Source organism: Monodelphis domestica, chromosome 4 (assembly GCF_027887165.1).
Source record: "Monodelphis domestica isolate mMonDom1 chromosome 4, mMonDom1.pri, whole genome shotgun sequence".
NCBI classification, from domain to species: Eukaryota; Metazoa; Chordata; class Mammalia; order Didelphimorphia; family Didelphidae; genus Monodelphis; species Monodelphis domestica.
In genome coordinates this window covers 441,245,239-441,356,360 of record NC_077230.1, presented here as the reverse complement: position 1 = coordinate 441,356,360, position 111,122 = coordinate 441,245,239, and the positions used below count along the sequence as shown (strand labels likewise).

The following is a 111,122-nucleotide window of genomic DNA, read 5'->3' as shown; positions in this document are numbered from 1 at the left end:
TTCAGACTCAGGTAATCTTTGATTATTCTTTTAATTTTGTGTATCTGGTAACCTTTTAGATATTTTCTCATCATTATGTAGGCAGTATCACATGGTCAATCTTGCTAAATTTTATATGCTAAGCTGAGAAACAACTTCACTCTTTTTAAGTCATGCAGTAATTCTCAAAGTGGAATAAATGTTTTCTTTTTTTCTCTATAGACAAAAGATATTTCACCATTTACTCTACCATGCTAAATATTTAGTATCATACTCATATCCATCTCTCAGGAAATGAATAGCTTGATTCTTTGTTGGCCTGCCACCCCCCAAGATAGCATTCCCTTTTCTATAACAGATAAAAGTTTATGGGTAATAACCCTTATGCACCTGCTTTCCCCTGACTCACCTAGACAGGAGCTCCGTTGTTCTTTTTGCCCTAGCAACCATGGTGATTCCCATTGCTGAAAACAGGTGACAAAATTTTCTCTGGGAACTGTAAGTCCTGGGGATAATGAAGAAGGAAGGGATCAGGAGAGAAAAATAAAAAATTTGGTCATCACAACAGAAAGCAAAGGCTACAGAATGGTTTTTGTTGTATTCACTGTTGGGACATTTGCAGGAGGGCAGAGATCATGAAACACATTTGCATCAGAAAATTCCATCTTGATTTACCTCTTGTAATAGAAGGTTAGGCACATTATTTCAACACCAAAATTATGTAGAAATTAAAGACAGTTGAATTAAAACATTAGGAGGTCAGAACTTGGAATAAGTAGGTAAGTGGTTTCCCTTGGGCAAATTACTTAACTTCTATGTAACTCACTTGCCTCATTTATCAATTGAGGACATTAAGAATATCAAATTCACAGGGATGTTGTGAAATTAATGACAATTATGAACTTGTTTACCTAGTACAGAACATAGAATGGGTATTTTAAAATGCTTATTTCATTTTTCTTCCTAACAGTTGGAATGGAATTTGAGGGAAGAATAAAGGATATTTTATATAATGTTAAATGTACTAGATGAGGCAGAATTTGGGATTTTGAGCTACAGTTTTATACTTCCTTTTAAAATTTTATTTCCATATTGTTTAATTTTACCAATTTTCCCACATTCCCTCCAACCTCTGTCACTTTTAATAGCATATTGGCCAATCTGTTATAGGTGAGTTCCTTTAATTTACTTCTCTTATCAAGAGGGATTTAAGGACACTTCCTCATATAATTATTGATACCTTTAATTTCTTCTTCTGAAAACTGTTTATTCATAACTTTTCATCATTTGTGAATTGGGGAATCACTTGGAGTTTTATAAATTTTGACTTAGTTCTTCATACATTTGAGAAATGAGCTCAGAGAAATGTTATAAAACAATTTTTTCCAGTTTGTTGTTTCTCTTTTAATCCTGGTCACTTTGGTTTTGTTTCTACAAAAAAAAGTTTAAATTTAATATTATTCATTTTATGTCATTCTCTATCTCATTTGGTCATAAATTCTTCCCTTCTCTATAGATCTGACAGGAAAACAACTTTATGTTCCCTGAGTTTACTTATAATATCACCCTGTATGCCTAAGTCATATGTCCACTTTGACCATATCTTAGTACAGGGTGTGAGCTATTGGTCTACACTAATTTTTGCCATATGGTTTTCCAGTTTTCCTAGCAGTTGTTGCCAAAATAGTGAGATCATTTCCCCAAAGCAGGGATCTTTGGGTTAATCAATTAGATCTCTGAGGCCATTTGCCATCTATTCCATTGATACACACTTCTATTTCTTAGCCAGTATCAGATTGTTTCCATGATTATTGTTTTACACTACACTTTTTGATCTGGTACTGCCAGAATTTTTAAAAATATTAATTCCCTTGATATTCTTGATCTTTTGTTCTCCCAGATAAATTTTATTATTTTTTTAGTTCTACAAGAGTTCTTTGGTACTCTCATTGTTAAGTCTCTGAATAAGTAAAATCATCTAGGTAGAAATATTTTTTATTAGAATAGCTTGGCCTACATATGAGCAATTAATGTTTTCCCAAATGTTTAGATATGACTTAATTTGAGTGAAAAGTGTTTTGCAACTGCTTTAAAATGATTCATGTGTTTGTCTTGGGAAATAGACTGCCAAGTATTTTATATTGTCTTGAGTTATTTTAAATGGCATTTGTCTTACTAACTCTTCTTGTTACACTTTGTTGGAAATGTATAGAAATGCTGATGATTTATGAGGGCTTATACTGCATCAGGTAATTTTGCTAAAATTATTACATATTTCAACTAGTTTTTTTAGTTGTGTAGCATTCTCCAAGTACAACATCCTATCATTAGCAAAGAATGATAGTTTAGTTTCCTCACTGTTTACCTTACCTTCTTCAATTCTTTTTATTCTGTTATTGCTAAATATTATATGTCTAGTACAATAATAAATAATAGTGGTGATAATGGGTATTCTTGCTTCAATCTCTCCACAAACACATATAAACAGTTTGACTTTATTGTGTCCTGTAGTCCTGGTTTTCAGCAATTTTCCTTTCCTTCCAGGATGGTTATCATGGTCTGTGAGCAAGGTGCTCTGAAAGCTACTGCTGACTCAGTCTGCTCTAGGGACTACTTATGGTTTGTAGGACTCAGAGAACTGGCAGTTACTTTGCCCTGGGACTAAGGGCTTTACCCCAGGTTTGAAGTGGCCAAAAGTGATTTTTGGGGTCTCACTCAGTCTTGTGGGAATCAATCCCAAGTAGTAAGGGGCTGCCTTGGCATGTAGAGGGTTCCCATCAAAGTCGTTCAAGGAAATGCTGCCTGAGTATTAACAGAATTTGCACACAAATTTCAGGTCTCATTAGAGGCTGGCCTAGATGACTTCTGTGATTAGCTTCAGAAATGTAAATCTGTAACACTGTTTTGAGTTTTCACCTGAAGCTACCTAAAACACAAGAGGAGGAAGAATGGAAAGTACCAGCTTCCCATCACAGAATTCAAAGACTTTTTTTAAGGAAAACACACAGAAGGATAATCTTATGCAGAGATCAGCACTTTTGCTTTTCTAATTATTGGCAAAGGCATAAAATCCTGCACATTTGGCATGGAATGAAGACATTCTCTTCATGGCAGATTCAGAGTTCACAGAGGATATGGTCCTTACCCACAGATTGTAGATTCCACACATTCTCCAGCATGACCTCCCTGTACAGCTCTTTCTGAGCATGATCCAACAGGCACCACTCCTCCTGGGTGAAGTCCATAACCACGTCCCTCAATGTTATTGACCCCTACAGTAACAAGTCATGAGATTTAGAGCTTAACCTTAAGTATTCAACTAGTTTGGTCCTGATCAACCAAATGCAGAAAATGAAAGCACACATGTGATTTACCCCAAACTCATAGCCTTGAAGAATGTCAGAGCCAGCGTTTATTCAGAGCACAATGGAATATTGACAAAGGCATTTTGTATCTGAAGTAAGAATCATGTTGGATGAATAAAGACTATAGATGTGTCTCACTCTAAAATGCTTTTCCCTATAGAATTAGGGAGAGGGTATGTGTTTTCTGTGAGATGTAGGAAATTCTCCAGAGAAGAGAGAAGGTGATCTGAAATTCCTCATTACAAGTATTAGAATTGATCTGGTAAGAACATTTTTGAGGTTTGTGAGAAGATACCAAGTACTGCATATTCTCAGGGGGAAATATTACCAGTGATTAATGAGGAGAAAACAAAGAAAAATTCTCTACTGAATTTCCTAAAAAGGCTGAAATACTCACTCTCATCTAGATGAAAGCATAAAGAGTATTTCATAGAGTTATATAGGATGAGACTCTGATTCTAGCTAAGTGAAAGATCACTCTCCTGTTATATTCAGAGTTTGGCAAAAACATTAGGTATGATATGCCTTAGCCAAAACATCCTGTCTTTGCTTTTTGATAAATGTCATTTCATATTTAGTTATTATACAGAAGGAAGAGTAATTATAATGCAGAAAGGAGGGACTCTTCACCTTTTAAAAAGAGAACATTTTATAACTGGGGCTGGGGATTGAACTCATTCTTAAGAAAGACATTGACAGTATAATGCCTACAATTCTCAAGAGGCAGAATTTCTTCTTCTTAAATTTATTTATTAATCAACTGGTCATTTAATGTGGTTGGTTGACTCTCTCCACAATATAAAAGAACAAAAAATCTCTCTCTCATATATATACATTTATTTATCTCCCTGGTGACCTGACTACTCAGTCCCTTCCTTAGACATCCTCTTAGATCTCAGATTCATAAATAACCATTGCAGGTCCTGGTGTATACAAGGAAGGTGTCAGTCCAAGCTTTCCCTTGTCTTCTGGCTGGCTTAAGACATCTCAAAATGGGTCCAAGTTCACCAGGGCTTGCCAGTCCTCCCTTTAATCTACCATGAGAGCTCCCTCCTCATTTTGCTTCCCTCTTTCCATATTCCCTTTCATACTCTAAGAATCCAGTGACCCTGGAGACTTTTTCCTCACCTGAAACTCCATCCCCTGACCTTGCATTTTTGGGGCTTCCTTTCCCTCTTACCCCAGCCATTATTGCTCTCCCTACTAGTTTCTGCCTCCTGAGTTCACTGGATTCGTTCAGGTCTGGAATAAAATCCTGCTTTCTTTGTCAATGCTGAGATGGGTGTGGGATGGGGAAGAAGGGAGGGAGACAACATGTATCATAAATTTGGAAAATTTATGTAAAAATTTGCTATTAAAATAAAACAAAAATCAATTCAAATTTTCTGCAAGAAACCTTTGTGGATCCATCTTCTTCCTTCGATTTCCTGCAATTTATCTTCTACATATTGAAAGGAAAATTGTTTTATTTCCTTTATATTATTAATCATGAAACAACTGATCACATATGACCCTTTATTCAAGTAACTTTAATTGTTAAGAGAGAGATCCATTTATTCACTAATGGTGTATAAGTTATCAGTTATAATTGTAGAATATTCACCAAAGTATTCGAAGGGATAGCCTGGTGTATTAGAATATAATAGCAATTAATGCTATTAAAGTCTTCTGTTGGAAGAATAAAAGCTTTAGGTCTGTGTAGTTATCTAGAGAAACTGAAACCCATGTAGGAGGAAGTGGGTTCATTGGGATTAGTGAGTGTCCAGCTGGCCCGAAGAGATCACACAAAAACTATCCAGGCATCTTCAGATACGGTTTAATCCTTTCATGATTTATATTAACTAAATTCCCCAAAGCATTGTGGCCCAGAAAGGTTAATACATTTTCTGATCTCAACCTCGTACTCAACTTAGGACTCTGTCCCAAACATCACTGCATGTTTCTGAACATCCTATGAGCCTTCTTCTGCCTTGTCGGTGACTTGTGCTAATTATCGGTGATTGTATGTCTATATGACACCTTTGCTCCCGGCTGGGGGTGGTGACAGCTCCAGCTTTCATTTACCACAATTAAAGGTTTGGACCTTCAGCTCAGAATTATGGCCCAGACATTTCTTTATTTCACACACTTCATCAATATGATGTGATTAAAGCAAGAATTCAGGATTCTCAGATCCCTTTGGAATAAGTTCTGGGGATTTGCAAGAGCTTTTCTTTTAGGGGTTCTGTTTTCTGACTCCTCATTAAAGATCTCCTCTGAGCTGAAGTATGCCCCATCTCTTAAGGGGTGGCTTTTTGGGTCAACTCCTGTCACATCAGAGATATTGCAGTTCCTACTTTTTTCACCATAATTTCTAATGAGCCACGTGCAGGGTCATAGAAAAAGGCCCACAGGGGTAGTTTTGTGACTCCACCAGAGTTGAATTTGTTGAACCCGAGTCTTCTGTGGAGTTGAATGGACTTTGTCTATACCTGGCAGCTTTCTAGGTCTTCACAGAAGGGAAAATCTGTGTAGGTCCACTGGACAGGATCCAAGTGGTTTAAGGGATTGTTATTCATGATCTCTAGAAAGAATTTACCGGGGGCAGCTGGGTAGCTCAGTGGATTGAGAGCTAGCCCTAGAGATGGGAGGTCCTAGGTTCAAATCTGGCCTCAGACACTTCCCAGCTGTGTGACCCTGGGCAAGTCACTTGACCCCCATTGCCTAGCCCTTACCACTCTTCTGCCTTGGAGCCAATACACAGTATTGACTCCAAGACGGAAGGTAAGGGTTTTTAAAAAATAAAAAAAAAATAAAAAAAAAAGAAAGAATTTACCTTTGGGGGACGTCTAAAGCTGTTCATTTGATACAATTGCCTCAGTCCCTGGAATTGTGGGACACACAGCCATCCCCCACTGAGGGAGGGTGTCACCCTGGAGGATGGATGAATAAATGACAGTGGTTGTGCCTGTCTGTCTGGAACCTGGGCCTGCACATTCAGGCAGGGGCTACCAAGGCCCTGGAAACCCTCCAGAACACATTATATACAGGGGCAGACTGGGTTGACCCTTGAGCTCAAACTGAGGGCAAGCAGTGATGGCACCCCTGGGGGCTGGGAAAGACAGAAGTCCTAGTTCTCCTGGATGCCACCTTAGGTCTGGGGATGGACCGCACTCACCTGGGAAGGGAACCTCAGGGTCTTGGGGGCCATTCCCTCTGGCTCTGGGGTCTCTGCTCCAGACAGACTGTGCTCCTTCAGGGGGGTGGGAGCCCCAAGGTGGGCAGACTTCCGCTTTGTACACCTGTGGAGAATTAGGGAGGGGGAGGGATGAGAGTGGCTTCCAGGCCCTTCCCTGGCCTCACACGGGGAGCCTCAGGCTTGGAAAGGGCCTTGGACTGGCCAGGAAGAAGCCTCCCACCCTCTCCTGCACCATCTTTTGCCTTCACTCAATTCAGAAATTGCATTGGCTGGAAGGGGTGCATTGAGGGAACTCCTTGGAGCAGTGGTTCCAGGGGAGTGGAGTCAAGGGGGGGCACTGCAAGGGAAGACTGGCACCAGGTGAGGGCTGGGGAGATCGTGATGGCATTTCTTCAGTGCCCGCGATCCGAGCTCCTTGACGCCGTGTGGGCACAGGCATCCCCCCGCTGCCCCATGACTCACGATGGCTTCTCCCCTTGGTCTGTTCTAACTTGAGAGTCCCCTTTGGGGAACCGCCCGGACCAGCCCCCGCAACCCCTCCCCCAGCTGCCTCTCGGTTCCGGTGGGGTCGGGGCGTTCTCTCCTCTGGGGAAGGGCAAAGCCCCGCCAAGGCTCGGGTTCCAGACAGAGCCGCCCCGCCGGACACCGGCACTTCCGTGTTTGTCCCTTTGGGGTAATCCTTTAAAGCGATGGAGAGACACGGACACACGTGAGACACGGACCCGGAGAGGCATCACACTCGCCCCGTGCACTGACATTCCCAAATACCGCCCTGACGCACCTCTCCGGTGCCCAGGTGGAGAAGATCCCCTTCTCTCTCCACCGCCTCCTTCCCTCACAATCCCGGCTTCAGTTAGCCGTAACTCGTCCACACGCGTCTTCTCTCTCCCCAGGACGTAGAGAGCAGAAAGTCTCCTCTGCCAGGGCAGGGAGACCCGGTTGCGCCTGTGCTCGGGCTCCCTCCCCAGCCACCTTAAGGAAGAAAGGTCCAGAAATTAGGACTGAGCCCTCCGGGAGCGGAGACTTCCCTTCTGACATTCCCAGCATGCCCTGGGATGGCCACAGGGGGAGGTGCCAAGACTTCCGTGAAGTCATCACACAGGCATTCTGGGAAATGTAGTCCTTTGTGCAAGCCCTAGCTTTGGCGCCCTGGTGGAGGAGGGGCCATACACGAATTGATCCCCAGCCTGGGTAGTTGCAGCCTTCTTCCTCCTCCCCTGTTTCCCCTTCCAGTCCTGCCCCGCATCTTCTTCTTTAGACTGGAAGCTGCTTCAGACTACAGCCTGGCATACTGCAGGTGTTTAATAAATGTTGACTGATCACTCACTGGATCTGTGATCCCCAAGCCTGGGGAGGAGGTGCTGGGTCGCCCCTTCCCACAGAGGAGGAAACTGAGTGTCAACATGGAATCTAGAAGCCGCAAAGTGGCAGCCTAGAAAGATCCGATGAACCCCAAGCTATAGAAATAGCTTGTAAATTGGAGACCCCAAAGCTGGGACTTGTTCCCGGGAAGTCCCCTGTGAATCCCCCCTGAAGGGAGTCTCAGGCTGGCTGTCTCAGACTGAATCTTGGACAATAAAGTAAGTGACAATCCCAGTTAGGTGGGGCTAAGCAGATGCCAAGTCCTCCTTTTGTCTCAGCTGGTCTTCCCCAGTGAATCAGAGACTCTTTCCAAGAAGACCCCCTCCTGGGCAGGGACCACCCTGGTGAGTCTCCACTGTAAGCAGCCCCTTCACAGCCCAGCCTCTGGCCAGGGTTCCTTTCCCAAGCTGATTGTATCCTGTCAGTATAGTTGGAACCCTCCAGTTTCCTGGTAAGCAGAGTCAGGTCCATCATCTTTCCCTGCCCCAGGATCCCCCCAGATGGTATAGATTTTGTTTAATAAACTCCCTCCTGTGTGTTACATTGTTGGTTATTGTTTCATCCTTGGGATGGATTCACCTGGCACTTCAGAAGATAGTGGTAAGAGGAACCTTACAGCCAAATGGGAAGGGCTTTGCCAAGTCTCTAAGTCTCCTGAACTGGGCTCAGTATCCTTTTGCTCTCCCTTTCATTCCGTTTTAGATTTTCCCTCAAACCAGATACAGAAGCTACCTTTGTAATTCCTCTGGGAGTTCTAGTGGTACCCACCCTGGCAAAAAGCTGGCCCTACATCTAATGTCAACTGTGTTTAGGGAAGCCCTAAGTGTACCCCTGTCCTTGGGAACTCTACAGAGAGGCAACATCTGAGCCTTGTCTTCCTTGTCCTGATTAAAGAATTGTTTTTTCTTTCTCTTTTTTTAAACCCTCACCTTCTGTCTTGGAGTCAATACTGTGTATTATTTCCAAGGCAGAAGAGTGGTAAAGGCTAGACAATGGGGGTCAAGTGACTTGTCCAGGGTCACACAGCTGGGAAATGTCTGAGGTTATATTTGAACTCAGGACCTCCCATCTCTAGGCCTGGCTCTCAATCCACTGAGCTGCCCCCAAAGAGTCATTCTTTCTAACTACTTTAGTGGTTTTTGTTTTTCAAGGCTGAAATAACTGTTAACAACAAGAGATAGTTATATTCAGCCCTAGACATGATTGGAGAGAAATGCCATTTGAGGTTAAATGGTATGGAATATAATTGGAAGAAATGCTATGGAATTGGAATATGCAAAAAAAATTGGTTAGTGATGCAAGCAGTCCAATGTGTGTCTTTGTTAATGTGCAGGTATAGCTCTGAATCATGGGAAAGCTGAGAGGGTGCTTGACTGAAGTCCCTAGAAAGAAACTTTAGACCTGACTGTGTATCATGGCCAACTAAGACCTGTCATTCATTAATATGCCGAATAGGGAGAGCTCTTCTCCCTTATTGTTGTCATGTCCCCTTTTTCTCTGCTATGGAAAGTTTTCTATAATCATGAAAGGTCAAAAGTCTGAGAGAGGTTAATGCTGAAATCCATGGGAATTGAAGATGCAGATATGTAGAATTTTAGCCATTCAAACAATCAGGCCCATGAATTCTGAGTTTTACTTTCTCTAGAGCTGAGTAGCATTTTTCATCCAATGTCTTTCAGAATAGTCTTCCATTAGTGTAATATTGAAAGTAGCAAAGCCATTGACAGGTAATTGTTGTAAATATTGTTGTTACTATCTACAATGTTCTTCTGGTTCTCTGCCCTTCCATTTGCATCAGTTTATTTAAGTCTTTTCAGGTTTTTCTGAAATCATCCTGCACTTCATTTCTTTCTTTTTTTCATTGGGCAGGGGAAAAGTGAGGAAATAAGCATTTATATTTATTGTGGTTATTTAGGCATTTTCAGTAGAGTCTGGCACTTCATAGCCCCCATTTTTTGGAGAGGGGGAGTTTTTTTTTCTAAACCAACTTTTTAAATTCTAAATTTTACAAAATCAAATAAAACAAACCTTTTCATATACCAAGAAAAATATTATACTTCAATGAAATCACAAATCACTTATATGTTTAGCTTAATTTTCATCATATCTCCATAATAAATCTCATCCACAAGTGTTCCAGGCCCTTACTACCCTCCTGGTATTACACAATATAGGGACCGCCTGCAGTTCCTATATAATTTACTCATGGGTGGTGACTTGAGATGGAGAATGGAGACTAGAATAAAATGGATGAATAGATAATGGAGATAGAAGGAGAATTGCGGAAATAAAAACTCAGAGACAACAAGTTAAAATATGTGGGGAGTAGTGAGCTCCTTTATTATTTCTTTTGAGCAAGATAACAAGAGGAGTAATTAGAAGAATGAGAAACAAGATAACATGTGGGGAGCTGGGAGCTCTGTAATCCTTCCCATGGGACTATGAGCCAGAAGATTAACAGGGAACATGTGGGGCAACAGCGTTGCGAGAATCAAGTGAAAATGAGGAGCAATATGGCAAGACCAAAGAGATGTAAGAACAAGAGGTTCAAGAGGCAAGAGGCAAGAGCAAGAGGAGGCTCACACATGTTCCCCAACTTTTATTGGAGATTTTAGGAATGTGAAGTGGGAGGTGATTGATGAATTCATGACATGATATAGGTTTTAACATAGGTTGAATTGACAATCACGAAATCAAAGAGGAGGCGATTAATCCAACATGTGCTTTGGAAAGGAATGTGGTCTGACAAAGCTTGAGCTAGGACACTGTGGCCAGCAATGCCCCACCCAGGAATTCACTTGTCCTTTGGACTGTCACTTTCTATACAATGATCATTAACTGATCTGACCATGTGTCTGGTAAATGAATATATAGGATACAATATCAGTACATCAATCATACTTCCAAGATGCTAACATGCCTGGTATGCTACAATTTATATCCATGAATACGCATATCAATAAAATAGAGGGGGAAAATGAAATATGATCAAATAAAAAATCCCCAGGTAAAGACTGAATTGCAAATCCCAAAACATCAAAGGAGAAATGAATAGAACTGAGAGTAAAAGAACTCTTGAATAATATACCAGACTAGGAGTTCATTTTCTAATAAAATAAAATAAAACATCAATCTAGCTACTATTTAAACGATTTGGCAAAATAGGAAAAGGAATCCTACAAAATTTTTAGTGTGATACAAATAGGATGCTGATGGATGAGCCAGGAAGAAGAAAAACAGAGAGAAAAACTATAGGCAAATTTCCTTAATGAATAGTGATCCTAAAATCTTAGACGGTTCACAAAGTTTATTCTCTCTAACCAGGTAAAACTTATACCAGGAATGCAAAGCTGATTTAATATTAGGAAAACTATCAGCATAATTGATCATATCCATAAGTAATATAACAGAAATCACATGATTATCTCAATAGGTGAAGAAAAGACCTTTGACAATATACAATACCCCTTCCTCTTAAAAAGACTAGGAAACAAAGCAAAAGGGTCATTCTTTAAAATCACAAGTATTATCTGTCTAAAACCATGAGCAAGTATCATGTGCAAAGGATCAGTTAGAATCTTCCTGAGTAGGATCAGGATGGAAGCAAGGATGCACATTACCACCATTGTTTAATATTGTACTAGAAGTGTATTTTTAGCAATGAGAGGAAAATAATTTTTTTAATAAGCTCTTTTATTTTTTCTCTAACTGCATGTAATATCATGTTTAGATGTGTCTTCCACAGTTTTGAGATCCAAATAATGTCCTTCTACTTCAGATGATAAGCAACTTGATCTAGGTTATACATGTATGATCATAGAAAATATTCCATTTGGAGCATATGATTTTAGACATGTTAGATTTAAAATAGTTTTGAGCATTAAATAGTTGTAGATAAGAGAGTGGGAGCCATAAACTGTGATAATTAAAATGTTTGGGAGCAAGGGAATTATATAACAATTATGACCACTGAAATATGTTTTCTACTGTGTCTTGGTTTTATATAAATATAAGATGGTCGCCAGGGAATATATTCCCAATTTATGAATATGCCCAAGCGAACTGGGTTTTATAGAGAAATTTAATTTATAATAGACTGATTAATCAATAGAAAAAGAGAGAAAGTAAGAAAGTAATAAGAATGAAGGGCCTCATGCCAATAAGGCCTAGACCTCAGTCCTAAGAGATAAATCAGTTAGTTGGTTTTATCACTCACCCAAGATCTCTCTAGGTAAGGCTTCTCATGCCAACCTCAGGCTCCACCTTCAAGAGAGCCTCCTTTCAAGAAATGTTTCCAGAGAATTCTCCTCCTGACTCCTCCTGAATTCTCCTTCCACAGCCTCCTTCAAGACCTCTCCAGGAGCTCTCCCTCCAGGACCTCTCTCCTCTCAGACCTCCTTCAGAGCAAGCCTTCCTCTCAGACCTCCTTCAGAGCAAACCTCCTCTCATACCTCCTTCAGAGCAAACCTCTCAGTCCTCCTTCAGAGCAACCTCCTTAGTCCTCCTTCAGAGCCAAACATCCTCAGCCCTCAGACCCCGCTATCTTTTCAGCCAACAATCTAAGTTCCCTCCCCTCAGTTCTCACATCTACCAATCACTGTCAATGTCTCCCCTGTGCCAATGGTGGCTCTAGCTTAACCCAGGACCACCCAGAGGTCTGTCCCCTTTGCACATGTCTGTTGAAGGTCATATTCTCAAATAATTAAATCTTGATCTTTGCTGCAGCCGTTCCTAAATCCTGTTACTCTGAGTAGGGTGGAGATTGTAGTTTCTAAGACCTGGTTCTGTCATTCCAAGTATCTCTATTGTATCAATTCTAAAATCAATCATGACTCAAAGAACTTCCTGTTCTATGCTTAAGCATAGGTCAAAGCCCTTTCCATTGTTTAGCAAAAGGTTTCTGTCCTAAAGTAGTCTTAGATAGGGAGGAGAAGGATCCTCCCATGCCAAGGGGGTTCACATTCCAATAGAGTTCTTACTATCAGTAGGAAATTTTTTCAAGTATAAAATTTCCCAATGGGGAAATTTCCAACATTCATAAGTCTAAGAAATTTTAAGGTTTACAGACATGAAGGGTGTAAATTTGGGGAACATAGAATTGTTTACCAGGCAGATCTATGGAGAAAAGAAGAATTTATGACCACACAAGACATAAAGAACATTCTAAGAAGTAAAATGAATAATTTTGACTATATTATTTTTAAACTGTTTTGAACAATGAAAGACAGAAAGGGCAATGGATGAAGATTGATCAATACTATGTACAAAACATGCTTAGGCTCAGGTTTTGAACTGTAGTCTACTTGCAAAGAAGTAGGTGAAGTCACTTCTCCATTCTTTAGTTATGACATGAATTGTGAAGTATGATGAGAATCCTGACCCTGTCAGTGTCACAGATCCATTTTGAGGTTTCATTGTTATTGTAGGTATAAGCATTTCTAAAATGTTCCATCTTGTAGTTATGACCAATTGGTGTATCCAATATCTTGTTCTGATTGTTTATGTTTGAAAAATCCTTTTGGCCTTGGGAAATAGAGTAAAAATCCATTTACCTATTGTAAATAGTAAAAATCTATTTACCTACCTATATCCAAGGAAAGAACTTATATTCCGTGTGTGTGTGTCCCCTTTCCACCTTTGTTTATATCATTCTTTGTTTTCCTTTAGAGACAGAGACTAACTTTGAAATGAAAGAGATGTTTACAAAGCTGAGCCTTTTTGTGGAAGGATCTGGTCCTCCAAGAGCCATGAATAAGAGTACCTATGGCTTCATTTTGAGAGAAATCTGTGACTCTAATATCAAGGCAAATATAAATCCAAAGAGTGACTGTGAATTTAATGAAATTGAAGAGAAATTCACCCAACATTCAGTACTAAATCAGTATACAAAATTGACCTCAGGAAGTGACTGTTGTCTGGAAAGTGAATACACCAAATGCATTCCTGAAAAAGTAGGAATTAACCAATCACATGAGAAACCACCTGAAATGCCCATGTATCAAGGTAACTGAAGGAGAATCACCTGTATCTTGAGTTTAAACCTCAGAAGTCATCCAAAGAGTTAACATGTAGAGATGTTTTCTGTAAGTAACAAAGGGTTGAGACCTTTCAGTCAGAATTGTGAGCTTGGTTCATATCAAATAATCCAGTCTGGAGAGAGACCTTATGAATGTAAAGAATGTGGAAAGGTTTTCTCACTTAGGGGTGGTCTTGCTAGTCATCAGAGAATCCACACTGGAGAGAAACCTTATAAATGTACATACTGTGGAAAGGCTTTCAATGTAGGGGCAACCTTGTTGCACATCAGAGAATCCACATTGGAGACAAATCTTATGAATGTTCAGAATGTGGAAAAACTTTTAACACAGAAGCGTTATCTTACTGAACATCAGAGAATCCACACTGGAGAGAAACCTTATGAATGTAAACATTGTGGAAAGGTTTTCACAGGGAGGGGCCATCTTGCTGTACATCAGAGAATCCACTCTGGAGAGAAACCTTATGAAAGTGGAAATGTGGAAAGGCTTTCACACAGAGGGGCTCTCTTGCTTCACATCACAGAGTCCACACTGGAGAGATACCTTATGAATGTACACAATGTGGAAAGGCTTTCACATGGAGGGGAGATCTTGGAAAACAGAGAATCCACACTGGAGAAACCTTATGAATGTACACAATATGGAAAGGCTTTCACATGTAGGGGCCAACTTGCTGCACATCAGAGAATCCACACTAGAGAGAAACTTTATGAATGTAATAAATTCAGATAGCCTTTCTCTTAAAGCTCCGCAGTTGTTTCATGTCACAAAATCCCCACTGGAGAGAAACCTCACAAGTGAGGCTGAGCTTATGGTTGCCACATTTAACAGAAGAGGATCCAAAGTAGAGAGAATCTTTAGGAATATGATCAATATGATAAGGCTTCAAGTAATAATCATCTTTTATTCCCAAGCAAGAATTCCTTTTGGATAGAAATTTTATTCCTGTCATGAATGAAGAAAGAAATTAAAAAATCCAGAGCTTGTTCAGTATGAGATTTTCTGTAGGAAGGCTTTCAGCCAGAGATCATCTCTTCATATCAGACAATTCATAGTGGGAAAAACCCCTAATGAATATGCTCAAGTTTATGTGTTTTCCTCAGGAGGAGGGTAATTAGTAGCATTTGAAGAAATGCAAATGATCTGAGGGACCAGCCTGCATCTATTATATTGGCTATTATGGCAGAAAAGGAAAGTGTGAAAAGTTGGAGGAGATGTTGGAAGATTGAAAAATAAATGATCTTTTGGGGTTGTGAACTAATTGCGCCATTCTTGAGAGATCCATTTGGAACTGTGCCCATAGAACATTTAAAAACAAAAAGAAAAAGGACCTATGTATATTAAAAATACAAAACACGATAAAAGACTGTCTGCTCTTTGATCCAGCCATAGCACTGCTGGGCTTGTACCCCAAAGAGATAATAAGAAAAAGACTTGTACAAGAATATTCATAGCTGCACTCTTTGTGGTGACCAAAAATTGGAAAATGAGGGGATGCCCTTCAATTGGGGAATGGCTGAACAAATTGTGGTATATGTTGGTGATGGAATACTATTGTGCTAAAAGGAACAATAAAGTGGAAGAATTCCATGGAGACTGGAACAACCTCCAGGAAGTGATGCAGAGCGAAAGGAGCAGAAGCAGGAAAACATTGTACACAGAGACTGATACATTGTGGTACAATCGAAGGTAATGGACTTCTCCATTAGTGGCAATGCAATGTCCCTGAACAATCTGCAGGGATCTAAAAAACACTATCCACAAGCAGAAGATAAACTGTGGGAGTAAAAACACCAATGAAAAGCAACTGCTTGACTACAGGGGTGGAGGGGATGTGACTGAGGAGAGACTCTAAATGAACACTCTAATGCAAATACCAACAACATGGAAATGGGTTTGAATCAAGAACACAAGTGAAACCCCGTGGAATTGTGTGTGGGCTATGAGAGAGGTGATGGGAGTGGGGGGAAGGAAGAAAAGAAAACGATCTCTGTTTTCAATGAATAATGTTTGGAAATGACCAAATAAAAATTAAAAAAAAAAATAAAAGGGTTTGACTTGGAAAAAAAATACAAAACACTTCAAGGTGCTCTTTTTGAGGTGACAAAAAATTTGGAAATTAAGTGGAAACTCATCATTTGGGAAATGGCTGAGCAAATGGGGGCAAATGATTGTAATGGAATCCTATTATTTTATATTTAAGGAGGAGAAGATGGAACTTAGAAAAACCTGAAAAGACCTGAGAACTGATGTAGACTATGTAATTTAATAAAAATTATCCATTTTATATTTTGTAATGTTCCCTATCTCTTGTTTGGTCTGAAATTCCTTCCTTTTCCATACATCTGACAGGTATAGTATTTCAAATTCCTCTAATTTACTTATAATATCACTCATTATATTTAAGTCCTATACCCATTGTGAACTTCTCTTGGTATAAACTGTGAGAAATTAATTGATACCTACTTTTTCCCATTTTCCCAGCACTTTTTTCAAATAGTGAGTTTTTGTCCCAAAAGCTGAGATCTTTCAGTTTATTGAACACTAGCTTGCTGAGGTCATTTACCCCTAGTCTATTCCATTGATCCATCCTCCTGTCTCTTTGCCAGTACCATATTGTTTTTTAAAAATGAATTTTAAATTTAGTTAATTTAGAATATTTTCCCATGGTTCCCTAATTCATGTTCTTTCCCTTCCCCCTCCCAGAGCCAATGAGCAATTCCACTGGGTTTTACTTGTATCATTGTTCAAAACTGATTTCCATGTTATTTATATTTGTAATAAAGTGATCTTTTATCTCCAAAACCCCAATCACATCCCCATTGAGTCATGTGATCAATCATATATTTTCTATCTGGGTTTCTACTCCCATAGTTATTTTTTTGTATGTGGATAGCATTCTTTCTCATAAGTCACTCAGAATTGTCCTGGGTCATTGTATTGCTGCTAGTAGAGAAGTCCATTACATTCTATTGTACCATAGTGTATCAGTCTCTGGGTACAATGTTCTCTTGGTTTTGCTCCTTTTGCTCTGCATCAAGTCCTGGAGGTTGTTCCAGTTCACATGGATTTTTTCTAGTTCATCATTCCTTTCAGCTCAATAAAATTCTGTCACCATAAGATACCATAATTTGTTCAGCCATTCCCCAGTTGATGGACATCCTCTCATTTTCCAATATTTTGCTACTACAAAGAATGTGGATATGAATATTTTTGTTCATGTATTTCCCCCATTATCTCTTAGGGTACAAACGCATCAGTGGTGTTCCTAGATCAAAGGGCATGTAAGCTTTTAATGCCCTTTGGGCATCGTTCCAAATTGCCTTCCAGAATGGTGGGGTCAATTCACAACTCTGCCAGCAATGCATTAGTGTAACAATTTTGCCACAATCCCTCTAACATTTATCACTTTTCTTTGCTGTCATATTGGCCAATCTGCTAGGTGTGAAGTGACATCCGATTTGTTTTGATTTTCATTTCTCTAATTATGAGAACTTTCGAACATTTTTCATGTGCTTATTGATAGTTTTGCTTTCTTTAATTGAAAACTGTCTATTCATGTCTCTTGTCCATTTATCAAATGGGGAATGGCTTGATTTTTTTGTCCAATTGATTTATCTCTTATAAATTTGAGAAATTAGACCTTTGTCAGAGGTTTTTTGTTATAAATATTCCCCCCCCCCATTTGTTGCTTCCCTTCTAATTTTGGTTGCATTGGTTTTCTCTGTAAAAAAAAAAACTTTTTAATTTAATGTAATCAAAATTATTCATTTTACATTTTATAATATTCTTTATTTCTTGCTTGGTCTTCAATTCTTTCCTTTCCCATAGATCTGACAGATATAGTATTCCATGTCCACCTAATTTCCTTATAATTTATTTCTTTATATTTAAGTCATTTACCCATTCTGAATTTATCTTGGTATAGGATGTGAGATGTTGATTTAAACCTAATCTTTCCATACTGTTTTCCAATTTGCCCAGCAGTTTTTGTCAAGTAATGCCTTCTTGACCCAAAAGCTGGAATCTTTGGCTTTATCAAACACAAGCTTCCTCAGGTCATTTACCCCTAGTCTATTCTGTTGATCCAGACTTTTGTCTTTTAGTCAGTACCAAATTCTTTAGATGATCACTTTATAGTTAAGTTTAAGATCTGGTACTGCTAGGCTCCAATCCTTCACATTTTTTTTCATGATTTCCATTGATATTCTTGATCTTTCATTTTTACTAATGAGTTTTGTTATATTTTTTTTTCTAATTTTATAAAAAAATTTTTGGTAGTTTGATAGGCATACCACTGAATAAGTAAATTAGTTTAGGTAGTATTGTAATTTTTATTATAGTAGCTCATTCTACTCAAGAACAATTAATATTTTTCCAATTGTTTAGATGTAAGAGGGAAATATAAGGGAAACAGTGTCTACCTAGAATGGAGACCTCATTAGACATCAAAAAAGTTATCCTAGAGAAATGCTTCATGTGGGTCATAAATGTGGGAAAGCCTTGAGTCAGAACCCTGAGTTTGCTGCATATCCCATAATCCACACTGAAGAGAAACATTATGGATGTAAAAAGTCTGGAAAAGCTTTCATATGGAACTCCAATCTTAATAAACATAAGAGAATCCACACTGGAGAGCAAGGTAAGGTGGAAGGAGAAAGAGGGGCAGAGGAATGGGGATTGGGAACTCTCAGAGTGGCCTGCCTGCGGAGACATGGCATGTTTGGAATTCTGGCCCTGGTGTCTAGTTAGAAGACCAGAGGGGAAGAAGTCATTCCAGAGGCCAAGGTATTCCTCCCATTGGAAGGCAGGGTTTGGGGAGGAGAGATAGGATCCTGAGGTCCTGGCTTTGGGTATGATTACTGCTTCCCTTGGGGCTGAATTCTCTCTGGCTTCTGGAAGCCAGTTCTGCATGTTCAGATGCCAAGTGCAATCTGGGAGGACTCCTGCCTGTACCCTGCTTCTGCTGACTGCCCTTTCCTTTGGGCCTCATGTTCCTCAGCTGACCTCTTGGCCAGTGTCAGCCAGTTAGGCCAGGAGCAGACCTCTTTTCCAGGCCTGGCTCATGGGCCTGCTCCCTGAGCCTGCTATTTGTCCAGGCTCCTCCTCACATCTCAAAGGTCCTGGGTTACCACCCCCATGAGTAGTACCTGGCCACAGTTGCCCAGGCTTTATGTCTCCCCCATAGTATCAGAGGGAGATCTGAGTCAGGGGCCATTGATGTTTCAAATAGTCTCATTCTATCCGGGATTGTAGAAGTTGGGGAATGAAGCCAAAGATGGGGTTAGAGAGGGTGGGAAGGCTTCTCCCTGTTCATTTCAACTTCATTTCCAAGCCTGACTCTCCCTGTTCTCCTTTTCTTGGGTAGAGTCTCCCTTGAGGCCAGTGGAAGGACCCTTGTAGCTCCTCTGGGACCTCCTTTACTATACTTCTTTACAGGCAGACAGGCCTTCCCACCTGCCTTGGGGATCCTACTGAAGGGATCAGACATGAGTAATCCTGAGGATTATGAAAATATGGTCAAAGCTGCTCAGTGAAAGCAAGATATGATCCCCAAAGCAATTTTCTTCTTATGGCTCTATTTAATAAATCACAAGATTGATTTGTACTGGATCCTTCTATCAGAGAATTGGCTTGGGGATAAATTATCTGGCAGGGAAATAAACTTGTCTTGACCTTTGCTACATGTCAGGTATCTCCTCCACTACTGGAGAGGTTTGGAGACTTGTTGTCTGGCAGCTTTTCAGAACTTACAGGAAATTCTCCCATTTCTCTGGGGTGGCAGAAAAGGATTCCTGTGATTAAGATGTAGGAAGATCACTGAATAGGGACAAAGGCACATCCTGAAGGAAATAAGTTTTATATGGTGTGTCTTACTTTTCAGTCAGCAACTTTAGGAATCAATTTCCTTTCCCACAAATCTTGTAGAGCCCTGTACATTCCTGTAATACCTGTGTGAAGACATTTGTTGTTTCTTTTGTGTTGTGAATTTGCTTTGCTCTTATTGGTTCATTTCCATTTAAATACAAACCTTAAGTTACTGCCAGTGGGAGCAGTTTGCTTATGCTTCTTCCCTAGTCTCTCTGTGTGTCTTTTTTCATGCTGTTTTCATTTTAATCTCTTCCCTTGTTCTGCATTTTTATTTCCATAGTTTCCCTCCATAGATCATAGGAATCCACTCATGTTATGTCAGCTGCTGGACAGCTACACCTACCTACTGCCTGAAAAAGGCCAAAGTAAGACCCAAGGGGAGATCTGGAGCCTGAGGGAATTGCCCCTGGAACCCAGAGACCCCCCAGCTCAGGGGATTGCAGTCCATCCCCAGTCTTTGCCAAGCTCCCACAAGGTGGAACAGAACAGAGCTAAGGAAGCTTCATCCTATTAGACTTAGTGTGTCCTTTGTAGCACTGTTGTCAGAGGAGAAATTGTCCTCCTAAATCAGGGGTCCTCAAACTTTTTACACAGTCCCTCACTGTCCCTCAGATCTTTGGAGGGCCTGACTATAAAAAACAAACAAACTATGAACAAATTCTTATGCATACTGCACTTATTTTAAAGGGGAAAAAAACCAAAATGGGAACAAATACAATATTTAAAATAAAGAAGTAAATTTCAATCAACAAACTGACCAATATTTCAATGGGAACTATAGGTCTGCTTTTGGCTAATGAGATGGTCAATGTCCAGTTCCATATTTGTCACTGCTAGCCGTAACATGTGATGGAAGTGTGCATCAGTTAGTCCAGATCTTGTTGGAGATTTCAGATGTTTCATTCTGGAAAAATTTTGTTCACACACATAAGTGCTGCCAAAGATGGAAGCCATTTTTGAGTGCATGGTTCCTGAGATGAGGATATGTCTCAGTAGGGAGAGATGCATAGAAGTTAGGCAAGCTGCTTGACTTGAATGTGTCTTTTAGAGAGTCACAATTCTACAGTTCAGTTAGTTCCATTTGGTAAATTGTATCCACGTTTTCAATGTCAATAGAAAATGGGTTATGGAAAAGCTCTATGTCCTGTTCATGGAGATGAAGCTCTTTAAAGCTGAAGTGGAATTCCTTTCATAACTTTTCCAGTGAATCCACAATGTTTCTTTTGGGAATTCAATCAAGGGTTTTTCTGCTAACAGATTTTGAGTTAAGGGGAGATGGCAGAAATTTTCCTCCTTCACTTGTTTGATAAGGAGGCCTAATTTTACTTCAAATGCTTTCACATGTGATTGCATATCACAGATGAGCTTCCCTTTTCCTTGAAGTTGCACATTGAAACTGTTGAGTAACTTTGTTACATCTGTCAGAAAGGTGAGGTGCCATTTCCATTCTGCATCGAGTTCTGGTACTTCTTTGTTTTTTGAAAGCATAAAAGCTGTAATCTGTGGAAGTAAGTCATAGAAATGTCTCAAAGCTCTCCCTCGACTCAGCCAATGGACTTCTGTGTGGTACAGAACATCTTCATAGGGATCATTTAGCTGAGACAGAAATTCCTGAAATTGTCTGTGGTTTAGTGCCTTAGCTCTAATGAAGTTAACACAAGATACCACAATTTTCATAACAGAGTCCCACTTCAGTGATTTACTACATAGCAGTGCTTGTTGGCGGATGAGGCAGTGTATTGCTATTGGATGAGAATGGTTACATTTGTCCAACTCTTGGTCAATGTGAGCAATTACTCCTTTCTTAGACCCCACCATGCTAGGAGCACCATCAGTTGTCACACTGGCTAGTTTAGCTCAATCCAGCTCCAAAGCCTTCACAGTTTGGGAAACCTTTTCATAGATATCCTCTCCTATACTTGTTCCTTTGATGCTTTGCAGTGCAGCAAGCTCTTCTGTGACTTGGAAATTGTCATTCTTCCCACAAATAAAAATTAGAAGTTGTGCAGAATCACGAACATTGTTGCTCTCATCGAGTGTCAAGGAAAAATAGGAAAGTTTTCTTGAGGAGTTTTGCAAATGCTGATGCAAATTATATCCCATTTCTTCAATCCTTCATGTAATTGTAGATCCTGAAAGACAGGTTTAAGTTTAGATCTCCCCAATTCCCTTCCTTTCCTTCACTTAGCTTAATAGTTAATTAGTTATAAGTTATTTATTTAAGTGCCTATTATTCTCCACACCTATTTCAGAACCAGCATGGTACAACAGGAAGCAAACCCACTGGGCTTGGATACCTCAGTTCCTGGTTCAAATCCTGTCTCAGCCATTTATTATTGCCTCAGTTAGGTTGGGCAGGATAGACCTTCTAGGACTCTACATGTGGGCAAGGTTGTCCAATTTAATATTCCTTCACTAACATTTCATTATTTTATTCACATAAAATTAGGGCCAATCCCTGGTGAACTAGCAAGAATGTGTTTGACATCACAGAGCCTTCATCTGAATCCCTGAAAGGGAAACATGGATGGAATAAAAAAGATCTGAGGTGGAATCATACTTGAGAAAATTGGTGGCTGTATGACCCTGGGCAAGTCACTTCATCTCTGCCTCACTTTACTCATCTGTAAAATGGAGCATCTACTCAGCAAGGTGTTTGTGATGAATCCCTGAGGTCCCTAGAAATGCTGGCTGTGATGATTTCCTTTTCTGTGGAATAAGGGATACAAAAGTACTGTCTAAAACTCAGGGAAATGAGAAAGAAGTAGGGCTTTAAAAGGAGGGTATAGACAAAGGACCAAGCTGGGAAGCACTGCTCAGGGCCATGAAGGACTAGACACCAAGGCTGGGGTCAGGGGCTTAGCAAGAGCAACCGAGGATTTGGGATGACCTGCTGGCCCACTCCCTTTTACCTCTGCTCTTCTCAGTTCCTCATAGTCCCCTCAACAGTCTTAATCTTTCTTCTCTAACTCCCACTCATGTGTCCCACTCCTATTCTGGGGTTCTTCTAAACTGATCCCTAGGCTCCCTTTGTCCCCCAATCCTCAGTGAGCCATCCCCCTTCCTCTGCCCAGTCCCTCCTACTCAGGTATGTCCTTCCTCCACTCCCACACCATCAGAGGTGGTCACTCCTTTGCAGGTCAATGAGGGGACTGGACTCTATTTCCAATAAGAGCTAACATTTAGAGAATGCTTCTTTGGTGCCAGGCACCATGCTGAGGGCTTTATAATCACAATATCAATGACCCTGGGCAAGTCATTTAACCTAATTCTATCTGGTTTTCCCTATCTGTACAATGGTGTGTTAGGAGCTCCTACCTCTCAGGGTTGTGAGGAGGATTAAGTGAGAAAACATTTGTACAGTGCTTTGTAAGCCTTCAATTCCTGAGGAAATGCTGGCTTTTGAAATGAGTATTATTCCTTGGAGTACATGTATCCTACAGTAGGAGAAAACAAATTGATACTGTAGTTGCCTCATTTTTAATTCAAATCGATATTCAAGAAAGAATAGAGGAAAGAATTAATGGATAGGGCCTTGGACTTAGAAGTGCGGACAACTTGGGTTCACATACTACCTCGGATGCTTCCTACTGTTATGCTTGAAATGATCTTGAGAGACTGATTTTGGGTCAGAAGTATCAGTTTATCTACTATACCATTTTATTGGTTAGACCATCATCATCCCTATAAAGGGACCTGTAGGTCAGTGGCCCCCTCAAATGACCAGTGAGTCCAGATCTTGCTCAGGCAGTTTAACAAATAGTTTGAAGAGCTCATTATTCAGCTCCTGCTTTGAACATCCCAAAACATCAAAGCCTGGTCTCTGAGAAGGGCATCAGGTATAATCTGTAACTCCCATTAACTTCCTCTCACGCTCTTCTGAACTCTACAGGCTGCTTCAGACCTCAGTTACATAAAACTATCTCTAAACTTCCCAGCGATCTTGGGATCCTCCAAACAAATGGCCTTTGCTCAGTCCTCATCCCTCTGGAGGGCTCTGGAGCCTTTGATGCTGTCAGGCCCCGGTTCTTTCTCTTTGTGTTCTCTTCCCTCTACTACTCTGTGGCCATGCTCTCTTGTGGCTCTCCTTCCACCTCTGATGACTCCATCCCCGGCTCCTTTGCTGTCTCTTCATGTAGGTCCCTCTGCTAACCGTGGTTTGAAGCCAAGGCTCTGTTTTGGCACTCCTCTGACATCATGAAGGGACAGAAGAAGAGAGCCGAGGACAGAGTCCTCAAAGAGACTCAGAGGTATCAGGATGGACCTGGATGAAGATCCAGCCTTTGAAATGGGGCATGTCAGTCAGATATAGAGAAAGAGAACCAAGAAATGCAAAAAGCCATAGACTAGATGAAATCTGGGAGACGGGTCTGACAGCGAAATCCATAGTAATAGTTCCTAAAATACCGTAACTAGGGTTTTTCCAAGCCAGGGCCCTGCTATTAGGATCAATACGGCACCGGAACCATCCCTCCTCTGGCCCTCATTCAGGATTAGGACCAGCCTGTCCGCCTCAGTTTCTTCCATCCTGAAATGCGGAGGTCGCGCTCAGGGGCTTCTTGGGTTCCTTCTCACCCTCGGTCTGTGTTCTCCTCAGAAACGCTTCCGTGGTTCTTTCCATAGCGGCCTCCTATATCACAGGAAGGAGGCCCAGGAAGATCAAAGCTAAAAATACCGAAAGGAAAGGAGACTCCATTTCCCAGAATTCCTCTCTCACGACGTCCTCCAAACCTTGGCACGCCCATCGTGGAAGACTTCATTTCCCAGAAAGCCAGGGTCCTGGCCTCATCAAAGTCTTGGCACCTCCCCCTATGCGGTCCAGGGAATGCTGGGAACCGCTTGAAGACCCAGTCGGCTCCTGGAGTGTTCCTAGTTGTGCTTTTTGGGATTTTCCATCTTGAGAGGGAGAGGGAGGGGAGTCAGTGCACAGGCGCGGGAGGGGCTTCCGGATCTGACCAAGGAGACTTTCTGTTCCCTAAGTCCTGGGGAGAGAGAAGACCCGGATGGACCAGTTGTAGATAACTGAGCCTAGAAGTCTTGGGTGGGTGGAGGGGGAAGGGGAAAGCTGTGGTGCTCCTGCAACCGGATAGGCGGGGCTGGGTTGAGGTAAGTGTGTATGTGTGTGGGGAGGGATATGTCTCTGTCTCGCGTGAGTCTGTGCATCTGTATAAAGGACCCTAGAAAAGGGACAAATATGAAGCCTCATTGCCGATGTCAGGCCAGGGACGGCTCTGTCTGGACCAGGAGGCAGGCGGGGCTCTGCCCTCCCCCAGAGGAGTAAATGGGTCCCCATACCCCCATCCTCCACCGCAGCCAGGAGGAGGCTGAGAGATGGGGGTGCAGCCACAGGATGGGTGCGGGGGGAGGGGTACAGTCATAGGAAGGGGGCGGGGCTGGTCGGGTCCTTCTCCAAAGGTCCCGGGGGAGAAGCAGCCAATATGAGCATGGTTGGAGTTGGGGGGGGGGTACCGGTGCCCACAGGCCATGGAAGGAGCTCTGATCTCTGGCCCAGAACAAATGCCAACATGATTCGTCTCAACCCCCAACTGATGCCCAGCTCCCCCTCCAGGGTCTTCTGCCCCCTCTTTACCAGTAAGCTCTCCTCCTAGCAGTCTCCCTCAATCCACCTGTGCACCCAAAACAGTTTCTGAAAGGAATGAAGCCAGAGAGAGCAGCGGAGGGGGTGGGGAGGCTTCTTCCTGGCCAGTCCAAGGTCCTTTCCAAGTCTGAGGCTCCCTGTCCCCTCCTGTGGGGAGAGTCTCCTCTGAGCCCTCCCCCCTCTAATTCCCCACAGGTGCACAAAGAGGAAGTCTGCCCACCTTGGGCCTGCCACCCCCTGAAGGATCACAGTGTGACCCAAGCAGAGACCCTGCAGCCAGAAGGAATGGCCCCCAGGACCCGGAGGCCCCCTTCCCAGGTGAGTGCAGTCCATCCCCAGGCCTGGCCAACCTCCCCACAGCTGGAATCAAGCAGAACTCAGACCCCTGTCTTTCCCAAGCCTCCAGGGGGGCCATCACTGCTTGCTGCTGTCAGTGTGACCTCAAAGGTCATCCACAATCCCCAACTGTGTTCTGGGGGTTCTTTGGGGCCTCTGTAGCCCCTGCCTGGATGAGGCAGCCCAAATTCCCGACAGACAGGCCCAACCACTGTCATTTATTGATCCACCTTACAGTGTGACACACTCCATCAGAGGGGCCATTCCAGGGATGGCCCAAGGACAGTCTCTGCTTCTGATCCCCACGACCTGGGGTTTGGATAGGTCAGTCAGGCCTGCCAGGGAGGCTTTGGAAGAAGTTTGGGGTGAAATCAGGTGAGGGCACAGATAGGAAAAGACATGTTATTCGTAGAAGAAAAAGGATGGGACTTCCAGAGGAGGGCTAAAAGGTCTGTTTTTCAAATATTATTAAACTCTCAGGAGCGTAGAATGACTCAACATAGAGAAACTTTAGGTCTTTCCTTTTCCTATTCAAATCATTTACCTTGAATCTAACAGGATTCTCTAACTTCTTGCTTCCTCGATATTTTTCATTTCGGTTCCTTTATTTTTTAAATATTTTTTTAACAGAAAAAAATGTGTTTAGAATATTTTTCCATGGTTCCACGATTCATATTCTCTCCTTCCTCTTTCCCCTCCCCACTGCTGGAACTGACAAACAATTCCACTGGGTTATACATGTATTATTGCCCAAAACCTATTTCCATATTATTAATATTTGGAATAGAGTGATCTTTTAAAACCCAAACTCCCAATCATATGTCCATAGAAACAGTTGATAAATCATGTTTTTCATTGGCATTTCTACTCTCACAGTTCTTTCTCTGGATGTGGATTTCCTTTCTCACAAGTCCCTCAAGATTATCCTGGATCATTACATTGGTATTAGTAGCAAGTCGATTACATTTGATCATTCCACATTGTTTCAGTAACGTTTTTTCTTCAGAATACACAGTACTTGCTACCTTCTCACAAACTTCCAAAAAATGTTCTTACTAGATGAATTCTGACAGTTGTGATGAGGAGGGATTTCAGATCACCTTCTCTCTTCTCCACAGAATCTCCTGCCTCCCTCAGAGAGCACACACCCTCTCCCTAATTCCATAGCGAAAAGCATTTCAGAGTGAGACACTTCTCCAGGTTTGACTGTTCCAACAAGATTCTCACTTCAGACACAAAATGCCTTTGTCAGTGTTCCATTGTGCTCTAAAAGACTGGCCTCCAGAGCTGGCTCTTGACTTTCTTCAAGGGTGAGTCCCTTGTGTGCTTCAGTTTCTTCAAGTTAGTTGATAAGGACCGTATTGGATGAATTCTGCAGACTGAGCTCTCTATTTTTTTTTAAACCCTTACCTTCTGTCTTGGAGTCAATACTGTGTATTGGCTCCAAGGCAGAGGAGAAGTAAGGGCTAGGCAATGGGAGTGAAGTGACTTGCCCAGGGTCACACAGCTGGGAAGTGTCTGAGGCCAGATTTGAACCCAGGACCGCCCATCTCTAGGCCTGACTCTCAATCCACGGAGCTACCCAGCTGCCCCCCTGAGCTCTAAATCTTGTGACTTTTGCTGGTTTAGGGGTCAATAACATTCAAGGATGTGGCTGTGGACTTTACCCAGGAGGAATGGCGCCTGTTGGACCATTCTCAGAAAGAGCTGTACAGGCGGGTCATGCTGGAGAATGTACAGAATCTACTCTTCGTAGGTAAGGACCATTTCCTCTGTGAAATCTGAATCTGCCATTGAGGGAATGTATTCATTCCATGCCAAAGGAGCAGGATTTTAAGCCTTTGTCAATGATTAAACAAGCAAACTTGCTGATCTCTTTGCACAAGGTTCTCCTGCCTAGTTTAAAAAATATTAAAAAAAAATAAGAAAGTCTTTGAGTTCTGTGATGGGAAGCTGGGGCTTTCCTTTCTTGCTCCTGAAATTATCTCTCTTCTATTTTTAGGTAGCTTCAGGTGAAATCTTAAAACTTTGTAAGAGATGAACATTTCTGAAGCTAATCACAAAAGTCATCAAGCGGACCTTCTAATTAGACCTGAAATTTGTGTGCAGATTCTCTGTTGATACCAAGGCAGATTTTCCTTGCAGGTGGCCATTGAAGGGGACACTCTACCTGCCAGGGCAGCCCCTTCCCATTTGGGATGAGTCTGGTCTTTAGAAAGGAATTTTTGTTTAGAAGTATTCATGGGGGAGGCAGTGCCAAGAAGGCTGCATAGCAGAGGCAAAAGCTGGAGCCACCCTGAGAATCTCACACCTTAAAAGAGTGCTTCTAGAATTCTAGTATCACAGAATGAACAAGGGTCAGAGTAAGGTGAAGCTCCTGAGGAAAACAACTTGAAAGGTAGGCAGAAAGGGTCTATTTATGGGGACAAAGAGGAATTGGAAGTAAAACTGGGCGAAGGGGAGTACAGAAAATCCATCCCCTACATACTGCTCCTCATCCTGTACCTGGGCAGAAGCCAACTTCAAGACCCCAGACCCTTCTTAAGCCTTCATTAGTGCATCCCATTCTCCCTCCTTGAAGGTAGGGATACAGAGTAAAGGAAAGGAGATGGAGGAGAACCTATTGGACTCCAACTAAAATAAGAAAAGCAGGAGTAGCAATTACAATCTCAGATAAAGCTAGAGCAAAAATAGAGCTGATTAAAAGAGAGAAGGTTGATCATTACGTCTTGATAAAAAAGGTAGTATAGACAGTAAGACTATATTGGTTCTGTACATATGTACACAAAGTGCTATGGCCTCCAGATTTTTAAAGTAGAAACTAAAGGAGAATAAGGAGGAAACTGCTTATAAAAGTATACTGATGGGAGATCTCAACCTTCCTTTATCAGAACTCTCACCAAAAAAATAAACAAGAAAGGAATAAAGTAAATGTATGAAATTTTAGAAGAGTTGCATTTAATAGATATCTGGAGAAAACTGAAGGAAATGAGGAAATATATCTTCTTTTCAGGTGCATATAGAAAATTTGCAAAAGACCATGTTCCAGAGTATAAAAGCTTCACAATGAAATGCAAAAAAGCAGAAGTAATAATTGCAACCTTTTTAGATCATAATGCAATAAAAGTATTGTCAATAAGAATTAATGAAAAGAACAATTTAAAATTCATTGGAAACTGAATAATCTAATTGGTCAAAAGGAGTGGGTCAATGAACAAAAAAAAAGAAATCCCCAAGTAAAGACTGAATTGGAAAACAAAAGAAATCAAAGGAGAAATGAATAAAATTGAAAGTAAAAGAACTTTTGAGCTATTAAATCAAGACTAGGCATTCATTTTCTTTTTAAAAGTCAAAATAGGTATCAGTCTAGCTACTTTTTGAACAATTTGGCAAAATAGGGGAAAAGGAATCTTACAAAATTTTTAGTGTGATGCTGATAGGATGCTGATGGATGAGCCAAGAGGAAGAAAAACAGAAAGAAAACTATAGGCAAATTTCCTTAATGAATGAATAGTAATCCAAAAATTTTAGACAGTTCACAAAGTTTGTTCTCTATGACCAGGTAGAATTTATACCAGGGATGCAAGGCTGGTTTAATATTAGGAAAACTAGCATAACTGACCATATCAACAAATAATCTAACAGAAATCACATGATTATCTCAATAGATGAAGAAAAGACCTTCGACAATATACTATACACCTTCCTCTTAAAAAAAGCGAAGCAATAAAAGGACTATCCTTTAAATCATAAGTAGTACCTATCTAAAACCATCCACAAGTATCATATGCAATGCGGATCAGTTACACGCCTTCCCAGTAAGATCAGGATGGAAGCAAGGATGCACATCATCACCATTGTATAATATTGTACTAGAAATGTAAGCTTTAGCTGTGAGATGAAAAATAATTTTTTTTTAGTAAGCTGTTTTATTTTTTCTCTAATTGCATTTAATATCAATTTTAAACATGTATTTCAAAGTTTTGAGATCCAAATGGTCTCATTCTCCCTTAGATGATAAGCAATTTGATCTAGGTTATACATATATGATCATAGAAAAGATTTCCATATTGGTCATGTTGTGAGAGAATACTGTACAGCTAAAACACACATACAAATAATGTCAAGAACAGTCTAATTTGATCAGCATTCAGACCCCATTCTTTCTGTCTCTGAAGAATTTTCTTGGATATTGTACTGCAGAGAAGAATGATATCTTTCATAGTTGATCATCTTATAGTATTGCTGTTACTGTGTATACTGTGTTCTGCTCACTTCACTTGTATCAGATCATGGAGATCTTTGCAGGTTTTTCTTTTTCTTTTCTTTTTAAATTTCTTTCCATAGTTACAAGATTCATGTTGTCTCCCTCCCCTCTTCCCTCCCTCATCCTGGAGTTGATAAATAATTGCACAGGGTTATACCTATATTATCACTCAAAACTGATTTCTATATCATTAATTTTTGTAATAGAGCAATCTTTTAAAACCAGAACCCATATCAACCAGTCATAAGTCACATGTTTTATTCTGGATTTCTACTCCCAAAGCTGTTTTTCTAGATGTGGATGGCATTTCTTCTCATAAGTCCCTCGGAATGTCCTGGATCATTACATTGCTTTAGTAGCAGTTCAGTTTCTGTGTACAATGTTCTCCTGGTTCTGCTTATTTCATTCCCCATCAGTTCATCTGATAGAAATGAATCTATTGATTATTCCTTAAAGCACAATAGTGTTCCATCACCATCATATGCCACAATTTGTTCAGCCATTTCCCAATCTAGAGACACCCTCTCATTTTCCAATTCTTTGCTACTAGAAAAAGCCTAGCTATAAATATTTTTGTACAAACAGGTCCTTCCCATTTTTTGTAATCACTTGGGGATATAAACTTAGTGGTGGTATTTCTGGATCAAAGGGCATGCACTGTTTTAAAGCCCTTTAGGCACAATTCCAAATTGCCTTCCAGAATGATTGGATTCATTCACAACTCCACCAGCAATGCATTAGTGTCCTAATTTTGCCACATCCCCTCTAACTTTTATTATTTTCCTTCACTATCATATTGGACACTGTGGTACCTGTGAGGTGGTCCCTCAGAATTGTTTTGATTTGTATTTCTGTATTCACAAGGAACTTAGAACATTTTTTCATGTGATTACTGATGGTTTTGATTTCTTCATCTCAAAACTGCTATTTCCTATCCCTTGACCATTCATCTACTGAGCAGTGACATGTTTTTTGTTTTTGTAAATTTGACGTATTCTTTGTATATTTGAAAAATTAGACCTTTGTTAGCAAAATTTATTATAAAAAGTTTTTCCTGGTTTGTTGCTTCCCTTCTAATTTTGATTGCATTGATTTTTTAAAATATAAAACCTTTTTAATTTAATATTGTCAAAATGATTCATTTTATGTCTTGCAATGCTCTCTTTCACTTGTTTGGTCTTAAATAATACCCTTCTTCATAGCTCTGACAAGTATATTATTTCTCATTCACCTAATTAATTTATAATATTCTTTATGTTAAAGTCATATAGCCATTGTGATCTTCTCTTGGTATAAGGTGTGAGAAACTGATCTAAACCTAATTTTTGCCCTGCTCTTTTCCAATTTTTCCAGCAATTTTTGTCCAATATTGAGTTCTTATCAGAAAAGCTATGATCGTTGGGTTTATGGAACACTAGATTGTTGAGGTCATTTACCCTAAGTGTATTCCATTGATCCACACTTCTGTCTCTTAGCTAATGCCATATTGTTTTCATGATCACTGGTTTATAGTACAGTTGATGATCTGGTACTGCTAGGCCACCATCCTTCACATTTTTTCCCCAGTGGTTCTCTTCATATTCTTGATGTTTTCAGATCAATTTTGTTGTTATTATTTTTTTCTAATTTTTTTTTAAATTTATTTTTAATTTTTTAAAAAACCCTTACCTTCCATCTTGGAATCAATGCTGTGTATTGGTTCCAAGGCAGAAGAGTGGTAAGGGCTAGGCAATGGGGGTTAAGTGACTTGCCCAGGGTCACACAGCTGGGAAATGTCTGAGGCCAGATTCGAACTTAGGACCTCCCATCTGTAGGCCTGGCTCTCAATACACTGAGCTACCCAGCTGCCCCCTTTCTAATTCTTTAAAATATTTTTGGGAGTTTATTTGGCATAGCACTGAATAAGTAAATTAATTTAGATAGTATTATCATTTTTCTTCTATTAGTTCATCCTACCCATGAGCAATGAATGTTTTTTCAGTTATTTAAAGTAGAGTTTTATTGTGTAAAAAGTGTTTTGTTTATGTTCATATAATTCCTATGCTTCTCTTGGCAGATAGATTCCCAAATGTTTTATATTGTCTATAGTGACCATTTAAAATGCTTAGAAATTGGGGGCAGCTGGGTGGCTCAGTGGATTGAGAGTCAGGCCTATAGATGGGAGGTCCTGGGTTCAAATCTGGCCTCACACACTTCCCAGCTATGTGACCCTGGGCAAGTCATTTGACCCCCATTGCCTAGCCCTTATCACTCTTCTGCCTTGGAGCCAATACACAGTATTGACTCCAAGATGGAAGGTAAGGGTTTAAAAAAAAATGAATGAATAAAATGCTTAGAAATTATAAGTGCTTGGAAAAATAGAAAACAATATGTCAAACATTAGGTATAGACCAATAGCTCATAGTTTATATCAAGATATAGGCAAAATGGGCATATGATTTAGACATAAAGGATGATATTATTAAGTTCTGGGAACATAGACCTGATGCAGGGGGAAAGAAGTAAAACAAGGAGAACATTATATACTATAACAATAGTGTCATGGAATGTTCAGCTGTGATAGCTCTGGCTACTCTCAGCAATACAATGATCCAGTACAATTCTGAGGGACTTATGACAAATAATGGCTCCAGAGAAAGAGCTGTTGGAATTGGAATGCAGATGAAAGCATACAATTTTTCACTTGTTTATTTGGGGTTTTGTTTTGAGGTTGTGATTTATGATTATTATATGATTATTCACTTCTAAAAATAAACAATATGGAAATAAAATAAAAACCAAGTATAAAACTATAGTTCACCATCTCTAATTCTGCCTAGTCTCACAAGTTTATCCTTATTCCTCCTTCCTTCTTCCCTCACATTCCAGGCCTGGTGCTAGGAATGAAAGGGAAGGCAATAAGCATTTAAAAATACCTGCTCTATGTCCTCTACTGGGTAAAGGTGTTCATAATTATCCTTAATCATCATTTAGTCAACTGAAACGACAGAGGTTAAATAACTTACCCAGGAGCACCCACTTACCACCGCTCTCAGAGTGGATTAAATTTGTTTTTCTGGCTCAAAGTTCTAACCTTTTACCCCTTCACTACCAGTTGCCTTTAATTTCTAGATAATGGAATGTGCCTATCCTTCTATTACAAGAGGTAGATAAAGATTAGAATTTTCTGATTGCAAATGTGTTCCATGATCTCTGCCCTTCTGCAAATGTCCCAACAATGAATGCAACAGAAACCATTCTGAAGGCCTTGCTTATATGTCCCCTTTCCATTAAAAAGGACCAAGTTTTTTATTTTTTCTTTCCTCATCCCTTCATGCTTCCTTATGCCCATGGCTTCCAGCTCTAGGTGAATATTTTATCTCCTGTTTTCAGTGAGCCATAGCTGCTAGAGCAAAAAGGCCCAAAGTGAAGTGAAAGTAGGTTTGAGTCGTGTTACCCCAAAAGACTTTTTTCTGTTGTAGTGAAGGGAAGGCTTGGCTTGGGGTCTGGCTGACCAACCATGCATCATACTGTTTATTTCTGAATACTGAAAATATTTCTAAAATATTCCATTGTACAGTTATGACCAAATGGTATATCCAAAGTTTGGTTCTGATTGTTGTAAGTTTGAAAACTACTCATGGCCTGGGAAATAGAATAAAAATCAGTTTATTTATTGCCATCAGAGGAAAGAAATTATATTGCATGGGTGTGTGTCTCCTTTCTATCTCTGTTTATGTCATTATCTGTTTTCTTCAGAGGCAGAGACTTATTTTGAAATGAAAGAGATGTCTACAAAGCTGAGCCTTTTTGTGGAAGGATCTGGCCCTCCAAGAGGCATGAATAGGAGTACCTGCAATTTCATTTTGAGAGAAATCTATGACTCTAATATCAAGGCAAATAGAAATCCAAAGAGTGACTGTGAATTTGATGAAATTGAAGAGAAATTCAGCCAACATTCAGTCCAAAATCAGTATACAAAATTGACCTCAGGAAGTGACTGTTGTCTGGATAGTGAATACACCAACTGCTTTCCTGAAAAAGTAGGATTTAACCAGTCGCATGAGAAACCTCCTGAAATGCTCATGTATCAAGGTAACCTAGGGAGAATCACCTATGGCTCCAGTTTAGACCTCAGAAGTCATCCAAAGAGTCAACATGTAAAGATGCTTTCTGTAAGTAACAAAGGGACAAGATCTTTCAGTCAGAACTGTGAGCATGGTTCATATAAAAAAATCCAGTCTGGAGAGAGACCTTATGAATGTACAGAATGTGGAAAGGCTTTCTCATTTAGGGTTGGTCTTGCTAGACATCAAAGAATCCACACTGTAGAAAAACCTTATAAATGTACATACTGTGGAAAGACTTTCACATGTAGGGACAATCTTGTTGCACATCAGAGAATCCACACTGGAGACAAACCTTATGAATGTAAAAACTGTGGAAAGGCTTTCACACAGAGGAGTCATCTTACTGAACATCAAAGCATCCATCCTGGAGACAAACTTTATGAATGTAAACAGTGTGGAAAGACTTTCACACAAAGTGGCACTCTTGCTAAGCATCATAGAATTCACACTGGAGACAAACCTTATGAATGTAAACAATGTGGAAAGGCTTTCACACAAAGCGGCAGTCTTGCTGAACATCAGAGAATCCACACTGGAGAGAAACCTTATAAATGTACACACTGTGGAAAGGCTTTCACACAGAGAGGAACTCTTGCTAAGCATCAAAGCATCCACACTGGAGATAAACCTTATGAATGTAAACAGTGTGGAAAGGCTTTCACATGTAAGGACCATCTTGCTGTACATCAGAGAATCCACTCTGGAGAGAAACCTTATAAATGTAAACAGTGTGGAAAGGCTTTCACATGTAGGGGCCATCTTGCTGTACATCAGAGAATCCACTCTGGAGAGAAACCTTATGAATGTACACAATGTGGAAAGGCTTTCATACACAGGTTGAGTCTTGCTGCACATCAGAGTGTCCACACTGGAGAGAAACCTTATGAATGTACAGAATGTGGAAAGACATTCACATGGAGGGGAGATCTTGGTAAACATCAGAGAATCCACACTGGAGAGAAGCCTTATGAATGTAAACAGTGTGGAAAGGCTTTCACACAGAGGGGCTCTCTTGCTAAACATCAGAGAATCCACACTGGAGAGAAACCTTATGAATGTAAACAGTGTGAAAAGGCTTTCACTCGGAAGGGCCATCTTGCCAGACATCTCAGAATCCACTCTGGAGTGAAACCTTATGAATGTACACAATGTGGAAAGGCTTTCAGGGAGAGGGGCTGTCTTGCTGCACATCACAGAGTCCACACTGGAGAGAAACCTTATGAATGTACAGAATGTGGAAAGGCTTTTACAAGGAAGGGAGATCTTGGAAAACATCAGAGAATTCACACTGGAGAAAAACCTTATAAGTGTACACATTGTGGAAAGGCTTTTGCACGGAGGGGCCAGCTTGCTCCACATCAGAAAATCCATGCTAGAGAGAAACTTTATGAATGTAATAAATTTGGATAGCCTTTCTCTTAAAGCTCCACAGTTATTTCATGCCACAAAATCTCCCATGGAGAGAAACCTCACAAGTGAGGCTGAGCTTATAGTTGCCACTCATAGCTTATTTAACAGAGAGGATCTGCACTAGAGAGAAACTTTAGGAATGTTATCAATATGATAAGGCCTTCATGCCATAATCATCTTTTATTCCCAAGGAAGAATTCTTATTATACAATAATATTATTCTTATTCCTGTCATGAATGAAGAAGGATATTGAAATAGAGAGTCCAGAGCTTGTTCAGTATGAGATTTTCTGTAGGAAGGCTTTCAGCCAGAGATCATCTCTTCATATCAGACAATTCATAGTGGAAAAAACCCTAATGAATATGTTCAAGTTTATGTGTTTTCCTCAGGAGGAGGGTAATTAGTAGCATTTGAAGAAATGCAAATGATCTGAGGGACCAGCCCACATCTATTAGTTTGGCTATTATGGAAGAAAAGGAAAGTGTGAAAAGTTGGAGGAGCTGTTGGACAATTGAAAAATAAATGAACTTTGGGGCTGTGTGTCAAGAATTGAGCCATTCTTGAGAGATCATTTTGGAACTGTGTCCATAGGGTATTTAAAAACAAAAAAGGAAAAGGACCTATATAAAAAATATAAAACACTTCAAGGTGCTCTTTTTGAGGTGACAAAAAATTGGAAATTAAAGAGGAAACTCATCATTTGGGAAATGGCTGAGCAAATGATGGCATATGATTGTAATGGATTCTTATTTTATATTTAATGACGAGAAGGAGGAGCTCAGAAAAACCTGAAAAGACTTCAGAACTGATGCAGACTATTTAATATAATAAAAATTATCCATTTTACATTTTGTAATGTTCCCTATCTCTTGTTTGGTCTTAAATTCCTTCTTTTCCCATATATTTGACAGGTATACTGTAACCTCCTGTAGTAACATATTAAAATTCTTGTGGGTGGACACCTGAGAAGGAGATTAGAAACTGAGGGAAAGTGGATACAAGAGAGTAAGAGAGAGACAGAGAGAGAAAGGAATAAAGACTCAGAAACAGGGAGTTAAAAAAATATGGGCTCCATTGTCCGTGCCCCTCTGATGGAATTGAGAGAGAGCTCTATACAGGTTCTCAAACTTTTATTGAAGACTTTAGGAATGTGGAGTGGGAGGTAACTAATGAACATGTGACATGGGATAAGTTTTAACATTGGCTCAATTGACAATCACATAATTAAAGAGGAGGAGGTTAATCAAACATGTGACTTGGTAAGGAATGTGGTCTTAACAAGGTGGGAGCTAGGGCGCTGTGGCAAATTTGGCCTGCTCAGGAATTCTTTTGTCCTTTGCAATAAAGATTTGGAAATACAATAATCAATAAGTAACATGACCATGAATCTGGTATATGAACACATAAGATACAATGTCAATATACCAATATACCTCCAAGATGCTAATATACCTGGTGTGCTACATATGATATTTCAAATTCCTCTAATTTACTTCTAATACCACTCTTTATATTTAAGTCCCATACCCATTGTGAATTTCTCTTGGTATAAGCTGTGAGAAATTAATTGAAACCTAATTTTTCCCAGACTGTTTTCCAATTTTCCCAGCGCTTTTTGTCAAATATTGAGTTCTTGTCCCAAAAGCTGAGATCTTTCAGTTTATGGAACACTAGCTTGCTGAGGTCATTTACCCCTAGTCTGTTTCAATGATCCATCCTTCTGTCTCTTTGCCAGTACTATATTGCTTTTTAAAAATTAATTTTAAATTTAATTAATTTAGAATATTTTCCCATGGTTTCTTAATTCATGTTCTTTCCCTCCACCCTACCAGAGTCAACGAGCAATTCCACTGGGTATTACTTGTATCATTGTTTAAAACAGATTTCCATGTTATTCATATTTGTAATAGAGTGATCTTTTATCTCCAAAACCCCAATTACATCCCCATTGAGTTATGTGATCAATCATATATTTTTCTTCTGGATTTCTACTCCCATAGTTATTTTTTTGGATGTGGATAGCATTCCTTCTCATAAGTCACTCAGAATTGTCCTGGGTCATTGTATTGCTGCTAGTAGAGAAGTTCATTACATTCTATTGTGCCACAGTGTATCAGTCTCTGGGTACAATGTTCTCTTGGTTTTGCTCCTTTTGCTCTGCATCCATTCCTGGAGGGTTGTTTTTTTTTTTTTCCAATTCACATGGATTTTTTCCAGTTCATCATTCCTTTCGGCTCAATAATATTCTGTCACTATCAGATACCACAATTTGTTCAGCCATTCTCCAGTTGATGGACATCCTCTCATTTTCCAGATTTTTGCTACTACAAGAATGTGGCTAAAATATTTTTGTGCATGTATTTCCCCCTCATTATCTCTAGCTTACCTGGATCAAAGGGCAGGCATCCTTGTAAAGCCCTTTGGGCATAGTTCCAAATTGCCTTCCAGAATGGTGGGGTCAATTCACAACTCTGCCAGCAATGCATTAGTGTCACAATTTTGCCATAACCCCTTTAACATTTATCACTTTTCTTTGCTGTCATATTGACCAATCTGCTGGGTGTGAGGTGGTATCTGATTTGATTTACATTTCTCTAATTATGAGAACTTTAGAATATTTTTCATGTGCTTATTCATAGTTTTGCTTTATCTGAAAACTGCCTATTCATGTCTCTTGTCCATTTATCAAATGGGGAATGGCTTGATTTTTTCGTCCAATTGATTTAGATACTCATAAAACTGAGAAATAAGACCTTTGTCAGAGGTTTTTTGTTATAAAGATTTTCCCCCCAATTTGTTGCATTGGTTTTGTTTGTATAAAACCTTTTTAATTTAATGTAATCAAAATTATTCATTTTATATTTTATAATATTCTTTATTTCTTGCTTGGTCTTTAAATCTTTCCTTTCCCATAGATTTGTCTGACACATGTAGTATTCTATGTTCACCTAATTTCCTTATAATTTATTTCTTTATATTTAAGTCATTTACCCATTCTGAATTTATCTTGGTATAGGATGTGAGATGTTGATTTAAACCTAATCTCTTCATACTATTTTCCATTTTGCCCAGCAGTTTTTGTCAAGTAATGCCTTCTTGTCCCAAAAGCTGGGATCTTTGGCTTTATCAAACACAAGCTTCCTCAGGTCATTTACCCCTAGTCTATTCTGTTGATCCACACTTCTGTCTTTTAGTCAGTACCAAATTCTTTAGATGATCACTTTATAGTACAGTTTAAGATCTGGTACTGTTAGGCTCCAATCCTTCACATTTATTTTTTCATTAGTTCCATTGATATTCTTGATCTTTCATTTTTCCAGGTGAATTTTGTTATAATTTTTTTCTAATTCTAGAAGAAAGTTTTTTGGTAGTTTGATAGGCATACCACTGAATAAGTAAATTAGTTCAAGTAGTATTCTCATTTTTATTATATTAGCACATCCTACCCAAGAAAAATTAATATTTTTCCATTTGTTTAGAGGTAAGAGGGAAATATAAGGGAAAGTGTCTACCTAGAATGCAGACCTCATCAGACACAAAAAAGTTATCCTAGAGAAACACTTCATGGTGGTCATTAATGTGGGAAAGCCTTGAGTCAGAACCCTGAGTTTGCTGCACATCCCATAATCCACACTGAAGAGAAACATTATGGATGTAAAAAGTCTGGAGAAAAGCTTTCATATGGAACTCCAATCTTAATAAACATAAGAGAATCCACACTGGAGAGCAAGGTAAGGTGGAAGGAGAAAGAAGGGCAGAGGAATGGGGAATGGAAACTCTCAGAGTGGCCTACCTGGGGAGACATGGCATGGTTGGAATTTTAGCACTGGGGAACAATTAGGAGACCAGAGGGGAAGAAGGGTCATTCCAGAGGCCAAGGTATTCCTCCCATTGGAAGGCAGGATTTGGGGAGGAGAGATAGGATCCTGAGGTCCTGGCTTTGGGTATGCTTCCCTTGGGGCTGAATTCTCTCTGACTTCTGGAAGCCAGTTCTGCATGTTCAGATGCCAAGTGCAATCTGGGAGGACTCCTGCCTGTGCCCTGCTTCTGCTGACTGCCCTTTCCTTTGGGCCTCATGTTCCTCAGCTGACCTCTTGGCCAGTGTCAGCCAGTTAGGCCAGGAGCAGATCTCCTTTCCAGGCCTGGCTCATGGGCCTGCTCCATGCCCCTGCTATTTGTCCAGGCTCCTCCTCACATCCCAAAGGTCCTGGGTTACCACCCCCATGAGTAGTACCTGGCCACAGTTGCCCAGGCTTTATGTCTCCCCCATATTATCAGAGGGAGATCTGAGTCAGGGGCCATTGATGTTCCAAATAGTCTCATTCCTGGGATCCCAAGCCCCTTCGGCCTCTTAAGGTTCTATGTAGAAGTTGGAGAATGAAGCCAAAGATGTGGTTAGAAAGTGTAGGAAGGCTTCTCCCTGTTCATTTCAACTTCAATTCTAAGACTGAGTCTCCCTGTTCCCCTCTTGTTGGGTAGTCTCCCCTGAGGACAGTGGAAGGACCCTTGTAGCTCCTCTGGGACCTCCTCTTTTGTACTTCTTTACAGGCACACAGGCCTTCCCACCCCCTTGGGGATCCTACTGAAGGGATCAGACATGAGTAATCCTAAGGATTATGAAAATATTGTCAAAGCTGTTCCCAATGAACAAGGGTTCAGGGTCAGTGAAAGCAAGATATGGTCCCCAAAGCAATTTTCTTGTGGTTCTAATTAATAATTCACAAGATTGATTTGTACTGGATCCTTCTATCAGAGAATTGGCTTGGGGATAAATTATCTGGCAGGGAAATAAACTTGTCTTGACCTTTGCTACATGTCAGGTATCTCCTCCACTATCTAGAGAGGTTTGGAGGCTTAGAGTCTGGCAGCTTTTCAAAACTTACAGGAAATTCTCACACTTCTCTGGGATGGCAGAAAAGGATTCCTGCAATTAAGATTTAGGAAGATCACTGAATAGGGACAAAGGCACATCCTGAAGGAAATAAGTTTTATATAGTGTATCTTACTTTTTCGGTCAGCAACTTTAGGAATCAACTTCGTTTCCCACAAATCTTGTAGAACCTTGTACATCTGGGGTGATACCCATCAGTTTCCGGGTTAGATCCGCTTATAAGTCAGGCCAGAATCAGCCCTAGGAGGGGCCATGGAGGTCAGGGGACGCCCCAGTGACCAGAGACCCCAGAGCTTACTCAGGCAGTTTAGCAGACTTTGAGGAGCTCATTATTCAGCCCCTCCCTGGAGCACCCCAGACACCCCAACTGGTGAAAGCCTGATGAGGAGACGGTCCAGGCAGCCCTCAGCCCTTGTCACACACAGGGCGACTCGGGAAGTTTCCCTCTCAGGCCTGAAAACCCTCTTTACTCCCTTCACTCAGTCACCAAATTTTGTGGAAGAGGAAGAATTTCTTTAGGATGCTTAAGGCAAAGGAAGTGCAACAAGCCGGAGACTAGATGGCATCTCGGAGCCGGGTCTGACAGAGAAATAGTCATTGTTCCTAAACTACAGGAAGTGGGGCTTTTCAGCTATGGGGCTCTGCTATTAGGATCAATACTGCACCGGAACCATCCCTCCTCCGGCCCCTCATTCAGGACCAGGACCAGGATCAGCTGGTCAGCCTCAGTTTGATCCTCCCTGAAATGAGGAGGTCGCGCTTAGGGGCTTCTTGGGTCCCTTCTCATGCTCGGTCTGTGTTCTCAGAAACGCTTCCGTGGTTCTTTCCATAGCGGCCTCCTATATCACAGGAAGGAGGTCCAGGAGGATCTAAGCTAACAGTACCAGAAAGGAAAGGAAACTAAAAAGACGCGGCTGCAGCCAGGGAGACTGGGAACGCTTGTGGCGTGGCCCCTCCTCCACCAACACTCCAAAAATAACAGGATCAGGAAGTAAGACACCATTTCCCAGAATGCCTCTGGCACGACATTATCTAGTTAGTGGCAGTCCCATTGTAGAAGACTCCATTTCCCAGAATGCTTGTGGCACGACCGCAGTGGCAGTCCCATTGTAGAAGACTCCATTTCCCAGAATGCCTGTGGCACGACCGCAGTGGCAGTCCCATTGTAGAAGACTTCATTTCCCTGAATGCACGGGTCCTGACTTCACCCAAGTCATGGCACCTCCTCCTACGGCAGTCTCTAGGCATGCTGGGAAACTGGAAAGGTCTGTCTCTACTCCTGTAGTACTCATACTTCTGTTTTCGGGGACTTTCCTTCTTGAGAGGGGGAAGAGGGGAGGGAGTCAGTGCACAGGCGCGGCAGGGGCTCCCCGCTTTGGCACAGGAGACTTTCTGCTCCCTAAGTCCTGGGGAGCGAGAAGACCCGGGTGGACCAGTTGCCGGTAACTGAGCCTGGAAGTCTTGGGGACAGGAGGGAGTGGGGAAGGAGTAAGCTCGTGCGACCAGAGAGACGGGGGAGGGGCGCTGTGGGGGAGTGTAAGTGGGTGTTTGTATCTCTGTGTCGCTTGAAACGACCTTGGAAAAGGGACAGATATGGAAGTGCCGATGTCAGGCCAGGGACGGCTCTGTCTGGACCAGGAGGCAGGCGGGGCTCTGTCCTCCCCCAGAGGAGTAAATGGGTCCCCTTACCCCCATCCTCCACCGCAGCCAGGAGGAGGCTGAGAGATGGGGGTGCAGTCACAGGATGGGTGCGGGGGGAGGGGTACAGTCATAGGAAGGGGCGGGGCTGGTCGGGTCCTTCTCCAAAGGTCCCGAGGGAGAAGCAGCCAATATGAGCATGGTTGGAGTTGGGGGGGGGGGTGCCGGTGCCCACAGGCCATGGAAGGAGCTCTGATCTCTGGCCCAGAACAAATGCCAACATGATATGTCTCACGTCTCAACCCCCAACTGATGCCCAGCTCCCCCTCCAGGGTCTTCTGCCCCCTCTTTACCAGTAAGCTCTCCTCCTAGCAGTCTCCCTCAATCCCCCTGTGCACCCAAAGCAGTTTCTGAAAGGAATGAAGCCAAAGAGAGCAGCGGAGGGGGTGGGGAGGCTTCTTCCTGGCCAGTCCAAGGTCCTTTCCCAGCCTGAGGCTCCCTGTCCCCTCCTGTGGGGAGAGTCTCCTCTGAGCCCTCCCCCCTCTAATTCCCCACAGGTGCACAAAGAGGAAGTCTCCCCACCTTGGGCCTGCCACCCCCTGAAGGATCACAGTGTGACCCAAGCAGAGACCCTGCAGCCAGAAGGAATGGCCCCCAGGACCCCGAGGCCCCCTTCCCAGGTGAGTGCAGTCCATCCCCAGGCCTGGCCAACCTCCCCACAGCTGGAATCAAGCAGAACTCAGACCTCTGTCTTTCCCAAGCCTCCAGGGGGGCCATCACTGCTTGCTGCTGTCAGTGTGACCTCAAAGGTCACCCACAATCCCCAACTGTGTTCTGGGGGTTTTCTGGGGCCTCTGTAGCCCCTGCCTGGATGAGGCAGCCCAAGTTCCAGACAGACAGGCCCAACCACTGTCATTTATTGATCCACCTTACAGTGTGACACACTCCATCAGAGGGGCCATTCCAGGGATGGCCCAAGGACAGTCTCTGCTTCTGATCCCCACGACCTGGGGTTTGGATAGGTCAGTCAGGCCTGCCAGGAAGGCTTTGGAAGAAGTTTGGGGTGAAATCAGGTGAGGGCACAGATAGGAAAAGACATGTTATTTGTAGAAGAAAAAGGATGGGACTTCCAGAGGAGGGCTAAAAGGTCTGTTTTTCAAATATTATTAAACTCTCAGGAGCGTAGAATGACTCAACATAGAGAAACTTTAGGCCTTTCCTTTTCCTATTCAAATCATTTACCTTGAATCTAACAGGATTCTCTAACTTCTTGCTTCCTCAATATTTTTCCATTTCGATTCCTTTATTTTTTAAATTTTTTTTTTTAACGGAAAAAAATGTGTTTCGAATATTTTTCCATGGTTCCACGATTCATATTCTCTCCCTCCTCTTTCCCCTCCCCACTGCTGGAACTGACAAACAATTCCACTGGGTTATACATGTATTATTGCCCAAAACCTATTTCCATATTATTAATATTTGGAATAGAGTGATCTTTTAAAACCCAAACTCCCAATCATATGTCCATAGAAACAGTTGATAAATCATGTTTTTCATTGGCATTTCTACTCTCACAGTTCTTTCTCTGGATGTGGATTTCCTTTCTCACAAGTCCCTCAAGATTATCCTGGATCATTACATTGGTATTAGTAGCAAGTCGATTACATTTGATCCTTCCACATTGTTTCAGTAACGTTTTTTCTTCAGAATACACAGTACTTGCTACCTTCTCACAAACTTCCAAAAAATGTTCTTACTAGATGAATTCTGACAGTTGTGATGAGGAGGGATTTCAGATCACCTTCTCTCTTCTCCACAGAATCTCCTGCCTCCCTCAGAGAGCACACACCCTCTCCCTAATTCCATAGCGAAAAGCATTTCAGAGTGAGACACTTCTCCAGGTTTGACTGTTCCAACAAGATTCTCACTTCAGACACAAAATGCCTTTGTCAGTGTCAACTAGAAAAAACACAGAACTATTAAATAGTCAAAAATCACTCTTTAATCAAGGGAAAAGGGGTTAGCGCTACTAATATGACAACAGAGCTGCTTTCCAAGACTGCACAGAGTGGAGACGCCCTGGTCACCAGCCCCTGGGAGTGCCACCGACTCAGGATGGAACAAAAGAATTTGGGGAACCTATATACCACTCTAGGTGACCTAGGGGCTTTAGGATTAGAGGGACAGTTGATTGACTTTACAATGGTAAGAAAGGAAAATGAAGAGTTCCAAACAGGAATAATAGTGAGGGGCTGGGGCCCTACAATGGACACAAAAGGGAAAGACTCAGCCTAGGGCTGGGTCACCTTGGTCATGGACCTTAGCCTAGGGGGAGAAACCATTGGGACAAAAGAGATGTTCAATATTGGATGGGATTAGCTGTTCCCACCCAAACTACCAGGAAGTTCACTGTCTGGTGAAGAGGGACCTTCCCTCAGGGGGAAACTCTCCTGTGACAAGGTCAAAACCTAGGGTTCCTACACTCAAACTAAACTGGGGATCTCTAGATTTCCATGTTGACATCAGTATTCCATTATGCTCTAAAAGACAGGTCTCCAGAGCTGGCTCTTGACTTTCTTCAAGGGTGAGTCCCTTGTGTGCTTCAGTTTCTTCAAGTTAGTTGATAAGGACTGTATTGGATGAATTCTGCAGACTGAGCTCTAAATCTTGTGACTTTTGCTGGTTTAGGGGTCAATAACATTCAAGGATGTGGCTGTGGACTTTACCCAGGAGGAGTGGCGCCTGTTGGACCCGTCTCAGAAAGAGCTGTACAGGGAGGTGATGCTGGAGAATGTTCAGAATCTACTCTCTGTGGGTAAGGACCATTTCCTCCGTTAACTCTGAGTCTGCCATTGAGGGAATGTATTCATTCCATGCCAAAGGAGCAGGATTTTAAGCCTTTGTCATTGATTAAACAAGCAAACTTGCTGATCTCTGCACAAGGTTCTGCTGCCTGGTTTAAAAAAAAAATAAAAAAGTCTTTGAGTTCTGTGATGGGAAGCTGGGGCTTTCCTTTCTTGCTCCTGAAATTATCTCTCTTCTATTTTAGGTAGCTTCAGGTGAAATCTTAAAACTTTGTAACAGATGTACATTTCTGAAGCTAATCACAAAAGTCATCTAGTGGACCTTCTAATTAGACCTGAAATTTGTGTGCAAATTCTTTGTTGATACCAAGGTAGATTTTCCTTGCAGATGGCCATTGAAGGGGACACTCTACCTGCCAGGGCAGACCCTTCCCATTTGGGAAGAGTCTGATCTTTAGAAAAGAATTTTTGTTCAGAAGTATTCATAGGGGAGGTAGTGCCAACAAGGCTGCATAGCAGAGGCAAAAGCTGGAACCACCCTGAGAATCTCAAATAAACCTTAAAAGAGTGCTTCTAGAATTCTAGTATCACAGAATGAACAAGGGTCAGAATAAGGTGAGATTCCTGAGGAAAACAACTTGAAAGGTATGCAGAAAGAGTCTATTTCTGGGGACAAAGAGGAATTGGAAGTAAAACTGGGCGAAGGGGAGTACAGAAAATCCATCCCCTACATACTGCTCCTCATCCTGTACCTGAGCAGAAGCCAACTTCAAGACCCCAGACCCTTCTTAAGCCTTCATTAGTGCATCCCATGATCCCCCCCTTGAAGGTAGGGATACAGAGAGTAAAGGAACGGAGATGGAGGAGAACCTATTGGACTCTAACTAAAATAAGAAAAGCAGGAGTAGCAATTACAATTTCAGGCAAAGGTAGAGAAAAGTAGAACTGATTAAAAGAGAGAAGGTTGATCATTACATCTTGACAAAAAAGGTAGTATAGACAGTGAGAGTATATTGGTTCTGTACATATGGGTAGCATATGCTATAGCCTTCAGATTTTTATAGTAGAAACTAAAGGAGAATAAGGAGGAAACTGCTTATAAAAGTATACTGATGGGAGATCTCAACCTTCCTTTATCAGAACTCTCACCAAAAATGAAACAAGAAAGGAATAAAGTAAATGTATGAAATTTTAGAAAAGTTGCATTTAATAAATATCTGGAGAAAACTGAAGGAAATGAGGAAATATATCTTCTTTTCAGGTGCATATGGAAAATATGCAAAAGACCATGTTCCAGAGTATAAAAACTTCACAATGAAATATAAAAGAGTAGTAGTAATAACTGCAACCCTTTCAGATCATAATGCAATAAAAGTATTGTCAATAAGAATTAATGAAAAGAAAAATTTTAAATTCATTGGAAATTTAATAATTTAATTTGTCAAAAGTGGTGGGTCAATGAACAATGATGTAAGTAGTCTCTCGTCAGAGGAATGACAGTGAGGAGACAACATATCAAAAATTGTGGGATATAACTAAAACAATGCTTGGGGGAAAATTTATATCCATGAATACTCATATCAGTAAAATGGAGGGAAAAAATAAAAAAGAAGAAATAAAAAATCCCCAAGTGAAGACTGAATTGGAAATACAAAAGAAAAAGGAGAAATGAATAAAATTGAAAGTAAAAGGGGGCAGCTTGGAGTCAATTGACTCCAAGACAGAAGGTAAGGGTTAAAAAAAAGTAAAAACTTTTGAGCTATTAAATCGACTAGTTCATTTTCTTAAAAAAAAAAATCAAATAAAATAGGGCATTAATGTAACTACTTTTTAAATGATTTGACCAAATATGAAAAAAGGAGTCTTACAAAGATACAAATTGTGTCCTCCTTCAGATGATAAGCAATTTGATCTATGTTATACATGTATGATCATAGAAAAGATTTCCATATTGGTCATGTTGTGAGAGAATACTCCTATACAGATAAAACACACATACAAATAATGTGAAGAACAGTTTAATTTGATCTGCATTCAGACCCCATTCTTTCTGTCTCTGAAGATCCATAGCATTTTTCATCACTAGTCCTTCAGAATTTTCTTGGATATTGTACTGCAGAGAAGAATGATATCTTTCACAGTTGATCATCATATAGTATTGCTGTTACTGTGTATAGTGTTCTCCTGGTTCTGCTCACTTCACTTGTATCAGTTCATGGAGATCTTTGCAGGTTTTTCTTTTCTTTTTAAACTTCTTTCCATAGTTACAAGATTCATGTTGTCTCCCTCCCCTCTTCCCTCCCTCATCCTGGAGTTGATAAGTAATTGCACAGGGTTATACCTATATTATCACTCAAAACTTATTTCTATATCATTAATTTTTGTAATAGAGCAATCTTTTAAAACCAGAACCCATATTAACCAGTCATAAGTCACATGTTTTATTCTGGATTTCTACTCCCAAAGCTGTTTTTCTAGATGTGGATGGCATTCCTTCTCATAAGTCCCTCGGAATGTCCTGGATCATTACATTGCTTTAGTAGCAGTTCAGTTTCTGTGTACAATGTTCTCCTGGTTCTGCTTATTTCACTCCCCATCAGTTCATCTGATAGAAATGAATCTATCATTATTCCTTAAAGCACAATAGTGTTCCATCACCATCATATGCCACAATTTGTTCAGCCATTTCCCAATCTAGAGACACCCTCTCATTTTCCAATTCTTTGCTACTAGAAAAAGCCTAGCTATAAATATTTTTGTACAAACAGGTCCTTTCCATTTTTTGTAATCACTTGGGGATATAAACTTAGTGGTGGTATTTCTGGATCAAAGGGCATGCACTGTTTTAAAGCCCTTTAGGCACAATTCCAAATTGCCTTCCAGAATGATTGGATTCATTCACAATTTCACCAGCAATGCATTAGTGTCCTAATTTTGCCACATCCCCTCTAACATTTATTATTTTCCTTTACTGTCATATTGGACACTGTGGTACCTGTGAGGTGGTCCCTCAGAATTGTTTTGATTTCTATTTCTGTATTCACAAGGAACTTAGAACATTTTTTCATGTGATTACTGATGGTTTTGATTTCTTCATCTCAAAACTGCCATTTCCTATCCCTTGACCATTCATCATCTGGGCAGTGACATGTTTTTTTTTTTTGTAAATTTGACTTATTCTTTGTATATTTGAAAAATTAGACCTTTGTTAGCAACATTTATTATACGTTTTTCCCCATTTGTTGCTTCCTTTTTTAATTTGATTACATTGATTTTTTAATATAAACCCTTTTTAATTTAATATAATCAAAATGATTCATTTTATGTCTTGCAATGTGCTCCTTCTCTTGTTTTATCTTAAATAATTCCTTTCTCCATAGAGCTGACAGGTATATGATTTCTTGTTCACCTAATTTATTTACTATAATATTCTTTATTTTTAAGTCATATAGCCATTGTGATCTTCTCTTGGTATAAGGTGTGAGAAACTGATCTAAACCTAATTTTTGCCCTGCTCTTTTCCAATATTCCAAGCATTTTTTGTCCAATATTGAATTCTTATCAGAAAAGCTGATCGTTGGGTTTATGGAACACTAGATTGTTGAGGTCATTTACCCCCAAGTGTATTCCATTGATCCACACTTCTGTCTCTTAGCTAATGCCATATTGTTTTCATGATCACTGCTTTATAGTACAGTTGATGATCTGGTACTGCTAGGCCACCATCCTTCACATTTTTTTCCCAGTGGTTCTCTTCATATTCTTGATGTTTTGTTCTTTCAGATCAATTTTGTTATTGTTTTTTTCTCATTCTTTAAAAAAATTTTTTTTTAAATCCTTACCTTTTGTCTTGGAATCAATACTGTGTATTGGTTCCAAGGCAGAAGAGTGGTAAGGGCTAGGCAATGGGGTTAAGTGACTTGACCAGGGTCTCACAGCTGGGAAGTGTCAGATTCGAACCTAGGACCTCCCATCTCTAGGCCTGACTCTCAATCCATTGAGCTACCCAGCTGCCCCCTTTCTAATTCTTTAAAATATTTTTGGTAGTTTATTTGTCATAGCACTGAATAAGTAAATTAATTTAGGTAGTATTATCATTTTTGTTATATTAGTTCATCCTACCTATGAGCAATGAATGTTTTTTCAATTATTTAAGGTAGACTTTTATTTGCGTGAAAAATGTTTTGTTTCTGTTCATATAATTCCTGTACTTCTCTTGGCAGATAGATTCCCAAATGTTTTATGTTGTCTACAGTGACCATTTAAAATGCTTAGAAATTATAAGTGCTTGGAAAAATAGAAAACAATATGTCAAACATTAGGTATAGACCAATAGCTCATAGCTTATATCAAGATATAGGCAAAATGGGCAGATGATTTAGACATAAAGGGTGATCTTATAATTAAGTTCAGGGAACATAGAACTGATGCAGAGGGAAAGAAGCAAAACAAGGAGAACATTATATACTATAACAATAGTGTCATGGAATGTTCAGCTGTGATAGCTCTGGCTACTCTCAGCAATACAATGATCCAGTACAATTCTGAGGGACTTATGACAAATAATGGCTCCAGAGAAAGAGCTGTTGGAGTTGGAATGCAGATGAGAGCATACAATTTTTCACTTGTTTATTTGGGGTTTTGTTTTGAGGTTGTGGTTTTATATGATTATTCACTTCTAAAAATAAACAATATGGAAATAAAATTAAAAAACAAGTGTGAAACTATAGTTCACCATCTCTAATTCTGCCTAGTCTCACAAGTTTATCCTTATTCCTCCTTCCTTCTTCCTTCACATTCCAGGCCTGGTGCTACGAATGAAAAGGAAGGCAATAAGCATTTAAAAATACCTGTTCTATGTCCTCTACTGGGTAAAGGTGTTCATAATTATCCTCAATCATAGTTTAGTTAACTGAAACGACAGAGGTTAAATAACTTACCCAGGAGCACCCACTTAACATCTCTTTCAGGCTGGATTAAATTTGTTTTTCTGATTCAAAGTTCTGACCTTTTACCCCTTCACTACCAGTTGCCTTTAATTTCTAGATAATGGAATGTGCCTATCCTTCTATTACAAAAGGTAGATAAAGATAGAATTTTCTGATTGCATATGTGTTCCATGATTGCCAACAATGATTGCAATAGAAACCATTCTGAAGGCCTTGCTTATATGCCCCCTTCCCTTTAAGAGGAACTAATTTTTTTATTTTTCTTTCCTGATCCCTTCATGCTTCCTTATGCCCATGGCTTCCAGTTCTAGGTGAATATTTTATCATCTGTTTTCAGTGACTGGAATCACAATAGCTGCTAGAAAAAAAAAAGGCCCAAAGATCTCCTGTCCAAGGGATTGAGGTGAAAGCAGGTGTATGAGGTGTGTTATCCCAAAAGACTTTTTTCTGTTGTAGTGAAGGGAGGGCTAGGCTTGGGGGCTGGCACACCAACCATGCATTATACTATATTTCCTGAGAGATGGATGATGGACTCAGTATAAAGCATGAGACGTAATATACAGTAGATTGTAAAATAAGATGAATGAATGGCATAATATCTTTCTATCTGTAGAGAAAAGAAGAAATCTTATATTCCACTTTGAAAATGAACACATGAGAATTAAAAAGAGTGAAGTTGTTTCTCAGCTTAGCTTATAAAATTTACTAAGAATAATCAAGTGACAGTGTATCCAAAATGATGGGAACGAAATATCTGGAAGGTTACCTGAGATTGACAAAATTATAAGATTAATCAATGAGTGACTTTTAAAGGAAAGACAGGAAGGGCAATGGACAAAGATTGTTTAATACTGTGAACAAAGCATGTTTTGGCACAGGGTTTGAGTTGTAGTCTACTTGCAAGGAAATTGGTCAGGTCACTTCTCCATTCTTTAGTTATGACATGAGTTGTGAAGTATGATCTTGATCCTGTGTGTCACAGATCCGTTATGAGGTTTCATTGTAATTGTATTTGAAAACATTTCTAAAATGTTCCATCATGCAGTCATGACCAAATGGTATATCCAAAGTCTGGTTCTGATTGTTTAAATTTGAAAACTCCTCATGGCTTGGGAAATAGAATAAAAATCCATTTACTTATTGCCATCAGAGGAAATAGGTAATATTGCATGGGTGTGTGTCTCCTTTCCATCTGTGTTTATGTCATTATTTGTTTTCTTTAGAGGCAGAGACTTATTTTGAAATGAAAGAGATGTCTACAAAGCTGAGCCTTTTTATGGAAGGATCTGAAGGATCTGGCTCTCCAAGAGGCATGAATAAGAGTACCTATGACTTCACTTTGAGAGAAATCTGTGACTCTAATATCAAGGCAAATCCAAATCCAAAGAGTGACTGTGAATTTGATGAAATTGAAGAGAAATTCAGCCAACATTCAATCCTAAATCAGTATACAAAATTGACCTCAGGAAATGACTGTTGTTTGGAAAGTGAATACACTAAATGTTTTCCTGAAAAAGCAGTTTTTAACCAGTCCCATGAGAAACCTCCTGAAATGTCCATGTATCAAGATAACCTAGGGAGAATCGCCTATCGCTTGAGTTTACACATCAGAAGTCATCCAATGAGTCAACATGTAGAGGTGCTTTCTATAGGTAACAAAGGAGTGAGACCTTTCAGTCAGAACTGTGAGCTTGGTTCATATCAAATAATCCAGTCTGGAGAGAGAGCTTATGAATGTACAGAATGTGGAAAGGCTTTCTCACTTAGGAGTGGTCTTGCTAGTCATCAGAGAATCCACACTGGAGAGAAACCTTATAAATGTACACACTGTGGAAAGGCTTTCACATGTAGGGGCAATCTTATTACACATCAGAGAATCCACACTGGAGACAAACCTTATGAATGTAAAAACTGTGGAAAGGCTTTCATACAGAGGAGTCATCTTGCTAAGCATCAAAGTATCCACACTAGAGCGAAACCTTATGAATGTACACAATGTGGAAAGGCTTTCACACACAGGGTCCATCTTACTGAACATCAAAACCTCCACCCTGGAGAGAAACCTTATGAATGTATACAATGTGGAATGACTTTCACACAGAGGGGCACTCTTGCTAAGCATCAGAGAATTCACACTGGAGGCAAACCTTATGAATGTAAACAGTGTGGAAAGGCTTTCACACAGAGGGGCCCTCTTGCTAAGCATGAAAGTATCCACACTGGAGAGAGACCTTATGAATGTACAGAATGTGGAAAAACTTTTAGACTGAGGGACTATCTTACTGAACATCAGAGAATCCACACTGGAGAGAGACCTTATAAATGTAAACAGTGTGGAAAGGCTTTCACACAGAGGGGCTCTCTTGCTGCACATCACAGAGTCCACACTGGAGAGAAACCTTATGAGTGTACACAATGTGGAAAGGCTTTCACATGGAGGGGAGATCTTGGAAAACATAAGAGAATCCACACTGGAGAGAAGCCTCATGACTGTAAACAGTGTAAAGGTTTTCCCAGGGAGGGGCTATCTTGCTGTACATCAGAGAATTCACTCTGGGAAGAAACCTTATGAATGTCAACAATGCGGAAAGGCTTTCACACTGAGGGGCTCTCTTACTGCACATCACAGAGTCCATACTGGAGAGAAACCTTGTGAGTGTAAACAATGTGGAAAGGCTTTCACATGGAGTGGAGATCTTGGAAAACATCAGAGAATCCACACTGGAGAAAAACCTTATGAATGTACACAATGTGGAAAGGCTTTCCCATGTAGGGGCCAACTTGCTGCACATCAGAGAATCCACACTAGAGAGAAACTTTATGAATGTAATAAATTCAGATAGCCTTTCTCTTAAAACTCCACAGTTGGCTTCATGTCACAAAATCCCCACTGGAGAGAAACCTCACAAGTGAGGCTGAGCTTATAGTTGCCACTCCTAGCTTATTTAACAGAAGAGGATCTGCACTAGAGAGAAACTTTAGGAATATGATCAATGTGATAAGGCCTTTAAGCAATAATCATCTTTTATTCCCAATTAAGAATTCCTGAGTGAGAGGCGGCGGCTGAGGCTGAGGCGGCCAAAGAGCTGCACCAGCCTCGCTGTCCGCCCGCCTCCTCTCCCTCTCTCCCTTCCTGCTCCGGGTGGCCGCGGCGGCGGCGGCGGCATTTATTGGCGCTCTGAACGAGAGTCCGCACACACACATGGGCAGGGTGGCCGTGGCCGCGGGAACTCGGGGCGCCAGCTCAGCCCCTTTCCGCCAGAGCCCTGGGGCCAGGAGGAGTACCCCCTACAGGTGGACGCCTCCCCGGGGCCCGTCCGCCCTGGGCGCCTCCGCAGCTCCAGTGGCCCAGGAGGCGGAGGCGAGGGGCGGCCGCTCCTCCTCCAGCCCTACTCCGGGCTCGAGGACCTGGCAACCATGGGTCGGGGCTGAAAGGAGGATCCGGGGCGCTGAGGGGGCGCCTGAGCCGTTCTTGGCGCGCCCCTTCCCCGCCAACACCCCGCCTGGCTTCCCGGCGAATGGCTTTCATGATGATGAAGAAGAAGTTCAAGTTTAAGGTGGACTTCGAGCTGGAGGAGCTCTCCTCAGTGCCCTCTGTCAATGGAATCTTCTGCAAGATGCAGCTGCTGGACGGGGGCAGCTTCTGTGCCGAGTCTTCCAGAGAGGTGGTGCAAGCAAATTGTGTTCACTGGAGAAAGAAGTTCTCATTTATGTGGAAAATGAGTGCGAGTGCTGCTACAGGCATTCTGGATCCTTGCATCTACAGGGTCTCTGTGAGGAAGGAATTAAAAGGTGGAAAGGCTTATGCAAAGCTGGGCTTTGCAGATCTAAACCTAGCAGAGTTTGCTGGATCAGGAAATACCACTCGTCGCTGTTCACTAGAAGGTTATGATACCAAAAATACAAGACAAGATAATTCTATTCTTAAGGTCTTGATAAGCATGCAGCTCATGTCTGGTGATCCGTGTTTTAAAACACCTCCATCCACATCTATGTATATACCGATTGCTGGTGAATCTGAATCTCTACATGAGGATCAGAAGGGTGGAGAGACTCTCAAAATCCATCTTGGATTGTCAGATCTTTCGGCAAAGAGTGCTTCCGTTCCAGATGAACTTGGTGCCTGTGGACACTCCAGAACATCAAGCTATGCAAGCCAGCAATCAAAAGTATCAGGTTATAGTACATGTCACTCCAGGTCATCTAGTTTCCTTGACCTCTGCCACAAGAGAAATGCTTCAGTGGGAAGTACATCAACAAGAATTGAAAGTATCCTGGAGCCAAGTGATGATACTGAACCAAAAATTGATCTTAATCCTGATGTACCTATTAAACAAGATTCGGATGAATCATCAGAAAAACTCAACAGGCACCCTGTGAAGCAAGATTCTGTGGAATCTCAACTAAAACGTGTTGATGCTACCAGAGTGGATGCCGATGATATTGTTGAAAAAATATTGCAAAGTCAAGACTTCAGCTTGGACTCCAGTGCAGAAGAAGAAGGACTGAGGCTCTTTGTGGGTCCAGGAGGGAGTACGTCTTTTGGCAGTCATCACCTTCCAAATAGAGTGGGATCTGGTGCATATGAGCAAGTCCTGATCAAACGCTAACATGGAGCTTTCCTGTGGATTTCAGAGTTGATCATTGGGTTTCTTTCCCCAAACTCTTATGAGAAAATGCACAGAAGATGATGAATTGGATTCTTCTTTGAAAAGGAAAACGAACATTGGTTTGTCTTGTTCATCTCAAAGTGCCTCTTGTGCCATGAAAGGACACTTCAGCATGGTAGTACAAGGCATCATTACACACGAGGGCCGTGTGTGGGCAAAAGTTGCAAATGCACATATTAGTGAAATACTTGCTTTTTACCTAGAAAACATCCTATCTTGGGAAGGAGAAAAAGAATGCTATATATTTATTTTAAGTGTCGTTTCTATATGTGCATTCACAATCAGTGATAATTACTATATTTGGAATTTGGCTGTAAGAAGTTCCTCTTTTTAACTGACAAACATTTGTGAATCCACAATTTATAAATTATTCCTATATTAATACAGTTTTTTTCAAGGAACTCTTCCTATACACTACCTATAATATCACTACCAAATTGTCATCACTTTTCCAGGCAGTACTTAATTTAAAATATGGATTTATGCTTTTAGGGGAAAAATGCTTCTCTGATCTAAAAATACCTTTTTGTTATTAGGTCTAAATTTATCAAACATAAATATGCCTTCAGTACTCAGGAACAGGTACATAAAAATTAAGTTAAGTAATTAGGATTGGCACCATCAAATGGAATTCTTGTATAAAATATTGCTCCTGTTTGCTAATAGCTATGGAAAAGCTATGGGCACTGCCACTCTGGAATTGTTTCCAAATAAGCTTTTAAGTTTAACATCCAATATATTAGGTCACCAGAAGTCACCTTGACCCAGCCAGGAGTTATCTCACGGAGTGATGGAATCTACTGTTTTAGGTACAAAAATCTGTCATCTCAGTGGAGCCTGGATGGCCTTTGACCCTAAAGTTCAGCTCTATGTGAGCCTAGAAAATGAATCCAACATGGCACAGCAGAAAGCAAAACAGACCAGCTACTGCTCGGCATTGATGACACGAATGTGTTTCTTCTATCAGCTCTCTGTAGTCAGGTATTATTTTTCCTTAAAATGCCCAAAGGTGCCTTGAGAAAAAAGAGGCTAAGGAGAACCACATCAAAGAATACAGAGACTATGCAGCCAACTTCCACTTAATTATGGGATATGAGTCATTTCTAATGGGCACAGGGGGAGCAGTTGACACTGCAGTATACATGTTAGAACTTCACCTTTTTCATTCTGGGTCATTTAATCACTGTAACAAAATGTTAATTCTTGATGAGTAATTCCGAGCCTCTTAACTCTCAGACCTGACATGCTATGTTCAAGAAAGGCATTGCATTAAAATGTCTGGAAATAGAATTTTTTAGCAAAACTATTTTCATTATTTAGTCTAAATTAGAGAGCAATTATAATATTTATTTAAATGAAAGTCATTTTTAATATTCAAGTTTTATTTTTAACATACTATATAGAGGTTTAGAACAGTTATAATAGCAAATGTTGGGACTTAAGTGTTTTTCTGATGTTCCATTGTTTCATATATGTATTCTTTGGCGCATTGCTATTTTTAAATGTAGGACTTGAGCTGGAGGGGGTTGGGGGTGGGAGAGGGTAGGCAGATGGAACTAGGCTTGTGATTTCATTAGTTTAGGAAATTCTTGGAATCAATATTCATCCTGCCAAAGCATATTAAAATAAAGGAAAGGGAATATTTATTGAAGAATAGTTAGAATGATAACGGTTTGGGTTACCAGAATCATTATTTAGAAATTCTTTTGGAGAAGCAATCATTGAGAATTAATGAAAAGAAGCTTATTTTAAAGGAGATAAAGTTATTTGCAAACACTTAATACAGACTGCCCCATATATTATAGAAATCATTGTAACAAATAAAGGACAATTTTAATAGAGAGCCAAAAATATTGTTTTAAAAAGAACTATTTCTTAATGGCATGACACTGAGAAACATATTTTTCTATTACCCAAATATTGTTTCTAGGTTATATTTTTTATTGGAGTTACAAATGTTGGCTTTCTTGTATGAAGATGAGAGCCAGAATGTGTTTCCATAGTGCAATGCTATTTTAAAATAACAATAGTGTGGAGAGAAATGGAAAAACTAAAAATCATATTTTTATTTTAGGAATATAATAGCTACCAGTAAATCTTGCTCTTAGAACTGTCGAATACAAAGTTGAAAAAATGTTTTAGTGAATATAAGCATTAATTAGGAGAGGGAGAAAAGCACTTGTAAGGAAGTGCCTTTAGAATATGAATTCAATGACAGACTATTACATCATTTTATTTCTCTTTCATCTTCCATTAGTATTGCATTCATGGAGTTTAAAAAAAAAACTTTCTCCAGTATTGGTATAAATTTTGTATTATTTAATGTTTTGATTAAACAGCTGCATTCCCTTTCTAGTTTTATTCACCTAGGGCTCCAGTTGCCTCAGAACATCATAGTAGTCCAGTATTTTTGAAGTCACAAGTCTAACTTTATTCTAACTTACAATTAGAAAATCTAATTATAAGAATTATTTGCAGTTTTAATAGATTTTTAAGCATTCAAGAAAAATTCAAATACTTAGAACCAAAGAAGTTTTAAAAATCTGAAAGAGGGAAATAATGTTTTTCTTTTTTTCTGATTCTGTCCCAAAGAAGAGTATTAGGATATTCTTTTTTTTTTTTAAACCCTTACCTTCTGTCTTGGAGTCAATACTGTGTATTGGCTCCAAGGCAGAAGAGTGGTAAGGGCTAGGCCATGGGGGTCAAGTGACTTGCCCAGGGTCACACAGCTGGGAAGTGTCTGAGGCCAGATTTGAACCCAGGACCTCCCATCTTTAGGCCTGGCTCTCAATCCACTGAGCTATCCAGCTGCCCCCTAGGATATTCTTAAGGAATATAATTATATCTTAAAATATTGGGGCAAAGCATCAGTAAAGATGAGGGGAAAAACTATAAGGATATGCTTCAGAGGAGTGTATCTGTAGATGTCAGTCTGAATGCCCATTTTCACAAGGCCAAGTATGGTTCCCCCAAATCAAAAGATCTGAAAAAACACATGGAATACTCTTTCTAATCCTATTAAGAATTCCTTTTGGATAGAAATCTTATTCCTGTCATGAATGAAGAAAGAAATTGAAATCGAGAGTCCAGAGCTTGTTCAGTATGAGTTTTTCTGTAGGAAGGCTTTCAGCCAGAGATCATCTCTTCATATCAGACAATTCATAGTGGAAAAAACCCTAATGAATATGCTCAAGTTTATGTGTTTTCCTTGGGAGGAGGATAATCAGTATCATTTGGAGAAATGCAAATGATAACAAGTCTGAGGGACCAGCCCACATCTATTAGATTTACAGAAAGGGAAAGTGAGAAATGTTGGAAGATTGAAAAATAAATGAACTTTTGGGGTTGTGAACTAATCGAGCCATTCTTGAGAGATCAGTTTGGAACTGTGCCCATAGAACGTTTAAAAACAAAAAGGAATAGGACCTACATATATATTACAAATACAAAACACTTCAAGTTGCTCTTTTTGAGGTGACAAAAAAATTGGAATTGAAGAAGAGAATCATCATTTGGGCAATGGCTGAGCAAATATGGTGGCATATGATTGTAATGGAATCCTATTATTTTATATTTAAGGAGGAAAAGGTGGAGCTTAGAAAAACCTGAAAACACTTGAGAACTGATGTAGACTATTTAATTTAATAAAAATTATCCATTTTACATTTTGTAATGTTCCCTATCTCTATTTTGGCCATCAATTCTTTCCTTTCCCATAGATCTTACTGGTATACTATTTCAAATTCCTCTAATTTACTTATAACATCACTCTTCATGTTTAAGTCCTATACCCATTGTGAACTTCTCTTGGTATAAACTGTGATAAATTAATCGAAACCCAATTTGTCTCATACTGTTTTCCAATTTTCCCAGCACTTTTTTTCAAATAGTGAGTTTTTGTCCCAAAAGCTGAGATCTTTCAGTTTATTGAACACTAGCTTGCTGAGGTCATTTACCCTAGTCTATTCCATTGATCCATCCTCCTGTCTCTTTGCCAGTACCATATTGTTTTTTTTCTCCAAATTTAAACATTATTTTATTTGGTCAATTTCAAACATTATTCATTGAATACAAAAATCACTTTCTTTTCCTACCTCCCCTCCTGCCACCCCTTCCATAGTCGACGATAGCCGACGTGCAATTCCACTGGGTATCACATATGTCCTTGTTCCGAACCATTTCCATGTTGTTGGTGTTTGTGCTAGGATGTTCATTTAGAGACTCCATCCCCAATCATATCCCTTGGCCCCTGTAGTCAAGCAGTTGCCTTTCTTCAGTGTTTTTGATCCCACAGTTTGTCCTCTGCTTGTGGATAGTGTTTTTTCTCATAGATCCCTGCAGGTTGTTCAGGGGCATTTCCTTGACACTAATGGAGAAGTCCATTACATTCGATTGTGCCACAGTGTATCCGTCTCTGTGGACAATGTTTTCCTGGTTCTGCTCCTCTCACACTTCGTCACTTCCTGGAGGAAGATTTGAAGCAAGTTTCACTTGTAAGGCCTCCTACGCAAGGTGTGTAAAGAAGGGATGCTCATTACATACAGGTATATGAAGAGTGGAGACAATAGACAGATGGTCAAGGCCATGAGTGGACAGATTTCTTCTTTTATTTTCTTGTTATCCATTAACTTTGGTCTTTGTATTGTTTCTAAGACAGAAGGGCTCTAGACAATCTCAGCTGAGTGACTTCCAGAGGGTTACACAGCTCAGTTAGCATATGAATTTAGACTTGATGAATAGGTAACTTTCCAAGGGAGAAATATAAATGATCAACTAGTAAATGGTTAAAACACTCTACCTCTGTAACCACCAATCCAAATCACTGATGAGTAGGAAGAGCTGCAGATCCACAAAAGGGGATAAGATGAGAATCACAAATACAGATTTTTTATTTTCCTCAATTATGTTTTTCTTTCAAGTTTTTTTTTTCTTTTTTATCAGGGAAAAGGCATATCAATCAGGGGGAAAATGTCATTTTTGAAGAATAAGATTAAAACCAAGTGCACAAAATCAATAATAGATAAGTGCTAATTAAATCATTTCTTAGGTTCCACTTTGCCCCCCCCCCCCCAACAATTGTTAAAGATAACAAGGGGAAAGGCATTGCAAGGATTTGGTGAATTTTGATATATTTAATAATTGACAGTTGGTGAAACTGAAGTCACCCCAAAATCATGACACTGGTATACTCTTTGACTCAGTGCTTCCAATTGCAGCCATTTCCCTTTAAAAGATAGGAAAAAGGTCCATGTGTACCAAAATATTGATACCTGATCCTTTTGTTGTGTCAATAAACTGGAAAGTATGATGTGACAACCTGGTCCAAATTTAATTTTGTCTCTGTCATGGAGTCTTCAAGAAGGACCAGACTGAACCCTAAACCCTGAAGCACCCTTTAATTACTTCAGAGAAGATTAGCATCTAGAATCAGGTCCTGGGTATCATTTTTTCTCCCACATTTCTTATATTGTATTTAGCCCATTTCCAGGTGTTCCAGGCCCTGGCTAGAGTCCTTTCTCCAGCCTTCATGTAGCCAATCGGTTTTCCTTGCTTTTCCTATGCTCCCTAAAGTTCCTCAGTTTGATGGGAATTCCCATTAGGGGTACATTTTCCCAGGGACATTGTTCCCAGTCTCAGAATTTAGTTCTGTGTGGAGTGGTGTATGCATGATGCTCAGTGGTGGCCACGAAGAGCCTTGTCTCCCTTGGCTTGATTAAAGACATGTTTTGGTTAGGCTAATATAGCAAGTATCCATCAGAGGAGGACTAGGAATAGGATTTTGCCCCATCACCCCCACCCCATCCCACCCCAAGCCCATCATAATAAAGAAGGAAATGATTGGATAGGTGAAATGCTAGGGCAGTGGTTAGTGTTGGGCCTGATGTCAGAAAGATTTGATTTTCTTCATATTAAATCCAGCATCAGATACTTAGTGGCTGCATGACTCTGGGCAAATCCCTTCACATGTTTACTTCATTTCCTCATCTGTGAAATGAACTGGAGAAGGAAATGGCAAACCACTCCAGAGAACCAAAATGGAGTCACACAATTGGGCACAACTGAAAGAACAGAATAGCGATAATACACACAATAGAACAGAAGTGTGAGTATGAAACCCCCACCCCTTTTATGATTACACTAGTATTTGCCTTCATGATTATTTTCATAACACAACCATTAATTTTGGAATTAATAGTCAAATAATATAGTTTGCTTCATATAAGAAAAATATAGTTCAGGGTCATCTCCAATCCTGTTTACATCTTTTGACCTGAAGCCTCTAACCAAAAGCTACTACCAAGCCCACCACAACCTGTTGGGTACAAGCTCAAGAAGGCCAGGAAGGAGGGGGAGGCCTGCCTTGGGTAAAGAGGTGCTTTGGGTGTAAGCTCAAGAGAGTCACAGAGGAGGAAGGCCACTCTTGTTTCTACAAAATTGCTCACTCCTGATCTTGTCAGTAAAAGACACCAAGAGTGCAAAGGCCTTTAAAAGGTCAGTGATAATAATAGACTTCAGCTACCCCCCCAACGTTCTTCTTTGGCATTTACTAGCTTAATGAGCACTTGATGAAGCCACTGATTAAGAACTGCCCAAGTGAAAGATAGGAGCATCCTTTTCTCTTTCTGTATCACTGTCACTGTCATGAGATTTCTCTATGAAAAAAGGCCATCTTCTAAGGCTCAGGGTCTCTGGTTCTGATGGGCCCAGGGGCCGGCTCTCTTGTGAGCTGGGCCTCCTCTCCACACACCTATTATTTCCCTCAGAGTTCTGTATTGGGGGGATACATTTTTGCCACAGAAGGAATGAGAAGAGCTTTGAAAATGCCGTGTGGCATTCTTTATTACTCAAAAGGAAGCCAAGCTGGCCATATTAGACCCATTTCCAGGGCCATGCTCCGTTTCTATTGTATGGTATGTGGAAGATATTCCTTTTATTTTACGTTTATGATTTTCCTATTTTAAGAAATCATACCAAGTTGGTTTCCTTTTTTGTCCTTTTTTACCAGTTGGAAGGCCTGACAAGAATTGGCAAAATCCTTCTTCTATGTCTCTCTTCTGAGTGCTGTGAAGCATGTTTTCATGTGTCATATCTGGTTGTCAGCATTCAGGGAAACTTCCTTTCCTTTGACCATGTATAAGTGGAAAGTTTCTACCTTTGAACTACGTTCCCCAGAATTCCTTTTCATCTCCCAGCATCCCTTTCCCTGCGTCCTCACGTTTGCATGGTTACGTTATTGGTTTGTAACTTTCTGTGACTCCTCCCTCTTGGTCTTCTTCCTTGAGATCGCAGCCAAGCTAGGTAGGTTTTAATTCTAGATTTTTATTCAAGTTGTTATTAATAAATCTTACAAATATAATACTTGAGTTATTGTATATTGATTTTAATTCTCACAACTTGGCCTTCCGACCACAGTGGGATAGAATTTGGAAATATTTTTAAAGATAGAATAGATAAATTCTGTGGCCACATTTTCTCCTGCCACCCAGCCTGCAGCCTGTACTTATGGTGATCAGACACCCCTGCTGTGAACCTGCGCTGTGTCTTTTTAACTCGTAGCCTGGGAAATTCTTAAGAACTGGGTGAAGTATAAATCCCTTTCCCTTCCACCCATGTGGGTTTCCAAAACCTGGCCATTTTTCAGCGTGGAACAAAAACCCCATGCTATTTTTCCCCGCCCCCTTCTACTTTCTAAGCGGATTTGAGAGACAGAGAGAGAGACAGAGACAGAGAGAGAGAGAGAGAGACAGAGACAGAGAGAGGGAGAGAGAGAGAGAGAGGGAGGGAGAGAGAGAGGGAGAGAGAGAGAGAGAGGGAGAGAGAGACAGAGACAGAGAGAGACAGACACAGAGAGAGAGAGACAGAGACAGAGAGAGAGAGAGAAGGAGAGAGAGAGACAGAGACAGAGAGAGAGAGGGAGAGAGAGAGAGAGAGGGAGGGAGAGAGAGAGGGAGAGAGAGAGAGAGAGGGAGGGAGAGAGAGACAGAGACAGAGAGAGACAGAGACACAGAGAGAGAGAGAGACAGAGACAGAGAGAGAGAGAGAGAAGGAGAGAGAGAGACAGAGAGGGAGAGAGAGAGAGAGAGAGGGAGGGAGAGAGAGACAGAGACAGAGACAGAGACAGAGACAGAGAGAGACAGAGACTCGGGATTTTTTCACAGGAAGGAGCCTCCCCTGTTGTTGTGTTTCCTTTCCTCTGACACATGTTGACTTGGTAGAACTAAAAAGTGCAGTTTGGATCTGCTCAATTCTTTTCCTGGGAGTTTTTATTTTCATTAGAGATTTCCCACTTTATTTACTTCTCCTTATGAATGTGCAGCAACAAGCCAGGCTGCTTGAATTGCAGACCAAATGAATATTTTGAGAAAGTTTTGAAAATCTTAAATACTCTCAACATGCAAAATGAAGATTCTGCCCAGTGTGTGTATGAGGACCTTAAGAGGGGTGACAAAAGAAATGCACATGGCCGATAAGTACTGGGCTTAGGGAATTAAAGATATGTGGGAGTTTGTTCTTCGAGATTGAGGTTGAGTTAGGCAGGTTTTTACTCTAGCTTTTTATTTTAAGTTGTTATATAAACATAATACTGGAGCTATTGCATATTAATTTTAATTCTCACAACCAGTAATGTATTGGCAATGCTTTCAGGTATCGATGGGGTTCTTCCATGTCTCCGTATCTTGGATATTATTAACTCTTTAAAAAAAAAAACCCTCACTTTCCATCCTAGGATCAATACTGTGTATTGGTTCCAAGGCAGAAGAGTGGTAAAGGCTAGGCAATGGGGTGAAGTGACTTGCCCAGGGTCACACACCTAGGAAGTGGCTGAAGCCAGATTTAAACCCAGGATTTCTGGTCTCCAAGTCTGGATCTCAGTTCACTGAGTCAAGCAGCTGCCCCCCATTGACTTTTCTTGATCGTATTTCATGTCCTCTTTGGTAGGTTGTCCTCTCTCCAGTTTCTGTTATAGTTTAATCTTCATTTGATTTCATGGAGTCAGAATTTTTTTTTTCTTTTTAATCTCTATCTTGGAACCAGAATTCTTGTGGCCACAATTTTTTTTTAAAACCCTTACCTTCCATCTTGGAATCAATATTATGTATTGGCTCCAAGGCAGAAGAGTGGTAAGGGCTAGGCAATGGGGGTCAAGTGACTTGCCCAGGGTCACCCAGCTGGGAAGTGTCTGAGGCCAGATTTGAACCCAGGACCTCCCATCTCTAGACCTGGCTCTCAATCCACTGAGCTACCCAGCTGCCCCCTTGTGGCCACAATTCTGAAAGGTGCTCAAGTGATTTTTTAAAAAGTATTTTCTTTCATCTGGAAATATTCCAGGCACCTCCCTCAAGCACATCCCATTGGGAAAGCCAAACAAGCAAAGTGCCCTTTAGAAAGAGAATCCAGGCTGTGATTCCTTCCCTGTCCTGTCCTATAGCATATGGTGTGGTAAGGAGGTGGGGGAAATTCTCTGGAACCCTCAGTCTGATTAGACAGAACATGGCCCTAGGATTGCAGGAAATGCCACAGAACCAAGTGATCCAGGATGCCCCAGCCCAATGGCAGGAGAGCTGTGAGCTGCAGGGGCCATTCTGTCTCTTGGGAATAAGGGGTGGGGGAAGGACCACTGTGCAGGGAGGCAGGGGGTGAGGAGGAAAGAAATGGACCCGAGCCTGGGCCCTGGACAGTCTGCTGCTGTCCTCTGCCTCAGTTTCCTTCTCTGTCAGAAGGGGGGGTTCCTTGAACCCCCTCCCAGGCTGTTGGGAGGATCGGATCAATAGATCAAGCAATAAATCCATCAGTCAAAAGACACTTATTAGGTGTCTGCTGTGGGCCAGGCCTTACCCTGCTGTTTGGGGCTCCAAATGTACTGGAACTGAGAGGCTGCCCCCTCCAGGCAGAGGTGGAAGAGGCTTGGGGTTAGTGGAAAGAAGAAATGAGGGCGGGGCTGAGGGAACAGTACAGGCATAGCCCCTCCCCTACTGGGGACTGTAACCTCAGGGGGAGGAGCCATAGCCAGTGGGAGGACTCCATTTCCCAAAATGCCTCAATAGTCACCTGAAGCAGGTCTAGGCCCCTCCCCCTAAGGCAGCCTCTGGGCCTCCTGGGAATCTCATCTGGGCAAGTGCAGCTTCCGAACCAGGAGAGCAGGGTTTGGTGTTTGAGCCCCTAGCACTTGGAATCCCGGGGAGAGGAGAGAGGCTGGGAGGGTGGCAGTGCTAGCAGAGTGGGGAATTGGGGGTGAGGGGGGACCCTCCTCTCTCCTTACCTCACCTCCCGGGAATCTGAAGTCTCGAGTGAACAATGCTGGAGTCAGAGAGCATGGGGAATGTGCGCATGTGCAGTAGGGGTTGCGGTAATGGAGTTCCAGTATGCGCCCCTGGGCATGTCTGTTCATGTGTATGTCAGTGTGCCTTTCTCCCCGAGTGTCTCTGGGTGTGAATGCCTGTCTGTCTTGCTCCTCTCCTTCCCCCACCTACCATCTTGTCTCCTATTCCCCTGCAGTAGAGGCTGCTTGTCCCTGTCACAATAAGGTTGTAGTTAGCTGTGAATTCTGAAACTGAATATTATTCTTGAGGCTTCTACTTCCTTTTATTTATTTATTTAATTAATTATTATTATTTTTTTAAACCCTTACCTTCCCTATTAGAGTCAATACTGTGTATTGGCTCCAAGGCAGAAGAGTGGTAAGGGCTAGGCAATGGGGGTCAAGTGACTTGCCCAGGGTCACCCAGCTGGGAAGTGTCTGAGGCCAGATTTGAACCTAGGACCTCCCATCTCTAGGCCTGGCTCTCAATCCACTGAGCTACCCAGCTGCCCCCTGCTACTTCCTTTTAACATGCTAACAGTTATGAGGAAGAACTCTAATGCTGGGCAATACAAAGATTCAGCCAGTCTGGGTAATTTACTAGCGGTGGGAATTCACCCCTCTCAAGGGCAGTATAACAATCTTAGAACCCCAAAGGCTGAATATCCTACTAGGTTTATGGCAAACATTTCACAAATGTTAATCCTTGTTATTGTAGTAATTATCGTTTAAATCCTTACCTTCCTTCTCCGGATCAATATTGTGTATTGGTGCCCAAGCAGAAGAGTGGTAAGAGGGAGGTCAGTGATGGTGAACCTTTTAGAGATAGAGGGATTGGTCCCATCCGGCACCAAGTGCCTGGGACAACCACCCCCCTTACCCCATAGAGGACAGTAAGGCAGGTGAAGTGAGGAATGTTCTCAGCCAGTGTAGAGAGGGGGAGGGGAGAGACCTGAGCATCCCCCTCCCCTCTTATCTCTGCCTCTTGTGTTCCACCCACCTTACCCCCTATGTGCTCCCATTGGGCTGCTGGGCAGAGGGGGAGGGGAACATGAAAAAATGTCATCAGGCTCAATGGAGAGGAGGGGAACAGCTTCACTAGAGTGCCTCTGCGTTTTTAGTAACAAACTTTGCAGGGGGAGGAGTAAAAGGGAAGCTACATGCGCACAGAGTGCTCTGTGTGCCATATTTGTAACCCATGCCATAGGTTTGCCCTCATTAGGCTAGGCAATGCAGGTAAGTGACTTATCTAGGAACAAACTAGGAAGTGTCTGAGGCCAGATTTGAATTTTGCACCTTCTGTTTCTACACCTGTCCCTCAATCCAGCAAGATACTTAGTTGCCCTTATTGTTACTCTTATTGTTGATTTAACAGAATATTCACATTATATAGCCTCATACAGGATTATAAATATGATTAAAAACATAAGGGGTAATAAGTGGAAGCAATTCTGCGTAGGGTAATTTGAAAGTTTTGTTAGAGGTTTCAAACTCAATATACTGGTAAAGAAAAGGTTAAATTTGTCAAACCCTTCTAAAGATATGCAGTAGAAAACACCTCTTATAATCAGGATACTGTGAAATTATAAACTAAATTTTTAAAAAGGTGAAAAATATACATCTGAGAAAAATCATCTTTTATCAGCCCCATTAATCATGTCTTTTAATTATATCAAGCATTGTTTCATTCTGAAGTTATCTGACTATCCCTTATGGAAATAATAAAATAATTTGTTTGGATTATTGTAAAATTATAATATCATATGATATTAATTGTAATATTACAATCTATGATATAGTATTATACAACATGAATTTTAAAAACTTGATGATATAATACAATGTATAATATTGTATCATTTAATATTTTATGATGTTATGTACCCATTGTAAGAGAAGAAAGCATATTCATCATGCTGGAAAACCATCTTGAGTGGGAGAAGGGCAGGAAAGAGAGAGAATTCCAGAGAAGGAACAGAGGAACTGAGAAGATCCAAACAGTTGAACTCATTTCTCTTTGGGAAGCCCACCAGGGAGGCTGATCTGAACTGAGCGAACCTCTGAGCCTGGAGCATCCTCTTGTGAAGCCTGATCCCAGTATCCAGTGGAAGACAAACCAGAATGAATAGGACTTTGCCATAAAGCTATTCACTACAAGAAGATTTCCTCTCAATTCCTCTAGACCATCCTTGAACTTGACAACATGGCTAAGACAGCTAGGAGTCAGGACAACTCTCACAGGGTCAGTCAAGCAAAACTGGACCCTGCAGGACTTGGGGAGAAGGGGTTCAATTGTTATCTTTAGGGATTTCCTATTTCCCACCTTCCCACTCACTTGCCCTACCTTTCATACGTTCCTTTAGAATAAATAACTGTTTACAAGATCAAATGCCTGATTCATAGTATCCAAAAAGAGAGACTTGGGAGTTTGAAGGGAAGGAAAGTTATATTTCTCTCCTCAGAGAGGGAGAAACTGTCTGTCCTGTACTTTATTTCAACCAAGTCTCTGAAGGAACAATAACTTGTGATTCAGAAGGCAACCAGTGTGGGGTTTACCAGGGAAAGAAAGAGGGAAACCAATCTATCCCCTCTCTCTACTTTTGGCTCCACACCATCTCTACCACACTCTGGTTCTTGAATTCAGTGGAGGGGGACTCCGTTTCTCTCTCTCCATTACACCATCAAATATTTTATTGGCTATATTTGAAAGAAGAAAATTGAAGAGAGTTACTTAAAACTCCTTGTTTCCTTGTGAGCTATAAGAGCAAGTGAAATTCTTAACCCCTTCTCCATTCTACTGTCTCTGATTAGAGGGAAAGTAATCATCAGAGGGAGGAGTAATTTGTAACATTTGAATTTTAACCAATCATCAATATGAGGCTACTTCTCCAAGGATAATATGACTTCTCAATGGGGGCATGAGATTTCCTTAAGCAAAAGTGTCTCCTTCACGATCATCCCCCCAAAAGGTGCCTTGCCTCTTGTTTATGAAGGGAGTTGTGTCCTGTTTCTCAATAGCCTGACAGCTTAACCTCACGATGGCCCCTGAGGCCCCATTAGTTGATACTTCATGAGACAAGGTGTTCTTGGACACCTCAAATTCTCCCTTATTACTTCATCAGAGGGGTGGGACTTCTCTTCAGACCCAGAAATCAGCAAACTGCATCATGAGCCTGAGGCTATAGATAGAATGGATTGAACAGTAGGGCTCAGGCCCCCAATCTCTTTCACATCTTTTCCATGCATTCTTATTTTGTTCCTGTAAGATCTATATGTGCCAGCAAAAGACAAGAAACAAGTAAGTACCAATTAACTAGAATGTCTAAAAAAACTGTAATAGATGAATGCTGACAAATAGTGAGGAAGAATGACAAGCATTAGGATCTCAGAGGAAAAGTCTTTATCATTGTAATATTTTTTGCACAGTATGAAATTTGGGGTGTTTAATGAGCGCTCCTCTGTGGGAGGCTGGGCTACACCAAAAAGTCTTTTCTAGTCTTCTAAATAATAGTGATCACCCTCCTGAAGAAAGCACATACAACTTGAGCACTGTGAATTTTAGATTTACTGCACCCTGCTTAGTCTTTAGAATTTTAGGAAACAGGAATGTATACACCCCCACTTAAGGATTAAGTCAGGGGGAGGAAGGTCTAGGATCCGAGTGTGCTAGCAAATGACAAATCAGAAACAACTGACTGATCCCCTGGGCTGTTGCTTAAGGAAGCAGTCTCAGGTCTCACACGCCACACAAGCCATGTTAAGCCACCATTAGTACATGTGAGACATAGGAAGTGATGTAAAAAACTGCCTTTATATTTTGTGTTACTTCCTGTGAGAAGGGCTTTTGTGGGCTTTGGTGGTGTAACATGGCATGTGTGGCGTGTGAGACCTGAGACTGCTTCCTTAAGCAACTATGTGGTGAGTGTTAAGGCAGACTCCTGTAATAAAATTAGATAATCTGTGGAAACTATTTCTGGTTGTGGTAAATGGATACTCTGGCTGACTGGAGAGCTGCTAGGGGACACCTGACAATATCTAGTTGTAATGGAGATAGAGGGGAGATAATGAGAGATAGAGATACTGCTAGAGGGTTTTCTATGAAGCTGCCTATTAATTCCTATTGGTGGTTAATAAATCAAGATATTTTTCCTACCCTCTTCCTCCCTTCACTTCCCTTCTCCTCCCAGTTTATTCTAAAGCCTGTGGCTTAAAACCCCCTACCCCCCGCCTTGAGTGGACTATGAGATTTATGAGGAAAAACTCCTTTTTTTCCTTTCTAAGGTAAGGGTTTATTGGAAATAACAGGATGGAGAACTGAGGTGAGAGGGATGAGGGTGTCCCTAATTTCTAAGGAGAATTAGGAGGGTGTGGGAAATGTCAGTCTAGTCACAACAGTGAATCAGGGACAATCAGAGAGTTTGGAGGACAAGTATTTTTCTTCTTCTTTCTTTAATCAGATAATCTCTGCTTGAGTAACTCATGTCCAGACTGTCAAAAGCCACAAAGATCTTTCTCTCTGCCCAAGTCAGAAAAAGCCAGTCTCTCTTGGTCAGTAAACCCAGAGCCCCAAATCTGTTTCCTCCCTTCTGGCCAGGCTCCCAACTGCCTCTCCTGGGAACATTCCATTTGTAATCTTCTCCTTGACTGACAGACAGGTCCTTCACCTTGGTCTGCATGTCTGGCTTGTCCTGCAAATCCTCTCTTTCATCATGCCTCTTCCACACTCCTCTTTCCTTGGCTTTCTGAAGGCACCAGCCTCCAAGGAAGCCCCTCATCTTGGAGGAGGCCTCATGGCTGGAAGCTGAGGTAAATTTAACCTTCTAGGAACTCTGAACTCCCCCTGGCTCAGACCAGATCTTCTTCCCTTCCCTCTCCCTCTCCCTCATTCTTATTCTTCCATCTATTGTAAAGAAACCACCATAAAATTCCATTCTGACTTGAGTATTTCATTGGGATTTAGATTTTAAATCCCTAGTGACCACTAAAAATCATATTTAGTCTCAACCCTAAAATTTACCCTTAACAGCACATTCATCAGGTTTTTCTGCACTATTAATCCTCTGATATGAAGTAAGAGATGATCTCCGGCTGAAAGCCTTCCTATAAAAAAATCCTTCTGGAACTGGTCTGTTCAGAAGACATTATCTCTTACAGAACAAGCTCTAGACTCTCCATTTCAATGTCTTTCTTCATTCATGAAAGGAATAAGATTTCTATCCAAAAGGAATTCTCAGTTGAGAATAACAGATGATTGTTGCCTAAAAGCTTACCACATTGATCATATTCTTACAGTTTCTCTTTAGTGTGGATTCTCTTATGTTAAGTAAGTTAAAGTAGCAATTATAAGATCAGCATCACTCATGAGGTTTCTCTCCAGTGGGATTTTCTGTAATGAAGCAACTATGAAACTTCATGTGAAAGCCTATCTGAATTGATGACATGCATAAAGATTCTCTCCATTGTGGATGCTCTGATGCCTAGCAAGTTCACTACTCAGTGTGAAAGACTTTCCACATTATGTATATTCATAAGGTTTCTCTCAGATATAGAGCAAGGCTGTTCTTCTGTGTGAAAGCCTCACTGTTTACAATCATAAAATTTCTTTCCAGTGTGGATTCTCAGATGTTCAGTGAGAGCCCCAGTCTATTTAAGCCTTTCCACATTATGTACATTTATAAGATCTCTCTCCAGTGTGAATTCTCTGATGTTTACGAAGATCAGAGCTATTTCTAAAAGCCTTCCCACAGTGTGTACATTCATAAGGTTTCTCTCCAGTGTGGATTCTCTGATGTGCACCAAGAGAACCCCTCATTGTGAAAGCCTTTCCACAGTGTGTACATTCATAAGGTTTCTCTCCAGTGTGGATTCTCTGATGTGCACCAAGAGAACCTCTCATTGTGAAAGCCTTTCCACAGTATTTACATTCATAAGGTTTTTCTCCAGTATGGATTCTCTGATGTGCACCAAGAGAACCCTTCTCTGTAAAAGCCTTTCCACAGTGTTTACATTCATAAGGTTTCTCTCCAGTGTGGATTCTCTGATGTGCACCAAGAGAACCCCTCAGTGTGAAAGCCTTTCCACATTGTTTACATTTATAAGGTTTCTCTCTAGTATGTATTGCTTGATGTGCAGTAAGATGGCCCCTCTGAGTGAAAGCCTTTCCACATTGTGTACATTTATAAGGTTTCTCTCCAGTGTGGATTCTCTGATGTGCACCAAGAGAGGCCCTCTCTGTGAAAGTCTTTCCACATTGTTCACATTCATAAGGTTTTTCTCCAGTGTGGATTGTCTGGTGTGCAGCAAGATAGTTTCTTTGTGTGAAAGCCTTTCCACACTGTTTGCATTCATAAGGTTTCTCTCCAGTGTGGATTCTCTGATGTGAAGCAAGCCGGTTCCTCCGTGGGAAAGCCTTTCCACACTGTTTGCATTCATAAGGTTTCTCTCCAGTGTGCATTCTCAGATGTCTGGCAAGATGGCCCTTCCGAGTGAAAGCCTTTCCACATTGTTTACATTCATGAGGTTTTTCTCCAGTATGGATTCTCTCATGTCTGTTAAGATTACTCTTCACTGTAAAAGCCTTTCCACACTGTTTACATTCATAAGGTTTCTCTCCAGTATGAATTATTTGATGAGAACCAAGCTCAGAGTTTTGACTGAAAGGTCTCCCAACTTTATTATTCACAGAAAGTATGTCTATATATTTACTTTTTGGATGTCTAATGAGGTCTAAACTCCAGCCGAAGGCCATTTCCCCTATGTGACCTTGATACATGATTATTTCAGGAGATTTCTCTTGCAACTGAATAAATCCTACTTCTTCAGGAAAGCATGAGCTGTATTCATTATCCTGAGAAGAGTCATTTCCTAAGGTCAATTTCATATACTGATTTAGGACTGAATATTGGCTGAATTTCTCTGCAGTTTCATCAAATTCACATTCACTCATTGGATTTTTATTTACCTTAATACCAGAGTGACAGATTTCTCTCAAAATAAAGTCATAGGGGCCCTCATTCATGCATCTTTGGGGGTCAGATCCTTCCATAAAAAGGCGCAGGTTGGTACATATCTCCTTCACTTCAAAATTAGTCTCTGCCTCTAAAGAAAACAAAGAGTGATATAAACATGGAAGGAACGCATGCACGCATGCGCAAACACACACACACAAACACACGGAAATATAAGTTCTTTCCTCTGATGGCATAAAGAAAACGGATTTTTATTCCTTTTCCTCAGGCTGAAAGGAATTTTCAAACTTACACAAGCAAAACCAAGTTTGGTTACACCATTTGGTCATAACTGCAAGATGGATATTAGAAATATTTTCACATACAAAAACCTCTCAACAGACTTCTGACATAGGGAGGCTCAAGAGTCTCATCACACTTTGCAACTCATGTCAAGAGTAAAGAATGGAGAACTGACCTGACCAAATTCCTTGCAGCTAGACTACAACTCAAACACTGTGCCCAAGCATACTTTGTCCACTGTTTTGGACAGTTTTTCTCCATTGCCCTATCTTTTCTTTAAAAGTTAATTATTGATTATTCTTATAATTTTGTCAATCTCTAGATATTTATCACATGGTCAATCTTGCTAAATTTTATATTCTAAGCTGAGAAACAACTTCACTCTTCAACTCATGCAGTAATTCTCAAAGTGGAATATACATTTTCTTTTTTTTCTTTACAGATGAAAGATTTTACCATTTAGTGCAGACATGCTAAATATTCGTCTTATTTTGTGATCTACCATATATTATGTCTCATACCCTATACTGAGTCCATCATCTATTTCTCAGGAAATGAATAGCTTGATTCTGTGTTGGCCTGCCAGCCTCCAAAGCTAGCATTCCCTTTACTACAACAGATAAAAGTCTTTTGGGGGTAATAGCCCTCATGCACCTGCTTTCCCTTGACTCACCTGGACAGGAGCTCCATTGGCCTTTTTGCTTTAGCAGCCACGGTGATTCCCCTTGTTGAAAACAAGTGATAAAATTTTCTTTGGGAACTATAAGCCCTGGGGATAAGGAAGAAGGAAGGGATCAGGAGAGAAAAATAAAAAATTTGGTCTTCATAATGGAAGAGTGCATGTAAGTAAAGCCTACAGAATGGTTTTTGTTGTATTCACTCTGGGACATTTGCAGGAGGGCAGAGATCATGGAACACATTTGCAATCAGAAAATTTCATCTTGATATATATACCTCTTGTAATAGAAGGACAGGCACATTCCAAAACCTTCATAATCTAGAAATTAAAGGCAGTTGGTAGTGAAGGGTTAAGAGGTGTGAACCTTAAAAATTCCTAGACCCTACTTCATAAGATTGGATTAAGACCATTCCTCATTTGGGCAGTGAACTCTACTTAGATCAGAAATGTGAGACCTCTACTCCACCCGTACTTAAGCCTGCTTTAGGGGAGAAAACTCCTTGCTGAACAATGAAAAGTACTTAAACCCATACTTAAGCCATGCCTATTTTTAGAACTAATACAAAAGGGTGCTAAGTACCTATAAAGGTCAAGCAACTTGTGAACTTACAAGGAGCAAATAGGTGAAAACTTACTCAGAGATTCTAGTCTACTCAGGTGTGAACTAAGAATGGTCTGTCCTTTGAAAAACGTCTACTGTGATTGGTAGATGTTTGGACTTAGGGGAGGTGACATAGGAGAAAATGCCCTTTAAATAGGAGCTCAGATAGGAACTCAAGGGACATTTATGAAACATTCAGATTGAGGATTGAGCTGGTGAAGTCAGCTGAGATGGAGCTGGCCTGGTGTCACTAGAATCCTTGCTTGGACAGATCTTGTGGTGAGTGATTAAGGACTGACTGATCTTTTCTCTTAGGGGTTAGGCCTGGGTTGGCCAGGACTGGCCAGGGCTGGCTTATCCTTTTCTCATTATTCCCCTTTTTCTTATGCTTTCTCTCCTTTTCTTTAATTCCTCATTTGTATTAATTAAAATCTCTATAAACCCCAGCTGACTTGGGTATATTTGAATAATTGGGAATATTTCCCTGGCAACCACCTTGTATTTGATTTAAACAAATCAAAATACCGTAGTGAAAACATATTTCCTGCGGTCACAACTTACTCATCCACTCTTTATATCTATCACAATTTATATCTTCCACTATTTTAATCACTACAGTTTATGACACCCAACCATTTTAACTCTTACAGAGTTCATAACTTGGAGTCAGAAAAACAAATTTAATGCAGCTGGACAGAGATGGGAAGTCACCTAATTTCTGTTTACTTTATTTACCTTAATTATAAATTGAGAACAATAAAAGTATCAAATTCATAGGGATATTGTGAAATTAATGACGATTATGAACTTGTTTACCCAGCACAGGATATAGAGTAGATATTTTAAAATGCTTATTCCCTTCCTTTCTATTCCTAACATATGAAATGGAATTTGAGGGAAGAATGAAGGGGGAATAAGGGTAACCTTACTAGACCAGGCAGAATTAGGGGCTTTGAGCTATAGTTTTATACTTTTTAAATTTTATTTCCATATTGTTTACTTTTATAAGCGAATAATCATATAAAACCACAACCTCAAAACAAAAACACAAATAAACAAGTGAAAAATTGTATGCTTTCATGCTGTATTCCAACTCCAACAGCTCTTTCTCTGGAGGCATTCTTTGTCATAAGTCCCTTAGAATTATACTGGATCCTTGTATTGCTGAGAGTAGCCAGAGCTATAATAGTTGAACATTCAATAACATTTTTACCGTTACCGTGTATATTGTTTTCCTCTTTCTGCTTATTTCACTCTTGTGACAAGGAAATCACTTTAAAAGACTGATATATATTAATTTAAGGTCGCCAAGGAATTCAGCTATGTAATTCCTAAATGAAAACTCAAGTCAGCAGTCAATCTTTTATGGAGTTTAATTACAATAGGAGGAAGAAAGGAATTAGAGATAGAGAGAGAGAAAAGGGAGAGAAGGGAATAGGGCTTAAATACCCCCTCTGTTTAGGCTGGGCCAAAAGGCCCAAGCCTTAGATAGCTGGGGAAAAGAAAAGAGATCAGTCCCTATTACTCACGTGACCAAAATGGAGAAACAGTCTCAGAGGTCCCCACCTTCAGCTTCCTTCAGAGCAAGCTTCTCAGAGCACACTCCAACCACTCAGACCAACTCCTCAACCACCACCCCTGAGTCTTCAGAGCCCTCTATCTTTAAGGAAACCATCCAAGTTCCCTCCCCTCAGTTCTCACATCTACCAATCACTGTCCATCAATTTCCCTGTGCCAATGCAGGCTCTAGCTTAACCCAGGACCGCCCAGAGGTCTGTGGCTTTGCACATGTCTGTTGAAGGTCATATTTTCAAATAATTAAATCTTTGATCCTTTGCTACAGCCCTTCCTAAATCCTGTTAGGACTGAGTAGGGTAGAGATTGGAATAATTAAATTTTGATCTATGCTGCAGCCCTTACTCAATCCTGTTAGGACTGAATAGGGTGGAGATTGATTCCAAGTATCTCCATTGTATCAATTCTAAAATCAATCATGACTCAAAGAAATTCCTGTTCTATGCTTAAGCATAGGTCAAAGTCCTTTCCATTGTTCAGCAAAAGGTTTCTGTCCTAAAGTAATCTTAAGAAGGGAGGAGGAGGAAACTCTCATGCCAATGGGGTTCACATTCCAATAGCCAAGACCCACTATCAATAGGAAATTTTTCAAGTATGAAATTTCCCAATGGTGAAATTTCCAACATTTATAAGTCTAAGAAATTTTGAGGTTTACACTCTGTATCAGTTCATGTGGGTTTTTCCAGCTCTTTCTGAAATCATCCTGTTCATCATGTCTTACAGTACAATAGTATTCCATCACTATCATATACCACAATCTGTTCAGCCATTCATCAACTGATAGACATCCCTTCAATTTCCAATTCTTTGCTACCACAAAAAGAGCAATTACAAGTATTTTCCTATGAGTAAGTTCCTTCCTTTTTAAAAAAATCTCTTTGTGGTAGTGGTATTAGTGGATCAAAAGGTGTGTATTGTTTTTTAACCTTTTAGAATTCATTCCAAATTGCATTCCAGAATGGATGGATCAGTTCACAACTCCATCAGGAGGGCATTGTTTACTAATTTTGCCACATCCCCTCCAGCCTTTCACTTTGCCCTCATCATATTGGCCAATCTGTTAGGGGTGAGGTGATACTTTAGAATTCCTTTAATTTACTTCTCTAATCAAGAAGGATTTAGAACTTCTTGTATGATTATTGATAGCTTTAATTTCTTCATCTGAAAACTGTTTATTAATAACCTCTCACCATTTATCAACTGGGGAATGACTTGGAGTTTTGTAAATTTGACTTAGTTCTTTATGTAATTGAGAAATGAACTCAGAGAAATGTTATAAAACATTTTTTTCCAGTTTTTTGTTTCTCTTTTAAACTTCATTACATTGGTTTTGTTTGTACAAAAAAGTTTAAATTTAGTAAAAATTATTCATTTTTTAGTGTGTAATGTTCTCTATTTTGTTCAGTCATAAATTCTTCCCTTTTCCATAAATCTAACAGGTAAACAAGTAAATGTTCCCTGAATTTACTTATATCAGCAAATATGTCTAAATTATATGCCCATTTTGACCATGTCTTGATATAGGGTGTGAGCTATTGGTCTATACCTAATTCTTGCCATACTGTTTTGTAGTCTTCCTAGCAATTTTTGTCAAATGCTGAGTTCTTACCCCAAAAGCTGGGATCTTTGGGTTTATCAATTAGATTGCTGAGGCCATTTGCCCCCAATCTATTCCACTGATCCACCCCCTTCCATTTCTTAGCCAGTACCAGATTGTTTTCATGATTACTGTTTTACACTACACTTTTTGATCTGGTACTATCAGAATACTATCCTTCAAAAAAATTTTTTTAACATTCCCTTGATATTCTTAATCTTTTGTTGTATCAAATTATTTTTTTCTTTTCTAGTTCTACAAGAGTTCTTTGGTAGTTTCATTGGTAAGTCTCTGAATAAGTAAAATAATCTAGGTAGAAATAATTTTTATTATAATAGCTTGGCCTACATATGAGCAATTAGTTTTCCCAATTGTTTAGATTTGACTTAATTTGGGTGAAAAGTGTTTTGTAATTGTTTTAAAGGAAATCTATAGAAATGCTAATGATTTATGAAGGCTTGTACTGCATCATGCAACTTTGCTAAAATTATTACTTATTTCAACTACTGTTCGTGTAGAATTCGTGTAGAATTCTCTTAAGTATAGCATCGTATCATTTGCAAAGAGTGATAGTTTAGTTGCCTCACTGTTTTCTTTACCTTCTTCAATTCTTTTCTTCTCTCATTGCTGAAGCTTACATTTCTAGTACAATAGTAAATAGTAGTGATGATAATGTGTATTCTAGCTTCAATCTCTCCAGAAATGCATATAAACAATTTGACCTTATTTGTGTCCAGTAGTCCTGGTTTTCGGCAATTTTCATTTCCTCTAAGATGGTATTGTGGCCTTTGAGCTCTGTGCTCAGATAGCTGCCAATTCAAGTCTCCTCTAGGGAACTGCTGATGGCTTGTAGGACTCAGAGAATTGGGAGTTCCTTTGCCCTGGGGCTAACAGCTTCACCACAGGCTTGACTTGACCAAGTGGCTTTGGGGTCTCATTGCAACCTAGTGCCAGGCCATGGGATTTCAAGGGATGTGTGTGGGATGTATTAATGAAGGCTTTAGAAAGGTCCCAAGGTCTCAAAGTTGGCTTGTTCCCAGGTACCGAACGTAGTGCAGTAGGTGGGGGGTGGAATTTCTGCACTTCTCTGTGAGATTTATCCCCAGATATAGACCCTTTCTGCTTACCTTTCAAGTTGTTTCCCTTAGAAGACTCACCTTACTCTGACTCTTGTTTATTCTTTGATTCTGGAATTTAAGGTTACTTTGATATTCTTAGAGTGGTTCCAGCTTTTGCTTCTGCTATGTCACCTTCTTCTGTCAGCTTCCCCCATTAATTCTTTTTTTTTTTAACCATTAACTTCTGTCTTAGAATCAATATGAGGGCTAGGAAATGAGGACTGAGTGATTTGCCCAGGGTCACACAGCTAGGAAGTATTTGAGGCCAAATTTGAATCTAGGACCTCCAATCTCTAGGCCTGGTAATCCACTGAGTAACCCAGCTGCTCCCCTACCGATTAATACTTCTGTTTTGTTTGTTTTTAAATTTTTATTTTTAATAAATTTATTTAGAATATTTTTCCCATGGCTACATGATTCATGATCATTTCCACCCCTCTTTAATCTAACTCAGATCCCATCTAAGATAAAGATCTGAGTAACCTCGTCAAGAGGTTGATAACTCAAGAGTCTGAGAACAGGCCCAAGTGCCCTCTCCTTTCCCTTCTTTAGGTCTCTCAAAGTAATACATATTTTTGCTGGCAAAGACACGTTCCATGAATCTGGATGACTTGGAATTATTATTCTACCCCAGGTGCCATATCTATAATTCCTGGAACCATTACCTCACCCCAATTCCTGGAACCATTATTTATAATTCTTGTTACACTTTCCCAAGGACTTTTCTCAGAGGATTATTTTCACTTCTGTGATCTGTATTTTTAAAAGAAGGTGGCATAGCAAAAGCAAAAGCTGGAACCACCCTAAGAATATCAAAGTAACCTTAAATTCCAGAATCAAAGAATAAACAAGAGTCAGAGTAAGGTGAGTCTCCTAAGGGAAACAACTTGAAAGATTTTAACCACAAAAAGGTATGAACACCCATTTCATACATTGAGTGGGAGGTCTATGACCCAGATATGAAAGAGTGGGCAGTCCTGGAATGGAGCACCGGCTGTGATTAGTAGACGTAAAAAATTAGGGGACATGACGAAAGTGAAAAAGGTCTTTAAATGTGGAAACCAAGATATACACAGACAGACACTTGGAGTGAAGAGTCACACTTGGAGTGAAGAGACACACTTGGAGTAGAGACTTACACTTGGAGTGGAACATCCTTTAAGAAGCAGTTCTACTGCTATAGAGACCCAGAATGGGAGGTATAGCGACCCCCCTCGTGAGTCCTATAATATCTATCTCTGGGAATAACCTGAGGTGGAAAGAGGGGGCTAAGGAAATGGGAGAATAATAATGACTCAAAGACAGAAGTAGAAACACATGGGGAGTAACGCGAACTCCAAGGAAGTAGTAGGAACAAGAGGATAGGTGAGGAGTATCAATCCCTTGATGCTCCTATAGACAATAGAGTCTGAACAACAATGGGAAGCTTTGGGGGCGACTGCAGTGCTAGAGAAGTGAGGGGAGTCACCACTCCCTGGTGCCGAGGCACTGGGGCGACAGGGTCGCTAAGAAAGGTGGGAGTCAACTCCTTGGTGCCTACTATCTCAATAGGAGGCACTGGGGTTGCTAGGAAAGAGATACAGAGAAGCAAGAGTGGTAAGAGTTGAGGAGAGTAAGGGAGAGAGGAGAGAGGCAGAGAAGGCTGAAGGGCCTGGTGAGAGAGCTGGTAAGAGAGAGCAAGAGAGGAGTCATAAGGGTAAGAAAGGGGTCAGTAAAAGAGGAGTTTGAGAGAGGCAGCCAAGGCCGAAAGGCGAAGGGACGAAGGGCTGGGCTAAGGACCAAAGGGAGGAGTCCTCGCTTGTCCCCTGGTATTTATTGGGGGTCTTAGGAACGTATACGTATCATGACATGGGTTTTTACGTTGGTCCAACTGACAATGACAAGATCATAGAGGTGGAGTTTAATCCATCCCGCGCTTTTGTAAATGAAGTCCGAGCCAGCAACGCCCTGATTCAAACCACGTTATGTTAATGACCTTGCTCCAAGCAGAGGCAGTGTGGCTGTCTCCACGTCCAACTGAAGAATTTGCTTGTCCCTTGCTAGTGCCTAGGACTATCCCTTTAACATCAAGAGTTCTGACCATGTGTCTGGTAGTACAATATTAATACAACAATCATACTTCCCAAATGTTAATGTGCCTGGTATGTTACAACTGCAGTTGAGGCTGATAAAGAATCTGCTGATTGAACTGACACGTGGTGAGTGTAAAGGCTGACTTTAGTAATTCATTTTTGGGAATTAGTAATTAAAAATCCCTGTTGACCAATTAAATATATTCAGCCCAACCATAAAATTAACAACCCTTACTCTACCCTTCTAGGGTGGGGGAGGGGGTAATTAAGAGAAGGAAAAGACTCTTCCAAACAAGAAGCTGATTACAAGCATGGCATATTCTATGAAAGAGCAGTGCATTGCCTATTTCAAACAGCTTCTACCATTCATGAGTGCACTGATCCTTTTACTTATCTTACCTGAGATTCAGGGGAGAAATTCATCTCCCTGCAACTCTTTGCCATTCGGGCCCGCCCAGTTTGAGATTCCTAAAACCCATGTTCTCCCTCACTATGGGATATCCCATAGTCATGACAAAAGGAATATCAACGGCTAAAAAAAAAAAGGAATTTTAAAGAGACTAGAGGTGAAGAAGATTTAGAAAGATTTTAGAAACGCCTCTGTATTTTATTGTAATTTGCTGATTGTTTTGTTTAAGATTTAATTTTGTTGTTTTAAATCCATATATTAATGTATTTGATACTGTTCTGTTACACTGAATCAGTTTAATCTACTGTGTTTTTTAAAAATAAAAACCCTTACCTTCCATCTTAGAATCAATATTGTGTATTGGTTCTAAGGCAGAAGAGAGGTAAGGGCTAGGCAATGGGGGGTCAAGTGACTTGCCCAGGGACACACAGCTAGGCAGTGGCTGAGGTCAGGTTTGAACCCAGGACCTCCTGTCTTTTGTGTCTGGTTCTCCATCCACTGAGCCACTGAGCTTCCCCCTACTGTGTTTTAACTATTAGATATATTCTGTTACCTTTCCCCTAAGACTATTGAACAAAATATTATAAAATATTGTGGAAGCCCATAAATAGTCTTCCCCGCCCCCATCTTGCATTTGTTAATTGTCAGATAGATGATGGATGGACTCAACCTGGCTAACAACATTTAGAGAATTTAATGAGCGAAGAACTTAAATGGTAATTCTAAGGGGTCTTCAGAAATAATTTTAATTAACTAGTGGTTTCTGAATGGATGATTTTAAAACATATATTTATATTTTAAAGACTGCTGTATTAAAGGTAGAGAAACAAAGAAATGGTCCTACCAAGGTGTTTCTATGAATCAAGAAGCCAAAAAAAAAAAAAGAGCTCCTGAAAAAAATTCTTCAATTTAATTTACTTCCACCAGAACAATCTAGATTTCTTGGTGATGTTCTAGACCCAAATAAGTTTTACTTTGTTTAAAAATATATTTGCCAAGGTTGAAAGATTTGCTACATCTGTAAAAATTGTTACAAATATCTACAGTTCATAGGGTTTTTTCTTTGTTATATAGCAACTGATATGAAATATGATAGTGGATTTGTTTGCTATTGTAATTAACTGGGCTATTGTGAATTTTAGGGACTTTGGTACTTCTTTGAATGTGCATTATCTATGGTATTACTGTTTTATTCTGAAAATTGTTTGTACTCACACAGTGGTTAAGTTAAAAAGGAAATGGATCTCATTTTTTGGGTGAGAAACCTTTGTACTCTACATTTTCTTAGCTGACACAGTGTGTCAATGATTGTAAGCTATATATTTTTCAATTTTAAAACTCTTTTATTATTGTTTTTGCTTGCATGTGCAATATACTATTTCAGTTTTATTTTTCTTTCCTTTTTGTATTTGAAACACATGTCAACAGTATTGAGATTTTTCTTTAACTGTTTTTGAATCTGCAGTAATATAAGTTTAAAATATATTTGCTATAATATGAATGCACACCAAAAAGCTTTAGACTATGGAAACTTGCCATTTGTTAAAAATAATTATGGGACTTTGCTTAATGATTCTGTCTGATTCCAGGACAAGAGAATACAAAAAGAGCCATTACACAGTGCCAAAGAAGCACAAAGCTAAACTGCATAGTGCCAATCGAGCACAAGGTCAAAGAGACCAACCAATCCCAATAGGATTGTAAAAATGGATATTTGAACCCCGGACTTCAATCCCCAGAAGTTCTTGTTAGTTCCCAGATTGCTCTCTAATCTCCCTGAATCTCACTTGAGTTCGAGAACACAATGGCTATTTAAACTGACTATCCGCCTACCTGCTCTCTTCCTGCTTCCGCTTCCAAAGACTGTTCGCTCTCCCTACTTCCGCTTCTTGGCACACACGGCTCTCTACCTTGCAGGCAAGATGTGAGTGATTGTGAATGGGCACTCTGGGCCTAGACATGTGCTTTCTTATTTTGTATTTTCTTTAATTCTTAATCTTTAATAAAACTTCATAAAAATATAATACTTCTAGCAGAGAAACTAATTTTAACTGCTACAGGATTGAAGAGATTTTGAGCGAAGACAAGAGGACTTGAACTTGTTTGGGGTTCTAGGTTGAGACTGTTTTGACATATGTCAGAGGCAGGTCTTCCTTGTCCACATTCTACCAAGTATCTCAAATTTGGCTTCTACCTGGCTCCTATAATCTAGTCCCTATTCTGTCTTTTGTAGTGTGGCAACTTGTAGTCTTGGCTGCAAATGGTAAGTAAAATAGTACTGTATTTTGTCCTACAGACTTGTAGGATAGAAATAACTTTAATTGAACTCTAATATAAGGGCCTCTTGTTTACTCAAAATTTTATGTACATAAATTTTTGATATTTTGATTGATTTTGAATTTTTCTTTCTCCCAAAAGTTTACTTTTTCTTCCATTTATTTTTCTTTTATGCTTTTTTTTTCTTTTGATAATTGATTCATATACCTTGTAATTCAGCCATGCATTCCTAAGTGATCCCTGTTTTTCAACACCCTCTTCAGGGGGGAATTGATTATTATTTTAAATTGAAAAGTTTAAATTCTTTTTGAGAGTAATTTTAGGTTAAGAAACATGCTACCTCTCCAAATCCAGAAAGAGAACTCTTTGGAGAAGGCACCATGAAGATGCCTCCACAGACCACATGCTGCACCAGAAGATCCAGAGTGAACTTTGGGATGTGGTGATTTGAACTGTATGGGGTTGAATGCATTTGTTTTGTATGTATACTTAATGCCGAAGGGGACTGCCCCCTAACTGGCTTTTTGTGAATGCACCTAGTAATTATTGGTTTTGTTCTCTTTTCCTCTTATCCTTAAATTATTGTAACTTCAAAGTTGGTATGTTTACAAGACCCATTGGAGAGACTAGTCTTCCTCAGCTCTCAGGGGGGGCATGTATAATTGAAAATGGGTACCCTAAAAAAAGTACTATATTTCCCGGAAGCCCACTGACTTCCTGAAGACAGAGGATATAATGCAAGGACAGGGAGAGTCCCACCTCCCTTTGGGCATGATACAGAATCAAAAGTGATGGTGGTGAGTGGGGATTTAAAAAATGGATAACCAGCCATGGACACATGGTTTTTATTTTGTATCCTCTTTATTCCTTGATTTCTAATGATCATTTAATAAAGCTCCTAACTATAATATTTTTTATTATTTGAGATATAATTTTAATTTTTACAATAAGTAAATTAATTTGGATAGAACTGTCCCTTTTATTATATTAGTCCATCCTAATTATCGGCAATTAATATTTTTTCCAATTACTTAGATCTAGTTTTAATAGTGTGAAAAGTGTTTGGTAGTTGTGTTTATATAATTCCTGTGTTTGTCTTGGCAGTTAGATTCCTAAATACTTTATATTGTTTAGAGTGACTTTAAATGGAGTTTCTCTTTCTAATTTGCTGCTGAGTTTGTTGGAAATATATAGAATTGCTGATGATTTATTTGTTTATTTTGTACCCTGCAACTTTGCTAAAGTTGTCAATTATTTCCACTAGCTTTTTAGTTGATTTTCTAGGATTCTTGAAGTATACCATCATATCTTCAAAGAACGATAGTTCCGATTAATACTTCTTAATAAGACATCCTTTCTAAGGGCCAGACCAATCCCAAATGGGAAGGGGCTGCTTTGGCATGTAGAGGGTTCCCTTCAATGTCCATCTTCAAGGAAAAGCTGCCTGGGTATTAATAGAATTTGCACATAAAATTCAGGTTTAATTAGAGGCTGAACAAGATGACTTCTAAGATTAGCTTCAAAAATGTAAACTTGTAACACTGTTTTAAGTTTTCACCTGAAGCTACCTAATCCACAAGAGGAACAAGAAAGCAAAGTACCAGCTTCCCATCACAGAATTCAAAGACTTTTTTATTTTTATTTTTTATGGAAAACACACAGGAGGAAAACCTCATGCAGAGATCAGCACTTTTGCTTTTTTAATCATTGGCAAAGGCGTAAAGTCCCACACATTTGGCATGGAATGAAAACATTCTCTTAATGGCAGTTTCAAAGTTAACTGAGGAAATGGTCCTTACCCACAGAAAGTAGATTCTGCACGTTCTCCAACATGACCTCCTTGTATAGCTCTTTCTCAGAAATATCCAACAGGCACCACTCCTCCTTTGTGAAGTCCATAACCACATCCTTGAATGTTATTGACCCCTACAGCAGCAAAAGTCATGAGATTTAGAGCTGAACCTTCAGAATTGTGGGTTTTAAAATTAATATTCAATAACTATTATATTTTATAAAGTTTTATTAATAACAACTAAAGTAAAAGAACTAGCTAAAAAAGGTACTAATCCAACCCACTTGGGAAAGAAGAAAGGAAGAGGGAGGAGCTACAGAACTTAGAAAACAATAACATGATCATGCAAACATGGAGATGCAGGAGAGATTAAAGGGAATTTTGGGAAATACTAAGGGACTTCTGGGGATAAAGTCCAAAGGTTCAAAATCTCCATTTATACAGAATTCAACCAGTCTAGTCCTCATCAACCAAGTGCAGAAAACTAAAGCGCACAAGGGATTTACCCCAAACTCCTAACTTCAAAGAGTGTCAGAGCCAGCACTTATTCAGAGCACAATGGAATATTGACAAAGGCATTGTGTCTGAAGTAAGAATCATGTTGGAAGAGTGACAGAGAAAAAGTAAGTTTGGGGCCTAAGAAATTAGGCAAAGGTCTAAACTTTGTAAATAATATTCTAGGTCTAAGGACAAAGATTGGAATGTGAATATCTCCCTTGGTCCAGTACACTAAATCTCTTAGGAAGTGGCACAGATGGCTGGAAAAACAATCTTAAGAAAGAATATATTTTTGTACCCATTTACCATGAACTTGCTGAACCCCACATGTACTCATGCTCCCCCTTCTCCTTCATTCTTGTGGTTTTTTTTCATTTATAAACCCTTCCCCTATTCAATAAACTTTGCTGGCATTAGCTGTCAGCTGTGCAGCCCTTTTGACCTCAAAGATTCTAATCTCTTTGGTCTTTTATTTCTTGTTCCTACCTAAGGGACCCATGGCCCCTGGTCTGAGCCTTTGGGGCTCTTTTCTCCCTTTTAGACTCTAACAGAAGAGTAAAGACTGTAGAAGTGTCTCACTCTGAAATGCTTTTCCCAATGGAATTAGGAGAGGGTATGTGTTTTTTGAGGAAGGTAGGAGATTCTGTGGAGAAGGGAAAAGGCATTCAGAAATTCCTCCTCATTACAAGTATCAGAGTTGATCTGGTAAGAACATTTTTATGAAGTTTGTGAGAAGGTAGCAAGTCCTGCATATTCTCAGGGGGAAATATTACCAGTGATAAATGACGAGAAAACAAAGAAAAATTCTCTACTTAAACTTCCTAAGAGGCTGAAATACTCTCATCTAGATGAAAGCATAAAAATGATTCCAGTTATATAGGATGAGACTGATTCTAGCTAAGTGAAGAACAGCTGTCTCGTGTTATATTCAGTTTGGCAAAAACATTAGGTATGATATGCCTTAGCCAAAACATCCTGTCTTTGCCTTATGATAAATGTCATTTGTTACCAGAATATATTCAGCCATTTTATATTTAGCTATACAAAAGAAGAATAGCTATAACAAGGAAAGGAGGGGTTGTTCACCTTTTAAAAATATAACATTTGATGAACGGGTTGGGGATTGAGCTCATTCTTAAGAAAGACACTGACAGTGTAATGCCTAGAATTCTCGAGGCAGAATTTCTTCTTTTTAAATTAATTTATTAATCAACTGGTCATTTAATGTGGTCAGTTGATCCTCTCCACAATATAAAAGAATGAAAAAATCTCTCTCTCATATATATATATCCCTGGTGACCTCACTAGTCAGTCCCTTTCTTAGACATCCTCTTAGATCTCAGATTCATAAATATCCACTGAGAAAGGGGAATTAGCAGATTAGCAGACCTCAACTCCTCTCTCATTTCTTCATCTCGGGAGGCGCAGGTCCTTGTACATACAAGGAAGCTTTCCGAAGCCTTCTGGCAGGCCCCACACACTCTCAAAATGGGGCCAAGTTCACCAGGGCTTGCCAGTTCTACCTTTAATCCATTTAGCTTAGCAAAAAAAGGGAGGTTCCACCTAGTTTCATAACCTGGGGGTAAGGGTACAGCAAGTCTCATGGTTTGACCTTGGCCAGGCTACAGGGAAATTTATTAGACAAAAATATCACAATTCAACCTTAATTTTCAAAGTTTATTTATGAAGAACAAAGGATCTAAGCCTAGTCCTGCAACTATGGAAACCTGGGGAACAAGGGTTAAGAGAAGAAGTTAAGGGGCAGACTGAGGAATGACTGATAGGTCAGTGGCCAGATCTAACAACAACAGGCCACTTGGCAGGACTCTTCTACTGTTCTATATTGCTCCATGGAAAACCCAGGTTATACCTGGTATTGGGGGCTCTTCCATTTCACCCCTTCCTGATCCATTCCTTACTTTTCAGCCTGGAAAGACACAATTCCCCACCTTAAATCCTACAGGGGCCATTCCATTATCCTCTGCACCCATCTGGGGGCTACTCTACTCTCCTGCAATGGCTTTTTCTAACCCTATGGCTACACTATGTAGACACTTCTTGTCTTGAGAGGAATGGGTCTGAGCTGCAATTCTTTGGGCCAGAACCAGCATTCTGTCTCAGACAATAAAACTCTCCCACAATAGTAGCAGGGGCAGAGAGTACCCTCTGGAGCCAAGTCTGAGAGGGAGAATTGCTCCTTACCAATCTGAAGAGCATTCAAAGAGTTCATACAGGAAAGATGAGGCCCAGGGAAAGGGCAGCCACCACCACTAGCAGGGGACCAGAAGGCAGAAAGATCTCAGTCCCCAAGGAAAGCAGAGAAATCTGGCCTCAAAAGGAAGAATGCAAAGAGACCTCAGTTCCAAGGAAAGAAGACAGTTTCTTGTTTTCACTCATCTACTTTGGGTGGATCCTAGTAGTCTCCACTGTCCTACCTGTCCTGCCTCTGAAGTCCCAAGATCACAGACATCCTCCTGTGGCACCCAAGGCCAGGACTTCAGGACCCTTCCTGCTTCTTCACTCTAAGCTCTGTCTTCTATTATCTGAAACGCCACTGCCAGCAGAATGAGCCCTCTTCAGTGTAGACTCTTACCAGGCATCTATAACCCCAGGACTTGGTATGCCACCTGGGTAGCCACCTATAAGGCTGGTTATCCTGAGAGCTCCCTCCTTACTTTCCTTCCCTCTCCCCTTATTCCCATTTATACTCTTAAGAATCCAGTGACACTGTGTAAAAATGGAAACTTGAGCCTGGGACTCCAATCCCCAGAAGTCCTTGGACATTTCCCAGGATGCTTTGTAATCTCACTGAGATCCTCACGCGGGCGGGATCAAAAGTTCTATTTAACTGGTTGTAAAGGCCAACACTTGCAAGCAGAGGGGTCCCTTTCATGAGGTAGGTGAGGTTGAATGGGCCTCTAGGCCCTCCTTCACACGTGCTTTTCTTACTTGTATATTCTTAATTTCTCAACTTTTAATAAACCTCTAAAAAATATAATACTTCTAGCAGAGAAACTAATTTTAACTGTTACAACTGGAGACTTGTGAAGTTTGGATTTGACTCTCCCTGATTGTAACAATGAAGGTACTTAGCTATTCCCTGATTGTGAAGATTTAAATTGTAACTCATGTCCACTTTTAGATTTTAATCCCCATAAGTGTAAACACCCTACTTAAAAAAGTTAAGTATGGAGACCTGCCTATTTTTAGATTCAATTAAAAAAAGTGTAAATATCTCCCTTAATCATGAAGTGGGAGGTCTGTGATCCAAGTGTGCAATAGTGGGTAACGAATCAACTAACTGCGTCTGGGCAGTCCTGGGGCAGAGCATCCGTTGTGATTGGTAGATGTGGAATTAGGGGAAGTGACACAAGAGAAAAATGCCTTTAAAAGAGTGTTGCACGGGGGGGGGGGGGGGGGGGGGGGGGGGGGGGGGATTCTTGGAATGGAGTTCAACATGAATCATATAAATTTGGAAAATTTATGTAAAAACTTGTTATTAAAACAAAACAAAAATCAAATCAAATCAAATCACTTACCTGAGATGGGAGCCTCGGGGTCCTGGGGGCCATTCCCTCTGGCTCTGGGGTCTCTGCTCCAGACAGACTGTGTCCTTCAGGGGGTGGGAGCCCCAAGGTGGGCAGACTTCCGCTTTGTACACCTGCAGAGAATTAGGGAGGGGGAGGGCTCAGAGGGGCTCCCAGGCCCTTCCCTGGCCTCACACGGGGAGCCTCAGGCTTGGAAAGGGCCTTGGACTGGCCAGGAAGAAGCCTCCCACCCTCTCTGGCGCCATCTTTGCCTTCACTCAATTCAGAAATTGCATTGGCTGGAAGGGGTGCATTGAGGGAACTCCTTGGAGCAGAGGTTCCTGGGGAGTGGGGTCAAGGGGGAGGGCACTGCAGGGGAAGACTGGCACCAGGTGAGGGCTGGGGAGATAGCGTTGGCATTTCTTCAGTGCCCGCGATCCGAGCTCCTTGATGGCATGTGGGCACAGGCATCCCCCGCTGTCCCAAGACTCACGGTGGCTTCTCCCCTTGGTCTGTTCTAACTTGAGCGACCCCTTTGGGGAAGGGTCCCGACCAGCCCCCGCAACCCCTCCCCCACCTGCCTCCTGGCCCCTGTAGGGGCGGGGCGTTCTCACCTCTGGGGGAGGGCAAAGCCCCGCCAAGGCTCGGGTTCCAGACAGAGCCGCCCCGCCGGACACCGGCACTTCCGTGTTTGTCCCTTTGGGGTAATCCTTTAAAGTGATGGATAGACACGGACACACGTGAGACACGGACCCAGAGAGACATCACACTCGCCCCACGCACTCAGTGACACTCCCAAACACCGCCCTGCCGCACCTCTCCGGTGCCCAGGTGGCGAAGCTCCGCGTCTCTCCCCACCGCCTCCTTCCCCCACAATCCCGGGCTCATTTACCCGCAACGCGGCCACCCGCGTCTTCTCTCTCCCCAGGACTTAGAGAGCAGAAAGTCTCCTCTGCCAGAGCAGGGAGACCCGGCCACGCCAGTGCACTGGCTTCCTCCCCTCCCCCGACCCTTTTGGTCCAGGAACCACAAGTGAGTACTCAGGGATAGGAGGCTGCCCTCCTGATATTCCCAGCATGCCTTGGGACGGTCACAGGGGGAGATGCCAAGAAGTCCGTGAAGCCATCACACCAGTATTCTGGGAAATGTAGTCTTCAAGACGTCCGTGAAGTCATCACAGGGCATTCTGGGAAATGTAGTCTTCCACAATAGGAGTGCCAAGGCTTGCAGGAAGTCATCACATAGGCATTCTGGGAAATGGAGTCCTTCCTGCACCCCTTTGGTTTGGAGCACTGGTGGGGAAGGGTCCATACACGAATTGATCCTCAGCCTGGGTAGCTGCAGCCTTCTTCCCCTTCCCCGTTTCCCCTTTCAGCCCTGCCCTGCATCTTCTTTAGACTGGAAGCTGCCTCAGGCTAGAGCCTGGCACCCAACAGGTGTCTAATAAGTGTCTATAGATTGATTGATTGATTGATCACTCTCTGGATCTGTCATTCCCAAGCCTGGGGAGGAGGTGCTAGGATGCCCCCTTCTGACAGAGGAGGAAACTGAGGCAGGGGGAAGAAGCTGACAGTCCAGAGCCCAGGCCCAGGCCCAAGGCCCCCCTCCCACAGCTTCCCCTTCTCCAGGGATCTCTCTGAATGTCCTGCTGCTCCTTCTGCTTTGGGGGGACTCCAGGGGCTCAGGGGTTGCCCTTCTGGACCTGGAACCCTTAAGATCTTGGCTCAGGCATGGCCTCAGACACTGCCCAGCTTGGGCAGCCTGTCCAAGGCCCTTTCCCAGACTTTATCTCAGTTTTCCCCATTATGAAATCCACACAATAAGAGCCTGAGCCTGGGGCTGTGGGGAAGGTGGTCCAGAGAGGATCTGGGGGAAAACAGCTGCTTCCTCGGGGTCTCCTGGGCCTCTGGGCCAGCTGAGGAGGGTTTCCTTCAGCACTGCCCCCAGCCCAAACAGCCAAAGACCCTTCAGAGACTGGGGGAGGCCCAGGAATTCCCTCCTGCCCTTGAGGAGGCCATTGAAGGCAGCAGCAGCCCCTGAGCCCAGGCTCGGTGCCCTGATGGCCAGAGGGCAGTCTGGGGGTCTCTGTGTGTCTGTCTTCAGGGCTTCTGGGCTCAGGCTGTTCAGGCCTGCCTGACTATCCCCCCACTTTGGGGCTTTCTGGGTAGAGACTGGGCAGCTTTGCCATGTCCTTCTGCAGCTCATTTGATGGGGAGGAAACTGAGGCAAGCAGGCTAAAGTGACTTGTCCAGCATCCTTTCCTCCCTGCAGGATGCCCCACCCCACAATTTACCTCTCCTCCAACCAGAGACATGTCCCTCTGGGCCTGCCTCCATACTGGCCTCTATAAGGAAGGGACCTTTCCCTGTGCCTTGTGCCCCCTGGGGTCTTCCAAAGGGGTGGGTGGACAGTGGAGGCACTTTGAAGGCACAACTTCCTGGGCTGGAGTTGGGGGGTGGCCTTGGGGCACGGATAGCCCCCCATCCTCCAGGGACTGGGGCAGAGTGGGATTTGGCATTCTTGTTAGCTCCATGGGAGAGGAAAGAGGATGTCTGAGAAGAAGAGGAAGCCAGAATAATGAGTACATGCAGGAGAGGAGACTGGACCAAGGAGTCTCTGAGCAGCGCCTGACCGGATAATGACAACCTTGTTTTATGGAACTTCCAGAGGTACCTTTGTCCCTTGGGAATTCGCCTTCAAGGACCTCCCGGACGGACCAAGACACCATCAAGCGCCCATGAAGGCCCCTGAGGAGGAGGGACGGACAGAATCAAACTTGGAGTTCTCCTTTGGCTCAGAGGTGTCTCCCTCATATCTTGGTCTCTCCTGGTGGCTCAGCCCCTGGCCGGAAGCCTCCTTCCCTTGTCTCTGTGTAATTCCATCGAGGGTCCCCAAAAGGAATGGAAGATCTCAAGTTCTTCAGGTTCTTGGAAAATCCCCTTACGGGGTGCATCTCCTGGGAGACAGCGTTCCCAGAGCCCCAGAACTTGTCTGTGTGGAGGCCATGAGAGCATTGTCTTCACTGTCCTCCTTAAGGACTTCTTTCCAACTACTTGGGCAGTTCTGTCTTTTCAAGGTTCACCAATGGTTGGCAGTAGCTTCAAATGGAAGTATCCAGAGTGTGTGGGAGTCGAGGCTATTAAACCCAAGGCGACTGGTCTAGTTTGGGGTCTCTGCTTTGGACCAATGAAAATGGAGGAAAGTTCTTCATGGAATGAAATACTATGACTTGGGATTCTTTTTTATAATGGTTGTCAATGTGTGTGAAAAAGCTTCTCACAGAACCTTGAGAACTTAAGCTCTGGATTTGTGCCGGGTTTTGTCTATATTGTATTTCCAAGATGTTTCCTAAAAGAACATTTCTCTCCACTCACCTTCGGTGCTTGTCGTTACAGGGGGGGCCAATAACGTTTGAAGTTGTACTCTGTTGATCCCCAAAGCTGGAAACGGAGGAGCTCGGCTGAACCCCTTAAATAAATTCCTATCCTAACCCCCCTGTGATTCTTGGGGAGAGCTGTCTCCCCCATGACTCATAACAAACTAAACTTATTCTATAATTCTATTCTAGAGATAGAGTGAAATTAAAAGAGAGGAAAAGAACAAAACATCTTACAAAATGCAATACAGATACTCATAGTTACAGATATTCGCAATAACAAAATAACACATTTCTACTATGCTCTTACAGAACCCCAAACTAAATATAATAATTCAAATTTTCCTTACAATTTCTATGAAAAAATCTTGCGATAAACATTTTATAAATGATTATATTGTTTATATATAATAACATTTTGCCCTGAAATTACTTTTTAGGAAGGTATAAAAATATGATAAACTCATTATTATATACACTCTTTCCCTTGAAATAAGAGTTTTTACTTTTTAATTTTTACATTAAAAATTTTTTTATGTTTTAATCTATTTATTAAAATTTTAATTAATTTATTTTAATATATTTTATTATAATTATATTTTATTGAATGATTTATTTATGTATTTATACATATTATATGTTATTTCATTTTATTTATTAAGACTTTATCAATTTATTCATACTAATATTTAATATGCTATGTCCTATATTGATAATAATTATATTTAAACCAGAAATCATAACTTTATACTTACCCATTCCTTTTGTAATACAAACCTTTATGTACACAAATCAAACCTTTTCATTAAATGCAAAGTTAATTGTCTTTTAAAATCATCCAGTCTTTTTAGCCTTTGATAGTATTCTCATTGTTAGTGGGAAAAGTCTCTAGTTGTAGTCCAGCTGTTGTTGCAGTAATCTTTATCCAGTGTGTCCTTTCAAATGGTGACTGTAGTCGTTTCTTTGTCCTTTGTCCTTGTCTATTTGTCCTGGTGGCAGTCCAGCTGTTGTTGTGTTGATCTTTGTCTTCTTACTCTTGATTCTCATCTTCTACTGATGGTACCCTCTTCACATGGGAGCAATGTCTCCACAATGATTTCTCTTGCTTAGGGTATTTGCAAACCCAATTTTCTGCTCAGTTCTGTTTCTTCCTTTTAGAAATGCTTCCTTTTTATTGTCCTTTTTTCCTCCTTTTTTAGATGCCTAGGATCAGCTTTGCAAACAAATGGCATTTGTGTATTAATTTTAAAATCCTTTGTTTTTCTCTATTTTTCTTGGCTTGGTTAGCCATTGACATTCTTCTTATAGATGATGATCCTTTTCGTTGCTTTAAAATATTGCTTGACTTTGAACTTAATGAGGTATAATCAATACATGCTGTAAGTTTGGCATTTATTTCGGGAGGCTATCAATGGATCTGCTCACTATATTGCTTATTGAATTTAAAATATTCTGATTAACTTCTTGCATTCTTTCTTGCTGTGTGGTATTCAGTGCTGGCTCTCTTGCAGGGATCTGGTTATCAGTCACAAAGTTAAGGCTTGGGTTGTTCAAATAGACATCGTTTTGGCTAGTTTTATCTAATGAGGCTGTTTGAGAGCTTGTTCCAATACTCTTTACTGTTATTACTAGTTACTTGCAGGTATCCCTTTTCCTTCAAAAACGGCATTACGTCATCATAATTAGTGCCACTATGAACAAGTTTGCTGGGCCCTTCTTGTAAGGAATCATCTTGGTCAATGTCAGGATTTCCATCTGAGTCTAGTAAGGCTTGTTTACATTTATTCAAGGAATTACTTTGAGCTTTGGAAGCTCTATTTCATGCTTAATGGATTTTCTCTGTCTTATCTGGTTTATTGAAGCAACTTTCTCACATGGCTGGATATAATGTCTCTTTCTAACCTATGCCTGGACCTGGCTCTTTTATTCCATTTTCCTAGCTAGGCATTTAAGTCCTTTTCTCTGTGGAGGCCCTGGAGCTCTCAGATGGTGCTAAACTGCTATGATTGCCTTTGCTGACAACAGGGGTTCCCCCCAGACTATTTTCTCTTTCCCAGTTCAAGCCTATAGCCTCTGGTTGACCTCCCCTTGTTCTCAGATTATTGGCACAGGGCAAAGAAGAGATCATATATTTTTCTGGCACAAAGGCATATTCATAACACAACCTTTGCCCCTTTTGAGGATTCTTCTCTTTTGGGATTATTTGTAGTTTGATTTTGGTTATGCTTTGGACATGCCCTATTTCTAATAAACTGTAATTATTGATTTGCTTCAACTTGGCTACTACATTGATTCCCATTTCTATCACCATATCTACCATTGCACCCATTTCTAAAATTGACTCAGTTGTTGTAATTGTTATTATCATTGTATCTAAAGTTGCTCCTAAAATTATTATTGCCTCTCTCATAGTTCCCATAATTATAATTTCTGAACCTGTCTCAGTTGTTATAGTTCCTAAAGTCATTGCTCCCAAAATTATTGTTGCCCCTAAAGTTGGCCCCATTACTCCTGACATTTCTAAAGATTTGGTTCCAGGATCTGCATTGACACATTAGATGTCCCTTTCTATCACACATATAGCAAGATAGTGTCTATTTATGGTATTGTCTATGATCCCTGTTTTCTCTGACATCAGCTACTATAACATTTCTATCCCCTTTTTCACCTTTTTCTATTTTCTTTTCAATGTTTTAATTTCTTTTCTTAATTCTTCCACTTGTTCTGAGTTATTGTCTTTTCGTTTTTCCAGATTCCCATTATAAATGTACATAGTACATTAATACTGCTTCTCAGTTCATAAATACCCATCTCCATCCAGCCAGGGCAATGTGTTTTAAAATAATTTAAAAATAATTTTAAACTACAGTGTGTGAAGATTGGATTTGGCTATCCCCAGATTGTAACAATGAAGGTACTTAGCTCTTCCCTGACTGAGATGATTTAAATTGTAACTCATGCCTATTTTTAGATTTAATCTCCATAAGTGTAAACACAGTACTTAAAAGTTAAGTATGAAGATCTGCTCAGTTTAGATCTAATCACTAAAAGTGCAAATATCCCACTTAATAATGAAGTGGAAGGTCTGTGACCCATGTGTGCAATAGTGGGTGATGAATCAGAATCAACTGACTGCCTTCTGGGCAGTCCTAGAACAGAACATCAACTGTGATTGGTAGATGTAAAATTAGGGGACGACATAGGAAGTGACCCAAAAGAAGCATCTTGAAAAGGAGCTGTTACTTCCTGTGAGAATTGAATTCTTCATGTTTTTAAGTTGAGGTTGGTGAAGAGGGGCAGAAAGATCTGCTGACAGGACTGACACGTGGTGAGTGAAAAACCTGACTCTTAACTGCTGCTTTTTCTCTGAAGAGATTGGCCTCAGGAAAGACTTATCCTCTTGAGAAACTGTCTGATTCCTCGGCTTTGCTGAGGCTGGTTGAAACTAATTCTCCCTGCCTAGAGAGGTCGGGAGTAAATTACTTAGTGCTCAGGCTAGATATCTTATCTTATCCTCTCTGATTTCTTGCTTCACTCTTTCTACATTTTGTAAATAAATTATAAATAAAATCTCTTTGGAATTAATTAAATTCCTGGTGACTACACTCTTAAATAATCAAGTCCAACCCTTTAAAAAGTTACCCCCTTTTCCCCCTTACAAGTGCATGAGTTTTTCATGAATTGCCTCCTAAGATGGTATACATTCCTTTCTCTAGATATGTCCAGACCTATGTACCATTCTTCAAATTCAATTAGCCTATCCATAAATGTTGATGGATTTTCCCCAAATTCTTGCCTCAGCTTTTCAAATTTCATCCAGGGCTCTAGCCTGTCAGAACATTGCCTCATTGCTTTTAATATTGCTTCCCTGGCCTGGTGTAATCTTCCAAAATGTAAAGCATCATTTACTTCCCAATTTGGATCTGTAACCAGCTGTTGAACCCAGACTTCATTAGCTACATTAATCACTTTTTCCTTTTCCCTTTTTGTTAAAAATTCCTCCAAAAGCAAGTAAAAATCCAGATGTGTGGGGTTGTACTGCTTGAAAATTCTTTCCATCTTTTTTATGACTGCTATTGATTCCTCCTCGATGGAAGTAATACTGTGTTTAAATCCATCTATGTCTGCCTGAGTGAACTGTTTATGCTATCTTACATTAATTAACTCATGTTCCAGAGTAAATGTTGGTACCTCATGGAGTGGGAAGAATTTATTATCATTGTTATTTAGTTCAATTGTTTTGTTTTCAGTGGTGTTAGGATTTGTCAGTGGAATTAGGTTTAAGCAATTTGACTATTATGTTATTCTGTTTTTAAAGTGTCTCATACTGCTTTCAGAGTGTCTTGGTGACCTGGGCAACAAAGTCTTCTAAATATTGCAGCCTGATTTCTGTATGATTGTTAGTTATCTGTTTCTTTTTTCTATTTAGTATATCATTAATAACTGCATAGGCAGTAGCCCTCCAGTCCTAGCACTATCATAATAAGTGTCCATATTGGTATTGTTTTCAGGATATCTCTCACTGTGAGATCTAGTACCCCACTTGTAGTTGTAGGTAGTGGCAATTGTTAGAAATAATATGGAATATCCCTATATATCAATTTAGCCATGGTCTGAAATACCATGATTCCTTGTTTTCTGTTTTCTGTCACTGACTACTGAATACCAGAAGACTGCAGATTCTTTAGTCCTTTTTTGTTCACCAAGTGTAATAGTTAATAATGAAACCTGGATTTGTAATAGGTTATAAATAAAATTGATCTGACTGCGTTGGTATTGACATAGTTAAAGCTATCAGGGCCTAACAGGTTCAGGCAGTGGAGTGAACTGTTGGAGACAGACTAATACAACTATTTTATTTTCTTTTAGAGTAGGGAGAGTAAAAATAGGAAAATAGAAACTTGATAGGAAATCTCTTAAATAAATCCTTATTCTAATTTATTCTAAATAACCAACCCAACCAACTGGCCCTCACGGGACTGCTTCATGTCTGATAGATTAGACCTGACTTATTCTACACACTATCTATTGGTTAACTTCTATCTTACTACCTTATTCTAAATTATAAATCTTCTTAACCTCCTTTATAGAGCTCTATCTCTATCAATCATCTATCTATCTATCTATCTATCCACCCATCCATCTATCCATCCATCCATCTATCTATCTATCTATCTATCTATCTATCTATCTATCTATCTATCTATCTATCTATCTATCTATCTATCCACCCATCCATCTATCCATCCATCCATCCATCTATCTATCTATCTATCTATCTATCTATCTATCTATCTATCTATCTATCTATCTATCCATCTATCTATCCATCTATCTATCTATCTATCTATCTATCTATCTATCTATCAATCTATCATCTATCTATCTATCTATCTATCTGTCTGTCTGTCTGTCTATCTATCTATCTATCTATCTATCTATCTATCTATCAATCTATCATCTATCTATCTATCTATCTATCTATCTATCTATCTATCTATCTATCTGTCTGTCTGTCTGTCTGTCTACCTAGATAGATAGATAGTTTGAAAGTAGTACCTCTCTTGCTCACTTAAGAGATTCTAACTGCCTGGTACAAGTTTCACAGACAGCTTAGCTTATCTTGCTCTTCAGCGCCCTGCTGTGATGAACAGAGGAAATGCACTCTGTAAATAAGACTAAACTCTTATCTGCATGTCTTCTCTCTAAAATAAACAATATCTAAAAGTAACTAAATTCTTCTTAACTGCTCAAGTAAATTAGAGAGACAGGGCAGAGTCTCTCTTGTAGTTTCTTTTTCCTCCAAGAACTGGGGAGGAAAAACTCTTCAGTCAATGACACACTTAACTTCAAATGGTACGTCTTTGCTTCTTAAATTAAGTCTCTTCTTATTTCTTCTTAAGTATCTTAACTTTCTTCTTCTTATCACCAACCACCATCAACTGTCAATTCTAGAGAGAGCTTAAAAAAATCACTTCTGTTCTTACAGGCTGCCTGAGACACACCAGCCCAGAGTTCTTTCCCAGATTCCTCTTGTGCCCAATCCTTAAGGGATCTACACAAATTATCTTTCTCTTCACTACAAGGGAATGCCTCCAAATCTAAACATGTCTGAATAAATACTTCTGAACTAAACTCCTCGCTTCTAACAAGGCTGAACCCCTTAAATACATTCCTATCCTAAAATAATCCTGTGAAGTCTTCATGTTTGGGGGGAATCCTTATAGATTCTGCTTTTCTGAGAAGAGAAGGCCACCCATTGCAGTCCAATCTTGGGAGATTTGAATGGAAAGTTTGGGAGTCCAACCATCGCATAGAAAGTGTTTTTGTTTTTAAAGATTATTAAGCCCTGATGACCGCCTTTTTGTGGTGGATTCCCTTTCTCTCTTCCTTTTTAAGTCTGGAATGTGGGTTTGATTTAGTCTTTACCTCTGAGTATTATTTTTCTCTGATGGATGAAGCCACTGCACAGGCTGCTATTGGCAAGGATTTTTCCACTTACAACTTCCCCTGTGACATCCTGGACCTACCACCCCTGGCCTCTAGTGTGGTAGAAGTTAATAAAATCTATTAAGGTTAATTTTCCTAGATTTATTGTTGTTCTTTTTTGTTGTTGTTGTTCAGAATCCCTGGAGCCCTAACTATTATTTCAGACATTTCCTAGGGAGCCATAACCTAGACCAGGTTAACCTATGGCCAGAACCTGAGGGAGTCCATGGAAGACATCAGTACAAAGAACCTTACATCTAAATGAGGAAGACTTCACCAAGTCTCTGAAAACTACTGATCTGGGCTAAGTATCCTTTTTGCTCTCCCTTTCATTCCCTTTTAGATTTTCCCCCTAAACCAGATCCAGAAGTTGGCCTTTGTAATTCTCCTTTGAGTTCTGGTGGTACCAACCCTGAGCAAGGTCCCTTTTAAGACTGGCAAAAAGCTTGTCCTCTCTCTAACTAGAAGAGGACAATTTCAACTCAGTTGTGTTTTATTTTGTTGTGAGGTTTCATATATTCTCTGTCCATTTGAATATTTTCAACAAAATTTTCTAGTGCTTTTCTAAGTTTACATAACTCTAAAGATTAAAATTTAGGGGAGACTGAGGCAGGTAGAAATTAATTTCTCTCTGCACGGAGTATTATATTTTTTAGAGGTTTATTAAGGATTAAGGATTAAAGAAAATACAGGATAAGGAAAACATGCCTAGGCCAGAGGCCTAGACAAGACCTCACCTACATTATGGAAAGAGCCACATCTGCTCCAAAATGGAAGTCCAAAAAAAGAGAGCCCACCTATGGGGAAGACCCTTTAAATAAAATTTTGCTCTCATCCCAGGTGAGAATTCAGTGAGATTAGAGGGCATTCTGGGAGCTAGCAAGGACTCCTGGGGAATGGAGTCCAGAGTTCAAATCTCAATTTTACTCTAGCTTAACCCAGGACCACCCAGAGGTCTGCCCCCTTTGCACATGTCTGTTGAAGGTCATATTCTCAAATAATAAAATCTTGATCTTTGCTGCAGCCCTTCCTAAATCCTGTTACTCTGAGTAGGGTGGAGATTGGAAGTTCCAAGACCTGGTTCTGTCATTCCAAGTATCTCTATTGTATCAATTCTAAAATCAATCATGACTCAAAGAACTTCCTGTTCTATGCTTAAGCATAGGTCAAAGCCCTTTCCATTGTTTAGCAAAAGGTTTCTGTCCTAAAGTAGTCTTAAGTAGGGAGGAGAAGGATCCTCCCATGACAAGGAGTTTCACATTCCAATAGAGTTCTTACTATCAGTAGGAAATTTTTTTAAGTATAAAATTTCCCAATGGTGAAATTTCCAACATTCATAAGTCTAAGAAATTTTAAGGTTTACATAACTTATCTGTTCAGTATCTTATGTCGAATGAAGATTGTACTTATCTGTCAAGGTGATTTCAGGAGCATTTAGGAATGAACAGAGGAGCTGTTACAGCAAGGAATTGCACTGGCACCTGGGATGGTGGGAAGAGGCAGGCCTGACCCCAGTACTTTCCTGAGGCTAAATGCCCCCCCCCCCAGTAGTTGCAGCAGCCAGCTTATATTCATTTTACATTCTGAACAGCAGATAGACTAGAGACAGCTGACCATCATCTTTGGTTCGAAATGATGAGGGGAGAAGGACAGGGCAGGAAAGGGAGGGGGTGTTTCAGAGACCCCAAGTCTGTGAGATATCTGGCAAGGGCTTCAGAGAGTAGGGGGGAGCAGGAAAGTCAGAGAAAGGGCAAGATTTCAAATTCTGCCTCTCCAAAAGCAGTTATTTAGCCATTTTCAGTAGAGTGTGGCACTTCATGCCCCTCCTTTTTTGGAGGGGGGCTTCTTTTTTTAACCATCTTCTCTATGCCTGCATAGATAAGTAGCCCTTTGAAGCATAGATATACATACAGTTACACAAAATCAATCAATCAATCAATCTAGGAACTCTTATCACAAGGAACATGTAATAAAAAAAATAACCATAATTCTCACAGACTGGTCACCGAGAAAGACTTTAAATAGTCATGAACTGACCCTCAGAGTGGGCACAAACTAGGGGCAGCTGGGTAGCTCAGTGGATTGAGAGCCAGGCCTAGAGATGGGAGATCCTGGGTTCAAATCTGACCTCAGACACTTCCAGGCTGTGTGACCCTGGGCAAGTCACTTGACCCCTGTTGCCTAGCCCTTACCACTCTTCTGCTTTGAAACCAATACACTCTAACCCTAAATTCCAAGATGGAAGGTAAGGGTTTAAAAAACAAAGAATGGGCACCAACTGACCCTTGAAATCATCACAAATTGACCCTTGAAATGGTTACAAATGACCTTTGAAATTTTAACTAAAAGATTTAGGAAAAGACAGTACCTTAACAAGATTTCAGACTCAAGGAGTTTCTTTTTTTTTTTTTAAACCCTTACCTTCCATCTTGGAGTCAATACTGTGTATTGGCTCCAAGGCAGAAGAGTGGTAAGGGATAGGCAATGGGGGTCAAGTGACTTGGCCAGGGTCACACAGCTGGGAAGTGGCTGAGGCCAGATTTGAATCAAGGAGTTTCTTAAAAAAGAAAAAAAATAGAACATAGAACTTCTAACTGAAAGATCCAAAAGGGAAAAAAAAATTTATTCCACTAAAAGTGGAGTTTTTCCCTTAAGTTCAGAAGTGGTGAGATCTTGTCTGGGTTGGAGTCCTAGTCCAGAACCCCTCCAGGTCCTTGTATTGTGGGAGAAACGCACCCAAGCATACCAAGGAGGGTCTTGTCCCAAGCATGGAAGGCTCAAATTCTGTTCAATCCAGAAGTAAGAAAAATTTTTTATTTAAGATGGTATAATAGACCAATAGCTGATGGGATAGTATGGGGGGGGGTGGCTAGTCAGACAGCCTTAGGGCGGATGGATTAGCCTGTGGGCTATTAAAGTAGCCTCTGTGGAGCAGCTCTCCAAGTAGGGAGCTCCTGTGGATCAGGGTTTGCATATTTATTAGGGTCTGTGGGCCAGTCATCTTCCATTCCAGGGAAATCTCCACCTTTCTAGAAAATCCTGGAAAACAGGCCTGGCCAAATTCAGGTGGAGGTGTGGGTTTGGGTTTGACACATCATAAGTTAACTTGGGGTCCCAAGAAAGGGAATACAGAGCATGTGCACGTTTGGGGAATTCTTCTGGAATGCCAGAGCCCTTAGGGGCATGCATGTCCCTTGTTTCCCATGGTCCCACCTGGCGTCATTTGTCCATGGGAGACATCTCACTACCCTCCTGGAATGGGAACATGGCGGTGGGGGGATACAGCACAGTAAACGACCACCATATATAATTAATAATGTCTAACAGTTCAGAACTAATGTGAATAAAGAACAATATAAATAATTAATAATGTCAAGCAGGCATAGATAACTTCATAGCTCCCTTCCTAGCTGGTCTATATGTATGTGTGTAGAACATTACTGATTCGGTCACCTACCGATGATGCAGAATGGATAACTGATCAACAGTATAGATTCTGCAATTCATTCTTGACTAATGCTGAAACTCCAGATCAATAGGATACATATTTTTTTAAACCCTTACCTTCCATCTTGGAATCAATACTGTGCATTGGTTCTAAGGCAGAAGGGTGGTAAGGGCTAGGCAATGGGGGTCAAGTGACTTGCCCAGGGTCACACAGCTAGGAAGTATCTTTATTTTTTTAAACCCTTACCATCCATCTTGGAATCAATACTGTGCATTGGTGCTAAGGCAGAAGGGTGGTAAGGGCTAGGCAATGGGGGTCAAGTGACTTGCCCAGGGTCACACAGCTGGAAAGTGTCTGAGACTGGATTTGAACCCAGGACCTTCTGTCTCTAGGCCTGGCTTTCCATTCACTTACTGAGCTACCCAGCTGCCCCTAGGATACATTTTATTGAAAGTAGTTCTCTCTATATATATATTTAAAACAACGCTATAAGCATTTCTTTAGAAATAGTTGAAAATACTTCCAAGATGCGATTACCAGCCATGGTGTGCATGATCATTGCAATTGTTGAAATTTCTTTTAGAAGTTGTGAAATGTTAAAACTTGTGCTTATGTAGACATGATCATCAGTCTCAGCACAGAGGCAACGACTTCAATAAAGTCTTTTTTTTTCCTGGGACTATATTCTTACTACAGATCCTACAATTGCAGAGTATCAAACTAAAGAGATTCTTAAGCTAGTACAAAAGGAGAGGCTGCTTAAGGAAATGTCATTCTCCCAGAGAGAACTGAAATCCATGTGGCTCCAGAACCATTGCCAATACATGACTGTTGAAAGGGAAGGAAGTTCCTCAAAATTCTGACAACATTATATGACACATGAAAACATGCTCCATAGCACTCACAATAAAAGACATGAAAATAATTTTGCCATTTCTTGTCATGCCTTCAAATTTGGTGAAAATGATGAAAAGGATCCATGTTTGATGACTGAAATTTGAAAATCACAAAATTAAAATAAAATGAACATTTTATAAAAATCGAGAAAGAGCATGGTACCTGAAACAAGTTCTAATGTGCAGAGCTTGACTTCCTTTGGAATAATAAAGCGTCCGACATGGAAATTTCAAAGCTGTTCTCACTCTTTCTTTTCTATTGTGTGTATCACCCTTATGCAGTTATTTCAGTCCTGTCCAATTGTTTCTGACCCCATTTAGAGTTTTCTAGAGTGGTTTACCATTTCCTTCTCCAGCTCATTTCACAGATGAGGAAATGAAGCAAACAGGGTTAAGTAACTTACCCAAAGCCACCTAGTTAAAAAGTGTCTGAGGCTGGATTTGAACCTATGGAAAATCAGTCTTCATAACTTTAGGCCCAGAGGAATCATTAACTGCCCTGATATTTCTATTGTTCATTCATTTCCTTTATTATTACGGACTTAAGAGTGGGGAGAAGCAAGAATTCTATTTCCAGAACCCTTCACACTGCTATCCTAGCCTAAGCAAAACTTAAAAAATATCAGCAAATAAAATATTTGTAATAAAATCAGTCAAGGAAAACAAATTGTCCCACTATCCATTTCCAGAAATGGTCTTTTATTCTACCTCTAGTATCCATCACCTCTCTGTCAGGAGGCAGCCTGCAGAGGTCCCAATAAATCCCTAGGATACTGTTTGACCAGTAAAATAATAGGAAGCATGACATTAAAAAATCCCCCAGGGGGGCAGCTGGGTAGCTCAGTGGATTGAGAGCCAGGCCTAGAGATGGGATGTCCTAGGTTCAAATCTGACCTCAGACACTTCCCAGCTGTGTGACCCTGGTCAAGTCACTTAACCCCCATTGCCTAGCCCTTACCACTCTTCTGCCTTGGAGCTAATACACAGTATTGACTCCAAGATGGAAGGTAAGGGTTTAAAAAAAAATCCCCCAGATATATCACAAGGAAATACAGTGATTCAGTCAGTGTGAGTAATTTACTAGCCATGTAATTCCACCTCTTTCTAAAGGATAATATGGAAATATAACAATCTAAAAGCTGTAATATCCTGCTTAGCATATGACAAATACTATATAAATGCTAATTCTTGTTATTTTTATTATTGCTTTAATGGAATATAACTACTTCATAATAGGTAACTTTATACAGGAGATTAGATATGATTAAAAATTCAAAGGGTAATAGGTGGAAGTAGTTCTGCAGGAGGAAATTGGAAAATTTGAAAATTTTGTTTCAGGTGTCACAGTCAAAATCTTGTTTTTGGTAAGGTGAAATTTGGCAAAACCTTATAAAGATTTGCTGTCAAAAGGCAGATTCTCTTACAATCTGGATGTTGTTACATTATGAACTAAACATTATAAAAGATGAAAAAAGTATACATATGGAAAAAATCACGTTGTTTTATCAACCCTGTTGATCAGATATTTTAAAAATCTAAAGTATTGTTTTCCAAATTTTCATTTTCATTTCAGTTATAAATTTAATTCTGAAGCCTTAAGTTTCATTCTGAGATTTTTTGGCTATCCCTTAGGAAAAGGACAAAACAAGTTCTTACTTTGAATCAATACTTGCCATATCTTAGATAGGAGATAAAAGAAACTTATTACAAATATTTCCCAATTATCTGTTTTTCTGCTAATTTTAACTTGCATAGATTTTTTTGTGAAAAAAATTTTATTTCTACAATATTCAAAATTGTCCATTATATTTTCTATAATCCTAATTGCTTCTTTAGTCACGCTCTTCCACTCTTCACAGATCTGAAAGGCTATTTCTTCCTTGCTTCTTTACTTTGCTTATGATGTCCTCCCTGAATCTTCTGTCCTCTTAGCTCAGCATCCCTCCTGCTTTTGTCTAGGACATGAATTTTTTTTTTCACTTTAAACATTATTTTATTTGGTCATTTCCAAACATTATTCATTGGAAACAAAGATCATTTTCTTTTCCTCCCCCCCCCCCCCCACCTTCTCACCACCTCTCCCATAGCCGACGCATGATTCCATTGGGTATCACATGTGTTCTTGGTTCGAACCCATTTCCAAGTTGTTGGTATTTGCATTAGAGTGTTCATTTAGAGTCTCTCCTCAGTCGTATCCCCTCCACCCCTGTAGTCAAGCAGTTGCTTTTCCTCAAGTTTATCCTCTGCTTGTGGATAGTGTTTTTTAGATCCCTGCAGATTGTTCAGGGACATTGCATTGACACTAACGGAGAAGTCCATTACGTTTGATTGTACCACAATGTATCAGTCTCTGTGTACAATGTTCTCCTGGTTCTGCTCCTCTCGCTCTGCATCACTTCCTGGAGGTTGTTCCAGTCTCCATGGAACTCCTCCACTTTATTATTCCTTTTAGCACAATAGTATTCCATCACCAACATATACCACAATTTGTTCAGCCATTCCCCAATTGAATGGCATCCCCTCATTTTCCAATTGACATGAATTCTTTACGGTTCTTATTTTCTTTTTCTGGGCCCTTCTTAGCTTCTCTGCTTCAATTTAATTTCTGGGTTTGGAGGCTATGACTAGAGATCTGTCAGGGTCAGAGCCTAAGCACTATACCCTAGCAGACTGGGGCAGAGATGGTTTGACTAGCTTTGAAGGAATGAGTCCAGAAGATGGTGCCAAGAAATAATGTCACTCACAGACCAGGAAAGCAATGAAGCAGTAAGAAACAGCATTCCCTGGGGGAACAATAGGAAAGATACCCTGGAATCAGTGACAAGAGCACCAAATTATATTAGTGTGATGACATCTCCCCAAAACCTTGCGACTGCACAGCAGCAGAAATATGTATTGACCTTCCACCACTGCTGCCCATTTCCTACATGGACCCTTTCTTATGCAAGCTCATTCTCCCCATTGGTCGTAGGTGTATCTGTGGGATATATATGCCTTAAATATGGTGGTAGAGTGGAGAATGTCCTCTTACAAAACATCTCACTTAGCTATTTCATGAAATGTCTTTGCTTTGAAGGAATGGTGTCCTCCGACTTGAGAAAGAGAAAAGACATTGGTGGGGGCTTATAAGCTATTGCTTTTAGATCCTTAAATCTGGTATAACTGTCTCAGGGGTTCCATATGTGAAAAGGGGCTCTCAAAAGTGCTACAGAAACATCAAAAGAAAAGAGTCACAGGGGGAGAGATGAGAAGACACAGAGAGAAGAGGGGAGCTTTTAAAAAGCAAGAGAGAATGGGAACAGAGGAAATCAGATAGTTTACAATCTCTTAATGAGTGACACTAAGAAAGTCTAGGACTTGGAAACAATAAATCTTAGAATTGGTGGGAAATCCCCCTTTCCCCTACTATTACCACTGAGTCTGCAGTTTCCCTCAATTTTGGAGGGTGCCAGGCTGCCTGGTGTTTCTTGACCTTGGCCATAGCCCTCAAGGAAGTTTGCAAACATGGAAAAATCACAAAGTTTTGCTTCAGAGACAGAGACATAGTAGAGACCATCAGAATATCTATTGCTATGGAATTCTTAGCTCAGTAAGAAATTGGTTAGTAAAATAGGGATGATCAATGGGACCCTTGATCAGCTTAGAGGTCCCCAATCAACTTGGCAAGATTATAGAATGTGAGGCTCCCATGCAAATGGTCCTGTGCACCAACTCTTTGTTGAGAGACCACAAAGCATTCCCCTGATTATTCTCCAGGGACTATACTTGCCCCCTAACAATTGTTTGACTTAAGTCCAGGAGGATGAAGCCTTTCTTGTTCAAAGAACTGCTTTTCCCTGTAGTCTTTGTAGACTTTCCTTCCCCTTTGGGCCTTTTTCATGAGCCTAATCTGCTTTCCAAACAAGCATGCAGCCAAGTGGTGGTGGGGATGGGTGAGGAAGTTGATTCTTTTCTCCCCTCCTGACCAAGAGCAAAAATAGTGATTTATAGCAGAAGCACATGACAATGGGAAGTGTGTTTGTAGGTGATCTGAGAAAGAAGTTCATGAATCTGCAATTCCTGGCTGCCTTCTTTTGACTTTCTGTTTCCTTTTCTTAGTCCAGGCCAGAGATGAGCAATTCTGAGAATGGACATTTCCAGCCTTGGGGGTTACTCCATCATGGGTAATAGCAAATTTGAAAGTGATTGTGTTTGAGAATTGGACCCTGATCAACCAGAGGGAGAAACTTTCTTTAATGGCACAGTTTTTGGGAAAAGGAGCATCCTATAGTAGTAGGAAAAAATATGCCACAAGGAATTCTGGGTCTTGCTAGTCCTCTGTGATAACTGCTGTGAGTTGCTCACAGGACCAAAATGATTGGGATGTATTTTTTCAATGTAAAGTATCTTTACCTTCTGCATGAAGTCTAAGGAGTTGAATTCAGTGTTGTTTCTGCATTTCTTCAACAGCTCCTGCTAGTATTTTTCACTTTATGCATTTTAGTGGTGGAGAGAATAGCTGCCCCATACCTGATATTCATCTTGTTCACTGAGTGCTTTTATTACTTTTCCCCCTTGATTACATGTAAAAAGAATTTCTAAACTTTTCAAAAATGTTGAGCCAAATTCTCTCTCCCTCTTCCTTCCTCTACACCCCATCCTGAGCCAGCAAGCAATTGGATATGGTACGTTGAGTACTTTTGAAGAAGGGAATCCTATTGCCAACATATGTCTAGAAACCCTACGCAAGAGCCACCTATAGACTTTCTAGGAATTTTCTTCAAAGTTTTTCTTCTAGAGAAAGAACCAGAATTGAACCCTGGCCCATGGGAGCTCAGAGTTCCTTGGAGAGGGAGGCTTGGGCCACGAATGATGTTAGTGTAAATTCAAACACCAAACATATGGACAAAAAAAGGAGTTGTTATCTCAACCATATGAACGTTCCTCAATCATGACACCTGTGAAATAGAAATACAACCCTTCATAAGAATCAGGAAGCAGCAGGAGGTTCAGAAGGGAACACAGAGAAGCAAGATACTTTCCCATTGAGACTCACTTTGAATAGCCAGCTCCTGCCTCCTGTTGGAACCCCCAGGCTGTACCTGCCCCTGCTCCTCCCTCCTTGGGAGGAGGGCTTCCTGAGCCTTGTGAGGTGGAACATTACCCCCTTGCCACAAGGTTGGGCATTGAGGACCCTCCCTGCCCACTCTAATCACATGCCTCCCACCTATGGACTTCTGAACAGTCACCGTGAGTCTTCTGGAACTCCTTCTAGTTGGCTTAATTTAATTCTGTTGTCCAAACACCATCACGGTGATTCTGGCTCCTTAGCTGTGTGTGTACAAACCCCAGTCCTCGTCCCCCTGCTGCCCATTCCCTTACCCCCACCCATTCAATCCTTCACCTCTCCAATATCCCACTCCTGGTCTACTGGCCACTACTCCTGGGCACTCTGGAATGCCCGCTCTAAGTGGTAACAGACTGGCTTGGATCTTACTCTCTGACCCCACTTTTCTGCACTAGTGGCACTTTCATTCAATACTTCCCACTCTTGACTCATTGGGCATCATGGTGGGGGTGTTAGAATATTCCCAGGCCCACACTGACACTTCCAGATTTTCCCTCTGTCACTATTTTTTAAATCCTTGCCTTTTGTCTTAGAATCAATTCCAAGGCAGAAGAATAGTAAGAGCCAGGCAATCGGAGGTAAGTGACTTGACCAGAGTCACACAGCTAGAAAGTATCTGAGGCCAGATCTGACTCTTAATCCACTGAGCCACCTGGCTGCCTCCCTCAGTCACTATTAATTACTCATGAAGACTTCTTCCTTTGAGTTTCATTTAATCTAATTCACCACCCAGTCAAGATTCTGGAAGTTGTTATCCACATCCACTTACCTTCCTTCCTCAGTGAGGTCAGATTTTAATCCTTGGGCCTCAAAGCTCACTGCAGATGGTGACTACAGCCATGAGATTAAGTGGTGCTTGCTTCTTGGGAGGGAAGCCATGACAAATCTGGATGGCATCCCAAAGAGCAGAGGCAGCACCGCTACCAAAGGCCCACCCACATAGTCAAAGCCATGGTTTTCCCAGGAGCCATGTATAGCTTTGAGAGTTGGACTCCAAGGGAAACTGAGCGCTCCAAAATCAATGCTTTCAAATTGTGGTACTGGAGAACACTTTTGAGAATTTCTCAGACAGAAAAGAGATCAAACCAGCCAGCATTAAAGAAATTATTTCAGACTATTCACTGGAAAATCAAATTCCGAAGCTGAAGTGTAAATTCTTGGCCACATGATGAAGAGATGGAATTCATTGGAAAAGACCCTCCTGTTGTGGGGTTTTTCCTTAATGGACTTCACTGACCAGCAGGGTCCCACAAGGGAAGGGGCTCACCTTTGTGATGGGACCCGAGGAGAGGTAGGAACCGAGAACCAGGGTGGAAATGAAAGACACAGACAAGTCAGTGGTTGGATAGGGCAGGCAACCCCTATGATACTCCCTTTGGTAGGAGAGTGTGAGTACAAAGGAACACGGAATGCAGGCCCAGATGGTTACAGCCTCAGGGAAGGAGAAGGTCAAGAGGAGAGAGAGACATAGTCATTGAGGAGCCCAGTGGAGCTCCATGGAAGGGGAGAGAAAGCCAAGAGGAAGTTCATGGGTTTGCCTCTGAATTTATTCCTGTCCTGCTTGGGTGGTACTCCCAAGCACATAGTAACCACATCACAAAGTATAGACAATTAAGATTGGGTGGCAAGGTAGAGGGAACACCTTTGGGCGTGTACATTGCAAACAGCGCTTTCCCGGGGAATTGAGTCCGAGCATGTTAATGAGTTTGTCTTAGCCACGGGCCGCATGGCCAGTTCAAGGTTACATTCACAAGCCTCATTGGTATAACCTTATGCTTGAAGACACAGTAGCCATACAGTCATTTATATTTCATAGATGTGAATATGCTTGGGATGCTACACCTGTTGGGAAAGATCGAAAGCCAAAGGAGAAGATGAGTTGGATAGACAGTGTCATAGAAATGATGAATGTGATGCTGGGCAGGCTTTGAGAGAGAATGGAGGATAGAAGGGTTTGGTGTGTTATGGTCCATGGAGTCATGAAGAGTAAGACAGGACTGACTGAACAACTTCATGACTCCAGGCCAGGTGCTCCATCCACTGTGCCACCTTGATACTCAATTGTAAGTTCCTAACGGATTTACTATACCTCTTTCCTCTATGTCAACTGAAAAATGTGACTGAAAGCTCCTTCTTTCCTCCTCTTCATCTCATATCCTTCAGCTCCTTAAATATAATGATATAATAAATATAATGTGATGTGATGTGATATGATATAATATATGACAAAATGTAAAAATATAACATAATGTAATATAATAAAATATGATATAATGTAAGATCTAATCCCTCAGCTTCCTTAAAATATAATCTCCTTATGATAAACTGGAGGGATTCCATGTGAACTGGAATGATCTCCAGGAATTGATGCAGAGTGAAAGGAGCAGAACCAGAAGAACATTATACATAGAGACTGATACACTGTGGCACAATCGAATGTCATGGACTTCTCCATTAGTGTCAATGCAGTGATCCTGAACAACCCAGAGGGATACAGGAGAAGAAACACTATCCACATTCAGAGGGAGTAGAAACACAGAAGAAAAACAACTGCTTGATCACATGGGTCAATGGGGATGGAGACTCTAAATGAACATTCTAGTGCAAACAACAACATGGAAATAGGTTCTGATCAAGGACACATGTAATACCCAGTGGAATTGCGCATCAGCTACGAAGGGTGGGGGAGGTGAGGGAGGAATAGAATATGATTTTTGTAACCCAGGAATAATGTTCTAAATTGACTAAATAAAATTTAAAAAATTTATAATCTCCTTGAGGGCATGGGCTCTTTCTTTCAGCTTGTATTTGATCCTTATCACTTAGTCCAGCACTTAGTAAGCCATCCTCAATGGCTATTGTCTAATATCTCTCTTCCCCAGCAAAGAGAGCAGAGCAAGTTGTTTGGGCTTTGACAGAGAAAACAAAGAAAGTTTCTCTTCCAGATTACATAGTCCAAGGCATCACATGAGGATAACAATGCTATTCTTTCATTCCTCCACTTCTTTATTTTATTTATCACCTAATTCTTTCTTTCTTTTATTTTGATTTTATTTTTAAATGGCGAGTTCCAAAAGCTCTCCCTCCTTACAGCCCTTTCCCTGCCCTTTTGAAAAGCACGTATACAGGTGAAGTCATGAAAAATATGTTTCCATGGTGGCCACCACAATACACTTTCCAAAACTAAAAGAAATTTCGTTTCGCGTGCTTTCCTCTTTGTTTCCAATTTGTGTTTTTGGTAGATGGTTGAAGTCTATAATTAAAAAGAAAATCTAAAATGGAAAAATCTAGGAACACAAAGGGCACAGTTGTTTCTACAAAGAGGAGGGGACTGGAGAACTTCTAAGCTTAGCTGGGCTTGCTTCTGTCGACAACTTCTGTCAGACACTTAGATGGACATCACAGACAGACAGAAGGACTGGAGCAGGTTGCAAAGCTAGACCTCTGCTTCTGCCTCCAGGCCACAGGAAAGAAAAGGAGATAACCCAAAGACTGCCTTATGGTCCCCAATTTCCAAAGAGGAGAGAAGCTTCCAAGTTCTTCCTCCTTCAGGGACCCGTGTAGAAGAACTGAAAATAGGATAGCAGCTGGATTTTATAACTAGTGTTGCCATAGTGAGAAGAGAAGCAGGAGCAGGGCCTCTA

At 40.7% G+C, this 111,122-nt stretch overlaps 5 protein-coding genes and 1 long non-coding RNA gene across 11 annotated transcripts in view; 4 read left to right on the top strand and 2 right to left on the bottom strand.

The window, feature by feature from the left end:
• The window catches only part of LOC100618946 (zinc finger protein OZF-like), a 10,745-nt gene extending 3,174 nt beyond the window's left edge, over positions 1 to 7,571 (bottom strand). The window contains exons 1-4 of the mRNA XM_007492483.3: positions 7,304 to 7,571; positions 6,502 to 6,625; positions 3,125 to 3,251; positions 389 to 484 (exon numbers count right to left, since the gene is read on the bottom strand). Coding sequence (XP_007492545.2) covers positions 389 to 484; positions 3,125 to 3,251; positions 6,502 to 6,534 — 256 coding nt within the window. The 5' untranslated portion in view covers positions 6,535 to 6,625; positions 7,304 to 7,571. The remainder of the gene's footprint in view (positions 1 to 388; positions 485 to 3,124; positions 3,252 to 6,501; positions 6,626 to 7,303) is intronic.
• Positions 7,572 to 24,626: 17,055 nt separating this feature from the next.
• Positions 24,627 to 38,373, top strand: LOC130454007 (zinc finger protein 883-like). 2 transcript variants are annotated; one of them, XM_056796648.1, is made up of 4 exons: positions 24,627 to 24,899; positions 25,588 to 25,710; positions 27,358 to 27,484; positions 33,734 to 38,373. In XM_056796648.1, exons 2-4 carry the CDS (start codon positions 25,678 to 25,680, stop codon positions 35,512 to 35,514), a joined length of 1,941 nt encoding a protein of 646 aa, XP_056652626.1. In that variant the 5' UTR covers positions 24,627 to 24,899; positions 25,588 to 25,677; the 3' UTR covers positions 35,515 to 38,373. The 2 variants fall into 2 exon arrangements, with proteins under 2 accessions (XP_056652626.1, XP_056652627.1); XM_056796649.1 differs by lacking the exons at positions 24,627 to 24,899; positions 25,588 to 25,710 and adding an exon at positions 27,731 to 28,126 and having other exon boundaries at positions 27,356 to 27,484.
• Positions 38,374 to 40,577: 2,204 nt separating this feature from the next.
• On the top strand, positions 40,578 to 58,135 carry LOC100618864 (zinc finger protein 154-like). 2 transcript variants are annotated; one of them, XM_016422672.2, is made up of 4 exons: positions 40,578 to 41,671; positions 42,602 to 42,724; positions 44,733 to 44,859; positions 51,021 to 58,135. In XM_016422672.2, the coding sequence occupies exons 2-4, from the start codon at positions 42,692 to 42,694 to the stop codon at positions 52,367 to 52,369; spliced, it is 1,509 nt and encodes a 502-aa protein (XP_016278158.2). In that variant the 5' UTR covers positions 40,578 to 41,671; positions 42,602 to 42,691; the 3' UTR covers positions 52,370 to 58,135. The 2 variants fall into 2 exon arrangements, with proteins under 2 accessions (XP_016278158.2, XP_056652635.1); XM_056796657.1 differs by lacking the exon at positions 40,578 to 41,671 and adding an exon at positions 41,678 to 41,848.
• LOC130454008 (EEIG family member 2-like) lies at positions 53,316 to 54,407 on the top strand. Its single transcript, XM_056796659.1, has one exon. It carries the CDS (start codon positions 53,316 to 53,318, stop codon positions 54,405 to 54,407), a length of 1,092 nt encoding a protein of 363 aa, XP_056652637.1.
• An 8,362-nt stretch (positions 58,136 to 66,497) lies between the features above and the next one.
• On the bottom strand, positions 66,498 to 89,186 carry LOC103100480 (zinc finger protein OZF-like). 4 transcript variants are annotated; one of them, XM_056796652.1, is made up of 7 exons: positions 89,055 to 89,186; positions 88,777 to 88,872; positions 88,175 to 88,296; positions 86,838 to 86,965; positions 84,145 to 84,271; positions 72,691 to 72,786; positions 66,498 to 71,865 (listed from the first exon to the last, which is right to left on the bottom strand). In XM_056796652.1, the coding sequence occupies exons 4-7, from the start codon at positions 86,850 to 86,852 to the stop codon at positions 70,430 to 70,432; spliced, it is 1,674 nt and encodes a 557-aa protein (XP_056652630.1). In that variant the 5' UTR covers positions 86,853 to 86,965; positions 88,175 to 88,296; positions 88,777 to 88,872; positions 89,055 to 89,186; the 3' UTR covers positions 66,498 to 70,429. The 4 variants fall into 4 exon arrangements, with proteins under 4 accessions (XP_056652630.1, XP_056652631.1, XP_056652628.1 ...); XM_056796653.1 differs by having other exon boundaries at positions 86,838 to 86,960; XM_056796650.1 differs by lacking the exon at positions 86,838 to 86,965 and having other exon boundaries at positions 89,055 to 89,180.
• LOC130454009 (uncharacterized) lies at positions 89,069 to 91,446 on the top strand. Its single transcript, XR_008911685.1, has 2 exons — positions 89,069 to 89,194; positions 90,690 to 91,446. It is a non-coding gene; the product is annotated as an uncharacterized LOC130454009 (long non-coding RNA).
• The last annotated feature ends 19,676 nt before the right edge of the window (positions 91,447 to 111,122 follow it).

Bases quoted from the DNA above. Each gene is read 5' to 3' on its own strand.
- LOC130454007 (XM_056796648.1), top strand. From the start codon at position 25,678: ATGGCCCCCAGGACCCGGAGGCCCCCTTCCCAG. The intron at 25,711-27,357 runs GTGAGTGCAGTC...TTGCTGGTTTAG, and splicing joins CCCGGAGGCCCCCTTCCCAG to GGGTCAATAACATTCAAGGA. The intron at 27,485-33,733 runs GTAAGGACCATT...TGTTTTCTTCAG, and splicing joins ACAGAATCTACTCTTCGTAG to AGGCAGAGACTTATTTTGAA.
- LOC100618864 (XM_016422672.2), top strand. From the start codon at position 42,692: ATGGCCCCCAGGACCCCGAGGCCCCCTTCCCAG. The intron at 42,725-44,732 runs GTGAGTGCAGTC...TTGCTGGTTTAG, and splicing joins CCCCGAGGCCCCCTTCCCAG to GGGTCAATAACATTCAAGGA. The intron at 44,860-51,020 runs GTAAGGACCATT...TGTTTTCTTTAG, and splicing joins TCAGAATCTACTCTCTGTGG to AGGCAGAGACTTATTTTGAA.
- LOC130454008 (XM_056796659.1), top strand. From the start codon at position 53,316: ATGGCTTTCATGATGATGAAGAAGAAGTTCAAGTTTAAGGTGGACTTC.
- LOC103100480 (XM_056796650.1), bottom strand. From the start codon at position 88,207: ATGGCCCCCAGGACCCCGAGGCTCCCATCTCAG. The intron at 84,272-88,174 runs GTAAGTGATTTG...TTGCTGCTGTAG, and splicing joins CCCCGAGGCTCCCATCTCAG to GGGTCAATAACATTCAAGGA. The intron at 71,866-72,690 runs GTGAGTCAAGGG...TGTTTTCTTTAG, and splicing joins CCAATGGAGCTCCTGTCCAG to AGGCAGAGACTAATTTTGAA.